This window comes from Eschrichtius robustus, chromosome 3 (assembly GCF_028021215.1).
Source record: "Eschrichtius robustus isolate mEscRob2 chromosome 3, mEscRob2.pri, whole genome shotgun sequence".
NCBI classification, from domain to species: domain Eukaryota; kingdom Metazoa; phylum Chordata; class Mammalia; order Artiodactyla; family Eschrichtiidae; genus Eschrichtius; species Eschrichtius robustus.
The window spans coordinates 96,993,643-97,134,019 of NC_090826.1; the positions used below are offsets into that span (position 1 = coordinate 96,993,643).

General features: G+C 52.7%; 3 protein-coding genes and 1 pseudogene across 9 annotated transcripts; all 4 read left to right on the top strand.

Annotated features, from left to right (window-relative positions):
* The first annotated feature begins 5,257 nt into the window (after positions 1-5,257).
* UBL4B (ubiquitin like 4B) lies at positions 5,258-34,498 on the top strand. Its single transcript, XM_068537559.1, has 2 exons — positions 5,258-5,778; positions 34,066-34,498. The coding sequence occupies exons 1-2, from the start codon at positions 5,258-5,260 to the stop codon at positions 34,496-34,498; spliced, it is 954 nt and encodes a 317-aa protein (XP_068393660.1).
* On the top strand, positions 34,025-81,080 carry SLC6A17 (solute carrier family 6 member 17). 4 transcript variants are annotated; one of them, XM_068540456.1, is made up of 13 exons: positions 34,025-34,408; positions 47,111-47,230; positions 49,944-50,317; positions 53,723-53,880; positions 55,548-55,674; positions 56,433-56,614; positions 58,320-58,430; positions 74,304-74,545; positions 74,861-75,053; positions 77,075-77,267; positions 77,852-78,011; positions 79,661-79,823; positions 80,330-81,080. In XM_068540456.1, exons 3-13 carry the CDS (start codon positions 50,032-50,034, stop codon positions 80,696-80,698), a joined length of 2,184 nt encoding a protein of 727 aa, XP_068396557.1. In that variant the 5' UTR covers positions 34,025-34,408; positions 47,111-47,230; positions 49,944-50,031; the 3' UTR covers positions 80,699-81,080. The 4 variants fall into 4 exon arrangements, with proteins under 4 accessions (XP_068396557.1, XP_068396561.1, XP_068396558.1 ...); XM_068540457.1 differs by lacking the exon at positions 34,025-34,408 and adding an exon at positions 37,482-37,503; XM_068540459.1 differs by lacking the exon at positions 34,025-34,408 and adding an exon at positions 42,485-42,509.
* A 17-nt stretch (positions 81,081-81,097) lies between these two features.
* Positions 81,098-84,203, top strand: LOC137760619 (uncharacterized; annotated as a pseudogene).
* A 7,993-nt stretch (positions 84,204-92,196) lies between these two features.
* KCNC4 (potassium voltage-gated channel subfamily C member 4) lies at positions 92,197-115,402 on the top strand. 4 transcript variants are annotated; one of them, XR_011073559.1, is made up of 4 exons: positions 92,197-94,192; positions 105,139-106,075; positions 108,105-108,505; positions 114,275-114,345. XR_011073559.1 is itself a non-coding variant. In XM_068540461.1 (4 exons), the coding sequence occupies exons 1-4, from the start codon at positions 93,524-93,526 to the stop codon at positions 110,836-110,838; spliced, it is 2,061 nt and encodes a 686-aa protein (XP_068396562.1). In that variant the 5' UTR covers positions 92,197-93,523; the 3' UTR covers positions 110,839-115,402. The 4 variants fall into 4 exon arrangements, 3 of the variants coding, with proteins under 3 accessions (XP_068396562.1, XP_068396563.1, XP_068396564.1); XM_068540461.1 differs by having other exon boundaries at positions 108,105-108,308; positions 110,588-115,402; XM_068540462.1 differs by having other exon boundaries at positions 108,105-108,308; positions 110,669-115,402.
* The last annotated feature ends 24,975 nt before the right edge of the window (positions 115,403-140,377 follow it).

A 140,377-nucleotide genomic window follows, 5' to 3' on the forward strand; every position in this document is an offset into this window, starting at 1 on the left:
CCCCCTCTTTCCTTTTCTGGCACAAGTGTCCTTTTGTACCTTCTCCCTGCTGCCTCTGTGTGGCTCCCCCGCCCTGCCCCTCACTCCTACCCCCTTCCTCTAATCCCTCCGGACTTCTCCCCTTTCTAAGCATCTCCTGCGCTCAGCCCTCTTGTTCTCCACCCCTCTCCCCTCTCCACTGTTTCTGTGGCTCCATCTGCCTTTCTTCTGCTCGCTTTGTCTCCATCCCCGTTTCTCAGCGTCTCTTAGTCCCCCTCTACCCAGCCTTTCCCCCGCCGCCCCGCCCCCGCCTCCCCTGGAAGGTCAGTTTGACATTATTAAAGTGTAATAATAACTTGATAACTTGCCCAGGGAGTGAGGTGGGCAGAAGCATAGCGTACCTTTTTCATGAGCCTTTTGCAGGGCACCCCTGCCACCAGCTGTCAGCCAGCATCTCTCGGCCCCTTCCTCCCTTGGCCTGCTAGGTCTGCAGAGGCTGCTCTGTCCGCCTACCTGCGCCAGCAGGAGAGCTCAGCCCGCCTGTGGGGAACCACACTTGGGCATGTATCTTCATGCAACGGGGTCTTCCTTGACAGTTGGGGGTGAGAGCTCACATTTCCAAGTTTTTATAAATACACACTGAATGTCTTTATGGGTCAGACACTGTGCTAAGGTCCTGGGGGCATGACCTGCCTCTTGTGACCTTTACAAGAGAGGGGAGGCGTTAGACAGGGGACACAAATGAGGCACAAGGAGCGGGCTGCTCGAGGTGGCCCCAGGCTGGCAGCTGGACCCTCGGCTCTTATCCTACAGAGTTCAAGCCCTCTGTGTACCAATGTCCAGGAGTCCTGCCAAGGGCTCCAGGCACGTAAGGGTTCACAGACCTGTCCCAAAGCACCCTCCCCCTGCCCACTCTTCCCCTCTTGCAGACTTAGTGCTGGTTTCACAGTGACACAATTGCATTTATAGTTGTTTGTGAGAGGGGTTGGGACCCACCACTGACCAGCCTTCTCTCTGTACACATTTGTTCCTTTCCCTCAAGTCGCAAAACCCACTCATTCCCATTAATCTTCCCCACTAATTATGGCAATCATTGTCTGATTGCCTGTTCTGATTACACAACTACATTTTCTCATGCTAACTGCATACTGAAGACAAGCAATTGCATGGGAAAAAATTATGAGATTTCCAAGCTCCTAATACAATTTGAGGGCCCAGCAACGTGCCTCCACTGTCCCCCTTGGGCAATGGGGGCTCCAACACAGAGGCAGAGGTCAGTGGTGACCATCTCTCAGCTTCCGGGGACACTGCTAATTCTAAAGCTTCTGTCCTCATGGCCCACTAGCACACTGGGACTCTCTAGACCAGGAAGCCTGATTTGGAAAGTGTGACCCAGCATCTGTGGCCCTTGAAGCCCCTGTCGCAGAGGTGCCAGCCTGCAAGTGGCCACTAGCCTTGGGGAGATGGAGCCTGAGCTGTAGTCTTACCTGCTTGTAGAGGCCCAGGCCCCAACATTTTTCCCCCAGTGGCTGCCAGTGTCCCGGGCAGATGCATCTAGGAGGGCAGGCTGAGGCAGGTGGCTGGTTCTCATCTTCCTCCAAGCTCAGGACTCTGGCCCCTGCCACTTTCCTGAGATGTCCCACAGCCTGGGAGAGAGATTGCAGGCCACTCCCCTCCCCAGTTCACGTTCCTTCATCTCCTGCAGAAGATGTCTCAAACCTTGGCCCCCAGGAAGCCTTCCTATGTTAGCTCTGCTCAGGGTGACTCCCACCGAAGCTCCCCTCCCTCAGATCCTGTCCATCCCACGGTTTGTCCACCACAGGGTCCTCCCATCCGGGGCCTGGGAACTCCCAGATGGCCGAGGAGAAACCTCATCCACCCTTTGCTCCCTCAGCACAGACAGACGCTCTGCCATCACGGAGTCCATGGGGGCCACCACACACTGCATGTACATCTGCAAATTCTATCTTATTCCAGATGCACCAAGGGAGGTGGCTATTTAAAGAATACTATAGAAGATCCTTGGGTAAAGACTGGAATCACTTTCTGATTTATTTTCTATGTAATTTCAGATTGTCGTCTCTCTAGGGAAGAAGGAGAGGCTGCAGGCAGGTTCATAGCCTTCCACAGCCTGCCGTACTGGACACTGCATCCTCCTGCATGGCTCAGCCTGTCTAAATTTTGTCGTCTTCATTCAGCAAACATGCATGCGAGGCCTTCTGTGTACCAGGCTCTGTGTGCTGGAGGCAGGGGATGTGAAGACAGATGAAACCTGTTCCTGCCCTTGCGAGTCACTGAGGGAGACACAGACACATGTAGGTGCATCAACACAGGTAGCGTTCAAGGCGGGTAATTGTTGCACAGAGGGAGGTGGGATTACCTCCACCCAGGACTGGGGAAAGCAGGGAAGTCTTCATGGAGGAGGGAGGTTTTTTTTTTTTTTAACATCTTTATTGGAGTATAATTGCTTTACAATGGTGTGCTAGTTTCTGCTGTATAACAAAGTGAATCAGCTATACATATACGTATATCCCCATATCTCCTCCCTCTTGCGTCTCCCTCCCTCCCACCCTCCCTATCCCACCCCTCTAGGTGGTCACAAAGCACCGAACTGATCTCCCTGTGCTATGCGGCTGCTTCCCACTAGCTATCTATTTTACATTTGGTAGTATATATAAGTCCATGCCACTCTCTCACTTCATCCCAGCTTACCCTTCCCCTTCCTGTGTCCTCAAGTCCATTCTCTACATCTGCTTCCTTATGAGGAAGGAGTTTTTAACCAGCGTTTTGAAGGATGCGTTGAAGAGTTCAAATGAAACAGGCAAGTTGAAGAAAAGGCGGGTTGACGTGGCTGGAGTGGAGGATGCAAAGTGGGGAAAGCTGGGTGGAAGCAGAGCCAGGTCGTGACGCCCTTGGATGCCAGGCTGAGGAGCTAGTTTTGATTCCAAAAGCAAAAGGATGAAACCGGATGGTGTCACTCGGAGGAATGCCACCCAATCAGCTGCCCCTTCCCTGCCTCCCTCCTCGTCTCCTCTCCCCGACCAAATGAGCCCTCTTATTTTTTCTGTCCACCCCTCCTCTGCATCTCCACTGACCCCAACCCAGCTCAGACTGTCGCTGTCCTCCAGCCTGTGGCTCGGAACTCACGGTGCATCTCCTCCTTCCAGTCCCGCCCCCTTGGGGCCATTCATTCTTGGGGGAGATTCCTGGCTTTTGAGCTTAGTTTGTTTATGGACTAGAATTTGGTCACCTGCCAAGAGTGAGAACATGGGCTTAGGAGGAGAGGGGAGGGCAGCTGAGTTTGTGGCCTCCATGGGTGTTTTCTTCCGCTGCCCAAGGCTGCCAGAGCCAGAAGAGAGACGTGGAGGCAGGAGCGACCAGGGCGGGGAATCGGCCCAGGGCTATGGAAGGGCAAAGTCTGGAAAGTCCAGGGACATTGGCAACAGTGTCAATCAAGTGTAGCCCAAGCTGGAGCGAAAGGAAGGAAAGGAGGAGGGAGAGAGGAGGCGAGGAAAGAAATAGGTGCTTGCCGAGCGCAGCCCTGGAACACGGAGGGCTGGGGGGAGGTGAAGGCGTCTCTGACAGTATCCCCCCACCAGCTGTGGACATCAGCCAGGCCTTCACGCTCACTCATTTCCAAAATGAGATGATCACCTTCCTCACGGGCTGAAATGTGCTAGCCGTTACAAAGGGCTTGGCCCAGGAGAGCTAAAAGTTGAACTGAAAACTCCCAAGGCAGCAGCAGTGGCTGACACCGCAGAGGCCCCGTCATGCCCCTTCCTTACTGGCCTTGGAGCCCTGGGCGCCTGCGCCATGCCTGGCACACAGAGGGCACTGAGCAGCCTCTGCGGGAGGCAGGACTCGGTAGTGGCAAAGACGTGAGCTCTGCTGCCTGCTGGCCGTGTGAGCCCAGCCCCATTTTCTCCTCTGGCAGGTGGAGGAAAGGACAGTACCCGCCCCGGAGGTTGGGAGGGGTGGCTAAGGCCATGCCTGTGCTGCGGACCCTGCTGGTGGCCCAGCCTGAGCCCCTCAGTGCTCCCGTTCCTTAAGATGGGCTCTGGTGGATTCATTTCAGCAAAAGGGGCTGGGCTGGGGTGGGGTTAGTTGGCTTTGGAATTCAAAGGTCATGAGGGATTTTTTAAGTTCTAGGGTTTTGTCTTGTTTCAAGAGTGGGATCCAACCCATGAGAGGACAGGGTGTCATCCCTGGCAACCCTCCGGGGGGTAGTCTGTCACTGGGATGGGAGTGGCCAGCTGCCATGGCCATGCTTCATAGCTACTTATTTGTCCTGGCATCTCCCTCAGGTTGTCCCATTCTTTTCGATGAGTAGGTTTTAACTGGGACAAGAGAGAATTATTTTTGAGTGGGGGATGGGGGGCATGGGGGGGATGGGGAGAGCTGGAGTTGCTGCCAGCACCTGCAAGTCTCTGCCCACGGGTCTTCTCTGGTCATGGGAGCATGCTCTGCACGCATTCAGACCACAAGTGCCAAGGAGTTAGTACCCCACTGACCAAAGGCAGGACCGAGAACACATGGATCCAGCCTCTTTGCTTCCCCGGCAGCATGGCAGGTGTATTCCACGAGGCCTCCCAGAGCGCCTGGCAGGACTGAGGGCTCCCAGTTGCCCGCAAAGGCAATCTGCTCACTGATGCAATGGGGGCTGCCCCGCTCCCCATCGTCTTGCTTTCTCGCCCACCTACTAGCGCATCCTGGGTCACCTCCCAACTAAATACATGCACAGGAATCCCTGTCTTTGTGTGTGGGAAACTCAATCCAAGAGAGCATGTCAAGTGCGTGATAGAAAGAAGACACTTGATAAATTATGTGATATGATCTCTCTCTCACCAGGGACGGGTCCGGCAGAGAGGGCACCCAATATGTAGTGCTGAATGAGTCAATATGGACATGTTTCCTTCTGTCACCCTGTCCTTTGAGCCCTCCCATTCCCCGTCCTGCTCTCCTTTCTCCTAGCCCTATGTTTTCTTTCCTGACCCTCCTTTTCTCCTCTTCTCTCCTCCTTTCTCCTCTCATGGAGGAAGGATGTTCTGTGTCCCAAATGCCCCTCTCACTTCCCTGATATCCCGCTCTGGAAATGAGCCTTCTGGCAGGCAGCATTGTGACATCACCGTGCATTGGCCAATGGCTGTCTTCCTGGGCCGGGCCCTCCTGGGACCACCGCCCTCCATTGATAAGGAGAAGCCACCTTCTCCTGCAGAGCCCCTTAACCCTCAGGGCAGCCACTGGAGCATGAATCCCCCCTGATTCCGCCGTCGGCCCGATGTTCCTCACAGTCAAGCTGCTCCTGGGCCGGAGATGTAGCCTGAAGGTGTCGGGGCGAGAGAGCGTGGCCATGCTGAAGAAGCTGGTGTCCGAGCGGCTGCGGGTGCCCGAGGAGCAGCAACACCTGCTCTTCCGCGGCCAGCTTCTGGCGGATGACAAGCATCTCTCCGACTACTGCATTGGGCCCAATGCCTCCATCAATGTCATTATGCGGCCCCTGGAGAAGACGGTGCCCGAGGAGGCCCACCAGCCCCAGCCCCTGTGGCACCATCTGGGCCAGGTCCTAGCCAAACACTTTGGGCCCCAGGACACCGAGGCAGTGCTGCAGCTGCTGAGGCAGGAGCACGAGGGGCGCCTGCAGAGGATAAGCCTGGGGGAGCTGGAGCAGCTGGCGCACTACCTCCTGAGCAAGGAGCCGCTCGCGGAGCCCGCGGGGGAGCGGGGGCCTGCGGCTCAGAGACCCGGAGACGAGGAGGAGGGGGAGGGGGAGGGGGAGGGGGAGGGGGAGGAGGCCGATCAGTAAACCGGCCATCCTGCTCATTTGCGCACTCAAATTCGCCCAGCCTCATCCTTAAGCGTTCCCTGGTGACTCCCCACTCGTTCCTGCGGATGTAGATGCATCTTCATCCCTTTTTGAAATTTCAAAGTAACTGGAGGGATTTTGGACCCCTCTCTCCTCTCTTGGGCCTGTGGTTTCCCGTCTGAAACACAGAATGATCCCCTCCCCATCCCCTAGAAGGGGCTCTGATCGCCCCATGGGCAGCCTGAAAGGGGGCGGTCAAAGGCTGCTTCCCCCTTGTAGGCTGGGCACTGCCTCCTGGGCAGCTGTATGCCCAGCAGCAAGCCAGGCTGTCAGCACACCTCCATGGCTCTAAACAGACCCTCTTTCTCCTTGGGGACAGAAAGACAGATAATGTGAGTTCATTTCTTCCATCCCCAGGCCATGGCACCCACCCCCCAGGCCTCCTGACAGCCAAGGGTAGAGAAGTGCCAGGTAGCTGTCTCTTGCTCTTTGGGTGAGGCTCTCCCTGCTGTCTGCCTGCTTGTGCTTCCACAGTTTAAGGGGCAGGGGCAGGGGCAGCAGAGGTAGGAGTGGGGGGAGAGCACCTACTGTGTGCCAGGCCTGGAGCTCTCAGGGAGACACACACAGACCAGGAAGAGCAAGAAGCTTAGGCAGAAAAGGCGGTTGCATCGTCGCACATTCACCGTGGCCAGTGTGAACGGAGCCGTGCCCCAACCTCTCCCTGCCCCAAGTCTCATCAATCACCAGGCCTCACTGAGCACCCCCATTTCCCGCCCACCACTGCCCAGGCTTCCCAGGAGCAAAACTGGTACCAGCTGGGATCCTTGCCCTCACAGAGCGTGCAGCCTAGATGGAGAGAGAGGTCATAAATGTGACAAGTAAAGCAGCAACATAAAACCAGAGTACAGCCTGCGTGACTAAATGCCCAGGCGCCAGCTGCAGCCTTGCAGGGCCCTGGGCTCAACGTGGAGGGGCCAGTGTCCATAGACTACAGGAAAGCCAGGCCCCCTTCTCTGTTCTCGGTGTGAGAGAATGGCCCTTGCCAAGGGCTGAGGAGCCCCTACACCCCGTGTGTGATGGGGCAGGGAACTCACTGAGAGCCTGGTCCCCCAAAGTCCCAGAAGTGCTGTTACCACAGTCGGTCCATCCTGGGGGATGGAGAAAGAAGGAAGGGGATGAAGGCACAGTCTAGAACAAGGAGGGCCCAGGTCCCTGGGAGGCATCCGGTCCTTGGCCTACGGGGCCCCGCATCCTATTAACTGGGGCGCGTTATAATAGTATTTACTTCCCCCCCCAGGTGTTTGTGAGGGTAAGGCGTGAAGACTCTACAGTGAAGAGTGGGGTGGGGCAGTGGCAGTGGCGGGGAGAGACTCCTGAAACCGTGTGTCTGCCTCCATGGGGGCTGCCGGAGCCCCTGCCCCTGGTTCCTGTCTCTGCAGGTCCTGGTCCCACTCTCACGTCCCCCGGCCTCCACTGGAGAGACCTCCTGACAGGTCTTCGAGTGTGTTCGTGCTGGGGCTGTGCCATCTACCAAGGGGGACGAGCCTATTATTTTTACATTAGGGGAACTAATAGCCCATTTCCCGGGAAATCTGTGAGTGATAAAAATAAGTGGGCCGTTTTATTCCTTTTGCTGAGAGAGAAGCTGGCACGAGGGACGGGGAAGCCTTTGTTGTCTCTGGTTAGCGGGAGTGTCAGGGCTGGCTGGGAGCAGTCACCTCCACTGCTTGTCCCCGACGTTGCAGGGGAGGGTGACTCCAGGCCCAAAATGGGGGGAAAGAGAGTTGTTCTGCCCTTCTGTGCCCGTGATTGCCTCCCACTACTGACTCCACCCTTCCCAGGGGGGCCCTGCACCTGACCCTCCCCACAAAAGCTGAGCCTGGGAGAGGATGCACCACCACATGGAACTGAGCAAGAACTTGCCCCTGTCTGTTCCCCCTCCCAGGGATATTTTACTCAATGCTGCGTTTCTCACTGCGGGGTGACAGGCTTTGTCCCCTAATGGATGAACTTACAGGTATTACGGAATATTGGGAGGCTGGGGGCAGAGTGGCCCCTAATACTCCAGCAATGGATTAGAATCCTACTCTGTGTGGAGAGCCCTAGCTCCTGGACTGCCTGCCCTGGAGATCCTTCCCTGTCCCTGTTTCACCTTATTTCAAAGGCGAATTGAAACCTGTGCCAGCAAACCCGCTGAAACCTGCGCCAGCAAACCCCCTGTCCCCTCCTCTGCCCCACCACTTGAAGGATGGTGGGAATGGGGGGGAGCACTCTTTTTAAACTGCAGCCTTGGGCATGTAGCTCTGCCACTTAGTTCACCACAGCACCTCTCTCCTGCCATGAAAGGACACAAGGTCCCTAAAGGTAACAACCTTGCTCAAGTAGGAGGCATCTTAGGATGGCTACCACATCCAGGTTTCCAGCTTTGTGTTCTCATCCACAGAGAAGTCTGGTTTCTCCTGCTAGCTCCTTCCTGCATCACTGCAGGCCAACACCCTTGGTCCCCTGGTCCCTGGCGAAATCGTCTTTCTGAGAGAAACAGACACAGCACTCTAGTTTGTGTGCTATTTCGTAAGTCCTTTATTCTTTGATGAATAAAGATTGATGGTGATCCTACTTTGTGCCAGGCTTTGTGCTAGGGACTTAGGTTGGTGGACAAGGAGCCCTATCTCCCTGAGAAGGCCGTGTAGAGAGAAGCGCACCCCCTGCTGTCCCTTGCTCCATAGTACAGCAGAGGGGCCTTGGGAAGCCCAGCCACAGCCCAGGCTAGAGGTCTGGGGATGTGTGGAGAGCTCACTGCATGGTCTTTACCCATAGCCCTGATTGATGGGGCAGGGAATGGTCTGTCAGGATGAAAATTCTGGTAGATGTTGGAGAAGGAGAGAGCTTACACTGTCCAGGGGTTCCAGAGACTCTGGATGCCTGATGCTGCAGTTAGAAGCAAATCACAGGTCCTGCCCAAGTCCAGAGGGAGGGAATGTCACAAAGGGCCAGACACCAGTGAAGGATAGGAACGGGGGGCAGTTAAAGGGCCCCTGAGGGACTTTTCCTGACAGCCAGGGGTCCACACGTCACACTTGGAGCACTGTTGCTTGGTTCAGCACACCCAGCATCCGACCTGGCTGGGCGCCCCATGACACCCCGAGTCACATGACGCACCACAGGTGCACACCCACAAACACAGACACCCAACACCTCACACCCATGGGGTGGGGTCTATAGTGGCAGAGCCAGGTTTGCAGAAATGAGCTCTAGGTTCTGTGCCGCTTGCAGTGTCTGGGTCCACACCCGGCCTTTTGGGGTTCAGGCTGCTGGAGCCCAGGCAGTCCAGCCAGAAGATCCCTCACAGTAAATGTAAGGACAGAAAGGGGAGACTTTGCGGAGCCAAGCCTAGGAATAGTTGGGGCTGCAGGAAGAGGTGGCCTGGACCAACTTTGCTCTGTTCAAGTGATACATCGTAGTCAGGACCCGAGCGCTCATAGGACACATGGGAACACGGAGATGGACATGTGGGTGCACACGCTTGTGTGTTGGGTGGCGGTTGGGCCTTGCCAGGGTGCCGCACATGCATGTCCGCATCAGCCCACGTGTGTCCGAGGGCGGAGACTCCCTTCTCTGTGTGAACTCTCCAAGGTGGCGCGCTTGCTTCCCATCTTGGCCCCAGCCTGGATCACTCTCTTTGTGCTCTGAGCTGGGCCTGGGTGGCTGCCAGCCTGTGGCAGGGGACTGGCCGGAGGGCAGGCTGCCCTGTGTTCAGATCCAGCTGCAGAGCCAGCTGTTGCTGGTGGAGACGGCTGAGGCGAGCAAGCCGCAAAGCCGGGTCCCGGGCCCCCGGAGCAGACGACGCTCCCGCTGGCTGCCTCGCCCCACTCCTGCCTCTTGGGTCACCTTCCTCCTCTCCCTGTCCTTTCTGCTTTCCTTCCTGTACTTCTTCTCCACCCTTTCCCTCCTGTTCTCTCTGACCATGTTTGGGGCCGAGTTGGCTGCATTGTGTGGACATCTGGGCACTTCCTTTGAGCTCTTTCTCTAATCCTTCTGTCTCTTTCCACCCACCCCTGCCCACCTTCTCTTTCCTCCCATTCCTTGCATCTGTAGTTGCCCTTCTATTAAACCCCACCAGCTCTTCTCCCTGTCCTCCTAGTGTCCTCTCTCTTGTATTCTTGTATTTGCAGACTCACCCAGTAGGTGGGCGTGGACAAGGACCCAGAACCCACTGCCTTTGATGATGTCCCATCCTCCACCCCACCCGCACACACGTGCAATACTAATTCATAGGCACAACTACCCAGCCCGGTGCTCGAGAATGATAGGAAATGGCCTCACTGTACGCATGCACCTTTTTTGGCTGATATAAACCCCGACACAGACACACACCCAGAGAAAGGGCACAGGTATCTGCACACAGAGGGTTGCTGCGAACAGCCTTGCTCACAGATGGTCGTGCCGCCGGGAGGGTGGCGCCGCCCAGGCAGTGCTAGCCAAGGTGGCAAGCTGCCCTCTCGCAGGCACTGCGGCCAGCAGGTTGGGTGCTGGGTGCCTGTGCTCCCTCTCATGGCCCTGCCTGCGCCAATCCAGCTGCACTGGCACCCTCATTCTCGTTCAGCCCCTGTGGTCCCTATTGTCTCCCACTGGGGGGCTTCTTGGCTCCTCTGGGCTCCAGGGCTATAAATCCCCCTCTGGAAAGGACTGCAACCCAAGGAGCCAGCAGGAAGCCCAAGCCCCCAGGATGGCTCCTACCTGCCTGCCCGCCGCTGCCTCTGACAGTGTTTCCCATCACAGTGATTTAAGGGCTCCCTGGCAGCCTTTAGCGGCTCCCCCTGCCCTCGTAGAAGGGTGATAAATCTGAGGTAACTACTGTTGGTTGCTGGCCATAAACCCATCACGGCCCACTGCAGTGGGGCTAGGCCTGCCCGCGAGGCCTGCCCAAGTTGGCCTTGTCAGCCAGCCGCCCTTGGAGAAGTCCCAGGACACCCGTGCCTGGGACGTTATTTATGAGCCTCAGACCCCAGGATCAAAGCTGCTGTCCATCAGAAAGGGCCGGGGGGAGGCCCTCGGAGCCCCCTCCCCCGGCCCCTCCTCTCATCCAGACAACCTCAGGCCACTGCCGCTACTTAAACTTGAATGAGCACACGTTGCAGAAAGCCTCAGTCCTCTCAGTCCTCCCCTGAGCCCCCTTCCACTTTATTTCCCTGACCAACTCCAAGTGCACCCCCCTTACACACACACACACACACACACACACACACACACACAGGAACAGGGACCCTGAAGAGGCTTTGGTGACAGAGTTGGGGCGACAGAGTGGGCTTTAGCCTGAATGGCCGTCTTTCCTGACCACTGCTGCCCCTCCCTCCAGCACAGCCCGGCTGAAAGGAGAAGAGTGTCGGGGTGCTCAGACCCCAGGACTTTGTCCAAGCGGCCCTGTCGCTGACATCACCAGGCAGAGAGGTTTGAGGAGGATGCATGTTCATCTTACGCAAAGTGAGACATCTTTCTATAGCCTCTACCATCTCTCTGTGCTGCCTTATTTCCCGGGGCCATCTTAGCCCCAGACACCCCTCATCTGTGCTGTGAATCTGGCAGCCCGTGAGGAGAGGGAGGCGGCTGGTGAGAGAGAACAGTGTGAAACCTGGAATCTGAAGATTTAGGATTGAGTCTTGAGATACTGCTTAACTGGGAGACGTGGTTGCTTGGTCTGACTCATCTGTTCAGTGCCCTCCTCGTGGGGTAGTTAAGAGCACCCAATGTATGTGAAAGTGTTTTATAAACCCTAAAGTGCTGTGCAGCATTAAGGCTTATTCTACTCCCCCCACCCCACATTGATTTCTACTGCAGTCAGCAGAACGCGCTCTGACCAGTTCACACCTAAAGGGATTTATTGCATGGAGAGGGGTGGCTTACAGGATCCCTGGGAGGGCCAAGGGACCAGGCCTGGACACTTAGCCAGGAGCCCTGCAGCCAAGAGGGACACCCAGACTGCCACCCCACCTGCCGCTTGGCTCCTCGGGTTCCAGGGAGGAGAAGCCAGAGTCCCCACCACGGGTGCCCCCAGGGACTCTGCTGCCTCCAGCCCCACCCTGAAGAGCTGCCTCTTCTTACCTGGCTCACTTCCACCTACAAGTTCCATGTGGGTGGTCTGCCGGGGAGAAGCCAGGTTGTGATGAAACCTTAGGTGAAAGAGAGTCTTGGAAATGTGGTTTTTAACTTTCCAACAAGCTAGATGGGAGGGGTTGGTCTGTGGGAAATTTTATGGAACAAATGACCCAATTTTTTCAACAGGAAGAAAAAAATAAAAAGAGAGAGAGAAAGAGGGAGGGAAATGTATAGATTAAAAGAAACTTAGATGTATCAACTAATTGCAGTGTATAGAGTTATTTGGATCCCGATTTGAACAAACTGTTAAAAAACAAAAGGCAAGACAATGGGGAAATATGAACATTGACTGGATATTTGACGATATTAAGGAATTAGTGTTAACTTCTAAAATGTGAGATAATATTATCGTGGTTATGTTTTTAAAAGTCACCTTTTAGAGAAGTACGCTGAAGTACTTCTGGGTGAAATGTTATATTAGATTTGCTTCAGAACAATCCAGTGAATTGGGACAGAGGAAGTTCCTGCAGTGACAATGATAGGGGGATGACTGTAGAAACCGGGTGCATGAGGGTTGATCATGCAACTCTATTTTTGTGTTGGTTTGAAATTTTTCACAATAAAAGTTTATTTTAGAGGTTTATCTCAGCAGCTGCTAAATTGCTGAAGCCTTGCCTTCCACAGACACCTTATTGTGGAGACCTCAGAGTGATAGCAGTAGCTGTTTCACCAGGAAACCGTCCACTGCTAAAATCCTGTCTTCTGATGCTAACCAGCTCTCTGTTGTCTGGAAATGCAACTCGTTCAGAAACCAGTCCCAGATTCTCATATCCTCGAGGGTTTCTTGCTTGGAATCTCTTCCAATACCAGTCTGGGAGAACAGATTCCACTCTGGCTGATTTAAGCAGAAAGGAATTTATTAGAGGACATTAGGTAGTTTATAGAACCTTGGAGAGGGCCAAGACATCACAGAGCCAGGAGAATTCCCCGAGCATCCCACGGGGCTGCTCTGGTGGAGACACAGCTCTGCTGCCCTCTACCCAGGGAGCAGGCGCTGGAAACCTCCCGCAGCTCACCCAGGAGGCTTCACCTTCCCTGGCCCAGCTGCTGCCTGCTGCTTCTTTCTACTTCCACGCCTCCCCTCCCCAACCCGTCCAAGTCTCATGTACGAATTTTCTTAGTGGAATTCGGTCACATGTGGGCCCTAGCTGCAAAGAAGTCTGGGAAATGTAGTTCTATGCTTTCCAGCATCTTTAGCACAGGAAAGCAAACTCTCTGTCTCTCTGCCTCAGTCTCTAAGGGAATTTCTTGCTTGGTCTCCTAGCTTCCAGCACAATGACCTAACCTTGGCACCGGGCTGTCTTTCGTTTGGGGCTGCCAAGGCCGAGGTTATTACGCCGAGGCGCTGGCGAGGCATATGTTCTGCCCCAAGCCCTTAACGTGGAACATCTACAGAATTCAGAGTTTACAAAGAGCTCTCACATACTTTTTCTCTTTTTGTCCTCTCATCAAGCTTGGAAGGTTGGGATCACCATCCTCATTTTACAATGGAGATAATGGAGGAGATTGACACTCAAAGAGGATAAGTCAGGGAGCTGGTAGATAGTAGAACCAGCATCTGAATCCTTTACTCCCCTTCCCTACTCCCCACCCACCTGGGTGGGATAATTTATTGCAATTTTAGTTTGTGACTTGATTTTGCTTCTGTAGCTAATGGTCCTTCCTCCATCCCAAGATCACAGGCAAGCTTTTGTGCCACCTTGCCTTACACCTATTTTGGGGAGAAATAGCACAGAGCAGTGTTATAGAGTGCAGGCCCTGGAGTCAGAATGCTGGGAGGCGCTTGTGAGCTGGGCTGACCTTGGACATGTGACTTCAGCCCTCTGTCTGTTTTCCTCGTATGTAAAAGTGGTTAATAATAATAGTACCTTATTAACAGGATTAAATGAAGGAACAGAAGTGAAGTGATTAGTATACGATAAATGTTCAGTAAGTTTTGTCATTGTTACTGCTGTTTTGGGGTGGTAAGGCCAAAAACACCAGTTAGTTTTCAGGCACCTAGAAGACCACTCTTAGCATTTCCTGGATTTTGTTTTGTGAAAATACAGGTTCATTGAGGGGATTACGCTGGATTGTCTTGTATGGGGAGATGGTGGGGGGGAAGTCTGGAGGAAAACAGTCTAAAGGGGAAGGGATGGGGGTTCCAAGGATGTTGGGAGGGGCCACGGTTCATTGTGGTGCTCCAGGGAGGTGGCAGGCGCTGAGGACAATGGCAGGAGGGTGGCCTGAGAAGGCTGACTCTCAGCAGAGACCAAATGAGGATTGGTCATGAGCAGAGCTGGTGGACAGTGGGCACAGAGGTCAGTGGACCCTTTCCTGAATGTGCTGTGATGTGGGAAACCCCAGAGCCTTTGCTGCCCTCTGATGGATAGTGGGCAAGGAAGCTCCAATAATAGCACCTTGAATTCCCCTCTGGACAGGTAGGATAGAGTCTTGGAACAGATTAAATTTAATTGGGGGAAAGAAATGGTACCTTTTTAGCACCATATGCAGGAGAGTAAAATCCCCTGTTCGTGACGCCTTATCTTGTTATCATCCAGAATAGACCCCAGCAAAACCAAAATTTAGGCAAAGATTGTCTTGCAAACCTGGGTCTCTATTCCTTTGTCCTTCTCTAAAATGCATCCAGAAACCAAAGCTTTTCTCTCCTCCCTCCCCTTATCAGACTCACTCTCTGGTGAGGATGTGAATGAATCAGGTCAACAGGGGCTCAAGTCCCAACTCTGTCATTTAGCAGCTGTGTGTGAGGTTGGGTAAGTCACCAGTAAAATAAAATAATTAAATTCTCTTCAGAGAGCTGTCAGGAGGATTATGTGAGACAATGGAATTTAAATGTGCTTTGTAAACTGTGACTGTATGTTGCCGAGAAGTGTGACTAGTGTGTCTTTATGCAGATTTAAGCCCATGGGGTATGTGATGGCTTCCTGGTAGCCTGGCTTGGCTAGAATTCCCATGTGCTAGTCTCTCATGGAGCTGGAGAACAGAAAGGAAGCAGCAGCTATTTTGTAGCATGCACTCCCCATCTCCCAGTTACTCAGTCAAACACTAACCCAGGTGCTGCTGTAAAGGGATTTTGCACAGGTGATTAAAGTCCCTAATCAGTTGGCTTTAAATTATGGAGATTATCCTAGCTGGGCCTGGCTCACTCTGTTGGAAGCCCTTTCAGAGAAGGCCTGGGTCTTCCCTGAGAGGGACTCAGGCCTGTGGCCAACAGCTTCAGCTGGTGCCTGTGGGTTTCAGCCTGCCCATGATCTTCCCTTCCTGCCTGCTTGCCTGCCCCACATACCTTGGACCTGCTTAGCCAGCCCCACCTCATGTAAGCCAATTCCATGTAATAAACTCATATAAATCTCCTACTGGGTCTGATGCATTGGTTGATACAGGGTGCTCCTGCCGGCACACAGCATGGCAGGAGGCATCGGTGAACGAGTGGGGAGGTGTGTTTGGTGGAAGAGGCCCCCGTGGAAGCTCTGCAGTGGTACCAGGGTGTCATGAAGGTGTGGTAGTGGGAGTTCTGCCTCTGCCTACACTGCAGCATTTGTGGTGGTCCTGCCAGCCCCCGGCCCGGCGGTACACACAGGGTCACATCACAACCTTTAAACAGTGGGTGAGACAAGCACTGTTATTCTCACCTTTCAGATAAAGAGTCATAATTGGAGACTCAGAGAACTCAAGTGACTCAACCAATAAGTGGCAGAAGTGAGATCTGTCTGGACCCCAGGGGCCCTCCCAGCCCCCTCCCAGCAGCACTACCCATTGTCTTGCTCGCTGCCTTTGTAACTGTTCAGCATCTATGTGTCAAGTGCCTCTTCGGGGCCAGGCCCCAGGGCTGGGGATGGAGATCTAATAGTGAACGATCAGGTTCTTCCCCTGCCCTCACGGAGCTCCTAGTCCAGGCATCTCTCTGGGGCCTACGGCTGGTTGAGGGCTGATGCTTGGCCTTCAGAAAGCTGTGGTTTGGACTTGGCTTTCCTGCCTGAACCTGGTTGTCCTGAGCAGTACCCAGGCTCACAGCCTGCAGGAGAAACCATTGCAGAGGTAGGTGCTCTGGGCCTGCAGACAGAGTGGAGAGCTCTCAGGGCACGAGCAGAAACCCTGGTGGCAGTCTCCCAGGGTCTCCTGGGCCTTGTTAGAGGCACTGATAAGGGCACTGGAAAACACCATCCAGAGGGAGGTGTGGAAGGAGGTGCACGGGAGCGTGAGGGACTGCCTTTCATCTCCCTGCCACACACTGCCTCCCAGGGCCTAAGCCCTCCTATCCATCCAGCCTGAAAGAGCCCTCCACTGATGTGGGGAAACTGAGGCAGGTAGGTCCTCACCATCAGCCAGAGTGACAGCTCTCTGACTGTGTGTCCTAGCACCTTGGGAAAAGAAAGCCAACAAGAGAATATCCCCTGATCTGGGTGTTTTAGTCACATAGTTATCTTGTGAGTATAACTTTTTAGTCGGTTTATCTATTCTGGTTGTCTATGCAAATCAGAGACGGGCTCCTTTCTACTTCCTATGATATGTGTAGACCAGCCTCTTCCTCATGGATTCAATAAATGTCATTTGAGGGCCTGCTGTGTGCCCCAGCATCCTCCACCCCCACCCTGCAAGGACTATGGCTGATTGAGGTACTTGCTGAGGGCGAAGGGGACAAGGACCGTCCAGTGGAGGAAGGGAATTATCAATACTCTGCCAGTTGTAGAAACAAGGACAGGATTTCCTTATGAATATGTTTATATGCATATTTCTATTAAGCAAATATTTTACTTTTTTTTTCCTCTCTCATTCTCACCATCTAACATAACATAAAATAGTAGGTAACTTTATATCTCAGAATTTAAGTTACAGGATATTAAAGGGAGGAGTGTGAATCAACTAGGAGAAGAATGAGAATCAAACAGATAAAAGTTCCTGCTCTGATCGAGTCTCCATTCTAGTGGGGGAGAGAAATAATAAACAAATAAATAAAATATATAGGTATCAGTTGGTGATAAATGATAAGAAGAAAGCAGGGAAAAGGTAGAGGGAACATGATTGTGTGTATGTGTACGTGTGTGTGGTTTCAGATAGGCTGATCAGGGAAGGCCTCCCTAGAGGTGACACTTGAGCCATGGGACAGAGCAGGTGCAAAGGTCCTGAGGTGGATGTTGGAGGAGACCTGCTGTGGCTGGAACAGGAAGAAGGAGGCAGAGCACAACATGAGACAGGGTAAGAGATAACGGGGACCCGATCACACAGGGCTTTTGGGTTTTGCTAAGGACTTTGGTTTTTACCCCAAGTGAGGTGAGGAACAAGGGCAGGACTTTGAGCTGAGGGATATGCTCTGACTTAGGCTTTCATGCAAATGTCTCTGCTTCCCACCCAGTGCCACCCAGGATTGTCAGAGCCCTGAGGTCCAGGGCTTTGTGGACCGGCAACCAGAGGAGGGGAGTCTGACGATGCCTCCAACTCCCAGCCTAGGGCTCCAACCCTTGGTTGTCTTTTTAGGGTCTTTGTGAGGATAACATACAAATGAACCCTGTTTGGTTAGATTCCATGAACGTGAGCCAAGCCCTCCTGGCTGGATTGAGCTGAACCCTGAAGGTTGCAGAGAGGACCAAGGCACCTCTTTGTCCTGGAGGAGCCCTGCAGGAGGAGACAGACATGTGTGTGACACACTAAGACGCAGTGTGAGGAGGCCCATCTGTGGAGAAGCTCAGAGGAGAGAGCGGTTTGTCCTGGAGGGGTCGTGCTGCTGGGGGCAGGGAATGAGGTGGGGGCATTCAGAGAGTAGGCAACACCAGAGCTGGGGTGCTAAAAAGAGAGGTCGGAGGGGCAGCCCAGAAGAGGGAACAAGACACAGGGATAGGAAAGTGAGTAGAAGGTAAGAATCTGAATCTCCAACTCAGGGGTGAGATGAATCAAATTTTCTTTATTTTCTTACAACAGCTCAAATTCTCTTTTGACTCTGTTGCCACGGCGTGGTGAAAGTGTAACCTCGGTCGCTTTGGTGGGGAACCCCTGTCACTTTCCCTGGGACTGCTTTAATTCTTGGGGGCTTATGGAGAGCCAAGATGGGTAGGGGCAGGGATGTCTGCCTTTGGCATCGCTGGCCCTGAGGGCCCGTTGCTGGTTGTCCCAGAAAGCCCCAATCCCGTGACCAGCCCTAAAGGCCTGGGGCTCCTCTGCCCCTTTCACACCAGTCTGAAGGGGATACTTGTGCATCTGAGCGCGGTGGGACATCTGGTCTCTGAGAGCCTCATACTGCAGAGGATTCTGGGCCCTCCCTGACACGAACTGCCTGTGGGGTGGACACCAGGCCACCCAACACAGCTCTGGACCTCAGTTTCTCCCATTTAAAGGGGCAACTCTTATGTACTTGTGAGGGCGGGTGGGTGGAGAAAATCGGATGGGAAGACAGGCTCCCTGGGTGGGCTGCATGTCAGAGCTTAGTGCCATCAGGGACCTTGACCCCCACAACAAGGCACTGGCCCTGGCTCTCTGGACCCTCTGGGTGTGGTTCGGCAGGTTGTGTCACCCACCACACCACAGCTTAGCCAGAGATGCCGTGCGCAGGGAGAGAGGCGGCCAGGACCACCCCTAGATTCCCTTGGTGGCCCTGGGTTCTCAGGGCATTGGCTGCTCTCAGGAATGCGGGTGGTTGCAGGTGCCCTGGCCCCTGAATGGGACACTGGGAATCCCTGAGATGTCTCGACAGGAAGTCTAGAGGCTAGCAACCCCTGCTGTTTGGAGCCTCTAAAGAGCTGGGATTTATGTCCCTTCCCCACCGCCCATGTCTCTGGCTGGGGAGAGTGGCTCATTTTTTCCCTGTGCTGCGTGACTTTCCAAACTATATTTTCAGCCTCGGTTTGACGTCAGTCTCTCGCTCAGTCCCTAGGGATCAGCTTTGTGCATTTCCAGGCTGTCCGGGCCGGAGCCTCCCCATCCTCCTGGGCCTCTTGTGCTGTCCCTGCAGTCCCTACTGGGGACTGGAAATGTCCAGGGGCTGGAAAGTCCCATCTTTGGCCGTGCTCCCTGGGCAACAGCAGGTGGGGCTCCCTGGGCCCCCTGAGAGGCCCATGGATGTGGAAGCAGGGAGGGGAGTTGATGGTCAGCTGGAGAGAAGGCCAGGTGGACTGGTCTCCGATGTGGTGGGCCGTCCTGTGTGGCGTGTGAGTGTGTGTGTCGGGGGTAGAGAGCCAGAGGCAGGAGGAGGGAGCTAGGCTGGTGGAGATGTGAGGCTGCACGTTTGTTTCTAGGCTGCTTATCTGCAGACACTCCCTGGAACAGGCTCTGTCCCAAGGCCTAAAAAGAGGGGAGAAAAGATGAGAAAATGGGAGGGCGGAGTGGGGGAGAGAGAGGAAGCTGGAGGAGGAGGGAAAGGGTGAGGGAGTAGTGGCAGAGGCAGAAGAATGGAATAATAGCACAATCACAGATAACATGGCATGGCTCATGGCTTTCCCATTTATTTAACCCCATTTAATCTTCAAAACAACTTTGCTGTGGATATTGTTCTCTTTTTACAGATGGAGAAAACCGTTGCAGAGACCGTTTTGGCTCACAGTGCCTAAAACTCAGCCCAGCTCTGCCCTCAGTTTTCGTTTCGGAGTTGAAGGGGCACAGTCTGCTCTCAGAGCTGAGCGCGTAGGCACCGCCTGAACCCGCATCAAACAGTGCCCCCCAAATACCGGTCACGACTTGTGTTCTGGGATGTCTCCATCCCCACCCCATCTTTGAACCTAGACCAGGGCTCTATCTGTGCCAGGCACCCCAGACACAGTCAAGAGACTTCCGTTCCAGTTTTTGCCCTGACACCTACCTTCTGTGTGACTCCAGCGTAGTTACTTAACCTCTCTGGGCCTCAACTGCCTCATGGTCTTGTACCTGATAAGTTGAGCATGTCCTGGACTAGGTGCCTCTTCTCTCCAGTCCCTCACACCTGGGGCCCAGACGCCCTGCGGCTCGTTGTCCCAGTGATCTGTGGTTAATGTGGCCCTCAGCCACCCCAAACCAGAACCGTCGAGTCCTCCTTCACTCCATGTGCAGTCGACCACTGCGCCCCGCTGACTGTGCCTCCTAAATACCTCGAGGATTGCTGCGCTCCCTGCCTGGTGTTTGGTAGATGCTGAAGAGATACTAGTTCTTTTTCTCCTGAGCCTCTCTTCCTGCTTTGAAAATACCAAGTGATCTGAAAATGTGTCACTGTGGTACAGCTTGATTCCTGAGCCTCCCTTCTCACTTCTCTGCCAGGCACAGTGTCCCAACCCCTACCCGAGAGGCTGGGGCTTCAAGACAGCTTCTGACTGTCACCCAATTCCCACTACAGGGCCTGGGTTTGGGCTCTCATGGCCCCCAGGGGTGGCAGTATGTCACGGTGGTTAAGCATGTGGGCCTTGGACTCTAACCTCAAGTCTGCCACTAACCAGCTGTGTGACCTAGACAAGTGACCTAACCTCTCTGTGCTGCCGCCTCCTCACCTATAAAATGGAAATGATACTAGATACTACACCTTGTTATGAGAATTAAATGAATTTATATACACAAAATACTTAGAACAGTGCCTGGCAAAAACAAGCATTCAACAAATATTAACTTTTATAATTATTGCCTGGAATATAATCACCTCCTCAATGGTCTGTGCTTCCAGTTTTATCCCCTACAATACATTCTCCACTCAGTGGCCAGAGAGCTTTCTCTGTCACTGCATGCAGGGTTGCCAGATAAAATACAAGATGCCCAGTTTAAATTTAAATAGATGTTTGGTATTTGCTAAATCTGGCAACTCTTCTCCCGTGCTTAAAATTTTCCCCTGGTACTCCATTACCTTTAAAATAAAATCTAAGCTTTTTAGCGTGACATTCAAGTGTGATTCAGACCTCTGCCCTCTCCATTTAATCTCTCACCTCCTTATTTCTTACCACCCCCAGCCCCCTCCTCTTATGCTCCAGCCATCTCCATCTGCCTTCTTGGAATCCCAGAGAATGACTCTTAGCATTTTGGAGCTGGAAGGACCATTTGTCACATTTTTAGATGAGGAAATTAGGGTCCAGAGAGATTAAAGACCTGCCCAAAGCCACACAGCGGTTAAGTGAAACTCACATCCCCTATGTTCTTGATAGGACCTCAAACCTTGGTTCTGCAACACTGAAAGCCACGCTCAGGCCAGAGGAAGATCCTCTTGGAACAACAAACATACTAGGTTTAAAATTCCTGGCCTCAGAGGACCAGCCGTGTGCTTCTCTTAGGGTCTGAGAGTGAGGGAAAGCTGGATCTGCCGGCCTGGAGCAGTTCCCAGGGGCCAGCCCCTGCAAGCTGTGATGCGTGAGAGGTTCTGGGGAGTTCTGGGGGGCAGAGAGCTGACCTGGAGGTGTTCCAGGCTCAGGTAAGGAGCTCCTCAGGGTATAGGGAAGTGCTTCTGAGACTCAGGGCTAGGGAAGCAAGGCCCAGTTTGCAGCTCTGTACTTGGGGTTTCCCCAAGTCCAGACAAGCTGAGAGTGAGTGTTATAAAACAGGCAGAATAATCCTGGCTGTGAATAATCCTGCCCAGAAGACTTGTGGTGGCCTCAGGGCAAACAGAGTGGAGGCCATTAGAATGGGAATGGGGGACCTTTCCCACCGGGCTCCTGGGGCAGGTCTCAGCACTCTGCAGTCACCCCCGGCATCAAACTTGAAGTCAACCAGCTTCCCAGCCAGGTCCCTGGGAGGCTCTGGCTCTGTTTTAGCCACTCAATGCAAATATCTCTGCTCAGTGCTGAGAACCTAGTCTCAGTAACTGACTTGTATGATGTCCAAAGACTCCGTGCATATAACAAGCTCAAAGTGAAGCATCACCTTTAGCAAAAGATTTATCATGGAATCTGCGACAGCTTCCCATTTGTCTGGAGCAGAAGTAGGAGCGACTCTCCTCGCCAGGAATCATCCTTTGTCTTCAAAGCAGATTTCTCCCAGGTTGGAGTCGTCCTGGGCCCAGCCTGAGACCTGTGGCTGACTTCCTGGCCAAGGTTCCAGAGTCCTGGTGTCTCCATCTCAAGAATCTCAGCCACAGGCAGCAGGGATGAGGGAGAAAGTGGAGCCCTGGGTTTAGGAGCCCTGAGTTCTAGAACTGACTCCGTTAGCAGCTGGCTGTGACCTTGGGCAAGTCATTTGATACCTCAGGCTTTTACTGCTCTATCTGTAAAATGGAATGTGTGATTCCTGTTTAACTATCTTACAGCAGTAATGGAAGAAGAGTCATCCATCACCTACTTCGCAGGGAAGCAGTGTGGCCAGTCCTCAGTGTGGGCAGAGGCTACCCGAGGAACATCCTGTGGGCGATCAGGTGTGACAGCAGGGAGGAGTGACACTGAGACGGGGCTTTGACGGACAGAAAGGCTTCTGATGAGGGGAGCCAAGGGGGAGGACCTTCTAGGCAGAAGAGATGATGCTGGGGGAAAGACTCAGGAGAATGCTGGGGCCGGTGAGCATGGAAGCTGGAACCCATGAGGAGATGCTTCCATTCATCCGCCCACTGTAGTAGAGGCGGCTGCCTTTTAAAATCGCTTTCTATGTGCCGGACACTTTGTAATCACTCTATAACTTTCACAACTTTCTTCAAAGTAGATAACATTATCCCTTTCACAAATAAGCAGCTGAGGCCCAGAGAGTCTAAGTAAGCTCCCCAAAGGAGTCACAAGTGAGTGACAGAGCCAGGACTCAGATTCAGGTCTGTCTCCCCAGGGTGCTGTGACCCGCCCCCCTCCCCACCCCCCGCCATGCTAACTACCAACCAGCGCTGAATGAATGTGTGCCTCCATCCCACACCCCCTGCTAGGAGCCAGGGGAGGATTTTCTAGAAACAGGTTGGGCACTGGTTCTGCACTCCAGCAGCTGGCAGCCTTGGTAAAGGAAACACACACAGCTTGGGTGCTCGGCTGGCGGTGAAGCACAGAGGAAGCGTGGCCTGCATGGCCATGTCTATTGTTTCTCAAATAAAAATATTCCTCTCCTGACAGCCAGCTTGGGAGATCAATAATTCTGTCAGAGCATCCCTGCAGTAAGGCTGGAACTCTGTAGTTTTCCCCAAGACTAGCCCCCCGGATCAGAGTAACTGCTCTCCACACCCCCCGCCATGAGCTTGGCACGGGCTGGTATGGTCAGTCCACTGTTAGGCCAGCTAAGAGCCGGTGGGGCAGGGACAGGCGGGGCACTCTGTCCTCAGCTCCACGGAGACTGCACAGGTGAAGAGAGTTAGGGAGACAGAGGCTTGCCTTGGGCCACTTTGGCTGGTACTGGCCTCCAGCCCGGTGGATTTTAACCTCTGTGGAGCCTGCTGGACACCCGTCCAAGGCCAGGTGGTGACAGAGCCCATGGCTGATGCTGACAGAGGCAGCCCTGTGATGACGATTGTTTTTCTCTTCTGTCTCCTTCAAGAATACGTCAATGCACGAGTTTCTTTGTCCTCTCTGAATCCACCTCCCCCTGGACCCTCCACTGCTGGCAGCTTGAGCCCACGGGATTGAACCACGTGAATCAGGTCTGTGGTAGGCAGTGTCCTATCCCAAGACTCGGCTAGCGTTTCCTCCTCAGCCCACCTCAGTCAGAGCACCGTCCCCCTCCCCAGGTCCTATCCCAGCACCCAGTATCCCCTGAGAATGCTCCTCCCCATCTGCCTGCCTGGCTGTGTGTTCTCCCTTCTCATCCTCCAGGAAGCCTTCCCTGACTTCTGTGGCCCAACCCTACTTCCAGACCCAAATGGCCCCAGAGCGCAGCTAATGGTTAACAAGATTCTCTTCTATTCACTTATCCATATGTACCTAAAGCAGGGCAGCTCTGTAAGGGCAGGAAGAGTCCTTTCCTGCCTTTTCATCTCATCCTCAGCACCGATCAAAGAAGGGCAAAGGACTTGGTGATATTTAAGGGATTCAGCTGGATGGGGGCAGATCTGGGACATTCTGATCAAAAAAAGATTTCCATAGATTACCATGGATGACATCTGGCTTTGCTCGACATTGCAGGACTTCTCATGATTTATTAGCCACTCTCTCCACATGTATCAGCCAAGGGGCCAGGGCCGAGTCTCAGCACAGAATAATTAAGCTCTGTTCTCCTTCCTTGGAGGGCCTTTGACTCCAGCCAGGTGGGATAACCTGGGAGCCAAGGTACCGAAATCCCCACTCACCAGAGTCACACTTATATCTCAGTGGCCCCTCGCAGTCCCCAGTCCAGAGTGGAGCCCCAGTGAGGTGGGGGGGAGCCTGCTAAGGACATGCTGATTCTTGCCCCAGTTATCAACTGACTCGCCGCGTGACCTTGGACAAGTCCCTCGACCTTTCCGGGCCTGGTTACCTTCATCTGACAACAAGGGGATTGTAACAGTCCTCGAGGGTTGTTAAGGTGCTTTATGGCTCTGAACTTCCGCTTCTCTGACTCAGAGGCAAAGATGTCTATTGCTTCTCAAATAAAAATATTCCTCTCCTGACAGCCAGCTTGGGAGATCAATAATTCTGTCAGAGCATCCTTGCAGTAAGGCTGGAACTCTGCAGTTTTCCCCAAGACTAGACACTTTATCTTTATTCATTGTTCATCCCTTTTCTCCCTCTCCTTAGCCCTCCCTCCAGCCCCCTTCACCACCCCACCCCCAACCTGGGATGCGGCAACCTGCCTTGAATGAAGAATGGCTGGTCACATGGCCTGGTCACCATGGAGACAGATCCCCACAGACGAGGTAGGCATCAAAGTCACATGAGAACCCCAGAAAACTGGCTGAGGTATTTATAGAAGCAAGCTGGTGCTTTTACGGAAATGGGTCTATATTTGACTCTGGTACTGAAAGCTTCATGCTGGCTCTGGGGTGAGGCATGTTTTGCACCAGATTCTCCCTCCCCAGGTCTGGTGCGGAAGATAGCCCCCTGCCTTCCTATTGTCTCCTGGCACGTTCCCCTCCCCACCTGACGCCCAGCTGATGCTGCTTCTACTAGAGCAGAGCCCTGCTCCCTTCTGTTTACATTGAACAAGGCTTCTTCCCAGGCTGGGAGTTTGGGGCTCCAGGATGCTGGGCATGTGGGCAGATTGGGACACCCTCTTTCACTACCCCCCCTACCCCAAGTACAAACCAGAAGCATGTCCTTGCTGCTCTTCATAAATGTTAGAAGATATTGTCATTGCTCAAAGTCTTTGCCACTTCTTTCTTCCTTCAAAGTTTGGAGACAGCTGCCAAAGGGAGGAGGGCTTCGGCCACCCAGCCCTTCGTGGGTGTTACAGCCGTGTTCCAGAAAAGCAAGTCCATGCTAGCGGGAACCATTATTTATTGAGCACTCACCTTATACATGTTATCTCATATACGCCCGCCTCACACGCCCTAGAACATAGATACTGCTGTTATCCCCAGTTCACAGATGAGGACGAGGAAGCTCCAAGTCAGGATGAGAACCCCAACCTATCTGATTGCACAGTCCCCGCTCCTCCCACTGTGCCCCGTTGTGGAGAAGGCAGAGCAAGCCTGAGCGGAAGGGATAGGAGGGGAGGAAGGGGCCAAGGAGAGCGCGGCAGACAGTTGCAGTCTAGGGGAGCAAGGAGAAATGCATTTTGCTATTTTAATGAGCAGGTAATACATGCCCACGGTCAAGAAAAATTAAAACAAAACTCAATAAGTTCAATGCCAAATTTCTGTTCCCAGGGCCCTCCAGCCCCCAGTTTCCTTCTGCAGAGGAAGTCACCATGGCCAGTTTCAGATGTCCCTTTCTAGAGATCTCATATGCACTATAGAAGCAGATATGGATATACTGAATCGACATGGTACGGACATAAGGTATAAAATTCAAAAGGTGAAAAGTAAATCTTTCTCCCATGCCTGCCCACAGCCATGCTCGCCCTAGAGGCATGCACTATTATCAGTATCTTATGTATCATTCCAGAAATATTTTATGCCTCTACAAGTATGTGCAGCATACACAAATGGTCATACTCTCTCCACGCTATCCTGCATCTTTTTATCATTTAACAACACATTTTGCAGATGTTTCCAAATCAGAACATGGAGCAGACTTGTTCATTTTAATGGCTGCAAAAAGTTTGACTGTGTGATGGTACCATAAATTATGTAAACAGTTTCTTGTTGATAGACAGCTAAATAGTTTCCATTTTTTAAATTACAAATACTGCTGAAGGAGAATCTTTAGATGAATGTCTTTAAACAAACACATATGCAAAATGAGTGTGTACTTCCATAACTTTGACAGATGTGGCCTAATGGGCAATGGGATGCACCCTTGTAATTTTGATAGTCTAATTATCTTCAGCAGAGATCGTACAATTTAACTCTTCTCCCACTAGCAACATGTGTGTTATCAACCTTCTTTTACTAAAAAAAAAATATTTGCCAACATAATAGGTAAAATACGGTATCTCATTTTTCAGTGTGCATTTCTTCTATTATGAATGAAACTAAACATCTTTTTATATATGTAGGAGCCACTTGTATTTTATTTTACATGAACTTTCTATTCACATCGTTTTCTCTTTTTCTTACTGATTTTTAGGCACTCTTTATATGTTAAAGAAATACCTCCTCCACTTTTTAAACAGTCACTCCACAGATATCCCTCAACACCCACTATATGGCAGGACTGTTCTAGGCTCTGTTCTAGGGAATACAGAGTTCATCTGTCTAGTTGGGAGCAGACAACAAGTAAATAAACATGAATGTGAATTGAGTGCCAGATGTGAGAAGTGATATGGAGAACAATAAAGCAGAAGGAGGTAAAGGGAGTACCAGTCATTATATCAGACTTAGAAAGGTCTTCCCCACTCCACATTGTGACAATTTTTTTTCCCATGCTTTCTTTTAGGTTTTTATTTTTATTTATTTATTTATTTATTTTTGGCTGTGTTGGGTCTTCGTTTCTGTGCGAGGGCTTTCTCCAGTTGTGGTGAGCGGGGGCCACTCTTCATCGCGGTGCGCGGGCCTCTCACTGTCGCGGCCTCTCCCGTTGCGGAGCACAGGCTCCAGACGCGCAGGGTCAGTAGTTGTGGCTCACGGGCCTAGCTGCTCCGCAGCATGTGGGATCTTCCCGGACCGGGGCACGAACCCGTGTCCCCTGCATTGGCAGGCGGATTCTTAACCACTGCGCCACCAGGGAAGCCCTCTTTTAGGTTTTATTAAAAAAAAATTAGACTTTTCAAAGGACAAACTTCTGACTTTGACGATCCTGTTGTATGTTTACTTTCCTAGTTCATCAGTTTCTACCTTGTCTTTATCATTTACTTTCTTCAGGTCTATTTTCATAAGTTCTTGAGATGGTTGGTTGATTCATTGATTTTCACTCTTTCTTCTTTTCTAATATATCTATTTAAGGCTGTAAATACCCCTCTAAGTACTGCTTTTGATGCCTTCTATGGATTATTTTTTTCTTTCATTTATTATCTCAATACATCTACAATGTATGTGGGTATAAGGAATAAGGCAGGGATTCAAATTTACTTTTTTTCAGATGGCCAAACCAATGCTGTCTATTAAAAATCCATCTTCCCCCTACTCATTTGAAATGTAATCTTTATTATATTTTAAATGACTGAATCTGGGTTTATTTCTGGACTATGTTCTGCTTCATGTATTTCTCATAACTAGGACTACATTAATTTAAACTCATAGCTTTATACTGTGTTTTACCACCTGGTAAATTCCCACACCACACCCATTCTCTCCCTTAATTTCTCTGGATATTTTTGCTGGTTTCTTTTTTCAGATGAAGCTTAGTATCAGCTTGCTTAGTTAAAAAGAAAAATAAAACCCTTTTGTTGTTTTCATGGAGGTCATTTTAAAATACAGATTAATTTAGAGAGAATTAACATGTTCATTATGTTTTGTCTTCCAATCTAAGAACATGCTGTTTCTTTTCTTATGGTCAAATGTCCTTTTGGAGCTCTCAGTGGCATTCAGGAGCTTTCTACACATCTTTTAAAGTTTATTTCTAAGTATTTTTCTTTTTTTTGTTGCTATTGCAAATGAAGCACTTCTTACGTTTTCTTACTGGTCATTGTAGATCTGAAGGTTATAGATACCTTACGTGTTAATTTTGCAAACAATCGCTTACTGAATTATATTGTTTAAGTTTTTTAGTTCTGAGTTATTTTTTAAATGAAGTTTTCAGCTTTTAAGGAAAGAAAGCACATTATATTTTAAAACTTCCAGGATAAATGGCTATTTAATCATTCAATGAGTTAATAGGTGTAAGATGCTTAGAGTAGCATTGGGCACATCTTAAGAGCAACAGTGGGAATATGCCTTGAGTTTACACAGGGTTTTATCTCATTTAATCCTTACAACGACCCCATGAGGTTAGAGAACACATTATTTCTATTTTCCAGATAAAGAATCTGAAGGTCAGAGATATTAAGCGATTTGTCAAAGGTCACCTGGCAAGGCAGTGTTGGATGGAACCCGAGTTTATCTGACTGTATACATAACACTGTCTCAGAGAAAGAGAACAAGGCAAGTCCTTTTGTCACGTGAAGGGTCCTTTAGAATCGCTCATCCCACAGGTGGGTTTTGATTTGTGTTTTGGATGTTTACGCAGGGGTGTGTTTAGTCGGGGCACCCACCGTGCTTGATAAGGGCCCTATGGAGTCAGATGCCCCGGGGCCAGCATTCTAGGCCACTGAGTCCCAATAAGCAGAAGGTCGGGCTGCCTTTGGAGCTGGGCAGTGGGGCCTGGTCTGCCTTTGCATGGCGCCTCTTGCTCCTGTGAAGAGCTGTCCATTCCTCTCCTCCAGCACTGCACGTGACCACCTCGCGATGCTGATGCCGGTGGGGGGGGGGGGGGTGGGACGTGAGGAACCAAGTGGTCCACAGGCTTACCTGAGTCACACGTGGGGAAAATGAGGTGGAGGTGCAGGAAAAAGTCTGGAGGTCCCCTCGGTCCTCCTGGGCCTCTGACCTCTCGCTGCCTCTCTCTCTCCTCATATTTCCCCAACCCTGCTCACCTCTGGGGTTCTCTCAGGCCCGGAAGTGAGGCTTCCGTTACAGCCTGGGGAGTTAAGGTCAAGAACGAAGAGACTCTCAGAGCTGCTGTGAGGTGGGACCTGGGAATAGAAATTGCAGTCTCCTTTCAGGAAGCAGTGATGCTTCTGAAGGGCTCTGGGGTTGCCACCTCCCATTTAAGTCTAGATAGGAAGTCATCCCTATAATGTCACTATCATGCTGTAAAACTTTCAGTGGCTCCCTATTACCTTCTGAAATAAGTAGAGGCTTTTTTATCCCGGCATGTCAGGCCTTCACATTAGCAAATCCAACTTGCCTTCTGGCTTTATTTCTCACTTGTCCCCCTAAGCCCACAGCTTCTAAATGGCCTGGCTGGATCCAGACCTAGGTCTGTGGGGCTGGGGACATGGTAAATTCCTTCACAAGCTGAGGAGGAATGGTTGCCCTCTATTTCTTTAGAGTGGTCCTCTAGCTCCAGAGAGGAAGCTAGATAGACTGGTTATATCCATCCTTTCATCTGAAAATGATAATTCTATTAGTGCAGCTCAAGCTTAACATTAGCTGCTTTAGCAGCATTTCATATGGCTGCTTCATATTTATAGCTTAAAATAAAATGAAACTCCAGTTATTTTTCATATAAACTCTGATGGAACTGAGAAGGATGGATTTTGAGAAGAAACATGAAACAGAAGTGTAAAAGGGAATGAAATCATCTGTGCTGTTTCTACAAAGATTCTTACATGAATCATATCTATATTGCACATGCCCAAGCAGAGAGAGAGGGGGTTGGGGGGGAAGAGATAGACTCCTGTTCCCATTTCCAAACAACATAATACTCAGAGCAAAAACTGAACTCAACACAGACCCCTAGGTGCTAACAAAGTCCCTTTTTCACTGCTTCAGGAAACATTTGCTTCCTCTTACGGACATAAGATGAATTTCATAGTTGTCTTCTCCCATCTGGGGCTGCTTTGGGGCTTTCGTTAGGCTCTGGCCTAGGCAGAGGAAAGTTGTTTAGCTCCTAACACCTTCCAAGTTATCCTTGACTGGCTGTATAAAACCTGCCTCTGAATTCAGCCACGAGCTACTGAGTTTAGTACAGTGCCCGACATGGACTAGCTCTCCCCAAATATGATGTCGTTGGATTTGAAGACCAGATCACTGCCTGTAGACAGGAGCAGGTGTGCTCAGAGCTATATGAAGGGCTGACGTCCTCCAAGGTTGGCACCAGGTGAGGCAGGAGACGAGGGACAGCTGCCTGCATATCCTGACTTTGCCCAGGGAAATCCCTTCCCCATTCAGGTTCTCGCTGCTCCCTCAACACATGACTCGTTTGGACAGGTGACCTCCTGGATGGCCTGGTTTGCAAGGCAGAGCTCCAGGTGCTGTTGCATCTGCATGGGACCCCAGGACAAAGAGATCTGGCCTGAAGCCCCCCTTCCAAGCCCCTGGCCCAGCTCCTCACTGTGTATCATTACACCATCATCACCATCATCATCATCATCAACACAGCAGCAGTTACATGTACTGAGTCCTCCTATGGTCCAGGCTGCTCTTAGAAACGTGTTACTTGGGAAAAAAAATCTCATTTAACACTCAATATCCTATGAAGGGGTACTATTATTCTCCCCATTTCACAGATGAGGAGGCTCGGCCCTGAGAGTTCCCAAGCTAGTCATAATGGGGTGAACTATGAATGCTGGCACCTCGACTGCAGGGACCAAGTTTTTAGGCTCAAATGTCTTTCTTCTGTGATAGACGTTGTCCTCTCACCTCTTGACTCCTCCTCTCTGTCTTCTTTCTTGACCCTTCTTGCTTCTCCTGCCCCTTAGAAGTGAGCACTTCCCTGCATCCCCAAAATTCTATCTTCTTGACCGTCTTCTGTGTACTTCCTCTGCCATCTTTTCCTCCGTTTAACGACCCCTTTTATGCTTATGACTCCCCAGTCTGCATCTCTACCCTCTTTCCTGGACTTTATGCCCATATTTCTAACCACACTTTATTTTTTCAGCAAATTTTTATGGAGTGTCTGCTCTGTGTTGAAGATGGTCTCTGCCCCATGAAGTTTACACACCAGCCAAGGAGACCGTCACTCAGCCCCCAGTCACACCACTAAGTCCTCAGTTACAATCATGATGAGGGCCACAAAGGAGAAGCCACGTCTACCTGGGAAGTGGACCGAATTCTTCTCCAGGTCAGGGGAGGCATGAAGAAGTAGGATTTGAGGTGAACTCTGTGGGGGAGTGGATGGGGAACGGGGGAAGAGGAGTGGGACGTAGCAGCTTGGGGCAGAGAGGGCACAGGGACTGAAGACTGAGTCAGGAAGGAGTGGGTGAGCAGGAGAGCTGAGAAGGTCATGTAGGTAGTGGGCTGCAGGGAAGGCTGAGGGGAGAGGGATGTGAAATGAGGCTGGAGATGACGAGGGGCCTTGAAGGACATGTTAAAGATGTGGGCAAAAGTGTGCGAGCTGGAGAAGGGTGTGAGCATATCTGTGCTTCTAAAAGATCACGCTCGCTGCTACATGGAGAAAAGGTGACGAGACTGAAGTCTGAGTCAGGAGGCGATTGTGAGAGTTCACGTGGGTGGTGATTATTGCCTGGACAACTAGGGTTGTGGCAGCAGAATTAAACAGAACTGGCCAGATTCTAGAGGTACTTAGGAGATAAAATCTCCAGGATTTAGTGATAGATTTTGTGAGGGAGTAAGAAAGGGTTAGGGTTAGGGTATTGAGCAGGGTGGGGGTTCGAGGACTGTGGAGAGGGTTGGAGTGACCTTCATCAGAGTAGGGAAGTAAGTCGACCAGGGAGTCATAGGAAGGTCATCAGGCAGCAGGAGCAGCCCACCTGAGGTTGGATACCATGAAGTCAGAGGGAGACCCATGTACCCCCATAGTGTGTTTTTCTCTAGAGAACTTGGTCTAGAGAAACCAAGTATTGAGTTCATTCAAGTTTGGGGTTTTACTGGGTAGACGTGATACAAAGGCAGAGAGGCAAGGACACCTGCTTATGTCTTGATATCCCCGGATGCTTCATGCTCAATATACCTCAAATCCATTATCTCATTACTTTCTTCCCCAATGCTCCCCAAATCTGCTCCTCTTTCTAGATTCCTTACCTTGGTTAACAACAATACAATTACCCAATAAAATCAGTAATAACAGTAATTTATTAAGCAGGTGATATCAGATGTGATACCAGATGTTTTAAAAGAATCATCTCCTCTGATCACCATAATAACTTCATGGAGTATGTGTTACCCATTTTACAGATGTGGAAACTGAGGCTCAGAGAGGTTACATAGCTTCCTCAAGGTTTCTAGTAAATGGTAGTCAGGATGAAAAGTTAGGTCTGTATGAGTCCAAAGTCCTTCCCCTTTCTCCTCACTGCACCACCTTCAAGTTCCCCGCCTTATAACCACCTATCTTGGGTTCTTTCCTTTTTCTCCCTCCTACACAGGGTCAGTCATCACGTTCCGTTTGATTTACGTCTGTCAAGCCTCCTGTATCACTTGCTACTGCCTGCCATGCCCCTCCACCCCACTCTGCATTGCTGGCTGGATCCACCAGAGTGGAAGCTCCACAAGGGCAGGGATCATTATCTGTCTTGTTATCCTCAGGGCCTAAAACAGTGTAGGCAAACACTAGGCAAACACTAAGTAGTGGTTAAGTGAAGAGATAAGTGTCTATCAGAAGATAATTCTCCATGGGTGACTCAAGTTTCCACAAGTCTCATGGGTAGAGGCATTGATGGCTTTTTGTTCCAGACTATCTTTTTGAGGAGGTTTGCATGGCAAACAGCCTTGAAAGACAGAGATAGGGTCTCCCCAGTGGAGGCCAGGTATATTTGCCGTCCAGTATAATAAAGATAATGTCTCCCTCAGGAGCAAAGGTTGGCAGGTTTGCTTGCATTATAAAAAGACTGGGGTTTCCTAAGCTTGGAGCTCCTCAGCATGTGCAGTATCACCTGGGCCCAGCTGCACATCCCTCCCATGGGACTTGGGTTAGAGAAACTGATCTGAATGCTAAGCTCATGCTACCTGCTGTGCTATGAGTACGAAAGTCCTTTGTCTCTGGCCCAGGTGTTAGACGCAAGGGTAAAATCTCAGAGCCTTCAGAATTCATGACAATGGTCCTACTGCCTTTCAGTAGAGCAACTGATACAGCCTCCACCTCCCATCCCTCCCAGACACCTGCCTCTAATGCCAAGGTCCCCTTAGTGTCCTCTAGAGCCGAGATAATTCATCCAGACTCCCCACACAGCCCTCCCAGGCCCTGAGGGATGGCTCCTACCTCCCTAACTGCACCTCCGCTCAGCCCACCCCTGCTCCAGCTCAGGCAGTCATCCCAACCGCACACCTTCTCCACTCTCTTGCACCTTTGCCCTTACCATGCTGTTCCCTCCATAAGGGTCACCCTTCTCCCTTTCCATTGAAATCCTGTCCACCCTCTGCGGCCAGGATCCTGTCTCAACTCCTCCATAAGGCCTGCCCAGAGCTCAGTCACTCTCCGAGCTTCACTCACTTTACTCATCTTGTAGGGTCCTCCCATCCTTCTGTCTTGAATTGTGGCTTCCTGGGTAAACCCCACTCTGCCTCTCCCCGAGGTTCCATGCCTTCATCTCCCAGAGCAGTGATCTTTGCAACTCCTGCAGCCCCTGGCATACAGTAGGAGCTCAATAGATGAGCGATGTATTGAGGAGTTGAACGGCACAGGGAAGGGTCTTGCAGAATGGTAGGAGGGAAGGACAGTGGAGTGGAAAAGTGTGGAGAAGAGAGTGAACAAAGGCATGGAGGTGGAAGTGGCTAGGGCAGGGGAATAACCACTTTGGCGGGGGTTGAGTTCATACCAGGAGGCCGAAAGAGATGCGTCTGGAAAGGTGAAGGAAGTGAGGCCCAGGGCTCAGGAGGGCTTCGGCCATGGAGCCCCCATTCCTCTTTGAGGGCAGAACCTGGTAATGCTCCAGAATCTGGGTCCCTTGGCCAGGGGTTTCCAGAGGCTGCTCCCGGGGCAGCCCCCTGCCTCTCCCTGCCCACCCCTCTCTGTCTGCGTCGTCCATCAGAGCCTCGCTCACGGCCCCAGAGCCTCGCACTGACGCGGGCCCGTGCGTGAGTCAAGCCTGCGTCACGGCGCCCCGCCGCCAGGGTGGCCTTTCGCAAAGCGAGGGAACAGTGCGCGCTGCGCTCCGCCCCGCTCCGTTCCGCTCCGCAGAGCCGGCGCGGCCAGGGCGCAGGGAGGGTGGCCCTCGGCCCCGGTGCCTGCAGCCTCACGCGCTACCTCCGGCGCGGGACCTGGGTTCCCAGACCGCTTCCCCGAGGCCCGAGCGCTCCGCGGGCGGGAGACGGGCCGGGACAAGCGGCGAGGAGAGGGCGAGAGGAGCGAGCAGAGTCTCGTGCGCCGGCGCGCGGCCCCGGGTCCCCTCCCAGCCCTGGCCGGGGCCCGTCGCCGCCACACTCGGACTGCCCGTGGGAGGGGCTGTGCGCCCGCGACCCGTCGGGGACCGCAGCTGCTCGGAGTGCAGCGGCCGAGACCGCGCGACGGCCACGCGGGACAGGTGAGTCGCCGGCCGCGCCCCGTCTGGCTTTATGGGACCAGCCACCGCAACTTCAGCTATTCCGGCCCCGCCCCAGCCAGGGAGGCCTAAGGACCGAGGTGCGAGGCGGCGCTGCCGGGGTATCGACCCAGCCTTGCGAGGGCCCCGGGCTCCTCCCGCCACTCCAGCCGCCGTTGCCTGGCGACGGAGCCCCGGGGCCCGCGCTTCTCGGGCGCTCCGGGGGTGTCCTGCGCTGCGCTCACGGTTGGACACCGGACTCCAGCTTCCGGGGCTAAGAGGGCCCAAGAACTCCGGAGGTAACCGGGCAGAGCTGCAGAGGCAAGCGCCCGCGGAGGAACGGGGAGGAGGCCCGGCCAGAATCGCCGCCTGGAGCTGCGCGCCCAGGGCGCAGTTCCCTCGGGGAGGCTCCTGCGCGGCAGGAGACCCCAGCCCCAGCCGCTCGGCTTCAGGCCCGTGACCTTGACAGTAACACTGGCAAGAGAAGCAGAGCGCTCACGCGCGAGATGAATATTTAATTCCCAGTCTTGGGGCTGGTCCTCGCTGAATTCGGAGCTAGCGGGGAGCCCATCCTCCCTCGAGGGAAGCGCGTCTGGGAACCGAATGGCGGAGATGGGGGACGTGCGCGGGGTGCAGGTCTGGAGGGGGCACCGCCTCGGGAGAGAGGCCTCTGCCACGTTTATACCTGTGCGCACCGTGCTCTCTAGCGTTGCTAGTGTGTCTAGCGCACAGTGCTCTGGGGAGGGCCGCTCCTGCAGGGGCGCGGTCTCCTGCTCTGTCCTTTTAAAGCTCAAACAGCCCTGTCAGGGCTGCAAGTGTTCAGAAATCCCGAGGCCATTCACCTTACAGGACCCAGTCGCTGTGACGCGGAGTTAAAAAAAATTTGTTCCCACCCCTCTTTCGTTCTTTGAGAAAAAATTTAACGGACCCTTTGGATTAGGAAATTTCTAACCAGAGCTACCTGTGGGGCAATTCCGCTGTGAGTATGAGGCAGGTGGGGTTGGGTTGGGGAGAGAAGTCAGTGGTGTAGAGGAGGAAGATTCTTTTGAGGGCACTGCCCCTGCCTGTTAACAGGAACTTTCAGGAACTAAGAAAATCCTGTAATGGCTCGCCCCAAAATTCAACCAAAACTTTAGTTATGCTGTGCTGGACCTACCGACTGATGTCTGAAGAACAAGGCCAGAGTGTGTAGAGGTTAACCAGAGGGCTTCTTCCGTCTCATGCTGTACTTGCATTATCCCATGGTCTGGTGAGGTGGACCCATCACCTGGGCAGGAAGAGCTTTGAGGTCACACCTGCTTGTCCTTGGCCATGGCCCATCCACGGGGACCATGAGAGGCTCAGCTCCTCTGCTGGCTTTTTGTCTAATAGAGCAGCTGTGGCTAAGTAGGTGGTGAATTTCAGCAAATCCCTGCATCTCAGCCTGGAGGGTGACTCAGTGTAGAAGGCAAATTGTGCCCACCAGCTCTGATTGGAGTGAGTGTGTTGGGCCTGAGTCACACACAGAGTCATGTGTCAGCTGTTTGTGAGTTGAATGGAGTTCTTTACCAGGACTTGTGAGTGGCAGTGACCCAAGCTCTCAGTGTTTTGGAGTCACTGACCAAAGGTGAGCAAGTTTCCAGAATGAGCTAAGCAGAGCTCAGGCTGCCTGGCTGCTGGGCAAGGGTCCTGGAGCTCTGACCCCATGGGGAAAGTGAGCAGGGCCGGGTTGCGGCGGGGGGGGGGTGTTGGAGGAGAGGCTTGGCGGGGGGGCCCTGTGATTTCAGTGAGAACTTGGTCCAGTGCTCTGCCATGTGCCAGCATGGGGTGACCTTGGGCAAGTCCCTTTACCTCCCGAGCCTTGGTTTCCTCAGCTGTGAAGCAGGGATGCCAGTGGTACCTTTTCTGCAGGCTTATTTTTGAGACCAGTGCTAGACATGTAGCAGATGCTCGTTAAATGTTAGTTCCCCACCCCTTTCCTTTTGGGCCTTAATCAGAAGTAATTCTTTCTCTTCCTGTCCTTGTTTCTTGGTGTGAGAAGGGGCATGGAGACAAATGAAAGTGTCAGGGCTTTCCATGTGGTTAAGAAGGACGCATAACTCAGCTTCAAACTGACCTATTTCCAACCCTCAGGTCTCCCCTGGGAGACCCTGAGTGGGGAAGCCTGAGTAAGAGCAGTGCTATGGGGGATGGAGTGGAAGGTGGGGGGTGAGAGGGGCTGTGCTGGGTCTGCTGGATGCCCTTGGTTGCCTGCAGCTGCTTCAGGGTGAGACTCTAGCACAGACTTTGACTCCTGAGGATTGTTCATGGCTGTGGCCTACACCCAAGTTGCAGCACTCACTAAATTTCAGGGGTCCCTGCTCTTTGATCAGGTCTTGCCATCCTCCTCCCCACCTGTCCTGTCCATAATGGAGTTGGGAGCTGCAGAAGAACAGTCCAGGAGAGGCTAGGCTGGCCTTCCTGGAGAGGAAAGGAGTATATCTCCTGCCTTTCCTGAAAGATCCTGGGCCACTGGCTCCCTCCTGTAATATGTCTAGACCTGGTGCTGAGCTAAGAGGTGTGCACCTTAAGAGCAAAGGAAATATGGGAATCCCCAGGGCAGCAAGAAAGAAGCCATGTTGACCCAGGGGACTCCAGTCTGCTTCTGGAAATGTGCATGTGTGTGTGTGTGGGGGGGGGGGGGTGGCTGGGTGGGTGGGTGGGTGGGGTGGTTCATGAACCCTGGAATCACTGCCCTCCCAATTGGATCTGGGAGCAAATTCCAAGGATGATAAATACAGAGATGGGAGGATTCCTAAGAAGCAAGTTCCTTCTGCCTGTGCAGCATCCCTTCCCTGTGCTCCTTCCCATCCAGGTTTGCTGCAGCAGGACAATTCATCATTAATCCCTTCAAAGCTGCTAAGATAAGCAGCAGAACGGTTTAAAAGGAAGATGGATTTCGTTTTTGTTTCTGTTTTTTTTCCTGAAAACCAGGTCTGAGTTACTGCTTGCTCTCAGGCTGGGCTGCAAGAAGTCCTCACAACAAAATATCTGGAGCACCAGGATGGAAAAACTCTGTTAGCCCGTACAAAGTCCTTTTATAGCAGCCCTCTCCTGACTGATATCCCAGGCTTCCAGAGGTCAGAAGCACAGTACCACAGGTAGATCTGTGTTAGTGCACTGCCCCGAACGCAGGTGGGATGGTGATCTGTGGGGAAATGCCTACTTGGCCTGCTTCTAGGAGGGGCAGGTGCTGGGTTCCAGCAGCTCACTCGGTGCTTGGCACACAGTAATAACATCCAGGTTTTTATTGAGGCTTGTGCTAAGTGCTTTATTCATACACTGTCTCGTTTAAGCTTCGTTACAGTCCCAGGAGGCATATTATTGCTCTCAGCAGTTTACAGATTTGGGACTTGAGGTTCAGAGAGGTTAAATAATTTGCTCAAGGTCACACAGTAGTGAATGGCAACCTGAGAATTTGAACTCAGGTCTGTCAGATTCCAGACTTCATGCTCTTGATGTCTATGTGATGTGTCTCTGTAATAAGTTCTTAATAAATGTTGCTGACAACCTAGGCATTTACCCAAATGAGCTTGTCTAAACCTGTGAGCTTGGTTCTTTAAGCTGGTGCCCTGAGAAGGGGGTATGAGCCTCTACTAATGGGAAATTGGTAGAGAATGAACATATCTCAGTTTCTAAGTTTTGAGGAATACAGTATGTGGTTCCAGGTAGATTGGAATCCAGAAGAACATCCCAGGCTTCATCTTGGTGCTTTACTGTCCTGTCCATCTTTCTCTTCCTGACCTCTACCACCCCTGATCTCACTCCCTTAAAGTTTGTCCAAGTCTGGGGTTGGTTCTGGGAGCAGTGAGGGAAGAGTCAGAGCAGACTGGAGGTTGCCCTGAGGATTTCTGTGTCTGTAGGATCAAGGACAGCCAGTCGCTGGTGGGAGCTCTGATGTGTCAGGTTTCTCTGCTGGACACAATGTGCTAGGGACCTGCAGCAGTTTCTGGTGAGGTCCCAGACCCCAGAGCAAAACTGCTAACACTTCAAGGTTATTTACAGCAGCCGCGGCATGGGCTGCCCAGAGGGATGTTGCTTGCTTCCTGGTCCTGTCCTGTGGAGCCCACTCTCTTTATCCTTGGGGCTCCACCACTCGCATCCTTGGCTGTTCTGGGAAACTTGGCATCCTCCTGGCTCTCCATCTCTTCTCTCTCTCTGAGAAATCACCTGGAGGAATAGGCCCATACTGTCCTAGCCTGCCTGGCATCTTCAAACCACCTTTGATCACCATGGGGAAGTTTCTGAAAGTGAGGGTGGATAGTTAGAATGTAAGCATCTCCTCCATGCCCAGCAGACAAAGAGGTCTTCCCAGGAACCCTTACTCCACAGACAGCCATTTTGAGGAGATACAGCCTTTGGGTAATTCTCTCCCCCCATCTCCCATCCCCCATGAGTAAAAGTAGAGGAGAACATGGCAGAAGAGTAAGACGCGGAGATCACCATCCCCCATGAGTAATTTTAAAAATTAAAACATGGTTCATCTCTGGATAAATCCAGTTATTTAAGAAAAATATAATTAGATATTCACTGTGTACAGAAAACTCACATGTGAGAATATAAACTCAGATGCAAGATGGATTACTGTACCAAATTATTCTCACATTTAAAACCAGATATATATTGTTAGAGAATAATTTTGGGTCAGGTGAGGCCTGGGCAGCCTGAGCCCCCAACTTGGGAGTAGAGACCGAAAGCGCTTTTGCTCTGAGGCCTCCTGTGGAGTGAGGGTGGGGCGAGTGGGGCCAGGGGAAGTGACACCCCAGCTCCCAGGCCCCGGGGTCATCGCATCAGCTGCATTTGACCCACTGCGCTGCCACTCTGTCTTCCACGGCCTGCGCACAGTTCATTTGAAGATAACAAGTTGCCTCTCGACGTGTTCCATCATTTCTAATTTAATTACTGGTTTAATTAGAACTTCCATTGGATTCTTTGCACCACTGCTTTGCCACCTATTATTTCACTTGCGAATAGGATCTGTTGGTCCCCACCCCAAATTCCTGCTGGTTGCTTTTTCTCTTTAATTATAAGACTTCTGGGCTCTGTGGTTTTAAATCCAACTCCAGGTCAGGAGTGCTCTTTGAGAAAGCTACCGTTCAGGAGATGTGAACAGTCACCTGGTGGAATGGCTCCAGCAGGTGCTGCCAGGTGAGTATTCAGGGAGGACGTGGACCTCGTCTCCCTGGGGGGTCTACAGGGCAGAGAGCAAGCGTGCTCCTGTGCTGGGCAACCTGGCAGTGGCTCCCAGAATGGCCTGGTGGGTGCTGTCCACGGTCCTGGCACACCTCTGAGACAACCTGCCTGCTAGTAATTCAGGGACTCCTTTAGAAGCGCTGGAAGGAATCTCCTTGACCAGTCCCCAAATTGTATTATGCCTTTAGCTTTGGGAAAGGGCCCAGCCAAGTGAGGAAGCTCCTGACCTCAGGGAGGAATGATGGTAGATGGACTTGTTCCACTGCTGACTTGCTGAATGAGATTCACGTATGTCACTTTGCAGTGTGGCGTGGTGCGTTGGAGAACTTCCTAACCAGGGCCCCAGAGGGGTGGCATGAGGCCCAGAAATAATGACGCCTTCCTTCCTTGGAATAGCCTTGAGTGGCCTAGGGTGGTGAAGCCTCCTCCATTTACCCCAGTGTTCCACAGCCATATTCTCTTCTCTGTGTGTCATCACATGTGGAAGGATGTAAAGCACCAGTGTATCGGAAAGAGTATGGGCTATCGAGTGAGGTAGACCACAGTTCGGATTCCCTCTCCTCCGCTTCATGGCTGGGTAATCTTGTACATGGTATTTAGCTTCCCTTAGCTTAGGCTTCTTCATCTGTAAAATGAGAATTCCATTTTATCCCAAGCTTTTTTGGGGGGTAAATAACATATGTAAGCACAGTAGGTCTTCAAACATGTGTGCTCCCTCCGCTGTGATCTCAGGTGTCCTGCTGGGAGCGCTTTTCTGCCCACCCCTCCACAAAGCCGCACTGAAGCCTGGTGAGGAAAGGGACACAAACGTTTCTGGTTCTCAGGAAAGAGACATCATGTTGGGACTGTAATTAAGGGTTTCTGATCACTATTCCTTCAAGTGCTCTTCACAGTCTGGTGGGTAACTCAGGTAATTGGACACCCTTGATTCCTTCTGTCTCTCTCTGAGACAAGAGAAAAGAGTGGCTTTAAAAAAATCCAGGTCAGAGGATTTGGGCAGTAGCTGTGAGGACCCATCTGTCACCACCATGGGCCTCCCATGAATAAGAAAAGAAGGGAGTGAGGCATTCACTCATTGCTCCTGGACTTTTTATTTTCACAACTGATTTTAAAAAAACTATTTTTTCCAAATCAGGACAGTCTCATGGATCTTCTGTTTGGGGCCTGTGTGCACTTCAGCACCCTGGGGTCCTCTGTTTCCCTCTCTCTTTAAAACCTAAACCTTATCCAACAGCCAGCCCAGGTCACCACCATCTCAAACCTACCGTCCCCACTTTTTCCTTTTTTTTTTTTTTTAATTCATTTTATTGATGTATAGCTGATTTACAACATTGTGTTAATTTCTGCTGTACAGCAAAGTGATTCGATTATACATATATATATACATTCTTTTTCATATTCTTTTCCATTATGGTTTATCACAGAATATTGAATATAGTTCCCTGTGCTATACAGTAGAACCTTGTTGTTTATTCATTGTATATCTAATAGTTTGCACCTGCTAATCTCAAACTCCCAATCCATGTGCTTTTTTTAAAAATTAATTTATTTACTTATATTTATTTTTGGCTGTGTTGGGTCTTCGTTTCTGTGCAAGGGCTTTCTCCAGTTGTGGCGAGCAGGGGCCACTCTTCATCACGGTGCACGGGCCTCTCACCGTTGCGGCCTCTCCCGTTGTGGAGCACAGGCTCCAGACGCGCAGGCTCAGTAGTTGTGGCACACGGGCTTAGTCACTCCGCGGCATGTGGGATCCTCCCAGACCAGGGCTCGAACCCGTGTTCCCTGCATTGGCAGGCAGATTCTTAACCACTGCGCCACCAGGGAAGCCCTCCATGTGCTTTTTAATTTGTACTATACTGATCTATTTAAAAACAGTCGGGTGACATCACTCCCCTGCTCGAAAACTGCCAGCAGCTTCCTGTTATCCTTGAGAGGAAACCCAAACTCCTTTCTATGGCCCACGGGTCCTGCCTGTTCAGGATGCCAGTTATCCTCCTGTCTCAGCACCTCCCGCTCTTCCCTGGCTCAGGATGCACTAGACGCAGGGCCCTTCCTTCTAGTCCTTGAACTCACCAACTGCTGCTCCTGCCTCAGGGCCTTTGCACTTTCTGTTCCCTCTGCCCTGAATGCTTTCCCAGGATATCCACATGGCTTATTCTCTCACACTATCAGGTCTTTATCAGAGTTGCTTTCCTAACTCCCCTACATATTGTAGCATCCCTACCTCATTCCATCCCTGCTGTATTATGTATTTATTTGATACCACTGTGGATACGGTCTATGCCTATATATACAATATTAATTACACATTTGTCTGGTTTTTATTTGTCCTCTGCACTGGAATATACATCCCCCAGGGCAGGGACATTATTTGCTCTGTTCTCTGCTGTACTAGGACAGGGCCTGGTGCATAGTTAGTGTTCAGTAAATACCTGTTGAAGGAAGTAAAGGACAGGAGGGAGAGAGAGAGGGAGGGAAAATATAGAGAGGAATTTTTAAAGTCCCATATTTCAGCAGTATCCCTAGCTCATGGGAGTTTCTGGGTGTTTCTCTGTTCTCCTCCAGCCCAAGAGGGGCGTGGGAAATCAGTCAGAGCTCCAAGCACCTGCATCCCCCACCAGCCCCCCATGTCCTCAGGTACCTGCGTGCTTGTTCCACACCAATTCCTGGCCATTTCGGGACTGTGGGTGGATGGGCCTCTGTTCCTGGTTGGACCCATTTCCCCCATGTTCTCACGAGGAGGGGCAGCTGGTGTGGGTTTATGGTGTGCCCCCTGCGTTATATCATTTTATCCTCATGACAACCCTGCAAAGTCAGAGCCTCATCCCCATCTTTTCAGGTCCAGAAACTGCAACCAAAAGAGGAGGTGTACTTCCCCAAAGACTCACAACTTGTAAGTGGCAGCAGAACTCAGACCCAGGTTTCCCTGGCTCCAAAACCCATGATCTTTCTGGGACAGTGTGGTGGTTGAGAGATTCCGGAGTCATCCTGTTTGGTGGTTGGGCCTCCGGCCTCCACTGTTTGACTGTGTGCCGTATTTCATCAATTCCAAGGTGTGTAATCTTGCACAGTGTCATATCTTAAAATCAGGATGTGCAATCAACAATGTCTCAGATTGGCTGTTGGTCAGGTGGAGTGGTGACCTAGTTGGGTGAAAGCCTTCCATGGACACTTTCTGGTAAGTTCAAGAAAGTACCAGCACCAAAGGATCTTAAGTTCAATGAAATATAGGTAATTAATCCCTCTGAGCCTCTACTTCTTCATTTGTAAAATGGGGATAAGAGTGGCACCAGCCTCATACAGTTATTGGTGGGGTTAAAGGAGATAATGTCTGCTCAACACAGTGGCTGCTATGGAGTTGGCCCTCAAGAAGTATCACCTATGTGCTACTGTTGTCATTGTCATTATTACCACCCCACTCTGCCCTCAGCAACCTAAATTCTCGCGCAAGGCTCAGGCATCTGTGGGGCAGCCGTGGTACTGCTCTTGCTTGTACACCCACTGGGCGTGCATTTCCCCCTCACATGACATGGTAGAACTGAACCAAAAGATTTTGTTGGCACTGGCCCCGCCCACATTTTCCAGTGCCAGTTCCTCCCCCTGTGGACCATCTGCCCCTTTTCCTGCTTTCTCTCCTCCCTGACTAAGAAAACAAAACACCAACTGCAGAGAACACGCTCAGCAAACGCAGCAGGAAGGTGAGACGGGCGGCAGAAGATTCCACTGGCTCCTTTGCCTGTTTGTTGTTTGGAATGGTCCACCAGCCTCAGAAACGCTCCATGCCAAGACTGTGCCCGTCCAGTGTTTATTTCTCTCTGGTGAGGGTGGATCCTGTCTGCAAAGTGGAGAAAAGGAGGCACAAATCATGGCTCCTTTATAAAAGGCAAAAAGTCAATGAGCGACGGTCAGGCTTCTTAGTTTACCTTAGCTTTAAACTGCCGCTTGGGGCATCAGATGCTCTTGGGATCAGAATGTCCTGTCAGAAAATGGGGAAAATTTGAAGCTGGAAAATTACATCAGACCCTAGAAAATTTGGGGAGTTCAAAATACTTTAATTCATTGATTCACGCACTCACTTCATTCGTATCATATTTGTTGAGCACGTGTGGAAGTTAAGTCACCAGGATTTGGCCTTGCAGAAGCAAAGATGCTGTCAATCTGGATAAGGACAGGAGACCACAGCACAAACCCAGCAAATCTGTGAAATGGAGTCAGAAGTAACCATCCTATTGATTTGACTTCTCAGTAAGCTTTTCTTTCTCTTTCTCCTTCTATCCACGTGGTAACCAGATGCAATTGGTAGGTAAGCGCTGTTCCCTATTTTCCATATGAATAAGGAACAGAAAGCTGTCTTCCAAGGCCTGGGGTCCCCCTGACATGTGCTGGAGGGCTGTGCCGGATTAGAGCCCCCGGCTGGGCAGGCGACTTCTGGTAGGTTTACCGCCTGTCCTCTAGTCAGAGCTATTAGCTCTTCACCCCGGCCTCTTTGTTTCAAAGGCAAAGGCAGTGGTTCAGATTTCAACATAGGAAGCGGGTTGTTCTTGGAGGGTAGGCAGGCAGAGACCCTGGAGCATCTGTAAATACCACATTCTGTCTGGTATGCCAGGCCCTGCTGGGCCCGGGGCAGGCAGGAGGGGCACAAAGCTGAATACACCTCGGGTCCTGCCCTCAGGGAGCCTTGTGGTTAGAAAAGGAATCAGGCCTGTAAACAACTAGCTATACTAGAAAGCCAAATGGTAAAAGTGTAAAATAGTCTTATAAAGAGCGTGCTGAGGAGAGAGGAAGGGATACTCATTCTTACTGAGAGAACTGCGGAAGGTGCCACAGGTGAGACGGTGGGCCTTGAGCTGGGCCTTCAAAGACTAGAAAGTCCAGGAGGCAGAGGATGGGGAGTGGTGGGTGGGCAGGGGAGGAAAGGGGGAGCCGGGGCTGGGGAGGTGGAAGGGGGCCCAGAGGAGGAGCTGCGTGTCTTGGCCAGGGCAGTGCGTTGGCAGTGGGTGCAGAGGACATGGTACCCAAGAAGCCGCCTCCAAAGGCATGGAGGAGAAGTGAGCTGGGAGCCTGTCGCCGGCCTCTAGCGGAGAGAAGTTCTGAGCTAGAGCACGAGGGGTGGGAGAGGACAGATCTGAACCCACTGACAGGAATTTGCGACGTGGGCACGAAGGGTGAAGGAGGGAGAAGCCAGGAATGGTGCTGGGTCCCTGCCTGTGCATCCTGGGCGAGAAAAACTCAAGGCGGGTGGCCACCACGTCCATCAGGAGCAGTTTGCCTCAGGTGACTGCCAGAGGTTCCAATAAGACAATTAAAAATAATTTGGAGGATAATTTGGGTCTCTGATAACAGTCTGACCTGTTTCGGGCTCGAGGCTCTGAGGTAATTAGGACAACTGTGTGGGCCACCACCGCTTGTCACCTGGAAATCAGGAAGCTGTCAAGTTCCCTGAGAGAAAGGGGCCCGGCCTTGCTTCCTTCTCACCACTGCTTAGCCCTGAGTTGGACCTTGGCAGTATGGCGCGGGGAGCTGGGTGCTCTCCTCGACTTTCCTCTGCTGGGGGCTCTCACGGCTTCCCTGTGGTGGGGGTTTGCATTTACGAATGTACAGCACCCTCTCCAGAGACCCCCGACCCAAGAGCAGCAAAACTGAGCACGCCCCCTGGGGCTCAGTGAAGCCAGCACTCGAGGTCTGTGGTCCCCTTGGCTCCTCTTTCCCCAGGATGGCAGCTTGTCCACTCAGCTCCCCGGGGGTCTCCCTTGGAAAATCAGTGACTCCCTTGAGTTTGTCCCTTGAGGTATCTGATACAAACTTACCGACCCCAGGAGGCAGGTGCTCAGAGGGTCCCCCGCCCCCTCTCTGGCTGCTGTCGAGCGGAGGGGCCTCTGGCTTGGCTTTGGTTTCAGGGTGAACAGCCACCCCCTTGGGGTAATTGCTGAGCGCTGTGCTTGAAAAGCTGTGGAGCCATCAGTCCTCTGGCAGGAGACATTTTTACCTGTCTGCCGCCTAGTGGCACTATTTTTTTCTCTTTTTAAGAAGATTCACAGTTCACGCACTGGTCCTGCTTCTCTCACGTGTGCTATTCTGAGCCGTAAGCTGCGTCTGTTGCTAAGTGACAGATCTGGCACCAAGGGCTTTCTTGGCATTCGAGCCCCGCTGCATTGTGCTTTAAGTAATTGAGGCATTCCTTTCCGAGAGTACCATGGACTGATGTGCTGCTCGGGAAAGCAACTTTACAACCCACCCCCAACTACTACAGGAGTGGGGAGAGCTGGGTGCTGACAGCTGTGTGATGTGAGCCATGCCCTGTCCCACCCTGGGGCATAGCTGTCCGCCTCACTTCCCGGGCCGGGCTGTGAATCCGAGATGATGAGAAGAGGTGACGTTTGTGAGCGCTTGGTGGGGGCCGGTCCCCTTCTGAGACCTGTACAACCTGTCCTCCGCATGACATTGCAGAGTGAGCGCTGCTCTCCTCAGTGATGCTCACCAAATGAGCTCAGTAAGGTGAAGAAGCTTCCCAGGCCGGCAGTTGGTAAGGAGCGAAGCTGAGATTCGAACCCAGGCAGTTCGGCTTCGGAGCAGAATCACCCCATACTGTGCCCATAGACTGTGTAAAACATGTTTTTAAATGGTTTCAAACTATTCCAAATGCGAGCTATAGTTTGAGTAATGATACTGCTAGACTTTACTATGAGGCCATGTTTTTATCAGTAATAACCTTACTGATCTTTGGGCCCGAGATCTGGCACCGCATGGCCTTTACCTGCTTCCCTCTGACCCTGGGGCAGGTGAGTGGGCCTGGGCTTCGCAGGGTGCTGTGCCAGCAGCCTCAGGGTGCTGTCACTTCTCGCTAACAGAAAAAGACATCTCTGAGCTGGTGGTGCTGCAAAATGCTCTCCATCCTCCACCCCGCTCCCCCCCGCAAACTCATTTTGGCTTTTCCTGAGGAGAAACAGGGCATTTATGTAACAAAATATAAATAGGGGGACTTAAATATTTTTAAATGAATAAAGGCAAAGAACACCAGGCTTCCAGGTAGCAGCCTCTGTCATTTGGGTTCTTCCTGGTGCCAGGCCCTGCACTAGGCACTTTGTATGCATCTGCCCATGGAATCCTCACGCAGCCCTGCCTGGGAGGCAGGAACTGTCATCAGACAGAACATTTTCACCCGAGAGGGAGCCTGACGCTCGCATAATTCAAGTGAGGTGGCTGCCCCCTCACTCGGCACCAGCTGACGTCTTTACAGTTGGTGGGGTGGAGGCGTCCGGGGCGGATGGCAGGGGCTTTGAAGTCAGACAGGCACTTCATTCATTCACTCACACACTTAACATACATCTCCTGATGTATACGCCTCTGCTCAGATGTCCCCTCCTCAGAGATGCCTTTCCAGACCATAAAATAGCAGCCCTCCAGCTCGCAAGCTACCCCACTCTCTACCCCATGTTATTGTCTTTATAGCAAAAATCACCACTGGCTATTTTATCTGTTTATTTCTTTCTTCAGTATCTGGCCTTTCCACTAGAAATATAACCTCCGCAAGAGGAAACACTTGGCTTATTTTGTTTGCTGCTGTATCCCTCACACCTGGAACAGAGCCTGCTACGGAGAAGACACTCAGTTAATGTATGTCAAGTCAATGAATGAGTGAGTGAATGAATGAATGAATGAAATGGGCTCTCAAACCCAGGCCTCTCTGACTTCAAAGCCTCTGCCCTTTACCATGAGAGACGACTGTCTTCTTCCAGTGTCCCACCCCCCTTGCTGAGTCTGACCCAGTGGCTTTGGGCAATTCACTTCCTCTCTCTGGGCCTCAGTTTCCTCATATATAAAATGAGAATGTTGCTAGGATCCCTCAAACTTTAATATTCCAAATGTTGGACTCTGCTGTCTCATGAGCATATTCACTGGGCACAGACGGTTCTAGTCATGATTGAAACCCAGCCCAGTGTCTCAGCTTGCAAGTTTGCACCGGCACTTTGCTTCCTGCAAACCCAATGGCCTAGGAGGACCCCGGGCCCCCATCCTGCAGTGCAGGTTGTTCGTGCACATCAGTGATGCCTTGGGAAGGAGGAAGAAGCTCATATTGAGCTGATGCCTATGGTTTCCGTGATGCTGCTGTGGGTATCCTTCTCTGGATTTACCAGAAGGTGTTCATTTTGTCCTTGAGCCCACTTAGTTTAAAATGATGCCTTCCTCCCCTCCCCCCGGCTTCTCATGCTGGTGACCAGAGCTGCCACTCACTAATCTATTTATGGGGAAGCATGTTCTCTAATTGGTCAGCCTCAAGATAAATTCTGCAGACTTGCAGGAATCCCCCTTGGTTTTCTCCAGTTGTGGCAAGATGAACAGTACATCATATCTAACGCACAGCAGATTGTTCTGATCAAATCCTGCTGCAGGCTGAGTACCTGCAGAGAGGCTCCAGGCTAAGGTACCTGGTGATTGTGGTTGCAGGAGGGACCCACCCTCACCCTTCTCCCCAGCTCTAGTTTTTAATAAAACTCTTGACATAAGCTGAGGAGAGATGGGGTAGCTGGACAAGCGACCACTGCATGTGCCTTAGGTTTTGTTCTCCATTTGAGAGCCTGGGGACAGGGACCTACTGACTGGGGAGGGGGAGGGGCTTGTCCTGGCAGCCCAGGCAAGAACACAGGCCTCCCCCTTGCACAACTCCTGCGGGCACCATTGGCTTCTGTAGCACAGGCACCGTAGCAGCCCGGGGGGAGGCTGAGGGCTGGAGAGGCCACAGACACAAGAGTCCCACCTTGAAGCACCCTCCAGGACATGATGGAGTGTTCAGCTGACCCACTGTAAAGTTGAGTCCCAACAGAGAGCTACATTTCTTGTAGGGGATTCTGAGGTCTTTCAGGCAGGCTGGCTCTGTCCCAGTCACTCCAAAGCCCAAGACCCTGGCTGTGCCTGAGGTGGAAGGGGACAGTCCCTAAAGAATCACTGTCCCCCTTAGATGAGGAGGGCAGGGAAGTGTCACCTGCTTGTGTGGTCCAAGGCCTGGCCTGGGGAGGGCTGGCTAACCCCGCGGACCAGGGTGGACAGTTGTCCCCATCTGCCAGGCCTCCTAGCTTCATTACATGTGTAACGGGATCTGGCCAGCCAGGTCTCCTTGAAGGTCCTTGTGGCTGGAGTCAGCCAGGAGGTCTGGGTCAAGCCCACCAGGAGGGGCATCCCTGCATGCTTCTGCTACACAGGGACCTTGCCCAAGAGTTCAGGTGGCACGTGCGAGGAGAACAGAGGCAGCTCCTTCCCTTAGTAATGGCAGAGCCGCATAATTTACATCCCTAGAAAGATGCAGGGCAACTGCAGGCCGGGGTGTACGTGGTTTAATTTTAAATCCTCCAACCTTCCCTTAATGAGGAGGTGCTTCAAAACAAGCAGAATGTTGGGATCCTTCAAAGGACTCATTTCCTTGGTGCTTTATTTGTTTAAGGGAAAGCATGATACACGATGGGGAATGGCAGGAGTAGGGAGGGTTTTGCCTCCCCTGCCCACCTTGTGCAGACATTATCTGCTGTAAAACTGTCACTGAAGGATGAAGAACTGGCTCTTGGCTGTGGTGGCCTTCAGATAATGTCACTGCTGAGTGATGACCCAGGATTTGTTGGCACTGAGCAAACATCTCTAGGGCTCTGCTGCCAGGATCCTTAGCTGAGCCTGGCCGGTGCTCCTGCCTGGGATGCTGGTGTCCAGGGGCTCCACGGTAAGAGCTCTAGCCTTTTTTTCCCCAAACATTAATGTCCCTGTGAATCACCAAAGGTTTTGTAGAAATACAGAGAATGATTCAGTAGGTCTGGGGTGGGCCTGAGAGTCTGTGTTTCTCACAAGTTCCCATGATGCCACTGGCCCCAAAACTGCATTTTGAATGCAGGTGCTGGCTTCCTGGGTCCCACCAGGTGATTTGACTAAACAGAACACAGGAGGGCTAGGACTTGGCTATACCCTGCGCTGCCCTGGGCGGGGAAGGCCGTGGAGCCCTCCAGATGTTCTTGAACATTCTAGGATCTGTGGTTATGAAAGGGGTCAGTGTTGTCGTGGACGACCCTTTATTTGGGTTTGGTGTATGGTGTCGCGTCTTCCGTCCCATTAGGCTGGCCTTTCTGGTGAGGCTCAGGTAAGAAGGCCAGTGGGGAAACTGAGTGTGCAGACCTCGAGCTCCTCAGCGGGCACCTCGATGGGGAGGAAGGCGAGCTCGATGCTCAAGGCCACTGACCAGCCTCTGAGTGAGTGACGGGGAGTGGATGAATCGATTGGGTCGTGTCCGCTTGGGCTCCCCACCTCTCCGGCGTGGTCAGCTAATCCTCTCCTGCTCATCTGGTTTCAGAGGTCCCTGCATGAGAAGGAGCTGACAGCAGCCGAGCCCCACCTTCTCTGCGTGCTGGGGAGCAGGGCTGCGTCGCCCAGGTGGCCCAATGCCGAAGAACAGCAAGGTGACCCAGCGCGAGCACAGTAGTGAGCATGTCACGGAGTCGGTGGCCGACCTGCTGGCCCTTGAGGAGCCTGTGGATTATAAGCAGAGCATCCTGAATGTGGCCGGAGAAGCAGGCGGCAAGCAGAAGGTGGCGGAGGGGGAGCTGGATGTGGAGGACCGGCCGGCCTGGAACAGCAAGCTGCAGTACATCCTGGCCCAGATCGGCTTCTCTGTGGGCCTTGGCAACATCTGGAGGTTCCCCTACCTGTGCCAGAAAAATGGAGGAGGTAAGCGGCAGCCCTGCTTGCCCTGGGGGTGCCCTGCAAATGAGCTGGGCTGAGGGGAGAAAAGAAACACCCCTTTGTGAGGCAGAACCAGAGCCCTCGTAGGTTGGAGCTCAGAACTCCGGAGTGAGGCTCCCCAGGAATAGCTAAGGGCTAACAGCTCTCAGGAGGCTGCAGGCGTGATGATAAGAATGTGGGCTCTGGCCCTAGACAGCCTGGGTTCAAATCCCAGTGCAGCCACTGGGACCCTGTGCAAGTTGCTTAATGGCTCTGTGCCTTGCTGCTCTGCATTTGGAAAACGGGAATAATAGTGGTTCCTGCCTCACAGGATAGTTGGGAGAATTAAATGAGCTTTACATGTAGAATGCTTACCACTGTATCTGACACAGTAACTATTGGCCATTGTTACTAAATGCGTATAACTGCTGGGCACTGTTGTGAGCACTTCCTGGATATTAGGCTGAAATACATGAAACTGCTGATATGTGAGTGTCTTGGAACAGCCAAAGCACCAATTTCATATGGTTCAACCATCATATCCTCCCAAAAAGCCTATGTGAGGAAGAGCTATTCTCATCCTCACTTTAGAAACTGCAAAACAGGCACAGAGAGGTTAGATCACTTGCTCAAGGTCACACAGCCAGTGATAAAGTCAGGATTCAAACCTGGACGGCTTGGCCCCAGAGCCTGAGCACTTAATCACTATACCCGCAGCCTCCCAGGTAGGAAGGGTCCTCATGCTGCCCCCTGAGTTTCAGTCCCCCCAGAGGATCCTGCCCGTGGTATCAAACCCCTTCTACTCACTACTTCTAGCTCCCAGGGTGGGTAGAAGCCCCCAGGCCTTATCCCCCAGCACCTGAATGCAGGCTAGAAAGTTCCGAAGGCAACTTGCTTTGAAACCAGGGGGAAACTAACCAAAAATGAGCAAGGCAAAACCCAATGGACTGAAAACAATGACGCTTCCAAGCTCAGACCTCTGGTCCTGGGAAAGTGATTTGAGTCAGAAGAGAGCTTTCATGGCCCTGAGTCCCTGTGCCCTGGCACCGCCACACTCCAGCCTGAAGGTGTGGCCGCAGCTTTGCAGGCATTTTAACCCTGCTGCCTCCCTCGCTGCCCCGTGGGACTCTCCTCCCAGTGATGGAGCCCTATTCAGGGACCCTCCCTCCTCTCCGGGACACTCTCCCTGGTCCAGAAGACAGAGTCTGGCTGGAGGCTTCCCCTCCTTTGCAGTTTCTAGTGAAGGGCAGGGAGTGAGAATGCCCACCTGACTTAGGCCAGAAACTTCCATCTTGCCACCAGGGCACAGTCTATTCCCTCTATGCTCTCCTTGCTTTGAAGGATCTTTTTTTTTCTCCCCCAATAAAAAACTGCCAATCAGAGCTTTCAGTCTGTATGGCATGGCCAGGCCCAGGTCGCTGAGTTGATACAAGACCAGCCCAAAGCAAAGATACAAATGGAAGTGTGTGGTTCCCTTAAGTGCGGTGAGATGTTAAGAGCTCAGAGTACCCGAAACAACTTTGGAGGACACGTTGCGTTTGGGGACTCTGGCTGGCAACCTCCAACCTTGTCCTTTGTGGCCGAGATAATCAGTCTGCCTGAGCCCTGATGCTGAATCACAGAGTCCTTCTCCCCACCACACATTCTGCCCACGCCCCCGCTCCCCCGGGGCAGTGTTCTTGCCAAAGTCTGTTAGTTTCCAGTGTCACCAGACAGTTGCCACGGCACCAGACATCACGAACACCCCTGGAAGAAAAGCGTTGTCGGGTCTCAGGACTCTGAGCTCCCCATCCCATGTTCCTACCTTCATTTTCCCATCCTTTCTGACTCCTGGAATCCCTCTTTATCTCTACCTTTAACTCTCCAATATTTTACCGTTTTTATAGTAAGTCATCTTAAATGTTTTTTTGGAAGGAGGCAAATTATCACAGGAAGGAGATGGTTGGTCTGAGAGTCAAAACTCTGGTTTTGAGCCCTGGGTGATCCAGTCAAAATTACTTAGTTTTGGATGGAAACTCTGGAACTCTGCCTAGCTCTACCAGATGTTGACAGTTTATTCTGCATCCTCTCAGTTTGCTTTTTTTTTCTCTTTATTTTTATGAGAAGGAGGCAAATGGTCATCAGGTGCTGACTATGGGTAAGTCACTCATTTAATCCTCACAACAGCCCTGTGCAGTAGGTATACAGTTGAAGCATATGAAATGGCCATTTTCATAAGTCAAAAATGATCAAATATCAGCAATTTCATATGGTTCTACTTAATATTTTCATCCTCATTACATAGATGGCAGAACAGTGGCGCAGAGAGATCAAGCAATTTGCCCAAAGTCACACAGCTAGTAAGTGGCAGAGCCAGAATTCAGGCCCAGGAGGTCTGGCCCCGTGGTCTGGATCTCAACCCCTACTCAGTGTGCATCTCAACAGGCTGAGATCGAGATGGTCTTTCAAGGCCCAGGGATAACCTTGGGGTTTGCAAGAAGCGAGACATGTATGGACATGTCACACAGCCTCCCGGGTTTTGTATTTCACCCGCAAGTCCTCAGGTCGGGCAAGATGTGCAGGGAGATGTGTCCCTGTCCTTTCCTGCAGATCACTTCTCTCCTCTTCTGCTTCCCTGAGCCGGAGACCAAGAGACAGAACTAGGTTAAAAGACAGAGCCAGGGGTCCTTCAGGCCCTCCTCCTTTTAGGATTGTGATACAGCAGGTTGTTAGTGACAAGTGGAATTTATGTGTGCATGTGACCCTGTGCACCTGTGTGTTTAACGAATTAGATGCTGTTATGTGAGGTGTGGGAGGTTGCTCACCTGGAAGCCTCTCCTGATTAGCTCCATGGGACTCACACCCCTCCCTCAGGACACATGTGCTCAGTTGGCCGTGTGTGATGTGTGTGCATGCACTGACATTGCTCGTGTGAACCTGAGGGTCCCGCAGCTCTCTTGGGATAGCGTCTGTGCCTTCTGTTGCCCTGATATCCCCACTGCACACACCTGGTACAGAGTAGATAACAGCTGACTGTTGCCAAGTGCCGGGTCGTGCGTCCCGGAGATGCCCGACCCCCTGGACTCGTAGGCAGTTTGGGCACATGTTGGGGGGACAGGTGTCCACAGAGTATGTCAGGAGGTGGCTGTGTCTGTCTCTGAGTCTAGCCTCGTGAGTGGGAGGCGTTGACATACATCTGGATCCTCCTTTAGTGTTTTGGGTCAGGGGAGCCAAGGGCTAGAAGGAGGTCTGGGCGGCCAGTGTGTGGTAGGTCGCACGTGTGAGCCAGACCATTCCTGGAGGAGCACAGGGACTGGTGACGGTTTGAGGGCGATTGGAGATGTGGCCGATGCTGTAGGGCCTGGCTGCCACCCCTCCCTTACCCTGCTGCTGTGCTGCAGACACCCTCCGACATCCCTCCCTCCTCCCCAGGTGCCTACCTGGTGCCCTACCTGGTGCTGCTGATCATCATTGGGATCCCGCTCTTCTTCCTGGAGCTGGCTGTGGGCCAGAGGATCCGCCGCGGCAGCATCGGCGTGTGGCACTATGTGTGCCCCCGCCTGGGCGGCATCGGCTTCTCCAGCTGCATAGTGAGTCGGGGGCTGGTGGCGGGCACTAGCCAGGAGGCAGAGGGGCTGCTCTTGGGCACAGGGTTTACAGACCAGAGTCCTGGGCAGGGGTGAGGGCAGGGAGGGAGACCCTCATCATGAGAATTGCATCCAGCTGGTGTCTCAGGGCCACATATTTCCTAAACCGAAAGTTGGCACCACTCTCTGATGGTCTAGTATTTGGGATTATTGTGAAGGAGGAAAGGCCTGGGACATCTCCGCCAGAGTTCTCTGGGGACATGTGGACCATCCCAGATTCCCCTCTCTGCCTACCAGCCCATCAGCTCTCTGTGAGGGAGGCCCATCCTTTTTCCTGGGTTAAAGAGTATTTTATTTGGGTAAGTGGGTGGCACGAGAAAAGGCAGCCCTGGGGTATGGCGTCTCCTTGCCAGTTTGCTGTGCGCATGAGCAGACCGGGAGAAGGACTCAGGAGCCTGGGGCTGACCGAGGAGGGGTGAGGCTTTGGAACAGTGGGAGACAGGGAGACCCCACTGGCCTGGATGGGGAACTCCATGAGAGCTTCAGGCTGATCCACGGGGCAGCAGACGAGGCCCTGCTTAGTTAGCTCTCTAGGTGAGGAAACCGAGCCTCCCTTAAGGGCAAAGCCCACAGGTGCCCATGCTCACAACTGGGATAAAAACTGGAATCTGCTTCTGGAAGGGACTGAGGATCTTTCAGCCCCGGCAGCAGGGCCAGCCCAAACCTGCCTCACTCAGCGACTGGGAGAGATCACCTCTACACAGGTTGACATGGCTGAATACAGCACCCTCTGCTGGGGCTGGCCGGGTGTATATGCATGAGTGTGAGTGGCCTGCCCCTTGTACTAAAAGCACCCAAGTAAAGATAGTGAGTGTCTCTCCTTCTGTATTCCACATAAGGTGTGCTGTAGGAGTGTCTGCTTGTGCATACCCGGGCTTAGGTGAAATCAATAAAGCAAGGGGCTCTCAGCTCTCACACTGCCCAGCAGTGTCACTGATGCATCATATAGCCGTGCCCCTGAAGGTAGAAGGGATCTCTTGACATCCAAAGTGGATGCAGCAAATCTCTGCATGTAAAAGCATTGCTTTCAAAGAAACCCCTTGAACCCTCAGTCAGAATCCACGTGCTCCGATTTTAAATACAATTCTACCAAGGTTGGTTATCATGTTTCCAAGAACGAGAAGTGATGTCTTTCTAGAAGCAGACTGCTGAGAGTACCAAAGAGAAAGTAGCATCCCGAGAGAAGGAAAGACATAGGAAGCCAATAAGAAGCATTTACAAAACCTCAAAAAGCGCAGCAGTCTGGGGCCATTTACTGTAGCGGCAGTAGCTGTACATGCCTCCACAGCCCTGGAGGGCAGCTCTGGAATTGTAATCCTGAGTCATCAGGAAATGATGGGGAAGTGCTTCAGGCGTCTTAGAAGAATTTCAAACTGGAGAGGATTAACATTTTAAGAGTTTACTGCTTAAAGGAGAGAACTTTAATATCGGAAACATTCCTCTGTGGATTCCCCAAATAGCAGATGAGTGGAGGATTAGGAGCAGACCCTCAGCTGCCACTGTCCCATCATCCCATCCCTCCTCCCCCTCCTCCAAGGCTGTGCGTGGGGAGGCGCGTGGGGATGGAGTTGCCTGTAGCCTCTGTGACCCCCATGGACCCCCGTCTGCAGGTCTGCCTCTTTGTTGGGCTGTACTATAATGTGATCATCGGGTGGAGTATCTTCTATTTCTTCAAGTCTTTCCAGTACCCGCTGCCCTGGAGTGAGTGCCCTGTCGCCAGGAATGGGACCGTGGCAGGCAAGTATGGTTCTTCTGAGGGACCCACCTGGGGATTACAGCCAGCTCTGTCCCAGGAAGGAGTTGAAGGAGCCTAAGAGGCTAAGGCACAGATTTGGGATTTCATTGACTTGCTGTGTCACCTTGGATAAGCCACCTACCCTCTCTGATCCTCATTTCCCCTTCTGATGATCTCTTGCCAGCCTATCCCACAGAGTTCTTACAGGGATTGAATGAAATAGTGAGTGTAGGTGTAACTCTGGAGATTGTGACTTTTGTTTAGTTATTATTAACTACCCTAGGTTACTCTAATACCATCCTATCTGGAAACAACCTTAATTTGCATGCCAGTCCCCTAAAGGGCTGGCTGACTTATCCCACCCACAGATGGGTAAACTGAGGCCCAGAAACAGCTTTCCCATGGTCACGCCACTGATTTAACCAAGGATCAAGGATGAGAATGCAGGTCTCCAGCTCCTCGCTCAGAACCGTTCCCAAGGAACTTGAGGCCAGTTCTGCCTAATCCTTCCTGCCCTCCATGGATGGATGTGGGCAGGGGGATGACATGAGTGGGAATTCAGTCAGATCAGTGTATCCTGAAGCCTCCCAGGCCCCTTGGGATCCCAGGAGTCCTCAGGGTCTGGCAGATCCTGGCTAACCCAGAACAATATCATTCTTCCCTGCTGCCCATGCTCAGCTGCCCTGGGTGGGGGTCAAGTGGAGGAGGTGGTCCCACGGGCCCCTCCACCGAGACCCTGTGGCCTTTGCTGCCTTTTCAGTGGTGGAGCCAGAGTGTGAGAAGAGCTCGGCCACTACCTACTTCTGGTACCGAGAGGCACTGGACATCTCCAACTCCATCTCAGAGAGTGGGGGCCTCAACTGGAAGATGACCCTGTGTCTCCTCGTGGCCTGGAGCATCGTGGGCATGGCCGTCGTCAAGGGCATCCAGTCCTCGGGGAAGGTGAGTGGTGGTGGGGGGGGCACCCACACCTACACGGGGGAAGGGGTGCCACAGAAAAGTGTGGAAGGCAGGGGTGGAGAACTCTGGGTCGCCCCTGCAGGGTTCTTTGGGTGGGCTTGGCCTCTGGATGGCTCAGGATGAGGACACAGGCCCCTGAGGAGGTGATGGGAGCGTCATAGCCACAGTACTGTTCCCTGTGGACAGCCCGCCAAGGATGGGCTTGTGGAAAATCACTGCCTTGACCCCAGCTGCCTCCGTGCTCAGATAACTCCGGGTTGCTCCCACAGCCTTTAAAGAGAAGGAAAACCAGGAGTACTGAGCTAGGACATTCGGCTAGACCCTAGCCCTTCAGCTTCCCTAGCAAGAGCCCTAGAAGAGCCTGCTCAGCAATTTTTGGTGAAAACCAACAGCTCAATGTATCTACAACTGATGGGCTCTGTGAACGGGTGGGTACTGTGAGTGAAGGGGGCTTTGGGGGCCTCTGAGGGTGCAGACCAGCCAAGCCCCACACACACCTTCTCCCAGTAGGTCAGATTCCCTTCAAATAAGGGCACTTTCTTCTTTGTCATGTGTCAGTATTCGTGGACTGCCAGGGCTGGAAAAGATGTTAGAGATCCTATAGCCCAATCCACCCATTTTACAGACGAAGAAACTGAGGTTCCAGAGGTGGGGGGAAATATCTCACCTGAGATCAGGCAGCCAGTCAGCCCCAGGGCTGGAACTAGAATCCTGGCTGTCTGTCTGTCTGTCTGTCTGAGGCTCCAGGCTCTTTGGTGGATTTGATGAGCAGGGAAGCTAAGCCCTGGAAAGGTAGCATGGTCTCAGGCACCACCTCTTCTCTCTCCAAAGGCCAAAATAGTAGCTGGCACTTCATGGCACTGATCAGGCACTGCCACATGTATGAGTGCATTTGGGCCACAGCAATCTTAGGAGTTAGGAGTTATTTTACCCACTTTATAGATGAGGAAATGGAGGCACCCCTAGGTTAAATAAATAGCTCAAGGTCATGTGGTTGGAAAATGGTAGTCAGGATCAGAACTCAGGTTGTCTAGCTCTGGACCTGCGTGCTTTTAACCTTACACCATCCTCCCTGAACAGCCTTCTTGGTTTGTTTCAGTGCAGCAAACTTTTTGTAAGCATCTCCTTTGTGGGAGGCTCTGTGCCAGGCCCATGGAGATATAGAAATGTTCAAGAAATGCATGTGCTAGAAAGTAGCATTTAATTTATAATCACAAGAGGCAGGACCTTCTTCTGATGCTTTTGCTTGGGAGCCGTGCCTATAACCTCCTGGATGCCTTCTGTCAAAGGAGCTCTAAGGACAGGGGAGATCCTGAGGGGGTCCACTGGAGTCAGGGACAGAAAAGCAGGCATGAGATATGAAAAAATGAAGAGCGGGGAGCAAAGGGTTCCTCGCCCCCTTGGCGGCCCTTGGGGGCGCGGAGGCCGCGAGCCCAGCCCCACCAGCCCTTGAAAGGAGAAAACAAGCCTCAGGCACAGCCATGCTGACTCCAGCTTGTCTGTGTGGCTGCTTCTGCCTTGGCTCGATGCCAGACGTGCAGTGGGTTTGGCCCCGTGCCCAGGGGTCCCGGGGCTCTGCTTTCTGCTGCCATCAGAGGAGGCGCGTGTACCCCAGCTGTGAGCAGGGAGGCGGGTGCCAGCCGCAGGAGGGGCTCTGGCCCACAGTGGGTCCCTGTCCTCTCTGCAGGTGATGTATTTCAGCTCCCTCTTTCCCTACGTGGTGCTGGCCTGCTTCCTGGTCCGGGGGCTGCTGCTGCGGGGGGCCGTCGACGGCATCCTACACATGTTCACTCCCAAGGTAAGGGTCTCGGGCTCCGCAGGTACACGGACAGCTCTTCTGGGCCTTGTCTGCTTCACGCAGTTTAACACTGCCTGAGGACGCGCTGTGCGGCGGGCACTGTGGTGGGCGCTGGAGGGAGGCACCAGGGAAGCGGGCATGGGCCCTGCCCGTGTGGTTCCAAGGAGAGCGACAGGGCAGGGACACCACATCAATATGGGTGAAATCAGAAGACACTTCAGGGAGGAGATGATATCTGAAACGAGCCTCAGGGAGCAGATAGGATTTCAGTGGGCGGCAGTAGGACGTTGCAGTCAAAGGAATTGTATGAGCGAGAGTGTGGAAAAGCACTGGGCGTGCTTGGGGCCATGGTGTGAAGTCAGTTTTGGCTCAGGTTGTTGGGGGGAGGGCGCGGTTTCACTGAGTGGATCTGTGACAGCAGGAACCAAGGAGATGCCTAAGAGAAGAAAGCTCCCTGGGAATCCCAAATTGTACCCCAATCAGGGGAATGAGGTTACTATCTTATTAAAGATAAAAGAGCACGTGGGTAGACATTTTACCCTTACCAAAGCTATCCACATCTCTCATTAGATCCTCCCAGTAGCCCAGTGAGGGATGAGCAGGACCGTGGTGCATGGTGTCCTGAAGGTGGACACCTATACTCCTTAGGAAAATGGAAACAGCCAGTTTCCTAAGCATGGTCTCTGCCCACCAGGTGGCCCTGCCTCTCTGTTGCCCTCCAGACCACTGGGCACAGCTGGCATGAGCCAGTCCACTGAGGAATAAGAGAATTTCAGATGCAGAAACGGCATGCCCTTCAATGTAACCCTAAGCAAAGTACATTAGTCGCCCCAGCAGGCAGGCTGGGAAGTCCACCTCCAAATGCCAGCTGATCAGTAAGCAACATCTGGGGCCTGGTGAGGCTCCAGTCCACAGGCACAGGGTCAGAACCCTGCCAGGCCAGCTTAAGGCCCTCAACACTGTCCCTCAGTAGTGCCATCTCACTCATGTGTGCGCGCGCACACACATACACACACATATACACACGCATTAATGCTTACACAGAAAGTTCATACAAATGGCACAGGGAGAAGAATACAGATCTAGTGGTGTTTGAAATCCCCGTTCCCTCCCAACTCCCCTGCTCTGCAGCTGCAAACAGCTCCTGATGTTTGCGGGTGGGGGAGGTGGGTAGCAATGGGCAGGGCACAGACCCCTCCATATCCACTGGACAGAGCATATGGGCCCTCAGCGTTCTTGGATGTAACATCCTAGGTTTCTACGTGAACAAGCACGGAGGTCTGCTCTATGGAGCACTTAGTGAATCTCCCGAGGCATGAGTGTGACTACCGAGCCACTTGGCTGGGGTAGGGTTGTTGTGAACATGTGATGTCTGACAAAGAAGAGAAAAATGCAAACCTGGTTTCTTTGCGGGAAAACAGCCGTGAGATGAAAGCCAATGGTTTTTACGAATGAATTCAACTGTATTTCTAGAACCGTGATCAGTCTAATGTGTTCACTTGAGTCTTTCCGTTATACTTTATTGAGCTTTATGAGAAAATTATATACTCTGGAGATGTTAATAAACATGGAGATTCACACAGGTCTCCAAATGGTCCGCTGGGTGGTGCTAAGAGAGCCTGGTACTTGACTCAGAAGCCAGTGGAACCGGTTCATAAGATCAGTTGCCAGTCCCAGCACACACAACACTGCTCCCCTTCTGATTCAGACACTCTTTAAAACATTTTTTTAAGTGAAACATCTCAGACATATAAACACACATATAATAATATAATAAACATTCTTAAGAAATAAAATATTACAGATGTCATAAAAGTGCCTGTGTAGCCGGCCCTCATCCCATTCTCTTCCCTTCCCTAAAATAATCACTGTCTTGAATTTGTGGTTTAACCTGCTAATACATTTTTAAAATTTTGTAATACATATATGTGTATACTTAAACAGGATGTAGCATATGTGCATACTTTTAATCTTTATTGTATTGTATGCAACCTTCTGCAACTTGCTTTTATTTTTGCTAAACACTCTTTTGAGATTTTAGCTATATTGATATATGGAGCTCTAGTGCATCCGTTTTCATGACTGTATTGTATTCCACTGTGGCACTAAACTAAAATTTATTTATTCATTCTCTAATTGATGGTCATTTAAGTTGTGTCCAGTTCTCACCATTGCTAATAATGCTAATAAGCATTATGACACAGGTCTTCATGTGCACACGTTTCTCTCGGCATATATGTTTTGGAGTGGAATTGCCATCTTAAAGGGTATATGTGTCTTCAGTTTTACTAGATGTTGGCTGCGTTGCTCTCCAAAGTGGTTGCATCTATCGATATTAACACTCCCACCAGTTGTATATGAGAGACCCAGTTGCTCCACATGTGTTACACTGCAATTTTTGCCAATCAGGTGGATGCAAAAAGGTTGATGTACACTTTGAATAACAGGGGCGCTCCTTTCCCAAAGCTTTTCCTGGATGTTCAGGATACAGTGTGGTTCCACTTTAGCATTTGCAGAGGCCCCAAGTCTTCACGAGGTGAAACTTAAATCAAATCCAGAAGGCCCTAGAGGAGCCAGGTCACCAAGAACCAGCAGGTTTGGTCCCTGGTCCATCTAGCTCTTGTGACCTTCAGGTATGGATAGAGCCTGTGGGGCCCATCTTGAGACCTTGTCCACTGAGCAGTGCCATGGGGCAGCTCCTGCCCTTGACCCTGGAGGGATGTATTGAGCAGGGAAGGGGAGGCTTGAGGGCGTCAGAGGCCAAACCCCTCCATCAAGGATCTCCTTCACAGCCTGTGTCACCATTTGTTTTAGGCAGGTGAGGCCCAGTGGTGATGGCTGGGGTGAAGTTCCTGTTTACAAATCCTTCCAAGTCATCTGCAAAAAGTGTGGACCCATTCTCAGACACAAATGTCTGACTGTCCACACATGGCAAGCTACTGTTGCAGAGCTGGGACTGTTTTCAGCGTGGGATTGGTGAGATATGAGGAACCCGGGAGCCATTTCAAGTCCTGGCTCTAGTATAGTGCTGTAGAGTGCCAGGGTCACTGCACACAGCTGCCCAGCCTGTGCACTGCTCCATTCATATCGACCACAATGTAAATGACATCACCCGGGGTCATGCCATTTGGCAGCCATAGGACAGTCCAAGCAGATTTTTGGCCAGGGCATCTCAGAATCCACCTGAAAGAAGCATAGGCCCTCCCTGGGTATGCTGAATAACCAGGAAGATGCCCCCTCCTATAAAGTCTTCCAACATCAGAAATAATCCAAGCTAGAGGACCTGGGCTCTCAGTCCATGCCTTCAAGCAGTTATTAAGTGTGGTGAATGCAGTGTGGCCAGGATACCATGATGACCCACTAGCACTTTTGATGGGACAGTAGCTCATGTTAATGGCTAATGAAATTCTTGAATTCCTTGGGCTACTTCTTTCTGTATTATTCTTTCCATCCAGTTAAAAACCCACGTCAAAAACAAAACAAAACATAAAAACCCACGTCACTATGGGGTACCATACAACTATCCATGTGATTTGCTCAGTATAAAATGGATTATGATAGATTTTGTAACCACCAAAACTTCCAGGGAATATTTATCAAAATTACAACTGTTCACGTCCCTTGGCCCAGCAATTCCACTTCTAGGTATTTGTCCTACAGATGTACTCACCCACAAAATGATCTGTGCATAATATTGGTCATTGCAGCATTTGTTTTAGTAGCAAAAGAGTGAAAACAACCTGAATGACCATCATTTATTTATTTCTTCATTCAATAAAGGTTCATTGAATTCCTGTTATGTTCTGGCACTGCTGTGGGTTCTGGGATCCAGCAGTGAACAAAGCAGATAAACTTCCTGGCGCTGTTGGAGCTTATATTTTAGTAACAGGAGACAGATAATGTAAGACAAAGGAGTTGTTGGATGGTGTTGCTAAGGAGAAAAATAAAGCAGAGAAAGAAGGATTCGGGGCACCGGGGAGAGTTTTGCTTAGCTAGTGTGCTCAAGGAAGGCCTCCCCGAGAAAGTGATATTGGAGTGAAGACTCGATGGAGGTGAGGGGGCAGGCCATGTAGATATTTGGAAGTAGCACATCCCATTCTAAACAGAGAGAACAATAAATGAAGAGCCCTTAAGTTTGTACGTGTCTGTCATTCTCAAAGAGGCTGTTGTGGCTGGAGCGGGAGGGGAGAAAGATAGGACCTGTGGCCATGGGACCAGTGGGGAGCCAGACCAGGAGGGTCCTGTAGGCCAGGTAAGGACTCTGGTGTTTCCTTGGGGTGAAATGGGGGCCATTGGACAGTTCTGAGCAGAGCAGTGACATGATCTGACTTCCATCTTCCGAGGATCACTCTGGTTGCCATTGAGAATCTGAGGGAGCAAGGGTAGACTAGGGAGAAGCCTCCATCCAGGTGCTAGAATTCATCCAGGTGGGAGGTGACTGGCTGGAGCCCAGGTGATGTCAATGGAAGAGATGAGAAGTGGTCAGATTGAGGCTATATTCAGAAAGCAGAGTCAACAGAATTTGCTGCTGGATTGGATGTGAGATGTGAGAGAGAGGGTGACAAGGATGACCGCAAGGCCTTTTGCCTGAGCGACCAGGAGGATGTGTTTGGGGGGCGCAGGTTTGGTGAGGAACACCGAGAGTACTGTTTTGAACATGGCGGGTCTAAAACATCTAAGAGATATCCAAGTGGAGAAGCTGAGTGGGTGGTTGGATAGATGAGTCTGGAGGTCGCGTGGAAGTATAAATTTGGGAGTCTGAGAATTTAAAGTCGTGGACTGGTTACAGTCACATAGTGAACATAGAGAAGAGGACTAAACACTGAACACTGGGGTCCCAGTGTTTAGAGGTTGGGGGAGAGATAGTCAGTGAGGGCGGAGGAGAAATGAGAGAGATAGAGCAAGATAGAGAGGTCCATCCCAGAGGCCAAGTGGAGAAAGTGCTCTAAGAAGGAGGGAATGGTCAGCCAAGTCCAAACCTGCCAAGAGGTCAGGTGATGAAGACTGAGAAATGACCAATGTGCTTGGCAGCAGGGGGGTCACTGGCACCTCAACAAGAGCTGTTTTGGTGGCATGCTGGGGACAAAGTCTAGTAACAGTGGGTTCAAGGGAAAATGGGAGGGGAGGAACTGGAGGCAAGTAATAAAGACCACTGATTTTCAGGAGGTTTGCTGTAAGGGGAGCAGAGGAACAGGAAATGGGGTGGTAACCAGAGAGGACCATGGGATCAAAGGTGTCATTTCAGAATTTTATATGATGATAAAAATAATCCATCATACATTGCTGGTGGGAATGTAAAATGGTGCAGCCGCTTTGGAACAGTCTCGCAGTTCCTCAGAAGGTTACACAAAGTTAGCGTATGACCCAGCAACTCCACTCCTAGGCGCATATCCAAGAGAACTGAAAACATATGTTCAGAAATTTGTGCGCAAGTGTTCATAGCAGCGTTGTTCATAATAGCCAAAAGTAGACACAACTCAAATGTTCATCAACTGATGAATGGAAAAATAAAAGGTAGTATGTTCATACGATGGAATGTTAGCTGGCCATACAAAGGAATGAAGTACGTGCCACCATATGGATGAATTCATCCTTGAAGACATTATGCTGAGGGAAAGAAGCCGGTCACAAAAGACCACATATTGTGTGATTCTGTTTATATAAAATGTCCAGAATAGGTGATTCTGTAGAGACAGAAAACAGATTAGTGGTCGCTTGTGGGGAGGTTGGGGGAGAAATGGGGAGTAACTGTTAACGGTATGGGCTTTCGTTTTGGGGTGATGGAGATGTTCCAAAATTGATTGTGGGAATGCTGTGCAACTCTGTGATATACTAAAAACCATTGAACTGTACACTTTTTTCAAAAATCCAAAAAAGAGAGGGAAATTGATGCTATAGGAGAGGAGGGAAGCAAAGTCCTTGAATAAGCAGGAGAGATGGGACCCAGTGCCCAGGTGGAGGAGTTGGTCTTAGCTTGGAGCACACACTGTCCCCGTAGGAGCAGGAGGGATGGGCCAGCCTGTGGCACAGATGCTGGCAGCTGAGAAGCGGTGGCGAGGATATTCTCACTGTGGGAGCTTTCTTCTCATTGGGTCATTTTTCTCTGTGAAGTAGGCAGCAAGGTCATCAGCTGAGAGTAGGGATCGTGGGGGAGGGGTTGGAGGCCTAAGGAGGGGTGAGTGTGACGTAATTGTGTACCAGATGGGGATGCATGCACACGCGGGTGGAGGGGGCAGGAGCTGGAGGTTAGGAGTGGGGGGAGCAGGGAAGGCAGCCAGCGTGGTTCCAGTTCTACGGTGGACAGTTCTTCATATTTTACCATCTCTGTAGGCAGGCTGTTCTCACAATCAGTGAGACACTTAGAACAATCACATGTTTTCCAGCAGTCAGTACTTACTATGTGAGGCACCTTACGTATATTAACTCATTTAAACTCATGACAATTCTAGAAGTATTATTATTATCACCGCTTTCCACATGGGGAAACTGAAGCACAGAGAAGTTAAATAATTAGTTTAAGGTCCCAGGTGTCCTGGGCCCAAGGTGTGTGTTGTGTCCAGCTATGCTTGCTGCCTGGGGGCAGGCCCAGAGTAGATGGGGGGTTCGTCATCACCAGGGTCAGGAGCTTATCAAGCGATGACAGTGGAGAGATGGCAGGGGAGATGAGAGTGTAAGCAAGGAGTGACGAGAAGGATGGACATTGACTAAGCCAGTGACGAAGGAAAGTTAGGATACAAACAGGGTGAGGGGCAGTGAAATGGAGGTGGGCCAAAGGATTGGAGGTCCCAGCAGGGCTGAAGAATTTTTAGAGTTCAGATACTAGAGGTGAGCTGGAAAGATGGGGTGCTTTGGAGTATGGGACCCTTAAAAACTGAGGTTTAATTGGAGCACGGCTAGTAGTCATGACAAAGGCCATGGCATGACCGTAGGAGTGGGGGAAGGCGAAGAGTACTGGAAGTGTTGTAGGAAAATGGGGCCTGAGAGGATGGTCATGGCCCAGGTCTCGGGTGAGTCCCTGGGATGGGCTGCCAAGGGAGGGTCCTTGACTTCACGCAGGAAAGAATTCAAGAGCGAGCCATCGTAAAGTGAAAGCAGGTTTACTGAGATACACAACGGGTCTCAGGAGGCCCCGAGGGGTGGGGTGGTTAGTTTTTATGGGGTGGGTAATTTCATAGGCTAACGTGTGGGAGGATTATTCCAACTATTTTGGGAAAGGGGTGGGGATTTCCAGGAACTGGGCCATCACCCACCTTTTGGCCTTTTATGCTTGGCCTGGGAACTGTCCTGGCGCCTGTGGGTGTGTCATGTAGCTAATCTATTACATGAATGTATCATGAGGCTCAAAGTCCACTGGAAGTCGAATCTTCCGCCATCTTGGGCCTAAACCGTTCTAACTAGTTTTTGTTGTATCCTCAACAGCTCTGTCATTCTTCTAAAGGTTGTGCCCTGCCCTCTTTGCTCCTGTCTCTGAAGGGAGGAGGAAAAGGGACCCAGAGGCAGATTGTTGGAGGGGACATTGATGGAGATATTGAAATCGCGCAGATGACAGCAGCAGTAGTGTTGGGAAGAGCGACAGTGTGCAGTGGAACGTGGGGAGCGGCCGGGAGAGCGGACAGCACTTTGTCCACCCAGGCCCAGTGCTCCTAAGTGTGCAAGAAAACAGCCTTCCCCCTGAGAGGCTGCAGGGGCCGCCTCGGCCTCAGGGCCCCTTGCTCAGCCCTTCCCTGCACATCAGGCTCCCCTGGGAGCTGTAATGACCAGGAAAAACTACCAGCGCTCAGGCCCACCCTCGACTAATCAGAATCCAGCAATCGGACTCGTTAATCAGGATCGCTGGGTGTGGTGTCCAGATGGCAGTAGAGCGTCAGAGCTCCCCAGGTGATTCTAATGGGTAGCCAGGGTGGAGAGCTGCTGAGTCACAGCAAGAAGGTGAAGGGAACATCCAGAGATGCGTTGCAGTAATGGGGGAATTGTGCTGATAACAGGGCCCAGTGGTAGGGTGCAGGCAGTTGTGGGCGGTGGCGCAGCGGCTTGAGTCAGAGCAGGGGACAGACCTGGCCCTCCCGGGATGAAGGCCAGATGAAGGATGACCCTGGAGTCCTGGACATCTTGCAGCGGCGGAGCTAAACTGGGCCCTGGGACCGAGGACCTGGCCTGCTGGTCCCTTGAGCCAAATGTGGGGACGAGGCTATGAGTGGGCAGGGGCAGGGGGGGCAGCTTACCAGGAGCCCCGGAACCCTGTGGGTTCCCAACTCAGCAGGATGAGGAAGTGTTAAGGCTGGGGGCGACATCTCTGGTGGACAGTGGGGAAGAAACAGGGAGGAATACACACACACGTAGATATGCTTGTGTGTGACGTGTGTGTGTGCGTGCATATATCTGTATTGCTGGTATACACATAAAATATCACTGGAAGAGTAGGCAAGAGACTGGTACTGTGGTTACATCTAGGGAAGAGGAGCTGAGTATCTGGAATACAGGGGTGAGAAAAGGGAGACCCTTTTATGCCTTTTGAGTTTTAAACCACGTAACCACGTTACCTATAATCGGTAAGATGGAAGCCACACCAGTTTTTCGGGGGCGGGGCCTGGCACAACCTGAGCCACGCGGGAGCTGCGGGCATCTGCTTTGCGGTCTCTGGGGTCTGGACGAGCGAGTGGTCCTGCCCAGTGAGGACAGGCCGCAGGGTCAGGGGTGTGCGTTCACCCTCAGAGAGGAGAAGTGGGGTCCCTGCAAAGGCCCAGGTGTAGCGGTTAGTGGAGGAACTTCGTGACTCCCGCAACTAGCGTAAGGCTTCTGAGCCGGGTGGTGAGGGCAGCCCAGCCTTGTTCCCAGAGGTGGGCTCTGGAGCCGGACAGTCTGGCTCAGATCCCAGCTCATCCCTCAGTCGTGGGAGGGCAAGTTCCTTGGCCTCTCGGGGCCTCAGTTTCCTCAGCTGCAAGATGGGGTGAACCACGGCAGCTCCCTCACCGCATCGTCAAGAGAGCATATAGGACTGTCTCGAGGTGCAGGGAGTGCATGGTGAGCATTAGCTATTTTTCTTCTCCGTCGTGAAGGTGACACTGTTATTGGGCAGTAGGAACCAGGTGCCCCAGTGCCATCTGGTGTCTGCGGGCCCGTCTGTGCTGAGAAGCAAGGGCGGCGTGCGCTCCTGTCATGCACCAGCCCGGGCTCGGGCTCAGCAGCTGCTTGCCGATTCAAAAAGCATCTTCATGCTGCTGAGTCAAATGCTGTGGAACACCTTGCTCCCCGCCTGAGGAAGTGACTCAGCCGTGTGCCAAGGAAATGGCAGCAAGCCATTGCTCTGTTTCAGGGTGGGCACCCTGAGGCAGGTTTGAGCCTTGTTTTCAGTGGGGAAAGCCCGTTTCCCACCTCTCTTCTTGCAGTCACATCCTGATGTCCAGAAAGGACACTGGGCTTCCTGAGGTCTGGTCTGGGGTTCCTCCTCTGTTGACACTATGATCAGGACCTTGTTGAGATCAGGCACTATCATCCATGAAATCCTCAAAGAGCCCCTTTAAATTCAAGGAACACAGGCATTCAGTCCTGAAGGTGCCTGGCTCTCTTTACCCCCAGATGTGCACTGGGCTTCTGGTCCTCTCCACCGGCAAGAGTGCCCCTCCACACTGCAGGCTGGAAGGGGGGATGCCCAGGGACCACTCACACAAAGGCCAAGCTTTGGCCCTCTCGGCTGCTTTCCTGGGGGCTTATTAATGTCAGATTTGGATCCATCAGCTTACTTCAAAGTAATCTAGAGGTGGGCGGGGGGAAGGGTGGGGATATAGAGGAAGCAAGATTAGCCATGTGTTGATAATTGTTGAAGCTGGGGGATGGGTACATGGGGGTTCATAACACTATCCTCTCCACTTTTGTACATTTTGTAATCAATGTTCTACAATTCTTAAAAATGGAAAAATAACAGCAATTAAATACCATCTTAACATACAAACAAAAAACAGTTTTTGTTTCCGTCCAAAATCATTGCATGTAAAACAATCCTACCCTGTCCTCTGAGAAATCCCTCATGCTATAGGGTCAGCTCTGATGGCACAGTTTGGGATTATGGTGTCCTCCCTGAAGTGGCCGCCTCCATTTATGAAATTGGCCCTGATGGTGCCTGGGCCTAGGAATTTATCCACATCGTAGTTTTAGGCTCAGGAAGTGGTGAAAATCCTAATGATGATATGTGTTTGAGTCTCATAAGCGGCCCAGACCTTTTTGTAAAAACTTTGGTAATGACTGACATAGATCAAAAAGGAAATAATTACTTCAAAATGAGAGAGAGAGAGAGAGAGAGAGAAGAGAAGGAAAGGAGATGGAAAGGAAGCCAGCATTAAAATAGCCTTGTTTTAGAAAGTAGAAGTTTAAAGTCCTAAGGATCTTCCTGTCTGAGAAGGCTGCATCTTAGCACAAAAAGGCTTATACAACTTCATAGCCCCTGGTCTGGTCCTTCCTGCTCAGCTCACCTCGAGGACACAGGTCAGCCTTTGTCTGTCTCTCTCTTGCCCCCCACTCTTTCCTCCTCTCCTGTGTGCCAGGCACTGCTCACACAAAGATGAACAGGAGATGGGCTCCACCCCTAACAAGCACCAAGTGTGGAAAGGAACACAGACACAGAAACCTGAAATGCGGGTATTGACAAGAACCGTGAGGGTCCAGGGACCACGAGTAGCTCTGCCAGAGGCAGTCAGGAAAAGCTTCAAAGAGCAGGTGATAATTTGTGCTGGGTTTTGAGAAATAAATAGGAGTTCACCAGAAAGTGAGTAGGTGGAAGGGAATTCCAGGCAGAGGGAGCAGCCTGGGCAAAGGCCAGAAGTATAAGACCACGGTGCTTTTGAAGAGTGGTTAGGATGTTCAGAACACAGAATGGAAAAAGATTTTCCAGCAGGCAGTGGGGAACCATTAAAGATGTTTCAACATGCAAACGACATTGCCAGAGCTATGTCTGTCTCAACCGGCCCTCTCTTACAAAATCTCGTGCTTCCTCCTAGTTGGAACTCTCCAAACTACCCAGAGCCCTCCCACTAGGTGCAGGTTTCTAGCCTGAGGTTCCAGCGGATTGGTAGGACTGTCATGACTGACATCCGTGAACTTCAGTGAATAGCAGCAAGCCTTCCAGACATAAGTAATCCACCCATTTCTGGAACCTTCTGAGAGGATCATTTCAAAAAACCCACCCAGGAGAAGGGAGGTACAGAAGTCCTTTCCCAGTGGAACTATGATTATTTTGTTCTCCCTTTTAAAGTAATCTCCAGATTTTTATTAGGAGCATGTATAGGCGCCTATTTCTTTATGCACAATGCCAAAATCCAAATAGCCCTGAAAAACAAAAAAAAATTTTTTTCTTTCTCCCAGAACTCATTTGGCGGCAAAATGACCTGAACAGATGTGAGACTATTTATAGTCTTTATCGATTCACTTGGTGTGAATATTCATATTCTGCTGCAGAAATACTAATGTGTCTGATTACAGGGTGCTGCCCCAGACCCCATGGGGGGTGTTATGTAATTATGTGGCATATGCACCGTATTACCTTTCTAAAATAAAATTGGAAACAAAGCCTGGTTTCCAAAACCAGGCTGGTCCCAAGGCTTGTAGATGAGGAGATGCAGGTCTGTACCACTTTTGTAAAGAAGATGACACTGCAGGAGCAGCGGGCCCTCAACCGTGTGGCATGACCCTGCGCCATTTCTCTGGCCATCTTTCTCTCCCGTGTTCCATGGTGAACATTTTAAGCCCCTTCCACTGTCTGAACCTTCTGACCTCTCCTCCCAGTGCACCTTACCCCCAACAGATGATTTTGCCTCCTGCTTTATGGGGAAAACAGAAGCCACCAAGACGAAAACTCCCTTAGGTGGCAGAGATAGAAACAGAATATGTATACAACCCTGCCCACAGCTGCCCTATCCTGTCCTCCTTCTCTTGTCCCCCAGGTGAGCAGCTCAAGGGTCCCCTATGGAAGACAGCTCCTCTTCCCTTCTCTAGGTCTCCTGTCCTCCATCAGCTTTAGGTATCGTCAAGTCACTGCATTAAAAACAAAAACGAGACAACAAATCAAAAAGCAACCCTCCACTGATTTCGTAGCCTTCCCCCGATGCTGCCCTGTCTTTCATTCCAAGCCTAGCTTCTCCAGAGTGTCCACCATTTCTTCCCCTCTGCTTCTCACCTCTCCTCATTCCTCTCTGTCTTCTGGCCCCATTGCTCCCTGTACAGCTCCGACTAAGCTCACCCATGACCTCGTGGCTGTAGCATCTTTCACTCCGTAGCAGGGGTCCCTGCTCCTCCCCGGCGGGCTTTCTTCCCATGGCCTCCGTGATCCAGCCCTCTCCTGCTTTTCCTCCGGCCTCCACTGCTGCTTCTCCTCTCCCTCCCTGTAAGATCCTCTTCCCTGCTTTAAACTTGCAGGTGTTGACTTGGCCCCAGCCTCTTGCCTCTTCTCACTCTATCCACAGCCTCAAGGCAGTCACTGCCTGTACACCTGCTACGCACACATTATACCTCCAGCTCAGCGCTCTCCTCGAAATTCCAAACTCATTTGTCTAACTACCGGCTTGACATCTCCTTGTAGATATATTAAGGACGCATTAAACTCAGCATTTCTAGAAGGGATGCTTTGATCTTCCCTGTTCTAACCCCATCGACACCGGCCCCTCTTCCGCTGTTTCCACATCCACCCACTCAGGTCTGCAGGCCAGAGCTGTGGCCGTCACCCTGGCATCTCCCCTTCCAGCACCCCCCATCTCCAGTCCGTCACTCAGGTAGACTTGTTTTTTCCTACTCTACCCTCTCCGTCTTCACCACCCTGACCCTAGGCAACGCCACTGTGACCTCCCACTTGAATCCCAGGATGTGCTTCCTCGCAGATCTGCTGCATCCACTGGTTTCTTTTAGAAATGCCCATCCGATTGTTTCCCTCCTCCTTCACACCCCTTAGTGCTTTCCCTGGTTAAGTGCTTTTTTAGGATCAAGACAAAGATCCTTATGGGCCTTTGCTGTGACTCCTCTGACTCTCCCAGCCTCGCCTGTGCCACTCCTGCCTTGTCCTCACCGCTTCCCTACACACATAGCTCCCCGTGTGGGGAGGGTGTCCTCCTCCAACCCCCCTCAGGGCCTCTGCACACACTGTTCCCTCTGCCTGAATGCTCTTCCCTTCCTTTAGTGAGGGCAGCTCAAAGATCCCTTCCTCTGGAAGCCTTCCCTGACCTCCTGACTCACTCAAATCCCCCTATCACAGGCTCTCCCAGCATTAGGTACCTGGCTTTCCCAGCCCTTGTCACTTTTGCAACTTAGCATCTATTCATGGGGTCATTTGACCAATGTCCATCTCTCCAACTAGAATGCCAGCTCCACGAGAGCTGGGACCCTGCCTGCTATTGCTCCCCGTGGTTCCCCACCACCCAGTACCGGGCCTGGCCCACAGTAGGTGCTCAGGGTTTGATGGATGAGTGGCTGCATGTCGTATCCACAGGGAGCCCACACATGTTACAGATGTTGAGTATACAGCCAGGGCGAGGGGGTGGGAGGGTGTCACCTCCTCATGAATGACAAGGGGCTCTTGGCTCCTTAAGGTCTGGGCTCGGGGCTTTCTTGCTGGGCCAAAGATGGCTTTACCTATTTTGTGTGGACTGAGGGACTGTAATCTCCCCTGGAATGCGCATACTAGCGACCAGGCAGTCCTCCTGGTCCTCCATTTGTGTACAGGACCCAAAGCCCAAGGGCTCTACTACCATCTCCCTCCTCCTCCTCCCCTAGCCCACCACTCTGCCAGCCTCCAAGCTTGCCAATGCCTTCTCAGCTGGGCAGTGACTCCTGGTGCTCAGACACGCCTGGGAAGCTGCTGAGATGGTGGGCCTCTGTCCTGGATGTTAGGACTGAAATATTAGAGCTGGATGGACCCTAAGCCCATCACTTTACTGTACACACAAGGAACAGACTCTTTTATAGGCACGCAGCAAGGGGCAACCGGGCCAGGACCACGTGGGGCTTGTGCCCACAGGGGGAGTAGATTCTCTAGTTCGCTCCTTGCCTCCCTCATCTGTTTGGAGTGAAGTCGCTTGGGTCCACCTCAGCAGCAAAGGTCCAAAGGGAAAGTGGTCTCAGGAGTATAGCGGCAGACCAGCTGAGTCAGGAGATGGTACTAGGAGGGCGCCATGGCCTGATGTCAGACGATCTGTGTTTTAGTAACTCCTCTGCCCCAGCTGGCTGGCTCTGGTACTTTGAGTGAGTTATTTCACCTTTGGGTCTTAGTTTACTCTTTCTAAATGTGAATAACAATTCCTTCCCCCACCAAAAAAAATACAAACAAAAAAACCCAAAAAAACCCCAAAACCCACCTCTGTCCTGATCAGGTCAGAGGCATTTTGTCAGGATTAAATGCTCCAGGATTAAATGCGCCAGGAATTACTTGAGACTGTACATTTGGTCCTCACAATCATTTTCAGAGGGAGACTCTATTATTATTCCCATTTTTCAGATGAGAAAACAGAGGCTCATAAAACAGGCACTATCACTTGCCTAAGCCTTCTCAGCTATTTAAAGAGGAAGTCAGACTTAGACCTGGGTCTTTCTGACTCTAAAACCCTATGCTGGGCCCAAGCCCTAGTCCCTGCATTGAGGAACAAAAACAGTAAAAGGAAAACAGACATGAAAAGCGTTTAGAAATTGCCCCAAGCCATCTAGATACTGTGGAGGTCCTGGCTCCTGTTGGGTCTGAGGGCAGATGGACAGGTCAGGTAGGGGCTCCCCTCTCCAGGAAGTGTCTGGGTTCTGTGCTTCAAGCTGGGTGGGTTGGGGGTGATTCTTCTGTGATCTGTATGGGCCTGTAGATGTATATGAATGAACGTAGGGTTTTTTTCTTTTTTGGAAAAGGGAGTTTGGGTGGGCAGGAGGGAGAGGTTGGTATCTTTTTTCATGGTTTGAGGTGGAGGAGGGAGACGTTTGTGTTCTTAGTTGTCTTGTACAGTTGTGCAGGCTGTATACTGCACGACTCCAGGAGGCACCATTCACACTATAGTCTAAGTGAATGTCACTCCCTAGAGTTTGCCTTACACATCATTCCTGATGGCCTTGAAGATGTTCCTTGGTATGATAGCTCCGTGGTAAGCAACGATAGCAGTTAAAATTAAGCGAGAACTTACTATGTAAGCATAGTAAGCGTTTATTTTATCTTACCTGGCCTCACAACAATCATCTGAAGCTGATACTCTTTTTTTAAATTGAAGTATAGTTGATGTATGATAGCATATGTTACAGGTGTACAATACAGTGATTCACAATTTTTAAAGGTTATACTCCATTTATAGTTATTATAAAATATTGGCTATATTCCCTGTGATGTACAATATATCCCTGTAGCTTATTTTATAAACAATAGTTTGTACCTCGTAATCCCCTCCCCCATTTGCCCCTCCCCCTTCCCTCTCCCCACTGATTACCTCTAGTTTGTTCTCCATATATCTGTGAGTGTGTTTCTTTTTTGTTATATTCACTAGTTTGTTGTATTTTTTCGATTCCTGATACTCTTGCTATCTGTGTTTTACCCATAGGAGACCTGAGGCTCAGGGAGGTTAGGGGAATTGCCCAGGCCACACGTAGCTCTTTACCACTGTGCCACGCTGCCTCTGGACTCCGTGAGGCTGAGGAAGGGGGCTGTGGTGGGAATTCCACTGCACGTGAATAAAGCCGTTATCTCTTTTCTTTTTTTTGGCTGCGCCGCCTGCTTGTAGGATCCTTAGTTCCCCGGCCAGGGTTCGCGCCTGGGCCACGGCAGTGAAAATGCCGAGTCCTAACCACTGGACCGCCAGGGAATTCCCTAAGCCATGATCTGTGTGTCTCTTTTCTTCCCCTGCCATGGTCGCCCCTCCCCCACCACAGCTGGACAAGATGCTGGACCCCCAGGTGTGGCGGGAGGCAGCCACACAGGTCTTCTTTGCCCTGGGGCTGGGCTTTGGGGGTGTCATCGCCTTCTCCAGCTACAACAAACAGGACAACAACTGCCACTTCGACGCCGCCCTGGTGTCCTTCATCAACTTCTTCACCTCGGTGCTGGCCACCCTCGTGGTGTTCGCTGTGCTGGGTTTCAAGGCCAACATCATGAACGAGAAGTGTGTGGTCGAGTAGGTGGCCCCTTTCTCCTCCTGTCCTTTTTTTCTCGCTGTCCACCTTCCCCTGGGAGAGTCCCCCTCCACCCGCGCTGGGCGATGGAGGTAAGAGGAGCTCTCTGTCCCCAGCCCTGGACCACAGGGACAGCTTCAGAGATGTCTCCGTCGACGCCCATGGCATCCTGCCTGGGTGTCTAGGAGGTGCCCCCAGGATGGTGCCCAGTCCTGCCTTTTTACCTGCACTTTTTTTTTTTTTTTTTTTTTTTTACCTTTTCTCTCGACTTTTTTGTTTTAAACCTTTTGACGTTACCCTCCCCTTTTGTGCTGCAGGAATGCCGAGAAGATCCTGGGGTACCTCAACACCGACGTCCTGAGCCGGGCCCTCATCCCTCCTCACGTCAACTTCTCTCACCTGACCACTAAGGACTACGCGGAGATGTACAAGGTCATCAAGACCGTGAAGGAGGACCATTTCTCAGCCCTGGGCCTCGATCCCTGCCTCCTGGAGGATGAGCTGGACAAGGTATGGGGCAGGCTGTCCTTCCAGGATGGGCAGAAAGGCAGGTGTGGGGGTGCAAGACCCAGAGACAGGCCATGGGTGGCTGGAGCTTGGGTGCAGAAAGCCTCCAGGGACTCATGTTTTTACTTGATAAGTGAGGACCTACTGTGTGCCCAGAGAAGGACAGAGGGAAGGTGTTGGCCAAAACCCCTGTCCTGAGGTAGGCTGAGTCTCTCTGAGAAGACGAGGCAGACGCACAAGTCCCAGAAATCACAGGGAACGGGGACGGCTTTCACGTGTCTTGAATGGGTTTCCTGCGCACCCTCCTCTGCCATGTGTAATGCGTTTGGAACAGTGCCTTGGACACAGCACGCAGAAAATAAGTGTTTACATTAGCGTCTGCCCTTTGCTGTCTATCCCCTGGGCCCTCGTGACAGAGCCGTGAGCTGAGTATTAATGTTGTCTCCTGTTTTACAGGCGAGCAGCCTGTAGCCTGCTTGAGGTCTCACAGCTAAGAAGTAGGGGAGCCAGGGTTCAAATCTTGATGCTTCTTCCCCTCCCCCGGCTGCCCCACTACCACTGCCGCAATGACCCTTAGCCCCTGGGGAGGGCAGGGCAATGCTGCCTCTCATTAACGTGCAGGCCCAAGTCTGGACACCTTGCTTCTATCCCCGTTTGCACAGCTGGAAACTTTCAAAGTGACTGTTCTGTTAGGAGGGGTAACAGGAGAGAGACATACCCATGGGGGTCCTGGGATCCAGCTGGTGCCAGGGCTCACATGGGGCCGAGCCAGCTCCCGTCAGTCAGCCTCGACCAACCCTCCCCTTCTCCGTGGAGCCAGGGAAGCTGACGCTTTCCCTGCGCTCGTGAAAAAGTCAGCTGCATTCTACTGGCACCAGCCTAATGCTGAGGGACTGTGTCGCCTGTGAGCTCTTCCCATGTGATCAAGAGTGAAAGGGCCATGTCTGGGCACCCCTGCCCTGGTTTCTTCCCCAGGTAACTGGCAGCGTAAAGGACGGCGCCCTTCCTTGAGACCCTGCCCCATTCTCACAGGTGTGGCCTGGTCCGCTGAATAGAAGTAGGATGGTAGCAGGCTTTTTAAAAAAAATATTTATTTATTTATTTGGCTGTGCGGGGTCTTAGCGGTGGCATGCGGGATCTTCATTGCCATGTGTGGGATCTTCATTGCCGTGTGTGGGATCTTCGTTGCCGCGTGCGGGATCTCTAGTTGCGGCATGCAGGATCTAGTTCCCTGACCAGGGATAGAACCCCGGCCCCCTGCGTTGGGAACACGGAGTCTTAACCGCTGGACCACCAGGGAAGTCCCCATAGCAGTTTTTTTTACATAATACAATCTTGATAACATCTAAATGACAAGAACTACACTCTCACAGTTTGGGGAGGTGTTCCCTCACAGTCCGCAGACACTACAGGATAGCACAGAAGTGATGTCAGCGGACAGTGTGTGGTCAGTTCCCTGTGAGCAGGGACCTGGGCATTAAAGCAGTGGTTCTCTACCTTGGCTGCCCATCAGAGTCACCTGGGGGCTTTATAAAACTCTGATACCCAGCTTTACCCCCAGGCCAAACAAATCATTGTCCTTGGGGGAGAGACCCAGGCATCAGTGTTTTTTAAAGGCTCCAGCATGAGTCCATTGGGTAGCCGAGGCTGAGACCACTTCGGTGAAGTCTGGCATTCAGAGCTGGGGGCGGCCGCATTGCTTAGAGGAGGAGAGTCTTGAGCTGGGTGTGTTTCTAAAAGTGAGCATCTTCATCTGAATCACCTGGGGTCCTTGGGCAACTCGTAGATTCCAGGCCCCACAGGTGAAGTCCTGAATTAATGTTTTACTCCCTGGGGGGTATTCTGATGCCCACTCAAATTTGAGACCCACTGGCCGAAAGCAAGAGGATTTAGGGGGGGCGGGGATCTCTGTGAAGGAGGGAACAGCTATATTCCTAAAGCTCTGAGGGCGGAGATAAGGAAGCAGGGGGCTCCCAGGTGGGCGTGGACCCTCACTCAGCCCCACCCTCCGCACCCACCCTCAGTCCGTGCAGGGCACAGGCCTGGCCTTCATCGCCTTCACCGAGGCCATGACGCACTTCCCCGCCTCCCCGTTCTGGTCCGTCATGTTCTTCCTGATGCTCATCAACCTGGGCCTGGGCAGTATGATCGGGACCATGGCGGGCATCACCACGCCCATCATCGACACCTTCAAGGTGCCCAAGGAGATGTTCACAGGTAACTCCTCCCGGCAGCCCCCACTGGCCTTGTGGGCTGTCCAGGGGGACAGTGAACAGGTGGTGGCTCTGACGGTAGAAAGATTGGCTTCCCACTGGGTTATTCATGACTCCATACTTAGAAAGCTCCACCTCCCCACCCCCCACCCAACCCGGCACACAGCTGGAGCCTGGCTCCGCCACCCAGAGAAGAGCACTTCAGAGCCAGAAGGGAGAAGGCTGTTTGGGAATCTGTGCCAAACCTGGCCTGGGAGATAGGCCTCTTTCTTGGTTCGTTTGCCCTTCTCCCCAAGGGCCTGCTGAGGTGTCTTAGCAGGGGCGGCCTCCTCCGTGCAGGCCCTGCACCCTGTTCCATCCCTGTCACTCCCAGCCCCAGGGTGCTCCCTGCCTAGTAGAGTAGGAGCTCAGGACCTCAGCATCTGGACCCCCTCCCCACCTCCATGCAGGGCTGGGCCTACTGGAGGGTGGGCTGCAGGCCTGCTGTGAGGAGGGGTGAGATGGGAGGGACCTGGGTGCCTCCAAGACCCCTGGGGCACCACCCACCCTGCACCTTTGCCCCCATACCGGCCTCCCGGCTCTCTGTAGTGGGCTGCTGTGTCTTTGCCTTCTTCGTGGGGCTGTTGTTCGTCCAGCGCTCCGGAAACTACTTTGTCACCATGTTTGATGACTACTCGGCCACCCTGCCGCTCACCGTCATCGTCATCCTTGAGAACGTCGCTGTGGCCTGGATCTATGGAACCAAGAAGTAAGGGGGACGTGGGGGAGAGGTGGGGACAGGAGGAGGGTCTGTCCCATCATGACTCCCTGGAGAGTGCTGTGTTCCCAGGGCTGCTCATGAGTGGGGCAGGAGATCACAGAGTCAGAATGCCAGCCAGAAAGTGCCCTTACAGATCACTTAGGGAAACTGAGTCTCAGAGAGAGGACACGACTGTCCAAGGCCACTGTGCTGGTGAGAGAGAGAGTCAGGCTGAGGACACAAGTCTTCTGGATTCAGGTGCTGGCATCATCCTGAACGGGCTTAAATTACCATAACACCTTTCCTGGGTACCAACTCTTCAGAATTCTGTCAAGCTCATTAAGCACTTGGTGGGTACACAAGAGGCCCCTGCCCTCAAAGAACCCATTGACTTCAGCAACCTGACTCATAGTTCTAGAGTGAGCTACAAAGGAGTGTGAGACAAGGTGTGGTTTGGGCCCTAAGTTTGGGGTTGGGTGGGGTAAGAGAATTCAGCAATATGAAAGGATTGGGTCTCGTAGCCTGAGCCTCAGGGAAACCTATACACACTGTCAGCCCCTGGCCTCATTCCTCATTTCAGGACAAATCTGTGTCCCCAGGAAGTCCTTTCACTCACTCAGCAATGCCCGGGGCTCCTCTAACCCACTCAGCCTGACCCACCCTGATGTCTAGACCTGGTCTCAGAATCAGACTCTCACAGGCCGTCTACTTCCTAGGACAGTGCAGGAGGGAATGGGCTGATAAGACAGCAACCCTGTGAGCCGGGGTTAGAACACGCTGCTGGAAAGGCTCTCACTCTTCTGCAGTCTGGTGAAGCCCCGTACCCCTTCTCAGACTGTTATTTTTTAATGCATAAGATAAAATATATAAGATTATATAGGAAACTAGTTATATTGAAAATTAGCAAAATAATGTTTAAAATCTGTGATACAGTAATATACGTGTACTTTATTTTTACTGCATTAAGTTACAAGATCTAGCTGTGGGTCTAATAACAATGGTAATTTCAAAGCAGTGATGAGCATAAATGATGTTTGTCGGTATCTCAATTGTAATGTGTTAGGAAAATATCTGTGATTTAATCAATTGCTTACAGCGTCTTGGGTACTGTTAATACTACTGTCGTTGCTTGCACTTATAATATAAAGAAATGCAAGATTTCAGCTAGGTGTTACTGAGGTAAAGATGATTTTTTTCATGCCATTCATATACACAGCCTGCCAGCCTCCCGGAATTTCACCCACATGTCCAGTGGTTAGGCATCCCTGAGTCAGGACGGCCTTCTGCCTTTGGACACTAGGAATGTGCACTTCTACCTCTCTTCCAGCAGGGGGAGTCTAGAGCCAGGCCAGCACCAGGTGGGCTGGGTGCCCAGCAAAGCCCTCTGGAGCCTGTCCACCTGCCCAGGGCGTGTCCTATGGGCTGTATCATATCCCTGGGTGAGGTGTGACGTGACATAGTCAGAGGAAGTTAGGGGAGGACAACAGAGCCTTTTCAGAGGCCAGCGGGGCCACAGAATAATGTATTGAATGTGAAGAGCATAAGAGCCTGGGAGGGAGGGACTGGTCAGTGAAGGCTTCCTGGAGGAGGTGGCTGGGGGGCATTGTGCCGGCATAGTGGGGGGTGCCAACTTCTGGACCCTGCGCTGTGCTTGGCAGGTTCATGCAGGAGCTGACGGAGATGCTGGGCTTCCGGCCCTACCGCTTCTATTTCTACATGTGGAAGTTCGTGTCTCCACTGTGCATGGCTGTGCTCACCACGGCCAGCATCATCCAGCTGGGGGTCACGCCCCCGGGCTACAGCGCCTGGATCAAGGAGGAGGTGAGAGGCGGGGTCTGAAACCCCAGGGACATTGGCATCTTCCCAGGCCTAGAATGCCACAGGTGGTAGAGATAACCCCTTATAAGGCAACTACTCGGTGCCAGGCCCCGCCAGGGGCTTTGCACAGCTGATCTGTAACCTTTACAACAACCCAAAGAGAGAGGTGGTGTTATCGCTGTCACACAAATGGGGAAACTGAGGGTCAGAAAGGTGAACGCACTTGTCCAGTCTTTCTAACCCATGTTTTCTCTCCATGTGGAGTCCGTGGAGTGGATCCACCCCAACTTTTTACAAGTGCAGAAACTGAGACCCAGGGAGGCTCAGGCCCTTAGCCAAGGGGACCAGCTTAGCCAAGGGGACCAGCTAACCCAAGGAGCAGCCCCTGATGAACCCCATCTCTGCCAGTGCCTGGGCAGGATGAGTGCGGCGGGGGTGGTGGTCCTGGAGTCTGAGAGGGTGAGGCGGCGGCAGGGCGGGCAGCAGCCCTCACCCGTGTCCACCCCTAGGCTGCGGAGCGCTACCTGTATTTCCCTAACTGGGCCATGGCTCTCCTGATCACGCTCATCGTCGTGGCTGTCCTGCCCATCCCTGTGGTGTTCGTTCTGCGGCACTTCCGCCTGCTCTCCGACGGCTCCAACACCCTCTCCGTGTCCTACAAGAAGGGCCGCATGATGAAGGACATCTCCAACCTGGAGGAGAACGACGAGACCCGCTTCATCCTCAGCAAGGTGCCCAGCGAGGCGCCCTCCCCCATGCCCACTCACCGCTCCTACCTGGGGCCCGGCAGCACATCACCCCTGGAGACCAGTGGCAACCCCAACGGACACTATGGGAGTGGCTACCTCCTGGCCAGCACCCCTGAGTCGGAGCTGTGACCACTGCCCGCCCTGCCCGCCTCGCCTCCCACACCCAGCCAGCCCACGTGTCCCAGCCTGGCTTCTCCTTCCAGGCCAGGCCCTCTGCCCAAGGGGAGGGGGTCTGCCCTGCCTCATCCTCCACCCCAGTCCCAGCCGACTTCTGCTTCCTAGATCTGAGTGGGGGCTGGGAGAAGCTCTGTCCCCCAATCTAGGCCCCCAACCCAGCTAACCTTCAGAGATCCTCTTACCAAACAACAGCTGAGTAACTGGAACCACGCAGACGTCCTGACTCCCAGCACAGGGGAGACTGCAAGTGGCCACTCCAGGGGTCACTCCACACTCCCTCTCTCCTGCAGTTCTTAGGTCTCGGAGTCCCTTAGATCTGTGCTGCCAGGTAGTGGTGGTGGCGCAGGGATGGGTTGGGTGGGGTGTCCCTTTCCAGAGGTGCCCAATTTAAGGTTGGGGATGGGGCAGAGGTGGCAGGACTCAGGGCTCAGACTTTGGGATGGAGTCTGCAGAAATCCCCAAGTTCTGTTTGGTGAGGCACACGGTGCCCTCTGGTTTAGAGCATGAGCCTTGGCAGCGGGGGTGGTGGGATGAGGGGGCTCCTTGGCCCCGGGCTCAAGGTGGACCCTCCAGTGTTCTTGGCCCTGCCTGGGGTGGGTGGGGTGTGCTCCCGCATCCTGCCTGGTAGGGCAGTGACTGGCCCCAGAGCCCTTCCCACCTCCATTAGGGCTTAGCCTGCTCTCTCCCCACACCCCCAGCTGGGAGCCCAGAGTCGTGGCCTCTGCCTCTGTCCTCGAGAGAGGAGAGGTCTCCAGAGCACACCTGATGGTTCACAGCACAAGTCAGATGGTTTGGAGCACAGCTGTGAAGCATACCCCCTCCCCTCTCGCCCGGGGCCCGACTTTCTTGCTAGCGGCAGCTTCTGCCCTGGAACGGCAGTCCCTGGAGTTCAGGGGCTCACACCTGGGAAAGAGATAATTTCACTGCCCCTTTGGGCCACCGCCCCTCTCCTTGTGCAAGCACAGCCACCCGGTGCGCACGTCGTGTGTGGACACCTCGGAAACCTTTCCCAAGCTGCCCGGCCCGTGGCGGGGTGTAGGGGGCACAGGCCGCGCTGTGGCCACTGGAAGCTGCCGCCCAAGGGGAGGGCCAGGCCTCTGTCCTGGGGCCCAGCCCTGTGGCACCCCACCCATGCTTACCTTCGCCTCCCCCGGAAGAGGGCTGCCCTCGGAGTGCAGGCTAAGAGGATTGGAACCTGATTGGAGGTCAGAAGTCTGCAGAGAGATGAATGGACTGATGAAAGGATGCAAGGATGGATGGATGGAAGGAAGGAGCCGGGGAGGAAGGAAGACTGGCTGGGACAGCAAATCTCCATCTTTGAGAGCTGCAGTGGGCAGGGCAGGGGCAGGCCTGGCTCCTTCACAAAGGGCCCTGAGTCAGTCTTGTGCCTCTGACTGCTCTCAGCCCTGGGAGGGACACACTAGGCCCAGGGGTCCCTCCTCCACCCCTTAGTCCCTTGGTTTTCCCCACCCCCCTTGGGGTCCACTCGCCATCTCCCTTCCTCGTCCTCCCCCCACACGTGCTCCCATTTCCAGCCCTCTCAGCCCCACCCATCCTTCCTGAGTGTGTGAGGGGAGGGGGAGACCCACATCTCCACAAAGACATGAGCTTTTGGGACACAACATCACGCCTTAGGCCCCCTCACCTGACAACGCCTCCTACCTGGCCCTGTGCCTAATCCCAAGCAGAAATAGCAACAGGAAAAGCAAGGCCCCAGGAGAGACACTACTATATATACTCTTCTATATATTCTATTTCTATTGTATATTCAATCTGTACATGTGGGTGTAAATGCTGTTAAATGACAAACCCAATATTATACTGTGGCTGGTGGACTATTTTCATCCTCAGTGCTGTAAAGATCTATTTTCATTGTATATTTGATATATTTTTAATTTTGTAGCGTGTGGCTGGACCAGGCCCCATCACGCCAGCCTGTGACAGGGCGACTGAGCTGGGGCCGTCAGCTTGGTCCTCGTGGGCTGGGTAGTGCTCGCAGCCGGCTGCCGTAGGCCGGGCCCTGTCCTGCTGCGTCTCTGCCATTAGACGTAGGGCCCGGAGCTTGGTGTGTGCGTGTGCGTGTGCGTGTGTGCGTGCGCACATATGTGGGTGTGGGTGTGCGTAGGGTGCTGATTTGTGGTCCCCGTGTTCACCACATTCCTGAAGGCCACGCTGCCCTCCTGCCACCTCCTCCTCCTCTCAGCTCCGTCAGGCAAGGCCTCAGGGCAGGGTTCCGTGGGAAACCCCTGTCGTGGGAAAGGCACATGCCTCTCACTGGTGACTCATTGCCTTCACCCCACTGGGCTTGCCAGAAACAGGGAATGAGGCATCTTAGGGGAGTGGGAGAAGTCCCCACATTTATTTTATTTTCTTGCTGTGCCCACTGGAGACACAACGTCTTCAGCTCCGGGGAAGGTGCTGGGGTTCTTAAGTTGGTGAGACCCCAAGAGGGCGTCATCTCACAGCGCCTCTGTCCTGCGTTTGTCCTTGAGACAGCCCTGACAGTGTTCAGAGGGAGCAGCTGCCCCTCCCCTGTGCTTCTGACACACACACACACCTCTGCTCACTCCTCAGGGGAGCTGGGAGTGGATGGGGCCGATGGGGTCAAGAGCAGGTAGGGCATCTGATGGAGAGAGATCCAGCCCCAGATTCCCTGGAGGAGCAGGAGGTGGCCAGAGAGGGGCAGGCCCTATGTTCCAGCACACGGTCCCCACCCCACTGACTTTGGTGCTGTCCATGCAGTGCCCACAGGGGACAGAGCAGACTCCAGGGCAGAGCAGGGCAGGGGTGTACCTGAAAGAGTCCCCGGTGCCTGGTCCTGCCTCTGCCCGCCCTCCAGCCCCAGTCACCAGCTTCTTGCTCAGGGAGCCCTCTCCACTGAGGCAACGTGAAGCCTGAGGCCCAGATGGGTGGACGGGCGGGCACAGAGGTTGATGCCAGCCAGGTTGGCTTTTGCCCTCGAGCAATAAGTCTGTGGGGACTAGTGCTAGGAGAGACCCTCCTGACTCAGCCTACAGGCCGTGAGGCTGGGGGTCAGGAGCTGTGTGGTCCCAGGCCCAAGCAGGCCTGCACTAGTACGGGGAGGGGGCTGCCCTCTGCCTTCTTCACAGCCGCACCTCCCCCCTCCCACCGGAGTACATGTTGGGACGCACCCGACTCCCTGAGCGCCCACCAGGCCCCCAAACTGGGGGCCTGCTGCCCCTTCACTGGAGCCTAATGACTGGGGATGGGGGAAAAGGGCCCAGCGTCCCTTCTCATCCTAAGCACACATGCCAGGTGTCACTTTCGGTTCTGGCGCAAGTTCAGAAAAATTCTAGTCTACATGCCCCATGCTGGTCAGAGCCCTGGGTCAAGACTACTCAGCCCAGGGGAGGGGATGAGGCTTTGTCACCCCTGGAGCCCCTCCTTCCTCTCTACACCCCCCATGGTGTACAATAAAGTGTCTGTTCTTACCAAACCCCTCTTGCCTTTCTGACCTGCTCTGGGATCAGGGGGAGGGGATGGGAGAGGCCACGGATCCCGAGGGCAGCTTTGGGTTGAAAGCCTGGATGGGATGGGTTGGTGAGGACCGCTGTGGGACTTTGGGGGCTGCCTGGCTGTCTGGCTGAGGAGTCTGAGGAGGATGAAGAGGGGCATGTGTTTATTTTCCTAGGAATTTTTCAGGATAGGTAACCGCATACACTGGTAGCAAGCTTTACGGATTCCAAGTACTTCACACATCTAAGCTCATGTGATCACAGAGCAACAGCTCTCTGAGGGAGATATGCTGTAGTCCAGGTGTTTCCAGGTGAGGCAAATGAGGCTTCGTCTGATGTGACGATGGTGTTTTGTGTCCGTGTACGGGACCTCGTAGGGAAAAGTCCGACCCTGCCTTACTGCCAGGAAGACAGCCATCTAGGCCTGTCAGTTCTGCAAGGCGGGAGGTGGGAGACGCTGGCGGTGGGAAGGCGCCAGTGTCCAGAGGCCTGAGATTGAGGTGGGGGATGGCCGGGGACTTGAGGGTTTGCCAGGAGCAGGCCACGTAAGTTCTGAGAGAACGGCCCCTCTCTTCAAGGTAGCTATCTTTTTTGCAAACTTCACTAGAAGGTAAAGGTGAAATATGAGATTGTTCATTGCCTATTTTCACAAATTTCAGTCTCAAGTATTTATTGAGCACCTACTGAATGCTTAGCTCTGGAGAACAGAACGAGCTGGGGGTAGGGGAAGCACTACTTCTTTGCTTACCCTCAAGGAGCACAGACACTGGAAGAGACAAGAAGTCTGGATCCTGGGGGAAGCCCCACCACACGGCACTCTACTCCAGTCTAGAATGATGCTACCTGATACCTGACACAGCCAAAGTCCCCCAAGGAACCTTCCATTTCCTTCTCCTGCCACAGAGAAGAAAGTGTTGTTCCAGGAATAGCCACCAGATGGCAGGAGAACCTTTCTCTCCAGGTCTTGGTCCACTTACCCGTCTCTCCAACTCCATCACTTATTCTTTTGTGGGCTAATTTATTCTTGAACAAACATTTATTAAGTATCCACCATGAACAGGCTCTGTGCCAGCTATGGATACACAAAGATAAATAAATCAACAGCGCTCACTGTCCTGAGTTTGGGGAAGGGAACCCCTCCTCCCCCGCCCCCCATCTTCAAATCTCCCCATATATCTCTCAAACAGGGGAATGTCTTGGTGCTAAAAATATCACTCCTTGAAAATTAATTCAATTATTTGTTTAAAGGTAATGTTTTGGGTTGAAATGCCAACACTCCTGCCAGGAGGGACACATAGATCCACCAAAAAGCGTTATCACAAACGCTTGGGTTTGAGGGAGTTATGGAGTCAGACTTCCCAAGTTCAAGTTCAAATGCCAGCTAGGCGTCCTGTTTCCTGAAAGACCTAGGGCAAGTTATTTAACCCCTCTGAGCTTAAATTTCCTAGTCTATAAGATAGGTATAACGAATGGATTGAATGAGATAATGCATGTTGCTGTGTATCAAGTTACTCCAAAGCTTAGTGGCTTGAAACAACCATTCTATTATATCTCATGATTTTGGGGGTGAGGAATTCAGGTATGGCTTGTCTGAGTGGCTCTTCTAGTGGCAACTGAGGTCACTCAGTGGTATTCAACCGGCAGATGAGCTGGTCTGGAGGGTCCAAGGCAGCCTCGCTCACATTCATTCAAATGGCTGGCACCTCAGTGAGAACAGCTGGCAGCCTGGGCTCAGACTGTCCCCAGAGGAGCATCTACAACTGGATTCCACAGCACAGTTCACCTCTGGGTGGCCAGACTTGCATGTGATGGCTCAAGGTGCCCAGAGAGATCGATTCAAGAGATAGAAGATGGAAGCTGTCAATTTCTTAAGGCCTGGGCCTGGAAAATGGCATAGTGACACTTCTGCCATATTCTGTGGGTCACAGCATCTGCCCAGAGTTAATGGGAGGACATACAGATCCCGCTTGTTGATGGGAAGGGGGCCAAAGAATTTGTGGCTGCCCACGAAACAGGCCTATTCCAGGGTGCCAGAGATCTTCAGTCACTGGTGCCTGAGTGGGGCACAAACAGCTAAGTTCTGATGGGGAAGTGAATGGCTGAGCTTGGGCCCTGGGTATAGCAAGCAGACAGGGAGGAAGAGGAGGGCATGAGGGGGGCATGGGAGACAACTTCTTTTGCCACATGCTTGCCCGGGGCAGGTAGCATGAAGTAGATTTGAATCATGACTCTATCACCAACCCTATGACCTGGGGCAAGTCCCTGAACCCTCTGAACCTCCACTTTCTAAAGGGAGAATGACAATAAAAACGCTTCCTCGCAGAGGTGTTGGGAGGAAAAAATGAACTCCTTCTGGAAAACCTACTGGAATCCAGTATAGAATTCTTTCCAAACTGGAATATAGTAGGTGCTCATTAAATATTAGCTTCCTTCCTTCTTGCAACTGGAGTAAGTCCATGGGGCCTGCTTCATTCTGGGGGCCCCATCACCCTTGCAGTGAGTCATTCTCCCAGAGCTATTTTGAAAGCCTAAAACTCAAAGAAGCCAAGGAAGGAGGGGAGAGAAGGCACTGTTTTAAGGAAAGGGAGTATCAGAAGTGTGGGTGCCTCCCCAATCCCTCACACCATCATGCTTCCCCCAACAAACAGCCATAAACAGCTACACAGCTTCAGCCAGCTCCAGCCACAGGGCCTTGGGCTAGAGGAAAAGGATTCTACAGACCATAGGGATATGGCGGCTTTTTTAAAAAAGGCCCCCAATTCTTTAACACTTCGAGGGAATGGAGTCCATGCTCCTCCCCTGGAATCTGGGTGAGCAAAAACTTCCTTTGACCAACAGAGTATGGCGGAAATAATGCTATGTGACTTCTGAGGTTAGATTAGAATTGGTCATGCCACTTCCGTTGGGAGTTCTGGGGAAACCCAGACACCACCTAAGAAGTACAACTACCCTGAGGCTAGCCTGTGCCAGAGAGGCCGTGTGTTTGCAGGTGTACCGTTGACAGCTTCAGCCAAGCTCCCAGCCAACAGCCAGCATTAACTGCCAGCCACAGGCACACACCACGGCGAACATTCAGCCCAGCTGAGCTTCAGATGTCTGCAGCCCCGGCTGACATCTGCCTGCAGCTGCATGAAGAACTCTAAGCAAGGACTGTCTAACAGCCCTTGCTAACTTCTGACCCATAAAATCATGAGCAAAATACAGCACTTGTTGGATTTATACCACGAAGTTCGGGTAATTTGTTTCACAGTGATAGTAACCAGAATATAAACCTTAGTGCTTATCTGGCCCAGCCTCCTCATAGAATAATTGGAGAAACTGGCCCAGAGAGGGGAAACTCAGAGCCTCATAAACCATGGAGTTGGAGTCAAAGGGCTGGAAGCGATCTGAGTGTCAACCAAGCGGGGGCAAAATTGGGGTCAAAGACTGGGTTTCTCCCAATCCAGTGCACCCTCCAGTATAGCAAGATGCTGACAGGGAGGGCTCCCACCTTCTCCCACCGTCATCCCACCCTCACCCCACTGCCTCATTAATTCCATGCATCAAGCATAAACCAAGTGTTCTGAGTGCCTAGGATTGTGCTAAGCACTGGGAATACACAAATAAGAATCAGGCAGGGGTCCCTTGCCTTGTACTTCTACTGCCTTGTAGAAGCAGTAATAATCTGACTTGGCACGTCCTGTCACTGTCATACCCACCGGTGCCAGGCACACTGCTGCGTTTACTTACATGGTCTTACATGGGAAGAATCCCTGGGAAATGGGGAGAAGACCACGTGTGTCACTCAACCACCCAACCATTATTAGGATTACTCCAAGCGAGCCACAGTGCCAGCTGCAGAGCAAAGCTCCACCCTGGGGCTCCCTAGGTCAGAGCTGACTGGCTTCTGGGTCTGTCTGTTCTTCCCAGGGCTGACCCAAGCTGGGAAGGATCCCTGGGTTTCATGAGTGTCCAAGAGGAGCCAGAGTTTGGTCTCCCTCTCCAGACAACTGCTTTCCTTTCCCTGGGACACCGCTGGAGGGGACCGGGCCCATCAGGACTAATTAACCACTCTAATGGAATAAGCCAGTTTTGCTGGAATTTAGCCCAGGTGGGAGGAAGCTGTACTTTTCTAGATGGAGAAGCACTGAGTGCCAAGGAGTCTTGCCAGCTGGGCCCTGAGCTACCGTGTGTGCACCCGTGCTCTCACTCTCTGCACCTGGCCTGGGTCTCTATCTCAGCAGCCTTGAGCCAGGAGGGCTCCGGGAGTCCCCTTAGCTGCCCTGATCCTGTGATCCCATGACACTGTTCTACATGCAGAGGCCACGTGGGCCCAATATCATTCTTGACCCTTGGCCCAAGCCCAGGCCCAGCTCAGTCTCCCAGCACTCACTGCTGCTCCATGGGCCTGGAATCTGTCAAGGAGAATGTGCCTGTGAGCTGACAATCAGGTCCCTTCTAGCCCTTTGACTCCAAGTCCATGGTTTATGAGGCTCTGAGTCCTGGCCAGGCCTGAGCTTGTAGCCTGTACCCTTCTGGTCTTTTCCCTTTAAGAGCTGGGCCATCAAAGGCCATCTCTGGTGTTCCCCCAGAGCCCCAAATACACCTTCACTAGGACTTTCACAGCAACTCAGCCCTGCCTTCGTCCCTTGTGCCGAGCCCTTCTAGCTGACCTCTGCAAGGCCCCGTGGGCTGTCCTCTGTGTCTGGGCTCCTCCCAGACCCCTCCTGGGAAGGCTCTCAGCATTTGATTTGGAGCCTGCAAGTCTCCGCAGGCTGCCTGGGGGGTGGCGGTGGGAGGCAGGATAAAGTGAAGTGATAAGCACACGGGAGGTTTCAGCCTCCTCTCACCCTCCCTTCTCCCCCTCCGTGAGGGGAAAAGCTCTATCACCCTCTGCCCCAATGATGATGACTGATAAAGCAATTCAATTAACCAGTCTGGGAAGCAGGGAAGGCTGGGAAAGGATGCTGGCTCCTTGACCTGGACCTGAGGGAAGAGGGTTTGGTTCTTGGCAGGAGCTGGAATACCAAAAGGGGGAGGTGTGAATATCAATGGCTAGGACTTTGCCTTGGCAGCCATTGGGCCTGCTCCTAGGCCTGGAGCCCCTCAAAACAAGCAGAGTCCACAGAAAAAAAATGGAGAGGAAATTGGCTAGCTTCTGTCACCTCAAAGTAGCTGAGCCCCACACCAAGCTCCCAGTGGGCAAACAGGAAGGGTAAATGGCTTTGATGTCAGGCTCTCAAGCCTCCCACTGGCCAGATCAGCCTCAGCTCTCAGAGAGCAAGGGCCTCATATGAGGGGCCTCTAGAAAGGCTACAGGTGCTTGACAGCGCCCCCCATCCGTTCCACTCTGGGATCAAACATTGCTCTCTTTGCCTTTTCTTTGCTATACCTTTATTCCTGTTGAGGAAAACCCACTGTGACTGACACTTTAGCATGAACTGGCTCCCAGAAGGATGTTCTTTCCAGACAGCTGGAAGAAACCTGGGCATCCAGAGGAGGAAAGTGGAGAAAAGGGAAAGAAGCTTGTGGAATTCGGAATCTCCAGCTGTGACTGCTTCGTGGTCCTGCTTAAGCCTGTTGGTCATCAAGATCTTGGAGGAAAGGAAAAGGGAGAGATCAGGCCAAGTCCAGATACCTGAGGTCCTGGAATTGACTGGAAGCCTATCAGCCCCATTTTCTCCCATGACCACAACCCAGTGAGGTCTGGAGCAGGGTCTCCTAGCACCACCAGGGGGCAGCATCCACCCATCCACAGTAGGCTGTCACATGGCAGTCTGGTCAGGGGGGCTCTCTCCTTCCTGGGTTCTGAGCTTTTCAGAAATAGCAGGACCTCATACATACAGAATCGATGGAGACAAGCCCCATGAGGCCAGCTGCGGCATGCTGAATCCTCCAGAAAATTCCAGAGAGGCCCAGGTAACAGGTTAGCCCAGAGCTCCAGGATAAAACCTTCAGCAAGTGCTGAGGTCTTCTCTGGAGGCCTCTGGCCTGGCTGAGTTCCCTCCTCCAGAAGCCGGGCAGTGTGCTGAGTCAGGGGCCCTCCCACCCAGTGCACTTTCACCCCGCTGCCTCTCCCAGGCTGGGCCCTCTGTTTTCAGTGACTCTTCCTGGGTTTCCCTACCCCGACCCCAGGTTTCTGACCTCCTGTCCAGGCCTCCTTTTTCTCTGGCAGTTTTCTCCCTCCACTTATCTCCCCACATGCTTCTCACCATCTACAAACACCACAGAGTGAAAGCACCAAGAGGGTGGAGATTTACCAGGGTGAGGTTGGAGGGGCTCTGTTTTGTTTGTTGATTTTCAGTGCCTGGAACAGCTTCTGGCACATAGTAGGTACTCAAGAAATATTTACTGAATGAACAAATGACTTAGGAGTGGGATGCTGGGATGGTATTTTTCACTTCTCCCACCCACCCCCACCAACCTCTCCCTTTTCGTGGAATGACTGAGTTCAGCCAGCCTGAAGAATGGAAAGTAGGGGAGAGACCCCAAGGGAGTTTGCCAGGACACAACCAGATAGGGTTTTAAAGCTATTCATTACAGTCAATTCTTTAATAACCGTGCTGTGGTTCTTCCTTCCTCATTCCAGCTTCTGGCCAGTCCTGGGTCTTCTCTCCCCAGTCACAATTCGGAGATTTCTTTTCCACTGCAGCAAACTCAAAGCCAGCTAAACTCTGAAATGCAGACATCAGGTCCAAGGGGTAGGGAGACTGGACACAAAATGTTTGCCAGCAAATGAGTGTTTCTGACTACAGTTCAGGATGCTATTTACCTCTTCTGCATGTTAGTACAGATCACAGATCATCATCACTATTTTGGTTTTCTGACTTCATTAATGACAAGATTTTGCTTATAAGGATTCCCCATATTTGTACTGGGCTTCTATTCTAACCTTTCCTCAGAGCACCCCCAAGCCCCTGTCTTGTTTCTCCCAGTATAGCCAGGTACTGCCTGATCTGGAAAAGATGGTGCACAGGTGTCCAGGGAAGGTGTGTTAATCACCTTGCATTTCTTCTTTAAAATCCTTCTTACGGTGATCTGGACAGACATGGAGGCTTGCCTAAAACTGTAAAAAAAAAAAAAATTTTTTTAATTAAAAAAAGAGGATTAATTTAAAGATGTGGAAGAGGTCTGGACTTAAAAACAAATAAAAAATGAATCTGGACATTGCTCTTGGGATGAGGCCAGTCAAGTCGGGCTAGTGCCTTATGTTTTGGGTACAGCAGCTTCTCAATCACTTAGCAAACAGGTTCTCAGAGGCAGGCACTGTGGGAGCTATTAAGATGAAAAAGCAGTCCGGTCTGGAAGAGCTCAGGATCAGAGAAGGGAGATGAGACAGGAAAAGGGCAAAGTCAACTTGCAATGAGTGAAACAGTAGAACCAGGAGGTTGCTCCCTAGGATAATGATAAGCCACGGCTTTAACCTAATGATCTTTCATGGCCACCTGCCCCACACCCATAACAGCGCCAAGGCTACGGTTTCCTTCCGCCCGCCTAAACCAGGAGCTGCTTCTCTGCCCAAGGCCGCCGGGTCCCTTATTCCACCGCGGGGGCTTCGGTGACTATGACAGAGGCCGCAAGCATAGAGACCACGGGGATCTTGGGCCCAGTTGGGGGCGGAGTCGTCAGGAGGGCCTAACACAGTGTCTGGGGCAGGAGGGGGCAGCCTCCTCCTAGCGACGCTATCTCTCCACTCTTTCTTCCCCGGTCTCCAGTCAGTCACAATTAACCGGCAACAAAGCGACCAGCTTGGTGGGGACGAGGCAACGGGAGCTGCCAGAAGGGGCGGGCGGAGGTCAGAGGTCACGGGTCGAGAGCGCTTGGGTGGCAGCCGGACTGCAGTGGGAGGAGCTCTGGGCTCGGGGGAGGCGGGGAGCCGGGCCGAAGCGGGCGGGAGGGGACGGCGGCGGAGGCGCGCAAGGCGTGCAGGCGGCGGGGGGGGGTTACGCGCCTGGTTTGGCTTGGCTTGGCTCGGCTCGGCTCCGCGGAGGAAGGCAGAGCTCGGCCGCCGGGGCCCTGCAGCGAGCCGGGTCGGCCCCACGCCGCGCCCCGCCCACTCCGCTCCGCGGAGGGCGCACCCGGGCGAGGCGGCACGGGGAGGAAAAGGCGCCAGCAGAGAGCGGCGTCAGCTGCCAACGCCGGAGGGAGACGGAGAGCGCCCAGAGCCGCAGCCCACCGGCGTGGTGGAGGCAACCCCCGCCCCTAGGCCACCTCTCTCCCGCCCCCTGCTGCGGGCCAAGGCCAGCGCCCCGCCCGGAGATGGGTAGACGCGTGGATGGCGTGGCTCTCAGCCCCGCCAGATCGCAGGAGCCAGGCGCCGGGGCGCTGCGCTGAGGCTCCCGCTTGTCGCAGCCCAGGAAGCCTGCAGGTGTCCTTGGCCGCTCGGCCGCCGCCCGGGAGACTCCTTCGCAGTGCCCAGAGCCCTGCTCCCGGGAGCTGCCCCGCCCCCAAGCTCGGCGCAGCGCAGGACGCCCCGTCCGAGGCCCCCCCGCCCCGGCACGGCCCCCGCAGCGCAGCGCCCAGCGCAGCGCAGCTCCCCGCCGCTGTCGAGCCGCGGACGCAGGACCGGAGGAGGCTCGCTCCTGCGGGCGCGCTTGTTTTCCTTGTGCCGCCTCGCCCTGCGCAGCACCCGCCCGCCCGAACGCCGCGTTCCGCTCCGCCCCGCCCGCCATCCGTGCCCTGCGCTGGATTTATGAATGGGGGGAAGAGGCCACATGCCGCCGCCGCCGCCTTGTGTTGACCGCACGCAGCCCGGGCCCGCGGAGCTCCGGCTGCCGTGAGAGCGTCGGCCCGGCCCCGGCAGCCGCTTGGAGGACTTGTTGCTGCTGCGCTGCTTCCGCCGCCGCCGCCGCCGCCGCCGCTCCCGGGTCTCGGCGGGGACTGGGAGCCGGAGGGTGGCCCGTGTGAGTGTGAGCGCGCGCAGTGCGCCTGGACAGTGCGCTTCCTCGTCTGTTGTGGGGTGCAGGGGGGCGTGTCCCGGGCCCCGAGCGTCTGGGTGTCCAGTGCTAGCGGGGGAAGTGTGTGTGTGCTAGCCCTGCCTCCCGGGCGCCTCGCTTGGGTCCTCGGCTCTCCTTTTCCCCTCCTGCCTCCCTCCCCGGCGCTGCCAGCCCAAACCCCAACCACCTGTGCCCCCGAGAAATCCAACTCCTCCCGCTTCGCGCCCCGGGGGGGGAGGCAGGGGCAGGGCCACGCCGCAGAGGGGGCCGCCGCGGCCTCCTGCCTTCTCCTGGTCTTCTCCCCCTCCCCCGTCTGACGCTGCCTCCTCTGGAAGGGTGTTTGGAGGGCAGCGGCCGCCCCAAGCCGAAGCCCCGCAGCGCTTCTTATGATCAGCTCGGTGTGTGTCTCCTCCTACCGCGGGCGCAAGTCGGGGAACAAGCCTCCGTCCAAAACATGTCTGAAGGAGGAGATGGCCAAGGGCGAGGCGTCGGAGAAGATCATCATCAACGTGGGCGGCACGCGACATGAGACCTACCGCAGCACCCTGCGCACCCTACCGGGCACCCGCCTCGCCTGGCTGGCCGATCCCGACGGCGGGGGCCGGCCCGCGTCCGATGGCGGTGGTGCAGGCAGCAGCGGCGGCGGTGGCTGCGAGTTCTTCTTCGACCGGCACCCGGGCGTCTTTGCTTACGTGCTCAACTACTACCGCACGGGCAAGCTGCATTGCCCCGCCGACGTGTGCGGGCCTCTGTTTGAGGAGGAGCTCACCTTCTGGGGCATCGACGAGACCGACGTGGAGCCCTGCTGCTGGATGACCTACCGGCAGCACCGCGACGCCGAGGAGGCGCTCGACATCTTCGAGAGCCCAGACGGAGGCGGCGGGGGCGCGGGGCCCGGCGACGAGGCCGGCGACGATGAGCGGGAGCTGGCCCTGCAGCGCCTGGGGCCCCACGAGGGAGGCGCGGGCCCCGGCGCCGGGTCCGGGGGCTGCCGCGGCTGGCAGCCCCGCATGTGGGCGCTCTTCGAGGATCCCTACTCCTCCCGGGCGGCCAGGGTGAGTGGCAGGAGTCTGGGTCTTCTCTCGGACCGAGACTGACCGACTTTACCACCGCCTCCCTCCCAAATTCCCCTGCTTTCCGTGGGCCCCCAGGGGAATCATCCTCGCCCCCAACGCTTCATCAGGAGATTGCACACTTTTGCACTCCTGACTTACTACTTGGACCTCATCCCAGCTCCTGCTTTAAGGCATCCCCTCCCAGCGAGTGGGGTGCTCTTAGCTGAGCTCTTCCACCCCCTTCTTCCTGCACAGGCAGCCTCACTACATCTACTCCCAATTCCTCTGAAGGACAGAGTCCTGGAGAACTGGAATGAGGCCTTGTGCTGGGGTCAGGCAGGATTTGGGGGAAAAAACTAGAGTGTAAGTGGCTACTCTGGCAGTTCCCTGTGTCCCATCTCATTGAAATCCTCCCAGCAGCTCAGCGTGCTAGGAACTGTGAGTTCTAGAGAAGGGGGCACGGGTTGCAGCCTCTTCAACCATAATAGGCAGAACTGGGACCAGAACCCAGACCTCTCAACCAGGTTTGGGAGAGCCCTTCTTTTTCCCAGGAAGGTAAGTCAAGATGCCTGCCCCACGCCACGCCCCTGAGGCTTCCTGGACACCTGGGTTGCCCTGGCCTCTGCTGGGATGAGGGGAGAGTCAGACAGGAAGAGCCTAATGTTGCGGGCCCTTCAGGCTCCCGCAGCCAGTGGCCAGCCACAGGCTGCCTGGTGATGATCCCAGATTTGTTGCCGCTTCTTTCTTCCTACTGCAGCACAAATTGGCTTCCCAGAAAGCCCTGGTCCAGGTTATTGCTTGAAATAGGTGATGGGGATGGGGGCAGGGGGGAGAAGTGTAGGTTGATTTAGGCAAGATCTAGTCCCTTCCCACCATCCCCTCCCCAAGTCAGTCCAGTTTCCCCTAACCCGCTTAGGTGGAAGGCGGTAGTGGGGAAGGTAGGCTTGGGCATCTAAAAAGAAAAAAACACCCATGAAGGATGGCTTTAGATTCTTTAAAAAAAGAGACCCCTGGGGGTTGGTGTCTGATCTCATGGCTGGCAGCCTGAAGCCTGGCTGGGGTCTGTCTGGGAGACAGGAAAGAGCAGCGTGATGTGTTGGGTCTGGGGACTGCCCCCTGCTGTGGAAGCTGGTAGTTTCCTCTGGCATCCCAGGTCCTCATGTTAGTGAGTCTCAGAGCCCTGCCGCGCTCCCCAGCACCTCCTGTGCTGGGCCTCAACCCAGTCATGGAAGAAAAAGTTACACTCCCCTCACCCCCCCAGGGGAGGGCAGGAGATTGGGAGACGGGGCTGCAGGGAGGGGCTAGGCTGGCATAAATGCTCTACCAGGGCACATGCATCTCCTGCGTGGAAGAGGAGGGAGGAGCAGGGGGCTCTGGCTGAGGCGTACCATCCCAGGGCAGCCACTGGAAGGTAGGGGCCTTCTTCCGGGACTGAGAGCAAAGCTAGGGTGCTGCTTCTGTTTGCCCTGGCCCTGGCTGGCTGCGAGTCCCATGGGCTTCTCATGCAGTCCTCTAACCCTGCTAGTGTTCGCTCGCGGCTGGGTGCACGAGGGCAGAGACAAGTGCAGATCCTTCAGGCTCTTTCGAAGTTGGGGGTGAGGGAGGAGAAGGCAGATTTAGCTTGATGGAGTTGGGCAAAGGGGGCAAGCCAGGGAGGCAGGAATGAGATGAGGTGGTTAGGGGCCCTATTTCCGAGCATTCTGGGGCCTCTGAGGACTTTTCATCTGCTCAGGTTCCTCCTCCTTTGATTCCAAGGGGCTGTACCATCAGTGAGTTTATTTTCTCCTCAACTCACTGCAGAGTGGTCCAGCCGGGGCTCTCTGAGTAAACTCAGAGCCTGGTTAGCCCCTGGAAATCCTCCAGGAGCCCAAGATACTTGGCCCTTTTGATGTAGAATCACAGCAGCCAGGGCGATCCAGTTGAGGTCAGAAGTTTGGGGCTGGGCTGGGTAAATTCTTCCCACTTAACGGAGAAACCAGGATTCAGGGATGTTAAGTGTCATCACAGATCCTTAACTAATAAATAATAGAGCCAGCAAATCACCCCAAGTATCCTGCCTTCTGGTTGTTAATACTGATGTGCAGAGCTATATGGAGCTTTGGTGGCACTCATGCCAGAAGGGGCTTGCCTCCTGCTGAGAGGCACAGGCAAAGGCAAGCCTTTAGCTGTTCCTGGGACATACAAGTGAGAATACAAAAGTTTAAAAAATTAATTGATAAGCAACTGCCATTTATTGAGCACACCATGCAGGTACTTTGCGTTAATCTCTAATCCTCCCAGTAAACTTACAGCGGAGGTATTATCCCCATTTAATAGACTGAGGCTGTGAGAGGGTCAACAACTTGCCTGAGGTCACACAGCTAGAGAGTGGTGGGCTGTGACTCAAAGCCAGGGCTCCCTCACTACCCAGCCCTTGCTCCTCGGATGATAACATGTTCTTGCCACTGAAGGAGGCTGTTTTTGAGGTGGATCGTTTGTTACTCTGGTCTGGGAGGTGGCCTGAGGTTTTGTACCTCCTGTGGATGACATCAGAAAACCAGGGGCAGTTGGGGACATCAGAAGGGACACTTACTCAGTTACGCCTCCAGGCCTGAGGGTCTGAGGTGCAGGGGTTCTGGGGCTATGCCCTCCCTGCTCTGTTTACCCCAGGCCAATAATACCCCCTGCCCCTGTGCTGTCCCCTGGGTCTGTGCGCATACTTTCCCTCCCTCGGCCTCCTCCCTCTGCCTCCCTGGAGGAAGAGGGGGAGGGGCCTGCAGCACTGCAGTGGGCTTGGGGCGCTCACCGAGGGCCAGTAAGGGCAGAGGAGCAGAGCGCTGCCCCGGGCATCTCTTCGCATACAGCAGCTGGTCATTTGAGTAGTGCGTTATGACAGGAACAAAACAGATACAAACGGAAAGTGAACTGAGCTGATTATGGGAGCCTGTTGCCTAGCTACCGGCCTGGCCCGCAGAGCCATTCCTGTTCAGGCAGGCTCCAGCCTGGGTGCTCACCCTGCTCCCTTCACAGCGGCTGGGTCCATGGGCGGCTGCTGCCGTGGTTCTGTTCCCATGGCCTGACCTGGGAGCAAGCACAGGAGGCAGGCTGGTCCTGTCCCCCTCTGCCCATTGCCCGTGGTCCCAGGCAGAGGGAGGGCTCAGCAATGGCGAGGGTGGCTTCCCAGACTGAGGCGGACCAGTCAGGGTTTGGGCAGCAACCGGAGCTCTAGAAGCAGGCCTTCCTCCTTTTCTGAGGGCAGACAGGAGGCCTGATGAATGGCACCCTGGGACACTCACCTCCCTCATCCCCAGTCTCCAGAGGTCCCAGGGGCTGAGCTGGCTTTAGTCCAGTTATCGGCCCTATTAAGGATGATAGTTCTCCTTTGGCTAAATCAGTACCTAGATTGAGTTTTCTCATGGTGTTTCCCCTCTAAGTAGAGGAGGTGACCCCACAGGATCCCACTGCCCCAGGAGGCAGCTGCAGCTGGGGTTTCATACTGCTTGGGCATCCACTCTGCCAGCTGTCAGGTGCTGGCACACCTGCACTTTTTTCTAATATCTGACCCATGTGAGGCAGGGATTATTAACCTCAGCTTACAGAGAAGGAAACGGAGACCCAGAGGGGCTTGTTCAAGGTCGCATAGCTGGTGGTAGAACTAGGATCCAAGCCCAGATCTTGTGCATCCACGTCTGTGCTTGTCCCCTGCTTCAGCCGCCTCCTGGGGCTTCTGCTTGGAGAGGGCCTCTGACTTCAGGAGGGCCCCTCGGGGAGGGGAGGGCCCTTCTGCTCTCCTCCCATCCCTTCACTTCCCCCTCCAAACTAAAGCCCCCGTCTCCTTGCTCCCTAGAATTGCTCACACCTGAGCTTGCTTTCTCTTTCTTTCCCTCACTGTGGGGCTTTTTATAGGACAGAAAGAAAGGGGGCTTGGTTAAGAGAAGAGACTAGGTGTTCCGTGGCCCAGGCAGAGGAATGAAACCGAGGCCTTCTAGGAAGGAAATGCAGAGCTTGCTTCCTGCTCACCCCATCTGAAGGCCCCAGCTTCTCCGGCCTGGGTGCCGCCTGGGACCAGCCAGCCGGTGGGCATGACAGGCTTCCGAGTGAGGGCCAGGACTCGCAGTCCCATGCCCTCTGGGTGAGGAAGGGCCAGGAACCTGAGCCCAGGAGGCTGGGTGCCCCAGCTTCCGCAGCACCCTTAGGAGGGCAGTGCCAGCATGCCCCAGGGCAGTCGCTCTACCGCCTTCCCGGGAGCGGAAGCAATGTTAGGCCAAGGGCTGCAGGCCTCCCCCCACCCCTGCCCTCAGGCAGCCTCCCAGTCTCCTCCTGGGTTTGTTTTCTGTTTTCCTCTCTTGTTCTGAACAGACCAACATTTGTCTCTGAACATCTTGTCTCTGGATGACGAGGTGTTTCTGCTTGTCACCACTTGGGGTGGGGTGTAAAGTGGGGGAAGGGATAAAATAAACTTGGGCTATTTTGGAGAGTTGGGGGAAGAGCAGGCAGGAACAGAGGCAGCTGGGCCTTGGGAACCGGGAGCCCCCAGGCCCTTCACCTCCACCTGTGGTCAGTGTCAGCCTGGGATGCTGGGCACAAGGGTACTCAAGCCACCTTTGTTCCTTGGCAGCCAGCCTGCCACGACCTGGCCCAGCCCCCTGCTGGGGATTTCTCTGGGCTGGGTGAAGGTTACTGGCCCCTGGCAGGCGTCCCCATCAGGCAACTGGCTTGACCCATCCCTGAGAGCTGCAGAGTCTTGAGAGCCCAGGTGCCTGGAGGGATTCCTAGGCATCCCTTTGTCATCTCTAGTCCCAGTTAGTGAGGCTGATGATCTCTCCTCGTGACAGGCTCTCTAGGACCAGGAGAGGGAGCAGGCAGTCAGCTTGGCTTCAGTCATTCAGAAAACATTTATTGAGCACTTAACTACCTGCCAGACACCAGGCTGGCCTCTGTAAATATAAAGATGAGTTAGAGGTGGTCCCTGTTCCTAAAGAGAACCAGATCAGGTGGAGTAGGTGGCAGTTGGGGAAAATTGAGTGACAAGAAATGGTAATAATAATACAAGATAGATCAGGAGAGGGGCCACAGTAGTCTTAAAAAATGAAGTTCAATAGGAGGTGAGAGGGGGAAGTGATAAATCCCACCTCTGTGTGAGATGAGGGTTTGTTTGTTTGGAGGGGGTTGGTATGCAGGGAAGCTTCAACAAGGAAATAGAAGTTAAACTGGGTAGGCCCTGCATGATAGTGACTTAGCTTCCTTAAATAATTTTTAGAAGGAAGCCAGTTATAAATAAATATATAAATAAATATTCAATGTGGGTAGTGCTTAACCATGCAGAGTTAGGGAAGAAGGGAATTTCCTGGGCAGGGGACCAGCCAGAGCAGAGATAGGACAGCATGGGACAGAAAGTCTAAGGGGCAGGGGTGTTTTGACGGATAGGCAAGAACCTGGAATTGCATTCGTCTGGATAAGTTCTTGGCCAGTGATATGGACTGGACTGAATTCCTTCTGGGGCTGGGACTCATCGGCTCTAGGCAGCCAAGTGGCCCTGAGAGGCCCCAGGTGCTAGCTTGGCAGGGGCTGAGCATGGTAGAGGCTGGCTCTGACACCGGAACCAGAGGGTCCTGGCTCAGGATGGGAAGGCCCAGGGCCAGCCAGGTTCTGCTCTTGGGCAGCCCATGAAGGGAGAGGAGCTGGGGTCCCTCGGCTGGGACCTGGGCATTATAGTACAGGTCCTCACCCAGGAGCCCAGGGACAGCTCAGAGATGCCTTGCCTGGCGCACTTCCTCTTCTTCCCTGCTTCTCAGCCCGCAGGGCTGCCCACTCCCTTTCCAGCACCACCTGGGCACTAGGATCTCACTTCCCCAGAAGGCTTAGCTCCTCATCCCATCCCCTCAGATCTTCCTCTGCAAGTGTCTTTGGCTGTGTTCTCAAATTTCTCTTCTCCTACACTTCATCCTTAATATAGGTTTTTGGGCATGAGTCTTCTTATGTTTATCTGTCCATCTGTCTCCTTGGCCCTTCCTCCTTGGGCTCCCCTCCCCTGCTCCTGCTGATTGTATTCAGTTCCCAGTGACTGGTGTCTGTCACCTCCTCCCCACCCCCCCCAACCCAGCCTCTGCCAGATTTCTGAGCCACTCTAGGCTTGGTGGTAAGTTTTACAAATATCATTTCTTTTAATCCTCAGAATAACCCTATAAGATAGGTACCCTTATCCCTTCAATACATGAAGTATGCTGGTAGCCTCAGGGCCTTTGCACTGCCTGTTCCCGCTGCCTCTGGAGTTCTGCTGGATCTTCACATAACTCATTCCCTCACTCCTTCAGGTCTCTGCTTCGATGTCACCTTGGCACTGAGGCCTTGCCTGACCACCCTATTTGAAATAGCTGCCCCACCCTCACACTTCTTAACCTCCTTTCTTTTTATTTTTCTCCCTCTTATACCATCTGACATACTATACTTATTTGTTGACAGTCTCCTTCCACTGGAATGGAAGGTCTAAGGGGCAGGGCTGTTTTGTTTCCTGCTGTTCCACAGCACCCAGAGCAGTGTCTGGCACATAGTAGGTACTCAATTTTCCATTTTATGAACAAAGATCCTAAGGCTCAGAGAGGGTAAGTAACTTGCCCAAGGTCTGGGCAGTAAGTAGCGGAGCCGGACTTGCGTCCAGAAGTGTGTGACTTTACATTTCCGCCAGGGACAGTCGTGGGATGAGCTCAGTGAAGGAGGCTGGTCACAGGGCTGGCCCACCAGCTGAACCACCTGGGTCTCTGGAGATAGATGGGTCCCCAGCAGGATACAGCCAGCCGGTGTGAGGGGCCCAAGGGAGCAGGAAGCTCGAAGGAGCAGCACTGTCCTTCACAGAGGCTAGGACCCTCCTGTCCGGGGTGGCGAGACCCTCCTGTATCCTCCCAGCTGGCAGGAGAGGGGCTGCTGCTGGCCAAACTAGTTCACACGAGCGGTTTTCTGCTTGGGCAGTTTTGGCTTTTGTTTTCTTTGGCTGCACCGTGCGGCATGCGGGATCCCAGTTCCCCCTCCAGGGATCGAACCCACGCCCACCGCAGTGGAAGCGGAGAGTCTTAACCACTGGACCGCCAGGGAAGTCCCTGCTTGGGCAGTGTTGACTTCCAGCAGAATCCATGCCTTCTGTCCCCACACGGTGGAAAGAACGGACAGCTTCGGCTATGGGAACCAGCCAGGTCACTTCTCCCCAGGCCTCAGTTTCATCACCTGTAAAACAGCAGAAAGGGCATTGAATTCAATGACCTTCCGAGTCCCTTTGTCTTCTGTGAAGCAAAGGCTGTGTGATATTTTGGGCTCCAGATCCAACTCGTCCTCAGAAGCTGCGCGCGGGTGTTCACGGAGGCCCCCTCACCTCCTCAGCTCTGTCACCGTTCATTGAGCGCTTACTGTATGCCAGGCACTTGCTGTGTAGAAGCTCATTTAATCCTACAGTAACACTACTGGGGGCGCTCGTAGTGTCCCATTTTGTAGCGAGGAAACAGGCACAGAGTGCACCGTTTGGTCCCTGACTGGGTGGCAGTGCCGGGACGAGGCACCCAGGCAGCTGACCCCAGGGCTCCTTAGCTCTCCTTTGCCCTCAGTCTCAGCTCCCCGAGGCCGCACAGCCCCATGTGTGGCAGGGGCCGATGGGGAGCGCTCTGAGGGGCCCTGCCAGCCTCGCAGGATGGGCCAGGGTTGGGGGAGCGGCACTGGATAGGAGGCTCAGGTGTGAGGCCTTGACCTCTAAGCTGGGTGGTGCTGCTGCAGCCGCTGCCTCCTCGCTGGTCCCTTTCAGGTCCCAGTCAAGGGTTGAAAGCAGAATGAGAGCAGCATCCCTGCCACCAAAGGGAAAAGCCCTGGTGAAAGGCACCGATTGCAAGCAGGGCCGCCACTTACAAAATAACTTGGGTTGGGGAATAATTTAGGGCCCTGAAAGGGTACCTGTACCTTCGGGGCCCACCTGGGGCAGCCTGCCAGAGCACGGGCCACTGCATCTATCACCGCTCGGCCTTAGGTCTACCTGCCTGCTCAGGGAGTGAGGGCTTCCTGGGACCAGCCTGGAGGGGCCACAAGGCAGACTGAGGCCGCATGTAGGTTTCATCAGGGAGGAGTGGATTGTCCCCGTCTGTTTGGTCAGAGAGGCCAAGAGGAAAGAGCTCTGAGCTGTGAGTCAAGAGACCTGGCCTCAGCTTAGTCCTCAACAAGTCATTTGCCCTGTCTTGTGCCTCTGTTGACCCTGAGAAATGGACACATGTGGCTCCCCTTTCCCTGTCCACATCCTCTGAGAGGGTGGCAGTGAGGGGTAGAAGTTAAGTAGATGGGATGGTTCTGTGATTAAAAAAAAAAAAAAAAAAAAAATGAGTGAACACTGCAGGAATTCAGGGGGTTGTTCCCTAATGCCGGAGGGAGGAGTGGTTTGCACCCACTGGGCCTGCTGCAGAAGGAGCCCTTGGGGTGGAGTTGAGGAAGGCACCTTGGCCCTGCTGGTGAGAGAGTGGCCCTGGCCACAGCACCGCCCTGCCCTCCCCTCCCCTTCCCTCCCTGCGCCCTCTACTCAGCCCCTGGGCAGCTCTTCCTGAACTTGTTTTTCCAAATCACCAATTAACTTCACGCTGGGCTCCCAGGTGGGCCAACTCTCCCGGCTAACCTTTCCTCAGAAGAGCACAAGCTTCTGCTTCCCAGGCATCCTGGCAGATCTGGGATGTGCTGGCCCCACCCCTTACCCCAACCCCCTCTGCTTGGGAGGGCGGTGCCAGGACTCGCGGTTCGCAGCATCACCATGGCCACTGGACAGGTGCCTCCACCAGCTCATCCAGAGGGATGGCCCTCGAGAGCCCACAGGCTGGAGCTATTTGCCTAATGCCCATGTCAGCCCATATCGTCTTGACAGCCCATTTGTCAGGGGAAGAAAAATGAAACCAGAAAGGGAACTTGAAATTCACCTTCACGGGGCAGGGAGGAGAAGCAGGCAAGAGAAACTCCAGGCAGAGTTGTCAAGTGGAAAAGGGTGTCTGTGGTCCGCTACCCTGCTTCTCCTAACTTGCCTTAACTGATCAACCTGTCCAAGTGTAAATAAGATAAGTCTTACTGTGTGGCGGGTGCCTGTCCCAAGCCAAAGGTACACATTCCTAAGAGTGAAATAGCAGTCATCAGGGAGCTGGCTGGGAGCAGTGTTGACAATTCAGAGAAGACTTTCCTGGGTCTATGAACTGACCCTGCCTGGGAGGTGTGAAGAGAAGGTACGGCCCCTGAGTTAAACAGTGCTGAGTTCAAGTCTGGTTTCCATCCCTTCCAGGCTGTGTGACCTTAGGCAAGTATATAACCTCTCTGATCTTCAGTTCCTCCGTTGGAAAATGGGATGATGGGGCCTACCTCACAGGGAGGACTGAAGGTGCTAACACATGTAGAGCGCCCAAGTATGCCAGGCACAGAATAGACGGATAATGAATGTTCATTCCCGAAGTTCCCTCCTCAGACTCGCTCCTGCTCCAGAAGCCCTTGGAGGTGCTACTTCTTGCTTCATTTTCCCAGATCCCCCTGTATTCTCCACTGGTGTTTTGCAGTACTAAGAACAAGTTGTGCCCACCCACCTCACCCACCTCGGTGCAGACTCCCAGGGAGGGAAGCATCTCTGAGAGGCGTCATTAGACAGGGGGCAATGCTATGGCCAGGTGGAAATCAGAGTGGGGCAGGCAATGGGGGTTGCCAAGGGGTCGTGGGGCCACAGTCCTCCCTCATCTATCTAAGCTCGGCCCGCTGCTCAGGGAGGAAGCCCATCCCCACCCACCAAGCAGGACAGGCAACAGCAGGGGGCATGGACTCCAGCAAGGAGCACCCTGACAGTGGTGAATGGCATCACATGAATAACAGATGAAGGCTCCGTAATTGGTGTTATTACACATGCATTTCATCTCCATTCACGATTGGACACTTAAACCCAGCCATTCCTCTGCTGAATGCCGCTGTCATCATTCTAGCCGAGATCCCAGCAGCTGTCCAGATCAGCTGTTGCCACATTCTGATCCCAATGGGTGCAGTTTATTTTTTGTTGGCGCTCAGTGTCCCAGGAAATGTCCGTTCTCGGGAAGGGGGGGGGGGGTGGCTATTCTGGGCAGACTACCCTGTCTCCTGCCCTGGAGCAGGTTGTCTTTCTTCAGACGCTTCTCACTGTCTGGGCAGTCGGCTCAGACGTCCTAGGGTGAGAGGCAGGCAGGAGGGGCTGCTGGGACTTGGGGCTTGAGGAGGTGGGTCACGGCCGGAGCTTAATAGGTAGAATGCCAGCCCCCCTGCCTCTAGGCATATCCCTTAATGTAGTGGCCCTCGCAATTTAGTGTGTATCAGAATTACCTGGAAGGATTGTTGAAACATTACTGGACCCTCCGCCCAGCATTTGTCATTCAGTAGGTCTGGGTGGGGCCCGAGACTTTGCATTTCTAACTAGTTCCCAGGTGATGCTGATGCGCTGGTCCAGGTCCTCACTATGAGGAAAACTGCCTTAAAGCCTAGTTACTTGAGGTGCGGTCTGTGGACAAGCAGCCTCACCTGAAAGCTTGTTAGAAATGCAGAATCACAGGCCCTGCCCCAGACCTCCTGAATCAGAATGGCATTTTAACAAGGTTCCCGGAGGATTTATACAGCCATTACAGTTTGAGAAGCCTCAAAGCACGATCGGGTTAGAGGCGGGCAGAGCCAGGCAGCTATAGTCCTCTGTTCAGTTCCTTCCAGCCAAAGGCAGCCTCTAACTTCTGGGCACCATGACAAGGATTGGGACGTACTGCCTTAAGGCACGCAAGCAGAGGGATAAAGACCCTCTGGGGATGGAATTCCAGCCCCAGACTGTGTACCTTAATCCCACCTCTCACCACCTAACAGACTGCCTGGTGACCCACGGCCCCTCCCTCTACAGGCCGAGGGCCCTGTCCCTGCTGGGTGCATCTCTCCCTGACAGCTGCCTTCACTCTCCTCCCCGCCCATAGGTGGTGGCCTTTGCCTCTCTCTTCTTCATCCTGGTGTCCATCACCACCTTCTGCCTGGAGACCCACGAGGCCTTCAACATCGACCGCAACGTGACGGAGATCCACAGAGTGGGGAACACTACCAGCGTGCGCTTCCGGCGGGAGGTGGAAACGGAGCCCATCCTGACCTACATCGAGGGAGTGTGCGTGCTGTGGTTCACGCTGGAGTTCCTGGTGCGCATCGTGTGCTGCCCCGACACACTGGACTTCGTTAAGAACCTGCTCAACATCATCGACTTCGTGGCCATCCTGCCCTTCTACCTGGAGGTGGGGCTGAGCGGCCTGTCGTCCAAGGCGGCTCGCGACGTTCTGGGCTTCCTGCGCGTCGTGCGCTTCGTGCGCATCCTGCGCATCTTCAAGCTTACGCGCCACTTCGTGGGGCTGCGCGTGCTGGGCCACACCCTGCGCGCCAGCACCAACGAGTTCCTGCTGCTCATCATCTTCCTGGCCCTGGGCGTGCTTATCTTCGCCACCATGATCTATTACGCGGAGCGCATCGGCGCCAGGCCTTCCGACCCGCGGGGCAATGATCACACCGACTTCAAGAACATCCCCATCGGCTTCTGGTGGGCCGTGGTCACCATGACGACGCTGGGCTACGGGGACATGTACCCCAAGACGTGGTCAGGCATGCTGGTGGGGGCGCTGTGTGCACTGGCCGGCGTGCTCACCATTGCCATGCCCGTGCCTGTCATTGTCAACAACTTCGGCATGTACTACTCTCTGGCCATGGCCAAGCAGAAGCTGCCCAAGAAACGGAAGAAGCACGTACCTCGGCCGCCTCAGCTGGAGTCGCCCATTTACTGCAAGTCGCAGGAGACCTCGCCCAGGGACAGTACCTACAGTGATGCCAGCCCCCCTGCCCCAGAAGAGGGTGTGGTTGAGAGGAAACGGGCAGGTGAGATTGGGGGTTGGGAAGGAAGGCCACCTCTCCCCCGGTGGCCAGGGGAGTTCCCAGGTGAAACTCAGCCCTTGGAACTTGGGATTGTGCTTTTATTGCTCTGGGCTTCCCTAAATATAAGGCGTGCCTTTATGAGGGCACAGTATTGAGGCTGAATATCTATTCTCTGATAGCTTCCTGAACATCAGGCTCTGTGGAGTGAGTATCCCACTAAATTTAGGCTGCTATGGGCAGTGCATGGGGCTGTAAATTAGAAGCCTGGGTTTCTAATCCCATCTTGGCCATTGTGCTGTGTGCCCACAGGCCAGTCACTCACCCTCTCTGGGCATAGACTCCTCACCTGTATAACGGGAATGCTGTCAATGTCTTACCCCGACTTTGACGAGACCCAAACGAATGATGGCTATGAACGTCCTTTAAGAAGTTAAAACCACTTTACAAATATCAGGCGCTGTCATTATTAGCTGGAGAGTAGGGCAGCTGTTCTTCTGAGGAGAATCAACACATGAATCATTTCTTTCCAAACGTTCCAGTCTAGTGTCTCTTGGCCTGATAAATGTGATAACGTAATGGCAGTGGGAGGCTGCCTTCTGTTTGGCACAAGCTAGATTGAGTCCTGGGCTCGGGGTTTAACATGGGACGGAAGGGAACCAAGAGGGAGCAGCCCAGACAGTGTTGGGAGAGGGGAAAGGAAAGGTGGAAGAAACTGGTAGCTGCATCCTGGAACGGGAGGACCTGAGGGTCTGAATCGTGCTCTTCAAGGATGAAAAAGGCCACCCCAGGAAAGCTTGCTTCTACCTGAGTCAAGAGTGAAAGGAAATTGGCTTCACCCACAGCAACGTGAAGTTAGGTTGGAGAGTGGGAAGCCAACTGTTAGGTACGGGATGGGCTCCTGAGGGAGGTATGGGATTCCTAGCATGGGGGGCCATTGGATGCCAGGCCACTGGGGAGATGGGCGTGGGGGTGGGGGGTGGTGCCAGGAGACTAAGGTAGCAGCTCCTGTCTCGGCTCTGGGGGCAAAGTGGGACTCGTCCTTGTGGGGAGGTGCCTGACTTGGGACATTCACCTGTGGCCTGTTAGTGGGTGCCCATCCTACGTGTTGGAGCCACTCACTCCCTGGGGTCATTCAAGGGCCCGGGTCCTTCGAAGACCTTGATGGAACAGCACCCATTAGGCCCCCCCTCTTCTCCCCCACCAAAATGGTACCCTCTTCCCCAATCCCTGAACATAAATCTCCCAGCCAGTACCCCAGGGAATTTCAGCTCTACCCTGAGGTCCATTCAGGGCTCAGAGGGTAACTTAATATCAAAATGTACAAGTCCCTAGGCTGGCTCCGCAATACCTATGGCGCCATGAGCCGTTCCTTGGCCTGACTCTAACTGCTCGGTCACAGAAAGGGCATTCCTGGCCACTGCCTTCAGACCAAGGAGCCCCCCTTCTCCAGATCCCAGGGCTCAGCTCTCATCTGTGCTGCTGCGTGCCTGGCAGAGCAGGGTTGGGACTAAGAGCCCACAGCAGTTGGAGCTGAATTGGAGCCTCTTCCCCTCGGGGTCCTCCCCAGACACAGGGGAGCCCCGAGAGCAGAGGGCTCTAAATCCTTCAGGCACTGACTCTGGCTTGGATGCCTGGTGAACAAGAATAAGTGCCTTCGGGTGGTCCAGGAAGACAGCTGCGGAAGCCACGCTAACAGTTTAACCCTGGCGGTGCTACCCCTCACCCCAACAAGCCAGGCGTTCTCCTAGGGAACGCAAACTCATCCGAGTGTCAGCCTGAGCCAGACCCAAGGAAGAAGCCGACTCTGCTGCCTGCCTTGGACTGATCTCAAAGGGCCAACTTGGGGAATCCCTGCTTTTAGGGTATCTGTGGCCCTGGCCAAGGCTGGGAGGGAAGCCCACATCCTGTCCCCTGCCCACCAGGACCAGACCCACTCGCTGGCTCTGGCAACACTCTCCCCTCGGGTTGGGTAAGTGATACTTTAGGTCTGGGATCAGCCCTCATGCAGCCTTCTTTCTGTCTGCCCCTTTAGACTCCAAGCAGAACGGCGATGCCAGCGCGGTGCTGTCAGACGAGGAGGGAGCCGGCCTCACCCAGCCCCTGGCCTCCGCCCGCACCCCGGAGGAGCGCCGGGCCCTGCGACGCTCCGGCACCCGAGACAGAAACAAGAAGGCAGCTGCCTGCTTCCTGCTCAGCGCTGGGGACTTTGCCTGTGCCGATGGTAGTGTCCGGAAAGGTATGGCTCCCCAGGCTGGGCAGGGGGGTAGCCCCCACGGAGCTGAGTCTCCCCAGTGTCCCCCGTGGAGCTTGAGGTCTCCTCCTCCTCTGAGGCCATGGACACCGTCTCCTCTGCCTCGGATGCGCCCTCGCTTTTAGGATGGGTCCCCTGATATTCCAGTTCCGGATTAGAAAGGCCTGCAGCATCCCCAGAAGGTACACAGAGCCCCCTGGGTGCCCACGGGGAAGACAAGTACTAGAGGGTGAGGGGACCCCAGATCTAGGCTCCTGCCACCCCCTCCATTTTATTGCCTCTCTTCCTCTGGTTCCTGCAGTGGTCTTCAGGCCTGGCTCCGCATGGTCATTGCCAGCCTTCCCCTAGGCCTCCCTTAAACACAGCTCAGGCTTCCCCAAGTGAGTAGTCCTGGGAGATGCCAACACCATTCAGGAGTCAGGGTAAGAATGGGGTGCTGGTGTGAGGTCTTCAGAGAGCCTGGCTCAGGCCCCACCTCCTCCGTCCTGCACTGGGGGGTCTGCAACCCAAATCTGCAAGCCCCTGAGATGGGGCTGTTCACTCCGGGTAGAGCCAGAAGGTGACCAGGGGGAGGGGTGGACAGGGAGAGTGGGTCCCCTCTGAAGTGCGTTCTGAAGGATTTGGCGAGTTCAAGGGAAGGCTGAAATTCCATCAGCAGACCCCATGCAGAAGCTGGTCAGTGGAGCTAGGGATTCCTGGCCTGAAAAAGTGGGACTGAAATGATTAGGGATGGTTGAGAGCCAGTGGTGGCTGAGAGCCAGGGCTCTCAAGGCCAAGTGTCCCTTCTGCCCAGCTCCTCATCACATTTTTGTTTTTTCCTGCCTTGTTCCTGTGACCTAATCTCTCTAAATAGCCTGCCTAGTTTCAGGATAAACCCCAACTCTCCCCGCAAAAAGCTCTTCCCTGGGTTTGCAGGTCACTTCTTAACTAACCTTCTTTCAGCCCAACACCCCGCCGCCACTTCCCACCATCCCCAAACCTCAGACCAAAGTCAGGTAGAGTGAGGCAGGGGCAGTGGCTGCTGTAGGAATAACCTGTGATGTCTCTGTCCCCCCAAGGATGTCCCTTGGCCTGCCCAGCCCAGGCAGCCTCCAGGAACACCTCCCCAGGCCCTTGCCCTGGCTTGCTCAGCACCACTGTCCCCAAGGGATCCCCAGGGCACCCTGACCCTAACCAAGACCTGAGAGGTATGCGTCGTGCTTTGCTGGGCATGTGTCCTACTGGGTGGCAGAAGCAGGAGCAGCGACCTGGAACCTGGAGATGGCCCGGAGGCTCAGTCTCCTCACACCCTCTTCTGTGTTCTTCTGGTCACCCCCGGCCTCTGTGTAGCCCACTCCTTGGGATCTGGATGTGCCTCTCCCTCCTGCCCCCACCCCAAACATGCTGTGGCTTCCACTGTGTCCTAGTTCAGACCCAGAGTCTTGCTCTGGCTGGAGCATGCTAAGTGGATGGTGTAGAAGGTGGGGTGAAGGGGACCCCACCCCCCAGGTAGGACTTGAGCAAACGGAACTGAGTCCTGATCACCCCTGTTTTCATCCAGAGTGGTGAGGGGCTCAGTGGAAGTAGCGGTGCGCAGGAGGCTGTGAGGTTGCAGGTCAGAGCAGGAACCATGAGGGCCTGGGGAGCAGGTCCCATCCGAGGAGGAGACTCTGTGTGTGCATGCATGGGGCCGGGGGGCCTGCGTCCCACCACATCGTATCTCTCTGGCTGCTTGTGGGGCCCGGCTGCTCTATTTTCAAGATGCCTCCACACTGCTTCTTGGCAACAAGCATGTAGCTCAGCCAATTAGAGTGACCTTCGAGAGGGAACAGGTGGGTTGCTGGGAAACAGGCCCTGCTAAGCAAGCGTGGCAGTTAGCATCGCCAAACTCCCAGCGCGCGCGCTCGGCAACTCTCCCTGTGCCAGACCACGCCACACTTCTCTGCACTTGGGCTACATTCAGACCCAGGAGTGAGTGGGCCCAGGCCTCCCCCGGCCACCAGCACAGACCCCATGTGACTCTGTAGGTGCATGTGACTGAAGGTGAACTCCCTGGAAGGAAAGTGATGAGTGCTAATTAGGGCGTCTTAGGGTTGAGCAAGGAGGGTACTGAGGGCTGTAGGGTCTTCATGCAACTGGAGGGAAACCTACCTGGGGACAATGATAGGGCAAAGGTCGGCTGAGTGTGGGGCCCAGGGGTCCATCCAGAGACCAGAGAAAGTCAGGGAGCCTTTCCCGGGGGGACCAGACCCTTCCACCCAGTCCCGGGGCTGCCCGCCCTGCAGGGTCCCCGGAACGTGGATCCCGTGGAGCATCTCAGGCAAGGAGCTGCGCCCCTCTGACCCACGTGCCTTTTCTTCACCAAGGCTGTGAAAAGTCCTGGAGTCTAAACAACACAGCAGGAGCTGCTGGAACCAGTCTGGGGCTATCTCAACTGGCATCGCGATACAGCTCACCCTGCCCTCCAAGAAAGCTCCTGCTCTCCCACCCCTTCCACCCCCTCACCAGCCCACCCCCTGGGCACTCAGCCCCGTAGCTGGACCCTCGGCTCACCCCGCCCCTGGGCACACGCGCACAAACAGGCACACTCATATGCCTCCAGCCCTCGTTCCTCCTGGGGCCTGCGGAAGCCAGGCAGGATGCAGGAGAATTCAGGGCCCCCAGGCCTCTCCTCCACAGCACCCAGCTCCCCAGAATGTTCAGCTCTGGGACCTGAGAGGGAGGGAGAGATTACTTCCAGGCCTTCTATCCCGCTCGCTCCCGTCCTGAGCTGAGGGTGCCGTCACCCCCAGGACTGTGTCTCTGGGCCCTGCCTCCCCCTCAGGGTCCCACCTAGATCACAGCAAATGCATTTCCATCCGTCGGGGCCTTCAACCAGTAACCAAACAGCCTGCAACTGAACATCTCTGTCTGTCTGTCTGTCTGTCAATCCCACACCCAGACCAGCCAGGAATAAGGCTGTCCCCTGGGGCATCTCTGCCGGTGTGTGAGGGCTTGACTCCTTGGGGGAGCAGTGCCACCTGATATTCTCCAGCCCTGCCATGGGGGTGCAGGTGGGCGTTCCTAGAGTCAGAGCCCCAGGATTGGCTGCCTAGGCGCGGGGAGGTCCTCCTCTCGGGGGTGGCGCCCAGCAGCGGAGCCCAGCATCCCATCTGCACCCCGAGCTGCAGTATCGCTTGCCACGCTGCTTCCTCTGCTTCCCCGACAATTCTTCTCCTCTCCTGCTCCCTCCAACTCCCAGCCCTGCCTCTGAGTCACCTGCCGCTCCCACCCAGCCTCTGTGCTCTGTATCGCTGCCAGAACCGGAGACTCATCTAATTTCTATAATTAAGTGTATTCATTTACCTAACAAGCCAGGGAGCACAACAGGTCTGTGAGTCATTGAGTGAGCAGGGGTGCGCCCCGGGCAGGGGCAGCTGAGGGGAAGTGTAGGGACTGAAGCCATCCTGCCCCCACCAGCTCCCTTACTGGCAGCCTGCCGCGCCCAGGGTGGGCCGAGCCGCGGGGGGGCCCCTCGCCAGCGCACCAGCCAGGCGCTCCAGGACCTCCTCAGCCCAGGAACTCGCAACACCTCAGGCAAGACATTGCCTGTTTCACCTGATGGGAATTAGACCTGACAGCAGAGCCGTGTGCCTGGCAATTTTTAGAGTCAGATTATGCAACTTTGTCGAGGGAGTGACTAAGTAAGGTCCATGTCTGCTCCTTCCAGAGTGGGCAGAGATAGGTACCGCCAGACAGCATTTTGGGACTTGGCAGGAGGCTGGGGACTCTGGAGGCCACCCCAAAAGGTGAGCTGGGCAGAAAGGTCAGACCGTTTGGTGGCGCTGGAGGGGTGGTGAACAGCCTGCTCCAGGAACATCCCCATTTCAATGCCTTCTTCAGCCTTGGGCAGACACAGGGATGTCCCTTCCAGGAAAGCCTGTTCAGGGTGGGTCCTGGGCTCCCCCAGCCCTGCTGTGGTCTGTGGGGCCTGCCTCCGGCTTGCTCTCAGAATGACGGGAAGAAGAGCTGAGAAGACACAGGGGCATCCGTGCCACTGCCCCTCAGAAGGGGACACGGACAGGGAAGCCCTGTGGAGCAGGATGGGGAGCAGGGCACCTTCGGCCCTTTCAGCCCAGTCTGAGAGCCCAGCTTCTCTTCCGGGAGGATGGGTTCGGTCCTGCTCCTGCCGGGCTCCCTGGTGCAGGGGTCCCGGCTCTGACACGGACACGGTCAGCTGGGTGTCCGGTGTAGCATGGGCACCACAGCTATCTTCTCCTCTCACTCGCCTTTCTGGTTCAGGGAACTGAGGCGGCTATTTCTGTGGCAGCCCTCAAGTTGTCAGGAGCCCAAGTTTCCACGGCACCCACCGCCTCCTTCCTCTCTTCCCTCCCACAGGGACGGGCATGCTCATGGCACCCCCATGGTGGGCACAGATGTCTCTGGGCGACATGATGCAGGAGTGCCAGGCTGGAGCCCCTAGTGCCTTGGGAGGTGGGCTCCCAACACACCCCCCCTGTCTCTCTGGCTTCTGTAGGGTTGACACAGGATTGAGCGTGAGCTGACGGGAGAGCTGAGTAGGCCGCCTGCCCCAGCTCCTCTCAGGGCCCTCGGAAAGGGCAAAGTGAGCCTGGAGTTTACGGAGCCCCACTGTACACCAGGCCCTGCCTGGGGAGGCGGCTGCCTGCATGGGCCTCAGGCTTGCCCAGGCCTCGGGCCTCCCTCCTCAGGAGAGGGCACTCCCTCCCACCCACAATCTGAGAGTGCAGTTTGCTTTACCTTGGATCTGGACTTGGACCTCTGCCCATTACTTTGGCTTCTAACAGCCTTTCCCCTGCAGCTGGGGCCCAGCCCCTCCCCGCAGAGCAGGGAAGCAGCCCGGTTAGGAGTTGTTACCCCTCCAGTTTGTACCAGGGCTGCTGACAATCCTAGAGGCCACTTCTCAGCCCCCAGGGCTTCTGAGAGGGGTGGCTGTGAGCTGGAGCCAGAGGGGGAAAGTGCCTGTTCAGCCCAGAGCCCAGACTGCACGGGAGTCAGAGGGGAGGCTGCATAACAGCTCCGGCTGCCCTTTCACAGAGCCTCCTGGACGGCGAGGGCCTCCTCTGCCCTGGCCAGAGAACATCGCCTTCTCTGGCGTGATGCCTGCCCCCGCAGCAGCCTCCTGCCTGCCCTACCTGTGCCCCAGTTGAGAAGGTAGGGGAAGGGAAGGCCCCAGGCCACTGCCGTCCCAGGCTGAGGAGGAGATGCCGAGAAGGGCTCACTGAGGGGTTGGGTTTCCTGCTGTCTCTCCTGAGATGGGCACAGTCGTCTTCCCTGACCTTCCCCTTCAGCATTCACCCTCCAGCTGCTGGACTCTGTTCCTGCCAGATTGAGGAAGGGGACTGGGCAAGACACGGCAGCGCACTCAGGAGCCTTCCTCACCAGCCCCCTGGGACAATGGACTAGCCCCAGGTGGTGATGGCAGATGGAGCTATGTCAGGGGGGAGCACAGGCTGGGCAGGCAGCAGCCCAGGCGATGGCCTGTGGGCTGTCAGCCCCCACCCTGCCAGGAACCTCTCCCACTACCTCCATGCCAGGCTGCAGAGCTGTGGTCCCTCTTCCCACTGCACTGCAGCTTTGAGGACCTGAGGTCTCCTGGTTCCTGGAGCTCATTACCTGACAGGCACGGAGATAAGCTGTAACATCACCTATGGGTCACCGTGGCCCAGTGCTGGGTTGGCAGAGGGGTGACGAAGGGCTCACCCCCTTTCCTCCCTATCCCCACTCTTCCTGGACTCTTAGCTCTGGGCCCCATGCCTTCCAGCTCCGCTCCTGCCTACTCCTCAACCCACCACCTATAGGTCAGCAGCTGCCTTCCTTCTAACATCTCATTCTTTGTTTCTCCCTTTCTTTTGCTGAACTCCTTACCCACCCACCCCCACCCCCGCAAGAAGGCAATGTTGAGCCGAAAGTGTGCGTCCCAGTGTCTCACACCCTGTGCTCTTTAAACACAGAGACCTGCCAAGATGCCCCTCTCGTCCAACTATGCCCAGGCTGAAGTCCTCACCCTCTCTTAAAGCGGCACCAACGTGAGAGAGACAGGCAGACAGACAGAAAGCCAGAGGCTTAGGGCAACTCTGGAACCCAGGCAAGAATCTTTCGCTGGGAAAGACTCAGATATCCTTGATTGCACAGGACTGATGGGAAACCTCCCATGTGACCCTCGGGGCCCAGAGCCATTGGGTCTGATGTTCTTGTTCTGTTGTACATTGCAGAGATATATATGCACATATAGTAATCTATATTCATACATACTATACTATTGTGTGTAGTGCATGTGCTCTGGTGGTCTGTCTTCTTCGTTAGGCTATGTCTCCCCAGGCCCTCGCCCCACCCCCACCCTCACTCCCTTCCCCTTCACTGATTCCTTGTTTCTGCTGAATATGTGGTGTGGAATATCCCAGGAAAAGTGTACCTGGAACTGCCAGTCCAGCTGGGTGGTCCCCTGGCTAGACTCTCCCTCTTGGGAGTGTTTCCCCTGTGGGCCAGAGGCCTGTGGAAGGCCAGATTGCCCCCTGGGGTCACTGCTCCACTAGCCTCACCCCACCCCAGATTGGGGCTCTACCTCCCACCCCACGCCCAGTTGTTGGGGGACTTCCCGGGCTCCTCTGCAGCTTCTTCCACTCCCTTCTCCACCTTCCCTGTGTCCTTGGCTGAGGGGGTGTTTTGTCTTTTTTTTATTTCTGGTTTTTTGTTCTGTCGCCTTTGTCCATTTGTTTCCAAAGATGCTGCTGGGCGGACGGGCAGGGAAGGGGTCTGTCTGCCCATCTGGCTCAGGGGTCTGAGAAGGGAATGCTGCGGGCGAGCGGAGACCAGTTGCAATACAGTACTTCCCGGCTGGTGGCCGGAGTATGCGTGCAATAGTCGAGGCCAGGTGCCCCCTTCGACCTTGGCCTCTGCCTCTGCGTAGGCCCTCCCTCCCCACTCCCAGCCCGCCCTGCCCCTCCCTGGTGTTGGTCGTCCTTTTCTAAAGCTGTCCCCTCGTGTGTCTGAGGCATGCCTAGGCTGGGCCCTGCCGCCCTGTCTGCATGCCTTTGACTGTCATGCTGTGCTCAAGCCCCAATAAAGACATCTGGAGCGTCCTGCCGTGCTCGCTGTGTGAGTGACTGCCTCCGCCTCTCCTTTCTGTATCTGTGGGGACCTCCCCGGGCTTCCCCCCCAACACCCGAGAAATGCAACACACTCCTAACCCGCCCCCACCAGGAATCACCAGTGCAGCCCAACCCCTGCATTTAGAGCCAGACGTGAATGCTCGAGATGAAAAGTGATCTGGCCAAGGTCACGCCAAGAGGACTAACCTGGGACCCCGGGCTTCTGGGCAGTGATCTCCACTGCTGCCACCGCCCCCCCACCACCCCCAGCAGTAACATGGAAGAAGAGACTGTTGTTTGTTTAGGGGGTTCCACTGTATTCCTGCTTGTTTTGCAGGGGGCATCTTCTCTTCCCTGAAATTGCACCAGTTCTATGTGGGCCAAGGCCCTGGGGATGCCGAAGTCGTTGTGATGACTGGATGGATGGCTGATGAACTGAGGCCGACAAGGGGCTGGGGGCACAACTGGGACCACTTAGGGCTGGGGAGTGAATGGTCCTGGGCCTAGAGAGGATGGGGTTGGTGGTGAGTGATGCTCAGACATCATCCCTCGCTGTTGTCCCTCTCACACACAGGGGAATGAGCAGGGCTGGCTTCAGGGCCGTGCCACCTGTGCAGTCACTCAGAAGGGCCCACAACTGACTTAATGCTCAGCTGTTGCCGTCTTGAAGTTACTGATAATTATTGAAGAAGGGCCCTGTGTTTTCATTTTGCACTGGGCTCGGCGGATTATGTAACCAGGCCTGGGCACGTGTGTGCTCTCTTTACTCTTTATCCCAGGTGTAAACTTAGCGTCAAAGGGGCCTCAGTTCAGGGTCTTGATCTGCCACTTCCTAGCTGGGTAACTTGGGGCAACTTGCCAAACCTCAGTTTCCCTGCCTGTAGGATGGGGATAATGATAGCCCCTGTCTCAGAGCCAGTGAGTGTAAAGGCCTGGCCCAGTGTCATCTGTCTGCATATGGCATGCAGTAGATGCACAGTAGGTGTTAGCTCCCTCCTCATCCATTTCCTGTTGCTCTCAGCTTTTCTCCCCAGATTTCTGAGATTGCCTGGTCCAGTCACACCAGGAAAGGACAAGAGCACACCGGGGGTGGGGGTGGGGGGTGGTGAGGATGGCAGGGCTGAGGGGAGGGGAGAAGTAAGGGGAAGCCTGTCCCTGAAGCAAAGAGAAAATCGCGCTTGGAGCCTGGGCCAGCAGAGGCAAGGCGATGGCAGGCAGCCAGTTGTCAATTAAAGATAAAATCTCTCCTCCAGCAGTGGAGGGCAAGTAGAGGCTACGGCCCCCCCCCAGACAGGAGAAAGCCACTTGCAGCCAGGCTTGCCTCAGAGAAGCTTGGCCGGGTAATAATGGGATGGGATGCACTGCTGGCTCCATAATGATATTACGCATCAGGGCCCATGTCCCAAATGGTGTTTGGGTATTTTGGGGTTTTTTTCTTTTTCTTTTACTTTTTTGTTGTTGTTGTTGATCAACGTGGAACCGTTTCATGGTCAGGGGCTGAGAACCCAGCAGGCAGCCCAAGGGTAACCAATGCCAGGGGGGCTTGAGGGGACCCAAGGAGATGCAGTTGGGTTTCCCGGTGACAACCTCAGACCCCTGGAGGGGGAGGGGCAGGGGGCAGTGTGCAGGAGGGCAGAGTTCAGTGAGAGAAGCAGGGGACCGCCCTTCCTCCCCACCTCACAGAAACAGCAGGCAATGCTGTCAAGGAAGCAAAGGCTCTGGCTCCCTCTGGTCCCCGAAGCTGGAGTGGAGCCCAAACTAGGGAGCTGGTTAAAAGAGCAGGATGCTATAGTGATGGAGACTGACTCTGGGAGTCCGACTCATGGCTCCTTCACTTCCTGATTATGTGACTCTGGGTAAGTTAATTAATCTGTGTGAACCTCTATTTCCTCATCTGTAAAATGGGAGTAGTAATGGTATCTACCTCATGAAGCTGTTGGGAGAGTTCAGTGAGGCAGGGCCTGTGACACCCTTAGCACAGCGCCTAGCACAAAACATTGTTTACAAATATTTGGGTGAGGGAGCAACTCTCTCCAATGACAAATGACCGGTTTGGTTTGATGGCCTCACGTTTCAAATAGGTGCCATGAATTCGCCTCGTTTCGGTGAGCCCCTTATCTCCCTGTGAAGGAATAAGAGTTGGGGTGATGATAGTAAACAGCTAACCTTTATTAAGTGCCGGGCAATACATCTAATGCTCCTAAACACCCATTCTGAGCTTGGTGTTATCATCATCCTTGTTTCAGAGGAGAAAACTGTAGCACAGCAATGTCAGGTCATTTCTCCAAGGTCACACAGCCAATAAGCAGTAAAGCTGGATTTGAACCCGAGCCGTCTGGCTCTATGAGCCCTACACTTAGCTGCTGTCTAAATGGAATGAGGCTTCTAGGTCATCATACCTAAAGTATAGATTTGTGCTTTTTAATGTTTTTCATTTCCTTAACCTCTATTGATTCTCATAGCAAAGGTATTGTTTACCCCTTTTATAGGTAAGAAAACCAAGGCTTGCGGAAGTGATTTGATCATGCCCCCACATGCACACAGAAAAGGGAGAAGGATGTCTTCTCAGCCTCGTTAATTAATTAGCATAAGGTAGCACCCAACTCAGGGAGTGATTGGTTCCTTCCTTCTGCAGCTCACTGAGTTTTATTTTCTGATGCTCAGAAGGGAGGTACTTGGATGGGGACTGGTCTGGAAACCAAGTTACGTGAGGAGCAGCTCAACCTGGAAATGGCTTATTGGAAATTTGATGGGGATCAAGTTCATGTATTTGAAGGGTATCAGAGGGGAAGTAGGTTTCGATTATTCTCTGATCCCAAAGAGCAGACCTAGAACCAGTAGGTGGAAATGTGAGGAAGGCAGATTGGCTTCACATCAAGAAAAACCTGACTTTTTTGTTGTTTTCCTTGCCATTACAAATTTAACACATGGTACTGCAAGCATCCCAAACCAAATCAACAGGGAAGCCTCATCACCCCCCCTCAATCCCACTGTCCTCCCTGGAGGTGACACTGTTAACCTCTGGTGTTGGGTCCTTCCAGGCCTCGTGGAAAAGAGAGGCTTCCTAACAAAACTCCTGAAGGAATGGGCTGTCCTGGAGTGGAGTTCCCATCCTGGAAGTTTAGAGAGACCCTGAACGATCGTGTGCCGGGGATTCGTGGGAGGAATTTCTGCTCAGCCTAGAAGGTGGAATTAGAAGGCCCCTTCCAGTTCTAAGGTGGTCTGACTTAATATGGGGCCACACAGCTGTTAGCGGTGGGGACAGGTCCAGAACCCAGGTCTTCTGAACAGGACTCAGATAAGCTCCTTGCCCAGCATGATTTTCCTCAAAGTCCTTAACTCTGGGGTGGAAGACTCCCTGTCTGCCTCTTCCCTGCCCCTCTGCACAGACTGGAGCAGAGATCGGCATCTGTGGTGCATCAGTCCAGAGTGACTCGGTGTTGATGACATGTACCCAGCGCCCAGCCCTATAGCCCCCTGGGGCCCCGACAGCATCACCACAGCGAGCACCCGCCTTCATCTCCCAGCTCCAGGCCCCTGTGCGTGCCCACCCTGGTACCCACACAACAGGGGGCACACGATCGGGTTCAGTCACCCCAGGCTGTGGTAAGCACACCCACGCCGCAATTGCCTGCGTTGTTCCAGAGGCCGGCGAGGGCTGCCAGGGCTTCTGGGACCTGCTCTCTCCTGGGAGACCACAGTTGGCTTTGAACACAACGTCATGGGCTGAGAGGGAGCCAGGAGGACAGCTGTGGCTCCAGGTCAGAGGGGCCTTCTTGCTGTTGGTGCTGGAAGCCTCTCCTTTCCCCATAGCTCTGTCGGGCCCCCCCGCCCGCCATATTTGCCTACTTCTAGGGCTATTCCGTAAAAGTCTCCTGGAACTGCAGGGCTCTGCTTTTTGCTGACTTAGGGTCTCTGCTTCCTAAATCAGCAATACCTGGTGTGGAGAGAGGGGGCGGCTCCTCTCCCCGAGGCTGAGCCAGAAACTGAGGTGTCATCATTAATCCCGCCCTCTCATTCCTTAATTCAACTCACTCACTTACCGTGCATTACATCTGTATTAAATGCCTATACTCTGTCCTGGGGAACCAATACTGAACAAGACCAACGGAATCCCTGCCCTCATGAAGCTTACATTCTAATAGGGGAGATAGGCCAAAAGACCAGTAGATTAAAATATCTAACAATACCCCGGCCCCAGTCCAAGCCATTAGCGAGTTCTATCATTCCAAGCTCTGAAATGTGTTTCACATGTTCTCCATCTCCCGCTCTCTCCCCTCCAGCTCTGAAGGTGGGCTTCATCTCCTCTTTCCTGTTCTCCCTGGGTCCCACTGACATCTACCACCCAGCCTCCACCCAGCAGACAGAGAGCGCTTCTTAAAACAAAAACCGTATCGTGCTACCCCCTGCCTAAAACCGTCAGTGGCTGGATTCCCACTGCATTTCGAATAAAATCCAAATTTCTTCAAAGTAAGGCGAGCCCTCAAGGCCATGCTAGTCATCAGGCCTCTTCCTGCCTCAGCAAATCATTCCTGTCCCTCCCTCTTCCCCTGGGAAACTTTCTCACACGTACCAGCCTCTTCCACCTTTAGTGGTTTACACACACTGTTCCCTCATGTGGACCACTGTGCCCCGCCTCTCCCGACCCCTTTGATTGTCCGAGTTCTCACTCTTTGGGTCCGGCTTTAAGTGTCTCTTCCCTGGTGATTCCCCCCGCCCCCTGCCCCCTGCCACTACCTCTGTGTTGTTTTCTGTGACCGCAGCTGCTCATTTTTTTCATGGTACTTTCTTCCTCGTAACTGTATTTGTCGATTGCCTGCCTTCCTTTAAGTACCTGGGGCCTAGCACTGTGCGAAATAAATGTTTTATGAATGAATGAAGGGGCAGAGGTGGGCCTGGCATGAGTAAGTGCTCAGCTGTGTCCTCCCTTATCCCTCCCAAATGTCTCCGGCTGGCACCTCACTTCTAGGGCATTCCTGGGAGTCATTGGGGAATAACGTGAAAGCTCTTCTCTTTACATTATGCATTTCCTGCCTGAGAAACTGTTAGAATAATGAGGAGGGCTGGAAGAGAGGGACTGAGAGGAGAGTTCCCGTAGCTCTTCCTTTCAGAACGTACCCATCTCTTCCTGGTGTTTTGGATGCTTGTAGAATTCCCCTCCCCTGACTGTGAGCTACCCCAGGGAGCTGATTCATCCCGGCGCCCCCTCAGGGCTTAGCCCAGCGCTCCCTGTATAGTAGGTGCTCAGGGAAATGTTTAAGTGAGTGAAGAAAGTGATGGAAAAGGAAGAAGAGTGAGGGAGAAGAGAAGGCAAGGGGAGCAAGAGGCAGGAAGGGGTGATGAAGAGAGGAAAGACCGATGGAGGGAGTGAGCTTGGGATGGAGGGAAAGAAGGAAAACCTTGAGGCAGGAGTTGCTGGCCCAGCTTGGCCTTCGTGCCAGTGCCCCCCTCACCTCCCATGGGCTCCTTCCTGAACTCTGAGCCTCCGGATCCTGCTCAGGCCTCCTGGGGGTGACCAGCCCCGAGGGGACCTCTGCAGCGACCGGAGGCTGGGATTCCTCAACCTGTGGCACGACTCCATTCCTAATGTCCCCAGAGATTCCCCCTTAAATCTCCCCCCAATTCCTCATCTTTAGGCCCCAGGTCCAAGGACAGTTACTTCCAATGCAGTATCAGTGATCAAAAGTTCAGAGCAAACAAAGGGAAACAAACAAAACCAGACTTTCCTCCATGCCTTCAGCCCTCGGCCCCAGAGGGGTTCAGAGAGGAGGTGGCCTGCCTCTCCCTCATGGCCCAGGCTGGGCCAGCTGCCCCTCGGGAGGACCTGGGCGAGCCCAGGAGGCAGGGAGACCCAGAGGACCTGTTCCCACGCTAGCTGTTGCCATGGTGGCCCTCCCAGGGGTGGTGGTTCCCAAGGTGCTGTGGAGAGCAGAGTTGTGCCACTGCCACCACCAGCACGGTGTAGAAGCTGCCTGGGATCCTTAACCCTTCCTAGGCTGCTGGCTGGTTGGCCTGGGGGCCAGCCTGTGCCCTCCTCTCAGTCCACCAGGCAGACACAGGGCCAAGGAACAGGACGGAACCAGTGTCCTTCCCAATGCCCCACCTGCATCCAGCCTCATGCCTTGGGACTGCCTTCTCCCCTGAAGGGACAACGCCATACTCCTGGCAGGTCATTAGGGACCTCCTTTCTCTCAGGACCCCAGTGGAGGTAGCGATCATTTGCCAGGGAGTCTGGGGGTGGGATTGTGAGAGTAGGGGGCAAGTAAGAAGGCTCCAGAGGGCACCACTCTCCCTCTGGGCCTCAGTGTGCTGAACTGTGACTGTTCATCATAACTCTCCATCTCCCTTCCCGGGTTCTTCTCCACCCTTGTCAGGGGCTCTCGCTACTGGTTCCCCTTTAATGCCCCTCCCCCCCAGACACACGCATACTTCCAGGGTCCTTCTGTTCTCTTCACCCTCTCTTCGTGTTCTAATCTATGCATAGGAAAGTATCTTGTGTCAGTCATCCACACTCTAGTGTAAATTAGAGTCCATGTATACTTTATTTCTCAGGATATAGGATTAATATACCTCATCTCAACTTATGGAATGAGAGCCTTGTTCCCTGTTCTAGGAAACCCTAGCACCAGAGAGCTCCAAACAGGGTAGATAATTTTTTTTGTTCAGAGGAGAAAGAAGGCAGGAGCTTCTTGTGTGAGGTAAATTAGAGGCCAGGGCTCTATAAGGAATTCTGCTTTGGCTCTGATTAACAAAAAAGAAAATGGAACACAAAAGGGAAATCTGAAGTGATAAGCAATAGGAGTTGCTTCTAGACAGAAGATCCTCTCTCTCTTTTTTGCCCCCTTCCACATTCCAGTATTGAGTCCTCTTCCTGGCAAACTCTTATTCATCCCTCAAGGTCCACACAGCTGTCACCTCCTCTGAGAACCCTTCTGGGATTCTTCCTTTATGCTCTCACTGCTCCTTGTTTGCCCCTCCATTAGAGTACTTATCACAGTACAGCTTGTTGCTTGTTTACTCAGTTATGGACGCTTCACCTTTTTAACACTTTTATCTCCAGCCCCTGCTCAGGGCTTAGGAGCTCAATGTTGAAGGAAGGAAGGAAGGAAGGAAGGGAGGGAGGATGGGAGGAAGGGGTAGAAAGCAAATGAATTAGCTGCTCACTGCTGACTCTTGTCTTTCACACCTGTCATTCTAGCCCATGTCTGGTTTCAGAATTTGTCCAGAACAATTCCCTGGAATGTTGGGCTCCTTGGTTGTGCCAGCCGAGTCTCCCCACCTCCTCCCCTGCCACCAGGGCTCCCATCCACTGCCCTCCACTCCTTTCGGCTTCCCTGGTTGTGACCAGCTGGGTTTTTCCTTCCTGACATTAATGGCTTAGATTGGCAGTGGAGTCCACTTGGAAGGGCCAGGGGCTCATGTCCTGGTTTCTTCTCCATCTTTCTTCTTCTCAGCCTTAATCAGGGTGTTCTTTTTTTTTTGCTTTTATTTGCATTTATTTTTTTGCAGCATTTATTCCCAGGCCATAAGTTTTTGTTTCTTCAATTTCTTCTGGGATATCTTTTTCTTCTGGGCAACCTCCTCTTCTGGTTTAGGAACAATCTGTCCTTTTTCAGTAAGGATCATCTCAATGTGGCAGGGAGAGCTCATGTATGGGTTGATCCGACCATGAGCTCTATAAGTCCTGCGCCGCATCTTGGGGGCTTTGTTCACCTGGATATGCTCAATGACCAGAGAATCTACATCTAAGCCCTTAAGTTCAGCATTACTCTCTGCATTTTTGAGCACGTGCAGTAAAAATTCAGCACTCTTTTTGGGCCACCGACCCTGCGTCCAGCCCCACTGTTTGGCCTGGGCACACCTACCAACTCCACCATTGTAACGATGGAATGGCACACATTGCTTCTTTAAGGTGACATCCTTCAGATACTTGGTGGCTTTTTGGATATGCATACCCTTAATGGCCTGGACTGTTTCACGAGTGTTCTTAAAGTGAACACGAAGATTTGAACCTCACGACTTGCATGGTTTTGTGGGGTTTTCTGGGTCAAGTGAATAGCGAACCATTTTTAGAGGTCACCTCAGGCCTCTGACCGGAAAAGCATCAGGGTGTTCTTTTATGAGCCTCATGCCCTCCCCAATTCTCTGAACGCCAGTCTGGTTGCTCAGGTGTGCACTCTTGGGCATGAGTCCTGCCACATAAGAAGCCATATAGAGAGAGGCTGGTAGGAGTTGTTTCCGTAGGGGCCCAGTCATGTCCCATGATATTGCTGGGCTTCAGGCTCACATCTGTGACATGGGAATTAAACCACCCCTGCCCTTATCCAAGGGAGTTATAAAGATTAAACGAGAAAGTCGGTGGATGGGGCCTCTGGATCCTCTAAAGCACTACCTGAAGTGAAAGTTATTCCTCCAACCTTGTCTCAGAGGCTGGGGTATTCCTCCAGAATCAAAGCGTTGGTGCCTCTGGAAGTAGTGATAGCTAACACCCAGTGCTTATGTGGGCCAAGCACTGCTCTAAGCCCTATATGTGGATTAATCCTCAGAACAAACCCAGGAGGAAAGGGCTCTTTTAAACACTTCCATTTATGGATGAAGAAATCAAGGCACAGAGGTCCCACAGAGAGTGGATTTCACAGCCTGAGTTTGACCTGAACTCATTCAGCCTGGCCCTGGCCCCATGCTCCTGACCACTGGCTCTATGGCCTCACACAGTCACAGGTAGGAGCTGGCCCCTCAGCACCAGGACTACCACTGCCATCGATTTACTACCCACACTCAGAATGCTGATTCTGGCTGCCACTGGCTTTGCCACTTATGAGCTGTGCAACCTTGGGCGAATGACAACCTCTCTGAGCATGGTCTCTCATCCAGGAAATGGGAATAATCCTACATCTCCTGCAAATTTTACCAGGAGGAATCCCTGGAGGATGAATGCGTGAAACAGCTAACCCGACTCAGGCAGGTGAATGGTACTCAAAGAGTGTCCTTCCCCATTTACATGTAGGGAAACAGGGGAGCACGGGGGGGCGGGGGGGGGGGGTGGGCGGGAGCGGGGTGGCAGGGCTGACTTCCACAACAGAAAACACCAGAAACCCTTTTCCAGAAATGCCTTGCTAGGGCCACTCATTGTGGGATGATGGGATGGAGGCAGTGTCCTGTTTGATGCAGGTGCTGGGGATATGGATGCTCATGAGATGACTCACTGGCATGGCCATTTTCCTCTTGGTGACACAGTGATACCTGCGTGCTTGTTCCCCAAAGCAGTGAGAAATCAGAGAGCAGCCTGCTGCCAAGGCTACACCTGTGCTGCCGGTGCCTCTTCCCCCTTCCCTTCCTCGTCTCTCCTTCAAGGCCCAGGATCAGGAGCTGCCCCCAGGGCGTTTCCACACACCTGTGGGCCCCTGGGAATGGGAGCCAAGGAGGCGGTGAGGTGAGAGGCAGCCTGGAAGGGAGGCCAATCGGGGATCTCAGAGCAGGAGGAGGAGGGGGAGGAAGAGGGAGAAAGGAGGAGGGAGAGAAAAAGCGGGAAGGGGAAGACGAGGGGGCGGGGAGAAGGAGGGACCAAGCCCCGCGGTGGGACCTGACATGAACTGAACAGGCTGGAAATGGAGCAGCTGGGCAAACCCAAAACGCTCTGTTTGGGGGTCTGCTGAGCAAGCATGTGAATGCGCAGAACTGGGGGAGCAATTCAAGGAAGAAATAAATCATCACCTCGGGGGTAGGTCAGAACAGGAGACGTTTATTCTAGCCCAGCCCAGATTAGTCGATGTTTTCTTTACATAACCATTATTTTTAACAGGCTGGCTTGGTGGCTGCATCAGCCTGACGCCACCCTGTCCTTGGCAAGTGGAAGGTTTGGTTACTTTGAGACCAAGACCACTGTGGGTTTTTATTCTAACTGTGGACGCTGCTGGCTTCAGGTGAAGGGATCTGAATTCACTTTCCAAATGGAGATTTCAGAATCTGAGCTGTGTCACAGAATCCCACTTCCCTTATTAGAACAAAACCCAGCTCTGGGGTGAGTCAGGACTGGCCTGGGGGCCCATCTCCCTCAGCCCTCCCGGAGCACCACCATGCCCTTCGATGAGCTCACTCCATGGTAGCAAACTTCACCTTGGGAGGTGCCCAGGCCTCCTGAGCTTCTGCTGTGGGCGCCTCCTTCGCTGACCACTCTCCACCCCACCTCTTTGCTCCTTCACCTCCCCCCACCCCGCAGAGCACATTGTTTCAATCTTCCTCTGCGCTTCCAAACCCTTTCCCTCTTTCCCCACCTTGGCCCCCATGGAGACTCCCCAGTTTCAGAGAGAATGGCTGACTTCTGGGGCCCAGGAACCCCCTGAAATTGCAGCCGAAGCTGTATGTGTGTGAGGGTGAATGTACATTTTCTAGAGACAGGATCCGGAGCTTTCATCAGATTCTCGGAGGAGTTTGCACCCACCTCCCACCCCACCCCCTGCCAATCCCCCTGCCAATACGAAGAACTCTTAGTCTAGCAGTTAGAGGTTGGGCCAGCACAGGCCGTGAAGGCAGCTGGAGCCAGGTGGCCCCTGGCACGGCTTTTTAGCCTGGCCCAAGGAGTCCCTCTCACTTTGGGACTTTTGCTCCATCGCCGTTTTCTCTAGAGCTCAGATCAGCTCTACTTGGGACTGAATGTGGACAGGAATGAGGGGGCCAGAGCTCCAGCCTCGCATCCACCACTGGCTGTGCAATCCTTGGCAACTTGCTTAACTTGGCTGAGCGGCAGTTCTCCATTTGTAAACTTGGGGATAATACTGCCCACCTTAGCAGGTTCTCACAAGGCTCAAGTGAGATCCCGTGTTTCTATGACTTAGCTTAGTAACTAACATTTCATGAAGCTTAATGTCCTTGCTTCCTCTCTTCCTTCTTTCCTGGATGAACTCTAAGGTTCTTTCCACATTTAATAGGTAGACTCCACCATAGGACCTTTGAGGAGAACTAATCTGGGGAGAGAGAGAACACAGGAGATCACAGCCCACGAGGAGCTGGAGCTGGAGGGTTAGATCTGGTGGAGGATTGGGAGAGGGAGGTCTGAGTAAGCAGAAGGTCCCCATTGTGGCAGAGAGGCAACCGAACCCCAATCTGATTTTGGAACACAGCTGGTTATCAGACTGGATTTTGGCTTTAACCAAATATTTGATGTTTTGTCCAGCTCATTTCTAAATAGGAGGCTGGGGGCTGGGTCCATTTCCTAAGTTCCAGTTCAGTTCTCTCTGCTTCCCTGGGCTTCAGTTTTCATCAGAAGACATTCACACGAAGCCCCAGCTGGTGATCAATTCATAGCAAAAAGCCAGGGGAAGTCTTATCTCCAAGGAGATTAGATTAGAATTTTCCTGTGTGACTAGGTGGTTAGTCCTGCACATGGTGATTTTATAACCCCCAGTGGAAATAGGACCCTAGAGTTGTCTGCCTTCTCAGACTGGTCACTTGGAAACACATCAGCTGTAAAAAAGCTGATTTAAGACCCCTCGGCCCCTGTATACACCACCAAGAGAGATGACTTGATTCCAGAGCTATCCCCAAATCTCTCCTTCCCCACACTGCCTCCTCCTCTTCCTGTAGGCCACAGGCTCTCAGCCTAAAGCAGCTTATTCTGTGCATTTCAGGTAGAACTAGAAGTCAAGGAAGTCAGATCGCTCTTCTCTGACATTGATGAGGTGGGGGACCAGGGAGGAAGTTTCAGAAAATTCAAGAGTTCTTCTTTGTTCTTTGTACTATCCGTGCCTGTTCCAGCTTTCCCTGCCCTTGTTTGACCTGCCTCTTGCAGGACTGAGAGACAGCATCTTAGGGCATGCCCATGAAGTACTCTGAACTTCTCAAGATGTAAAGGGAGAGAGAAATCAAAGCCAGCTCTTATCTCCATCCAGATGATGGGTATCAAAACAGCCAAACCCGTGCCATCTCTTGCCTCATTTGGCCAGTGGCTGAGTTAATGCCAGGCTGAGATCTCTCTTAGCTTGTACTAAGTTCGCCCTAAAGGCTGCCAGGTTATCAGCGACTAAATCACCAATCCATAAAAGTCATCTTGCAGCCTTCCTCAGACCCAGAGGAGTCTTACTCCATCCTTGCCTCCTTCACCAATGCTTTCTTCACTCTGGATTTGGCATCATATCTGGAACTTGAGCCTAGGAAATATTTTTAGCTACCAACCATGACTTCTTCCCTATTCACAACTGGGGCAATGAGAGGGTAGGGAATTGGAGAAGATTCTGCCAGCCACAGGGCCAACAGCTCCTTGAGGTGTCTTCCCTAAAAGATGAGTCTTGGCACGTCCCTCATTTTCTGAAAACGCTTCTATGGCTCCCTGTTGGATAGAGGTGAGATGCCCAAGACCCTTGACCATCTGGTCCCAGCCTAACTTTGAGGCTCAGTCCCTGCCCTCCCTGCCTACACACCTGAGCAAGAGTGTTCTTTGACCTGTGCACCGTCCTGCTTTTGGTTACACTCTTCCCCTTGCTTGCAGTGAAAGCCACTTATCCTTCGTGAAGTCTTTTCTGATCCATCCCATCCCACCAGCAAAACTTCGGGCCCTCACGGCCGCCATACACCTGTCCAAGACCATTTGTTGCACTGGATGGTTATATGGCTGTCTTTTAAGGGCCACTGTTTGGACTCACCTTTCCCATACCCCTGCCAACTAGGTCACAGGGACCTAAGTAGGTATGTTGGGAAAAATTATCTGAAATTTAGATAAGGCCAAGAGGATGACTGTATATTCCTTCGGTGTCATACTGAAGCCTTGTATAACAGACCTACAGGAAGATTATTTAATTGTCTAGAACTGTGCTATAAACACATGGCTATCGAGCCCTTGAAATGTGGCTAATACCACATGTCAAACTGACAATATCTTGGACATATTGGATTAAATAAAATATATTCTTAAAATTAGTTTCACCTATTTGCTTTTAATTTTTAATGTGGCTACTAGAAAAACTTAAATTACACACCTGACCCACGTTACATACTGTCAGATAACACTGCTCTAGAAGACAAGTTCATTGTTTGACTTTGTCATTTGCTATTATTAATGAAGGGCTCAGACCGTGAAATACATGTTAACTTGTAGATTTTTGCTGGTAGAGATTCAAATGATTTCTGTCCAATAAGAGAGATAATCCCTGTTTTATTACCCTGTAGGATATTTACCAGATTTGTCTCTAACTTAAAAAAAAATTATTTTGGTGTGCATTTCCTTTAAATCTCAGTCCCTTAAATGCTCTTTGAACCAGCTTTGTCATCTTATTGGTTCCCTCGTTAGTTAGTGAGTTCAGTAAAGTCTTTGACACATGTTCATTCTATATCTGTATGAGACTTGTGCTTTCAACTTTTTGGAAATTATACTTATATCTCTTATCTTTTGTACAGCTTAAGTATAGAGACTGAATTATTAACATGCTGGGTATTAAGTAGGGGCTCAATAAATGTTTGTTGAATTAATAAAAAGCACTTGCATTGAATTGGGACCTTATGTTTAAACTGCCAACTACACTTTGCAGTAGAGTCTTCATCTGCCACATGCCAGGAAGTTGGGGATGTAGGAAAGATGAGATCTTTCCAGGACCTTGAACTATTTAGGTGATCTCCACGAAGATTTTCGATTCTCGGGGCCTGTGATCCCAAGGGGATGCTGGCCAAAGCAAGTTCCTTCAATCAGCTCAAGGGGAGGTCCTCCCAGCCCCACCCACCCAGAGTGCTACAGGAAGCAGGGCGCCCAGGTAGGTTTCCCTTCCCTTGCTGCCCCACGGCCTGGGCTCCTGGCCGACTCAGCACTGTGAAGATCCCCCCAGACAACTGTGACTACTCCTTACGGTCTGGACACAGAGGACTTCTAGCCTCAGCAGCCAGGTCTTCAGGGGGCCCTGGTTAAATCTCTGGGCCCTGAGTCCAGGTAGACAATTGCAAAACGGTGTCTCTTCCCCTTTACCCTCCTGGCCATCTCCACAGTGGGGAAGTCCAGCTGGCAGGTAAAGGTGGAAGTTGACTGCGAATTCCTTGAGGGCAGAAGCTCGTCATTTGCATGCCTAGCACCTGCTGAGTGCTCTGCCCAGCGCACAGTGGACACTCCGTGAATGCTAATCCACCTCCCCTCCCTCTACCCTACTCAGCCTGCAGCCAGCTTCCTTCCAGTGAGCCTGACCTAGAGACTCCTCAGCCTCGGCAGAACATTGATTCATCAATCCCCTCTGGGAGTGTGGGCAGGATCCCTTGAGAATTAGGCATCAAGTTTAGGTTGGTGACCTTCTAGAAGTGTCACGCCAAGCCTGTCCTAGTCCACTTTCCTTACAAAGAAAAGAGAAGTTGGTAGAGGTTCTGCTGCTGGAGAAGAAGAATAAAAGCAACATTGCTCTTTTTAAAATTGTAATAAAATATACACAACAAAATTTATTATTTTAAGTGTATAGTTCAGTGGCATTAAGTATAATACATTCACACTGTTGTACAACTGTCACCACTATCCATCTCCAGAAATTTTCCATCACCCCAAACTGAAACTCTGTACCCATTAAACAACAACTTCCCATTCCACACCCCTCCAGCCCTGGCAACCACCATCGTACTTTCTGTCTCTATGAACTTGACTACTCAGTGTACCTCATTTAAGTGGAATCATGCGGTATTTGTCCTTTTGTGATTATTTTAACGTAATGTCCTCAAAGTTCATCCATATTGTAACACGTGTCAGAATTTCCTTCCTTTTTAAGGCTGCAAAAACTCCATTGTGTGTGTGTGTGTGTGTGTGTGTGTGTGAGGGAGAGAGAGAGAAAGAGAGATCTCACATTTTGTTTCATTTTGTTTATCCCTTCATCCACTGATGAACACTTGGGTTGCTTCCACCCTTCTGGCTCTTGTGAATAATAAGTGTACGAATATCTCTTCAACTTTTAGTTCTTCTGGGTATGTGCCCAGAAGCGGAATTGCTGGATCATATGGTAATTCTGTATTTAATTTTTTGAGGTAAAAGCAAGATTTCTGAGCACCTGTGTTGTGCTAGCTGTGACCTAGGTTCCATATGACATCTCATGTAAGCCACAAAACCACCCTATGGGGTGGAGATTATTGTCTCCACTTTATAGAAAGTGAAGGTTCCAGAAACTAAATGACTTGCTCAAGGTTATAGGTAGTGACTGCAATCAAATTCGAACCCAGGTCGGCTTGATTCCAAGGCCACATTCTTCCCAGGCAGCAGGTGATGAAAACAAATACAGTCCTCAAAAGGAGGCCACACCTTAAAGCTTAATTCACAATTACACCTTTAATTAACATTTAACACTTTCCTTAATGAGCAGTTAACACCTTAGCAGGAATCAGTTGCTGACAGAAGAATGGGAGTCATCACTCCGCCTTTTGTCCTGTCAAATCAAACACTGTCTTCCAGATGGTTCCCAGACACAGCGCCTCTCTCCCTGGTCTCCCACCCTTTCCCCTCCCACATCACCAGACCTCCCTCATTCATTGGCTAGGCCCACATGACCGCCTCCCCTCAAAGCCTCTCCTCCACCCAGAAGTCTTCCCAGCCACACCCCCAGGAGGGGGTCCCTCCTCCTTGCTTCCCTGGGCTTCTGGGCCTCCCTGGAGTAGGCAGCCCTGAACTTTGTGCTATTGGTTTACAGACAAACTCCCTCCTGGCTGCGCAGTTTCCGTCGTCCCTTTGTATAACCTATACCTTCCAGTGCCTGGGGCTCTGTAACTAAATCAGTGATTCAGTGAGTGATTCACTCAATCAATGACAGTACGGAAGACAGGAACGAAGAAAGAGAAAGCCAGAATCATCCTCCCCTACTTCACTATTTGTGTAAGGCCAGGCTGTGAGTTGCTCAGAATAATTTTTGTGCTACATTTGGCATCACTGCGCAAGCCTGAGCCATTTTGGGGTTGGAAACTCCCAGGAAAAGCAATGGAATTATCCTCTTGGAGAAATATGCCCACGTGGCTGGCCCAAGGAAGGGGAGGAGGGGCTTTCAGTGTTGGTAGGGATTTCATGTCTGAGGAAAACCAAATCCCAAGGAGGGGGGGAATTCTTTGTGAGGCCTTCAGCACAATTATTCATTCACCCAGTCATCCCGCCGACACGCACTTCCTCTGAGGGAGGCACGCACCTGGGCACCCTGCTCGAACCTGAGGGAAAAGAGGAAAGTAGGACCCTCTCCTGAGGTGCTCGGCCAGGGGAAGCCGCGTCCTCTGGGAGGGACACGGGGCTTCTCTAGGAGGAGGAAGGGGAGGCTCAGCTCAGCCCAGCCCACGGGCAGGGAGGCAAGTGGCTGCTCCTGAAGCCAAGTCCCTGGATTGTCAGGCTGCGATGGCCACACCTGCAGGCTTGGCTAACACTCCAGTCTTTGATGTCAGGACAAGTGGATGAGGACCACACAGCAGGCAGGGAGGGAGCTGGAGCGGTGGGCAAGGAGAGAGAAAGAGCCGGGTATCTGGGGTGGCAGCTGCCCGCAGCCAGAGGGTAGGGGGAAGTGCCAGCAGGTAGGGGAGCCCAGGCCAGAGTCGCGTCAGGACCTCCCCGTGAAGACACCCCCACCCCACCCCCAACCGTGCACTAGTCCACCTTGGCTTAGAGGACTATCTGTTTAGAGGGCTTCAAGCTCCACAGGCCCCAAACAGGAAAATGTTTTGCAGAAAGAGAGACAGGATTCAAATTTGATTGGAGGGCAAGGATTTGGGATTATTTGCCCAAGAGGGAAGGAAGCACTTAAGTGACTTGGTCATTCCTGATTATTTGTAAGGTGTTAGGATGACAGACAGCATTAACCCAAATGGTCCCCATAGCAACCCCATGAGATGAGCAGGGCGGGACAGCATCCCATTGTGCAGGCAAAGAAAACGGGGCATGAAAAGGTTAAGGCTCTCGGTGGCCACTCCGTACTTCATCAGTAAAGGAGATTTGACATCAGTGTTTCTGGGTCCAGGGTCCTTGTTCACCTCGGGCTGCCTCTCCTGACCCAGTGAGGAAAAGGGGGGAACCCCCATCAGGGGGACTTTGAGACCAAGCCCACTATGGGTGGCTGTCTGAGGAGTGGTCACAGGAAAGGGAAGGGGAGGGGGACAGGCTCTGCATCAACCTGGGGCCTGAGCAGCCCAGTGCACCCACCTCCGCTCTTGGTCCAGGTGCCCAGAGTCCCGTGGCCCCGGCAGCTTGAGTGCATTGCTTTCCCCAGGTCTCAGTAGGGGCACTCGGTGAACTCAGAGGCTTCATGGCTGGGAAAGGCTGTCCAGGTTCTGTGATTCAGTGTGCCAGCAGGAAAATAAATCCACCAGAATGATTTCTTTTTTCTTCCAACAAAGAAATGAGACTCGTAATCCAACAGTGACTGCCAGAGGACAGCCTGCTCTGAATTCCTTTCCTGCCTTGCTTACAGTCATTAAATTGGTCACTTGGGTTCAGGGGATGAAAGTGCGCCCGGCAGGACTGCGGTTGGCCTGGTTAACTTGCCGGCTTCCGCCTGGGACGGGATGGACCGAAGCTCTGTTCCCCACTGGGCTCTCCCTCTTGGATACTCAGAAATGCTCTCCCTGGGTCATAGCGGGGAGGGCGGAGGGCTCGACTCAAACCCTTCCTCTCTGATCAAAAAACTTTCCAACAGCCCACCTCCCTGGAGTGAATCTGGCGTATTGTCACATTCACTGGACATTCATTCTGCCAAATATTTCATGACAGTAGCTCCTTTATTCCTAACATCACCCTCTGGAGGAGGTGTGATCCCCTCTCTAAAGACGGGGAGTCTGAGGCTCAGAGAAGTGATCTTGTGTGGGTCAGGCAGCGAGCGAGCCGCAGAGCTGTGGCCTGGATCTAATATACTCCTCACGCTGGTCATTTCAGGCAGGTATTGTTAGCAACTGTTTCCTCAGTTAAGAAACTGAGACTAAGCCTAATTAAGCTCGTCCAAGGCAAACAACTGCTGACGGAGAGACCTGAAATCAGAGCCAAAGCCCAGCCTTTACAGTCTTGTCTCCCTGCTGGGCAGGCTGTCTTCCCACACAGCACCCTTACCTGTGCTCACTAGGTCTCTCCACCCTCAGCCCTTCTCCCGCGCCCATCCTCTCAGCCAGCTCGCTGAAGCCAACACTGAGTATCTTCACAGCCCAGCTTCAAACGGGCTTCTCCACAAAGCCTTCCCTGACATTTTGGGCCATGTCCACCTCTCCCTTTCTCTCCTTCCCAATCTCCCATTGTTTTTATTAAACATAAGGGCACTTCATTATGGCTTTGGCTTACTTCACATGTGTAGGCCTTGTTCCTGCCCCCTCTTGCCTTCCCTAAATGATAGGGATAGAGTAAGATAATGAAATAGTCAGTTTAGAAATCCCAGTAGGGGATTAAGGACAGAAAGGGAGTTTTAAGGGAGTTTGGGAGACTGTTGTAAGCTAATGACCACTCAAGAAAAGAATCCAGTAACCTAGCAACAATCTACACTGCCTTGAAGGGAGACCAGGTGCATCCAAGCACCAGGCACACTCAAGCCACAAACCCTGATAGTTAAAACACAAGACAATAGATATGGGGTCTGAATCTTGTTACGTGGAGGCAGGGAGTTAATAGTCCTTGAAAAGCAGCATTTCTGCATGTAGCCAAGACAGAAATATAGGTGAAGGGGGAAAAAAAGGGGGAAAGGGGACATTGTACCAGAACCTGAGATGAATTACTATATTTTAGTATATGTCACCACTCTTTTGCTAATATACATATGATTTAAATAGCGCCATGACAGTCCTGTTCAAACCATGTAGGGTCAAAGGAGGAACTAATGATGTAAGCTTTGATGTCTGCCCAAGAATGAGGAAGAAGGTGGTCTTCCCTCCTTCCCACTTTTCTTTTGTTTATAAAAATAAAGTCCTCTCAGTCCTTGGGGCAAAGCCTTCTAGCCTGCCCGCTTGTATTTCTCATGAGCATCCTATGGTAATAAACTCACTCTTTGCCTGCCACTTTGCCTCTTGCTGAATTCTTTCTTTCTGCACCAAGACAAAAGAACCTGAGCTTCGGTAAGTCCTGACACAGGTGAGCGGTTTCAATTAAAAGAACCATGGGTTCCGCACATATGGTCACCTTATCTTTGATAAAGGAGGCAAGAATATACAATGGCCTCCTCAATAAGTGGTGCTGGGAAAATGGTACAGCTACGTGTAAAAGAATGAAATTAGAACACTTCCTAACACCACACACAAAAATAAACTCAAAATGGATTAAAAACCTAAATGTAGGGCCAGACACTATAAAACTCTTAGAGGAAAACATAGGAAGAACACTCTATGACATACATCACAGCAAGATCCTTTCTGACCCACCTCCTAGAGAAATGGAAATAAAAACAAAAGTAAACAAATGGGACTTACTGAAACTTAAAAGCTTTTGAACAGCGAAGGAAACCATAAACAAGACGAAAAGACAACCCTCAGAATGGGAGGAAATATTTGCAAACGAAGCAACTTTTCAAAAGGATTAATCTCCAAAATATACAAGCAGCTCATGCATCTCAATATCAAAAAAACAAACAACCCAATCCAAAAATGGGCAGAAGACCTAAATAGACATTTCTGCAAAGAAGATATACAGATTGTCAACAAACACATGAAAGGATGCTCAACATCACTAATCGTTAGAGAAATGCAAATCAAAACTACAATGAGGTATCACCTCACACCGGTCAGAATGGTCATCATCAAAAAATCTACAAACAATAAATGCTGGAGAGGGTGTGGAGAAAAAGGAACCCTCTTGCACTGTTGGTGAGAATGTAAATTGATACAGCCACTATGGAGAACAGTATGGAGGTTCCTTAAAAAACTAAAAATAGAACTACCATATGACCCAGCAATCCCACTACTGGGCATATACCCTGAGAAAACCATAATTCAAAGAGTCATGTACCACAATGTTCACTGCAGCTCTATTTACAATAGCCAGGACATGGAAGCAACCTAAGTGTCCATCGACAGATGAATGGATAAAGAAGATGTGGCACATATATACAATGGAATATTACTCAGCCATAGAAAGAAACGAAATTGAGTTATTTGTAGTGAGGTGGATGGACCTAGAAGCTGTCATACAGAGTGAAGTAAGTCAGAAAGAGAAAAACAAATACCGTATGCTAACAGATATATATGGAATCTGAAAAATAAAATGGTTCTGATGAACCTAGTGGCAGGACAGGAATAAAGACGCAGACGTAGAGAATGGACTTGAGGACACGGGGAGGGGGAAGGATAAGCTGGGACGAAGTGAGAGAGTGGCACGGACATATATACACTACCAAATGCAAAATAGATAGCTAGTGGGAAACAGCCACATAGCACAGGGAGATCAGCTCGGTGCTTTGTGACCACCTGGAGGGGTGGGATAGGGAGGGTGGGAGGGAGGGGGACGCAAGAGGGAGGGGATATGGGGATATATGTATACATATAGCTGATTCACTTTGTTATACAGCAGAACTAACACACCATTGTAAAGCAATTATACTCCAACAAAGATGTTAAAACAAAAAACAAAAAACACAGTGGGTTCGAGTCTCCTCCTAAGTCAGGGATTGTGGGTTCAAGTCCCACTGCAGAAGGAGTGCGGTCTCATAAAGAGCAACAACCAATCATCTGAGATGTCATGTTGCTTACAGCCCTGAGAGGTCAACTCTAGATATTACAAGTGTCTACCATATCATCCAGCACAGTGCCAACCACAAAACAGGTGTTGAATAAATTCCACACATTTGTGTGTTATTGTTCAAAGCATTTGGGTATCCATTGTCTTGATGAATTTTCCTGAGAACCTCGTGAGGTTGGTATACAGGTTCTGAGGGACTAGCTGTAGCTAAGGTGACTAGCTGGTTAGTTGAAGAGCAGGGCTGGGACTCAGATTTTCTCTTCCCATGTGGAGGGCTCTTTCCTCTGCCGGGCCACAGATAGAGGATCATCTGTTTCCTGAAATGGTATCCCTGGTCAGCTTAGTTTTCTCTACTGTTTCTTCCTTCACCCCAGCCATGAGAAGGGTCCTGCTGGTGTCTTATTGAGGGCGTCATCAGACTGGCTCTGAGGGCAGCTTGAGTCAGAGAGTGAGGGGTGGTAAGAAACATCTCAGGTGAAGCCCCCAATGAGTCCAGCAACTGGAAGGGCTGAGGTCCTGGTCCAAGTGAGGACCCTCCCAGTAACCCCCAAAGGTTCATGCTGGGTCTTGGTCTGCAGGGTCCCTGTCCCACCCCATGGCCCTGCAGGGAGCCACTAGTAAGCGCAGGTGATCAGTTCCAGACCAATCCCCAGGTAGCCACAGGATGCTTCCTCCAGCGGGGGGTAGGGGGTGGGGAAGGAAAACCATCCAAGACCTGCTATCACCTCACACACAAGAGGAAATAAGGTGGAAAGAGATGCCACTGCGGTTTTGCCCGTAGAGTTGCAGGAGGGAACCAGAAGCAGAGCTGCTCCCTCAGGCAGTGGATGCTCCCATTGGGCATATCCAGAGCTGCTTTGCCAAAAAAGAGAATTAGGTTACATGGTTACATTCTCAGCCAGACAGCCCAAAGGATCTGGGGGGCATCCAGGAGCCCAGCCCCTTCTCTCTGCTCCAAGCCAACCAGTCAGCTGCAAGATCTGACCCCCTAAGGCTCAGGAAGGTGGTAAGGGTCATGGTGGCATCCTCACATGATCTGGTGCATCATTTGTGGGCTCTTCATATGCCTGCTTAGCCCCTACTGTGTATCCAAGAACAGCCCCAAAGAGTTGTGATCACTTTCCATTTCTCCGTCTGTGGCTTATCTGCCTTGTGGAGGAGGCCAGTGTTGGAGCGGGGACCAGGGCTGGGTATGTGACACCTGCTTTTTGAGAGCAGCCCTGGCATGAACTGCTTGCTCGAAACTTTGCACAGCTTCCTGCTCTGGGAAATGCAGGATTAACTGAATGACATATGCAGTGATTATGGGGAAGCAATGGGGTGAGGGGAGGACTGTCTGTAGATCCTGCCAAGGAGACCAGGAATTAATTCAACCTGTCACTTACACTGAGCTCCCTTAGCAGGTGACTGGTGCAGTCACCTCATCTATCCCCAATACAGTACACCATAGCCGTAGCCCGAGCGCATACTGCAGAGCGGGCCAGAGCCTCGGGGAGGCCCGCAAAGAGGGCTGCTGCACTGGGGTAAACAGGCCACAGCCACGGCAGCAACGCCGTTAGATTCCATCCCATGACATTCGATCCAGTATTTGCTCACCACCTGCTATATGCTGGGAACACTGCCAAGGTTATATGTATTGATAAAATAATCTTCAATTTGAAGAAGCTCACTCCAGGTGTACGTGTAGTATGTCTGCACTTTCCAGGATAATCTCAAAACATTCTGTAAATTCTGCTAAAAACAGGGAGCATATGCATTCTTTTTCACACCTGTAAGCCCTGTGCCTGACACAGAATCTGGAACGGAGTATGACTTAATGTACGTTTGCTGAATGAACAAATGAACAAATGCCTGGATCATCTGAGTTGGGCCAGCTAGTTCACGGGCGCTCTGCAGAGAGTCAGTATTCAATGTGCTCTGCTGGCTGTCCCTCCACAACCCCTTGGTTTCCTCTCAGGAGATCCTCCTCACTCCTCCACCTTTTTCTCTCTAACACACCACGCCCCCCGAGACCTGTGCTCTGCAATTTTGCATTCAGCTCTCCACTCCCTGTCCCCAAAGCCCAAGTTACCAAAGATAACTAATGTTAGCAGGTCAGAGTCAGCACAGATGCACTTTAAGATGCTTAGCCTGGCTGGAGAGCCCTAGACAGAGCCGGATGTATTTTTAGCTCCTTGGGTATCTGGAAAGGTATTGAGATGCAGTCGTTGTTACAGACACCCTGGCAAATCAGTATTCTGCTACTGGCCTCCCCACACCAGCAGTTTCCATTCAGTGTCTCAAAAGCAAGGGTTGCCATGGAGATTGAGCTGCAGGGCAACTGAACTTCCTGTTGGGAAACAGCAGCACAGGTAAAGCTCTGGGCCAATGGGAATCAAGGAGCTCCATGGATGGCCACAGCTTCTTCTCCTGAAGGCAAATGATTGCAGAGCCCCTGGTACCCTCAGAAGGGGTTAGCCAGGAGATAGAGGATGCTGTGTGTCTGGAACTTCATCAGGGAGGGATTGATACTGATTCTATTTCTCCCTCACACCTGTCATAGGATTGATTTAGTTCTCTCTGTGTTCCATTGCCCAAGGCCTGTGGCCATCCAAAAAGAAGTCTGGAAGCTGCTTGGGGACGAAGGTGGCAGGGCCATTTTGTAGTAGAGGCCAGTCCTGGCAAATACCTAGACAAAAGCTCTGTGTGGGGCTTGGGGAGGCCAGGTCAACCCAGTCCTGGAGCCAGTTGAATCATAGTAACCCACTCTTCCAGTGACACTGTGTAGGATTATCTTATTTTATCCTTGATATCATGCAGGGAAGCAGCCAAGACAGGTAGCATGGTCCCCAATTTTCCCATTCATTCAACAAACGTTTCCTGTGTACCAGATATGCTAGGCAACCGAGATTTAAAAATCTGAAGCTACAAGAGGCTAAGTGACCCACAGACAGTTACAAAACTGGTAAGAGGTAGAACCAGAAGAACCCCCAGTTCTGTCCAGTCCATACATTCAGAGGGATAAGAGCCCAAAGAAGTTCTCAGAGAGCATTTAGCCTGATCCTTGAACTTCACAGAAAATAAACTGAGGCCCAGAGAGAGCGTGAAACTTGGTCACTCAGAGAGTTGGTGATAGAGCAAGGGCCAGGGTTCTTTGCCCACTCTGCTTCTCATCACCAAAAGTTCTTTCTAGGGAAATGTGCTGTCCCAGATTTTTACAGGACGCTTGCTCTGTGTCAGGCACTGGATCAGCTAAGAATTTCTTTTAGTTGTTGTTAACAGAGACGTGATCACAGTGACTTAAAAAAACTAAGCATTTATCTTCTTTTATACAAGAGGTCCAGAAGCAGGTATTCCAGGGCTGTATGATAGGTCAACAAGGTCATCAGTCATGCAGGTTCCTTCTAGCTTTCTGCATCACTGTTGTTAGCACACAGTTCAATCCTAAAACACCCAAGATGGCTGCTGGAGTGCTAGCCATTATATCCACATTCCAGGCAGGAAAAGGGAGATAAGAAAGGAACAAAAGGGCATGCATGCAAGCCCTGTCTGCCCCCTCCTCTCCTTTAGGGGTCTTTCTGAAAGCCCATCTAAGTTCCATTTATAACCCATTAGCACTTGCCAATTGTAAGGGAGGGAGGTTAAGAAATTTCATCTTTTACCTGGGTACATTGCACCCTAAATAACATTGGAGTTATGGTAGGAGTGAAGAATGGGAGAATGATATTGGGAGCAGAATTTTTCTAGGCACTGTATGGGAGTACAACACACACACACACACACACACACACAAACAGTATATATATATATATATATATATATATATATATATATATATATATATATATATATATATATATACACACACACACACACATACATACATAGATATACATATACATATATGTGTGTGTATACATGCTACATATTGGTCCTAAGATTTATAAAGGGTTTTTGTTTCCTGCTTCTTAAAACTTTTCTGTACTTTCTAAATTTTCAGCAGTGTGTGTATCTATTTATTTGACAATGAGGAAAAAAACCACTACCCATCATCCCTCTTTTAATTATCCACACGGGTGATTATTAGCCAGGCTCAGAGTCATCTATGTTATGCTACTTTCATGAAGATAGAGCAAAAATTCTTAAAACAGTGTTTGAACAAATTTAATATCAATTCAGTTCAGTTACAGCAAACTCTACAGATTTTGCAGATATCACCCTTGGAAGGGGCTTGGAGTAGAAGCGGCAATCCACCAAGGAGCTGGAGAAAATCATAGCTTTATGCAACGCTAGCCCCTCGGCCCTGAGCCTCCACTGCTGCCAGCCCCCAGCTCATCTTGTCTGGGAGCGCCTCCCACACACAG

Bases quoted from the DNA above. Each gene is read 5' to 3' on its own strand.
- UBL4B (XM_068537559.1), top strand. From the start codon at position 5,258: ATGTTCCTCACAGTCAAGCTGCTCCTGGGCCGGAGATGTAGCCTGAAG. The intron at 5,779-34,065 runs GTAAACCGGCCA...TCCGCTCCGCAG, and splicing joins GAGGGGGAGGAGGCCGATCA to AGCCGGCGCGGCCAGGGCGC.
- SLC6A17 (XM_068540456.1), top strand. From the start codon at position 50,032: ATGCCGAAGAACAGCAAGGTGACCCAGCGCGAGCACAGTAGTGAGCAT. The intron at 50,318-53,722 runs GTAAGCGGCAGC...CCTCCTCCCCAG, and splicing joins GTGCCAGAAAAATGGAGGAG to GTGCCTACCTGGTGCCCTAC. The intron at 53,881-55,547 runs GTGAGTCGGGGG...CCCCGTCTGCAG, and splicing joins TCGGCTTCTCCAGCTGCATA to GTCTGCCTCTTTGTTGGGCT.
- KCNC4 (XM_068540461.1), top strand. From the start codon at position 93,524: ATGATCAGCTCGGTGTGTGTCTCCTCCTACCGCGGGCGCAAGTCGGGG. The intron at 94,193-105,138 runs GTGAGTGGCAGG...CCCCGCCCATAG, and splicing joins ACTCCTCCCGGGCGGCCAGG to GTGGTGGCCTTTGCCTCTCT. The intron at 108,309-110,587 runs GTATGGCTCCCC...CCCGCCCTGCAG, and splicing joins CGATGGTAGTGTCCGGAAAG to GGTCCCCGGAACGTGGATCC.